Source organism: Thermobia domestica, chromosome 12 (assembly GCF_964235325.1).
Source record: "Thermobia domestica chromosome 12, izTheDome1.hap1.1, whole genome shotgun sequence".
Classification (NCBI taxonomy): domain Eukaryota; kingdom Metazoa; phylum Arthropoda; class Insecta; order Zygentoma; family Lepismatidae; genus Thermobia; species Thermobia domestica.
In genome coordinates, this window is record NC_137465.1 from 210,719,415 (window position 1) to 210,863,593 (window position 144,179).

The 144,179-nt window shown below is 36.7% G+C and overlaps 2 protein-coding genes across 2 annotated transcripts; both read right to left on the bottom strand.

Moving 5' to 3' along the window:
- Positions 1–889: 889 nt before the first annotated feature.
- LOC145667017 (luciferin sulfotransferase-like) lies at positions 890–50,691 on the bottom strand. Its single transcript, XM_081734703.1, has 6 exons — positions 50,273–50,691; positions 29,951–30,047; positions 25,085–25,253; positions 20,012–20,132; positions 6,648–6,742; positions 890–1,282 (listed from the first exon to the last, which is right to left on the bottom strand). The coding sequence occupies exons 1-6, from the start codon at positions 50,466–50,468 to the stop codon at positions 980–982; spliced, it is 981 nt and encodes a 326-aa protein (XP_081590829.1). The 5' UTR covers positions 50,469–50,691; the 3' UTR covers positions 890–979.
- A 12,792-nt stretch (positions 50,692–63,483) lies between these two features.
- LOC145667019 (luciferin sulfotransferase-like) lies at positions 63,484–114,333 on the bottom strand. The gene is made up of 6 exons (XM_081734705.1): positions 114,009–114,333; positions 88,404–88,500; positions 82,368–82,530; positions 77,329–77,449; positions 73,688–73,782; positions 63,484–63,947 (listed from the first exon to the last, which is right to left on the bottom strand). The coding sequence occupies exons 1-6, from the start codon at positions 114,196–114,198 to the stop codon at positions 63,645–63,647; spliced, it is 969 nt and encodes a 322-aa protein (XP_081590831.1). The 5' UTR covers positions 114,199–114,333; the 3' UTR covers positions 63,484–63,644.
- Positions 114,334–144,179: the final 29,846 nt, after the last annotated feature.

Here is a 144,179-nt window from a genome sequence, read left to right on the forward strand (position 1 = left end):
TTCTTTCTAATGGTAAGGATCAAAGTTTCTTTCTTAAAATAATATTACAATGTTATGATAAGGATTCAATACAGCATGTAGACCACTACTTGTAATTTACACCCAAATTCCTTTTTATCATTCACCTTCCAGAGGGTATATATCTTATAGGTTTACTAGCGTTCCTGACTAGTGATATATAAAAAAAGAACCGATGAATTCAATTAATGCAAAGCTATTCAATAGATATACCACATTGACTTGACACCTAAACGGTGTGACAAACATCTTGCATTTGAATGCGGCGCTACAAGTTCCCTTTAAATGCTGCTAGCAAATGCGAGGCCAGCGGTATTGCCACGTTTATTTTGTACACATCCACGTCTATCCCCTGTCACCTGATCACACTGAGTTTGTCAGCTTAGCTATAGCCACACCCCTTTGCCACTTGGCAACGTTGCGTCAGAGCTTGCGTTTTATTCGTTTAGCTGAAATGCCAAGATGTTTGTCACAGGCTTTGGTCTTCCGTTCCAAGCACTGCTATCGGTTAAAGGAAAGGCTCTAGATCCTCGGCCCTTTCGTCATCCGCTCTCTTGCTCAGCAACAGAGCTGAACCCTTTATTGGTTCAACGCGTGGGTGCGTTGAGGGTGTGAGCTTTAGTTTGCAGTTTTGCCGAGGATCTAGAAATTTGGCAGCACTATAATCCCGCAGGTTTAACTTAAATTGGTTCTCATGGAAATGGTTATTACTTTCAACGTTAGATATCTCTGCATGCTTCTTCCAACGCTAGACGTCTACATCAAAACTTCTATGCCCAAATTTTCACTCCTTTTGCCAATTGCTATATAGAGATGTAACCAACATTTTGAAACGTTTTATAGAACCCAACGTTTATTCATGAGAAATATAAATAATTTGTACATTTATTTTGATAATGATTCTATTTACAGAAAATATTATTCTTTGGTATTACAATAGATAATCATAGTAAGAATCTGGTTACACATCAAACGTAAATGAGGTGCCTTTTAAATTGTCAGCAGTCCATTTGTCAAATCTTGCCGACATCTCTGCACTCATATAGTTTTTCCAGTTGTTCACCTCCCCTTTCCTAATGAATGCGCCATTTTGGTCAGTACAAAGGTCCATTTTCTTACATGCAACAGCAAATTCTTCGTAATTAACGGCAGGGTTTTTCTTCATGTTACTGAAACTGAGATGGTCCACCAGTGCTGCTATGTCCTCGTCTGTCAGCGTCTTGCCCAGAAACTTAGCTGTTCTTCGTACAACGCTCGGTAGATCCTGAAATTAGAACGAAGTGAAGTATTTAGTATAAAATAATATGTGGCTCGTGTGAGTCTTGCAGGAGCGTCATTTCAGATTTTGCTTGGGCGGGGGGCAAAACCCCTTGATCTAAGTAAAATTTCGCGTATTTCACTGATTTACTACTATTTTATTGATAAAATCTATAGAAATCTCAAACTCAGGGGGGAATTGCCCCTCCCTGCCCCCCCTAAATGACGCCCCTGGAGTCTTGCATAATTGAAGTCATCAGAGAAGTTCTTTCATACAAGTATTCTTTAAATAATTAATAATTTTCTTACTAGAGTATATGCTTATTTGTTGAAATTCAAATAAAGAGATAAATATTTTGCGTAAATAAGTGTAGAATTAAATCACTTTGCAAATTTACTTATTCATTCATGTGGAAACTTAGTATTGAACTCGAATGGTAAAATTTGTTGTTGTATTTATTCTTCTGTATAGCTATGATAGTGTGAAGGTAATATATAGTACGCAATATTAACATAAAGTATGGTTATACTAGTAGAACCAAACCAAACCAATCTTGAAATATGTATGGAATGCATATTTTCTTTCGCGCTCGACCCTAGACACCTGTCTTAAGTTGGTCACAAGGAAGCAGGTGAGGTTAGATTTACATCGAACTTAAACCACCGAGTGTGATGTGTTATCGTGGGGGTCAAGATGGAACAAAACGAGCCCTGCAGAGTTTCTAACCCCTTTCGCTCACTGACGCTCGCTTTGGTATGTTTTGTAACACTAAGTAAATAATTTTTTATTAATAAAATTGTGTGTGCAAAATTTATGCATAATATATTACGTACAAGCGAAAATGAGTATTAGTTTCATTCAGTGTTGGGTAAGTTACTTGTAAAAAGGAACGCGTTGCAAGTTACTTTACTTTCCCTTAAAATGTAAAGCGTTACTAACGCGTTACTTGCTACTTCGAAAGTAACGCGTTACTTTTAGGTCTGAAATTTTGGATGCGTAGAAAAAGAAATTCTTATTACTTCAATTTTCCATACTACTACTACTATTACTACTACTACTACTACTACTACTAGCACCATTATTATTATTATTATTATTATTATTATTATTATTATTATTATTATTATTATTATTATTATTATTATTACACATTCTTTTCTTCCACAATCATCGTAAATGATAGAACTGTAGATTGATAATGGTAGCGTTGCTATATACTTTCATGTGGACAGTTAATTTATTGGAAATTTGATGTACTTCGCTGACTATAAACGCAGCATGTTCTGAATCGCTTTATATAGATGCAAGAACAAATTCTTACTTGACAGCTATTATTTTTTTTTTACACAATGTAACAGTGACTAAAATGCTGTACTGCGTTAGAAGAAGTGGCTGCTTATTATTATTCTGCTAAACTAATTATATCATAAAAGCAATATTGTTATGTGAAACTAAAAATATAGAATATAGAGAAGCATTAAACTACAACTAATAAAATGAAAATACATGAACTAAGGGTGAATCAAAACTTGCCAGTAACACTAAACTCGATACATGCTTATTAAAGCTAGTTGCTCCAAACTACAATCAACGGGACTCTAGGATACGCAAATTGATATGAAAAAACTCCAATATTACACACCATCAATAAACTATTTTCTAGTAATAAAGTAGGCCTGCTCTTCAGTCACAGTTGAATCATATTATCCCCTTACTGTATATCGTTGATTATGACACCCTAGCTGTTGATAAGTATTTCCCGCCGGGGCACTTGAGACACTTTACTTTTAAATTCTGTCCATCTTCATCTTCAGCTTTTAAGAAAAAAGTATTCTTTCAAATGTTCGAACGGTAAAATATTTTCGTTCTCTATCTTTCTAAAAACAACACCAATCAAAGTAAACTAGACTACCATTACACTCGCAATTCACTGAATATATTGATTGGGAGCTGTCAAAATCTATGACTAAATTAGCAGGTGCTTGCAATCAGTATACGTGATTTCCCTGGGGCTGTACTCATCTTCCAAAAACAGCAAATGACACTAAGATCTTATTTGTTTCTCTGTGTATCGGTGACTGACTGTCGGTCACTGACATTTCATGCTCCATTGCTCCATTCTGAGAAATTCACTTACAGGAAAGAAACATTTGTTTCCAAATATATATATATATATATATATATATATATATATATATATATATATATATATATATATAAGAAAGTAGGATTGAAGCCCATTTTATCCAGTGTATACGTGAGCGTCAAGGGGGGCTACAGCCCTATAGCCCTTCCCTTGGATCCATGTCTGTATATATATATATATATATATATATAGTTGTTACTCATGCGAAATGTAAAGCAAAATAGGTACATTACTTAAAGTTTTGTAACGCGTTACCGTTACAGTTAGTTTGGAAAAATGTAGCGCGTTACTAGGAAACGTTACTTAAAAAGTAACGCGTTACTTCCGTTACTTGACTTCCCAAGACTTTTTCATCTTATTTTAATGTTAAAAAAAAGTATTGTGAAAATTAAAAAAAAAATAATAATAATACTTTCGTTTGGTCGGGCTTAAACCCACGCCAAAGGCAATTTTCATTACTGGCCTCCTCGTAGGCTCACTCGCCTACGAGAGCTGACAGCATCTGGAGTTTGCTTTCTGCTATATATATGCTACGTAGCAAGAAACGGATAACTCCGACCAATCAGAACCGTGTATTTAGTTCCATGGGTAGGGTCAAGCGTGATTCAAATATATGCATATGGAACTGTAAGCAAACAGCATTATTTATGTAATGCATTTTGATTCTAATAGTCAGTTGCTTGAGATTTCCCTAGAGCGCTCACTTCTGAAACTGAAAGTCCCAAATCAGATCCCAAGTCATATGAGTTCATGGTATGCAACACCATGTCTGTGAGTTTCCTTGGAGTTCTCTCATTTTTCTACATTCTTATTTCAGCATTGTTTCAAAATCTTTCATTGATTATCTTTCTCCATTAGCATGAAAGGCATAATCATGGGACGTAAAACAACTAAGAAAAGATTTGTAATCATTAAAGGACTAGTGTGAGGTTCTCATTGCAGAGATAGAAGAACATTGTTCAGGGTTGGCAGTCGTTTAAAAATCCTTCTACTCGTATATAGAGAGATTTAAAATGAATTATAAAATGAAAAGTGTTGTCACGTACTTTTGAATTAAATTGCAGAAACTACCGGTAGTTATATATCATATATACAATGGCAGTTTATTAACTCAACGGAATATATTTATTGCATTCTTCTAGTCTCTCCTACATATTTCACCTCCAGACCTGCAGACTACTTTCACTCTCATCTGTTTATGACATCAAGAAGAGCAGCGACAACAGCACCAGTCTTCCATCATATTTTCCGAATCTTACCTGATTTAATGTTTCTTTCAGATATATTTCCGGGGACCCTCCCGAGTACGCCATCAACCTTCCCTTGGAGCTAAGATGTATTAATTTAAGATTACATTTCTCTTGTATTCAGGAAATGATCTTTAGCAAAACCATACATGATCGCTCGACCTCGGCCTTACGAAGTGAGTGTGATAGGGTATATCAAATTGATGGCGTGTGCGTGAGGTTGAGTGAGGTTACGTCAAAGTGAGTCCTACAACGATAACGGGCTAGAAGTGCTTAAAATCAGCACTGGCCCGAATCTAATAGAAAAGAAGAAATTAGTACTGTATAAACATACACGTCGTTGTTATGAAATCTGTAAATATACAAATATAAAAATGAAACATAATTAATATCCAATAAATGTTGTACAACGAAGGAATCTCACAAGTATTTGATTTCACGAACCAGGTAATGTAAGTTACAAATAGTTATCATTTTATTTGGCGCCTCACAAACCGGGAATTTGTGATAACCTTGAAGCAGCAGTAAAGGTTTTCAAAACCATTTTTAAATTTGTGAGATTCGTTTTGTGACAAGAAAAACGGAGTACAAATTACTACGCAACGAAACAAGAATTTATTACAGTATGAATACATCTGATCAATTAAGAAGAGCTTCCTAGTCTACGGAAGATGTACAAAGTAGTCAGACAACTATCGTTGAAACAGAGAACGTGACCGAAAAGACTTTGCTTCAATTCTCTTTGGAAGAGATGAGAATCAGATTTCAAAGCATGAACAGCAAAATGCAAACTGTATGTACAGAAATGGCTGATATGAAAACGACGTTTCAACAGGAAGTGGCATCCGTGAAGGGCGTATTGAATGTCTTAGATCAAAGGATAAGTAATAATCAGAGTCAAATAGTAGAATTAAGACAGGAAGTGGAAAGTATGAAAAGTAAGTTACAGAACAGTGCAGTTATCCAAACTTCTCTAATGCTTACCAATGATCCAACAGAAAGTAGGCAAGCGGAAAATCTAATGTATATTGTAAATGAAAACGAATACGATGGGAGGAATGTGGTTGGTCGATGTGACGAAGAATGCAATACAAATGTCTACAATCCATCAGGATTTTTAGATTGGCTCTAGTTCTGAAAGCGAGCAGGAAGGCCAAGTGAAGACAACCGAATCCAAATCCAGATAGGTAAAATATTTATTGGATATTAATTCTGTTTAATTTTATATTTGTATATTTACAGATTTCATAACAACGACGTGTATGTTTATATAATAATAATTTCTTTTTTTAAAATTAGATTTGGGCTAGTGGTGATTTAAGCACTTCTAGCCAGTTATCGTTGTAGACCTTAGAGCCTAATCTGATTGCCTGTTAATTGTGTAGTGCGGTGGACATAAGAAGTGTATATATCTTGAGAGTATCTATGCATTTTCTTTTTACCGTTTACATTCCATTATATAGGGTGAACCAAAAGTAGGCGAACGTAAGTGATAACATTTTTTTGAGTTTATACAGACACAATTTAGTAATACAATTCAATTTTGATAAGCAGTTATTATATTTACAATTATATTTTATTGTATACAATAATACAATACAAAAGCAGCGAAAATTTTATCAACGTAGATGCTGAAGCTACTGTTCACCTACTTTTGATTCACCCTGTATATGACATTGTTATCTCACTACGTAATATTTACTGTGCACAATTTCCTAACAGCATTCTACTCAATACAAGAGCCTCCTAATTGCTTAGAAATCATCAAATGAAACTATGAGCAATGTCTCAACTATTCCGGACTTTTTTTTTTTTTTTTTGGTTGTTGTTTTGTTTTACTTCATATTTAGGGAATAAACCAAGAGAAACAAGTCAAGAGTTTCTTCCCAGAAGTTAAAATAATTAGACAGTTTGTTGAAAAAAAAACTTACCAGTAAATTTGTTTTTAACAAGTTCTGTTTACATCGTTTGGACTTACCTTCTTCATTTCTTCGTAGTGGAGGAATAGGATGTTAGGTTCATCTCTTCGCTTCCAGAATTCAAGAACATGATCCCAGAATGGAGCCCAAAGCACTGTAAACAACAATGGCATAATAAATAATCAACATAAAAATAATAGTGAAACTTGTTCAAGATAATGCAAAAATTCTTAAAAATTTCCTTATTTTTAATAATAATAATAATAGTAATAATAATAATAATAATAATAATAATAATAATAATAATAATACTAATAATAATAATAATAATAATAATGATTTTATATAAAAATGAATTTTTATATGTTTGTCCGTATACAAATCCATACCATTGACTTGGCATACTTCAAGATAAATTTATCGAATAGACCATTGGTTCTTAACTCGTTCGCTGCCACTTGACGCCATTTTGCGTCATTCACACCTGTTGCTGTGTGTCACTTGACGCCATATGGCGTCATTCATACCTATTGGTGTGTGTCACTTGACGCCATATGACGTCATTCATACCTATTGGTGTGTGTCACTTGACGCTATATAGTGTCATTGATGCAATTTGCGTCAAGAGGTAGTTCTCATTCTAGACATTCTTTGTAAAATGGCACGCAGGTATTAGAGGTCTGCACGGGCTGGGTCCGAGCCCTCGGGCCTAAACCCGACCCGACCCGCAGGCTGGACTCCGGCCTACAAAGTAGGGATGGTATCGAGACGAGACCGAGACTGTACAAAGTCTCGTCTCGTCTCGATACCATCCCTACTTTGTAGGCCGGAGTCCATCCTGCGGGTTAAAAATAGCTGTCTCGGTCTCGTCTCGAGTCAAAAAACGCCGTCTCGGTCTCGTCTCGGTCAACAAATGCTTGTCTCGATCTCGGTCTCGAGGGCCAAATCTCGGTCTCGTCTCGAAAGTTTCGAAATAAAAAGGTGAAATTAAAATTTTAAAAGTATTATTATTGTAAAGTCTGTCGTTTCTGCCTCTTATTTTTGGCCTTATTCTTGACTTAGAATTATAGTATGGTGTACTTCTTCAGAGCTAATTTGCTAGCGCTGATGCCTTCCATGCGTGTGTTCTAGTTTCAATCATCAGTGGGTATATCATATCTGGGATAAAATTCTAATAGTAACCCATATTTCACTTTCAGCAAAAGACTTTCTCATATGACCTCATCTATTAAATTAACTTCAGTTCTATACAGTAGTTTATTTCCTTCCTTAGAATAAGAATTGTTCAATACATTGTAACGGATAACGCAACACATAGCAGCATGAAGGTATTTAATCGTACCGAAATTGAAATTTTACAATTTCTCATTTATTATTCAATACATTCTGTTTTGACTGTCATTTTAAAAACATAATATACCGTTCATTATCTGAACAAATAGGGTAAATTATTACTACAATATATTTTGTTTAAAATTGATCAAATGCTTTATTACCGTTTCACATCTACGTGTTTAACTGACACCTTATAACACGAAATTCCTGAACTTTGTGGTGGGAGCTACGGCACTCATCTTTCCTATGTGTGGCCTCGGGTTGCATCACGAAACAAGTTAGATTCAAAGTCAGATGTTTCGCATAGTTCGCGTCTAAATTTAAGTACATTCTGTTTCTTATACAAGTTCCTAAAGTTGTAATGCATTACATATGCATATGTATATCCACTGCCGGAACATAGATTAAGCTTATTCCTGAGCTCTTAGCGGTGCATGTGATCTTTATTCGAGAAAACCAATCGTGCGTTCATTACGTTGAAATTTTATATTGATTGAAAATTACTTGCGAAACATGAACATACATATTATATAAGTATATAGGTAATTCGAACTAGCTGTATCTATTTTCTCTCTCTCGCCAAAACAAGTGATTCTTAACTTTCTAGTTTTCTTTTGTATTCATTTTCGTAGTTTTGCAGCAACATGAAGTATTAAATAGTCAAATATATATATATATATATATATATATATATATATATATATATATATATATATATATATATATATATATATATTTTCGCTGTATGACTTTCGTTAACCCTTAACGAGTTTTCGTAACCATTTGGTTACACATGTTTTGATCTTGCCTATTGCGTTTGAAGACTATTATTTTTAGGTATTGTTCCTTGTGGTTATTTGTGTACATGTTTTCCGCGATCCAGAGAAGCTATTGCCTCTTGGTGACAACTCTGGTGAATTTTACGCTTAAGGTAGTCTGTGAATATATTGTTTTGCAAGCAGTGGCGGAAACAGACAGAAAAGATAGTGAACCGTTAAGGGTTAAATTTTGGATCCAATTTTACCTTACCTTACCTAGTAAATTTATACAGTATATATATATATATATATATATATATATATATATATATATATATATATATATATATATATATATATATATATATATATATATATATATATATATATATATATATATATATATATATATATCTGAACATTAGTGGTAGACTATGTTAAGTCACCTTTTGGTCAAATTGAGTTAGAATACTTTTTTTAATAGACTATGTTCTTTCTAGTGGTGTAATAATGTAAGTCTAAAGCCATCTTACTACTTTGTAACTACTTAGTATAGTTTGAAAAACAGTATTATAGATCTTAGTTAAGGAACCGGTTTTTCGCTTCTCCTGTAAAATTACGAAATTATGACTTGGTTTAGTTTACCTCTGAGGTCTCGATATAAAATCATCACCATCATCATAATCAAGCATTATCAATCCACTACTGGATGAAGTCTTCCCAAGTTTTCTCTACAACTATCTATCTTTGGTAATTCTTTTCCAGGTTACTCCCCAGTGGTTCCTGATTTTGTCACAATTTCTTGTATGCGGACATTTCCTATGCTGTTTTTGTCACGTTGTATCCAATCTAAAATTTTCGTCTATCGATCATAATTTCGTCTTCCAATATGTCCATCACATTTTCCGGTCTATTTTAAACATTATTTCATTAGTGTACCAGTCATTAGTTGCCAAATAATTCATTTCTATATATTTGGGCTACAAATAGTTCATATCCTCTACTTTTGGAGCACAGACACGCTACTTTTTGATCTTCGGATCTGGCAACAGTGACTCAATTATTTAAATCAACACAATGTAAGAACCCCCATTTGCTGTAATGGCTATACGCATGATTTTGGTTCGCATGGTCCCGAGTTCGATTCCCGGCGGCGGTAATGTTCAACGGCCGAAGTTTTTCGGATTCCACTATGATCAGTAATTCCACGTCTCCTTTAGCCGCCCTAGCGTAATCGTGAGACGTTAAACTAAAACAAACCAAACCAAAAATCAACACAATGTGTATTACTAACTGTAAGTCTTTGAATAATTGCATATAGCTATATGGTATGGATCGAGTTTGAGGTGATCGGTGGTCAAACTATAACAAATGAAATGCAGTTAGGGTGTAATTAAAATTTTAATTAAGCAGGGTTTTAATCTAAAAAATACACCAGGCCTAAGGCTTAGGGAGAACAACTAGTGCTACTTAAAAGTTGTCAGTTACGTTTAATTTCAGTTACAATGGATTTTGTTTCGGAAGAGGCTTGAGAACGAGTAAGAAATATTGCGAACGAGTAAGAAGTTGTACGTGCAATGCGAAAAAATGATCACAAATCTATTTCGGGAGGGGCTTCAGTCCGATATCATCCCCTAAGTACGCCACTGAATATTAGTCAACTGTTCCCATATTACCTAATACAGCAACGAAAGAAATTTTGAGTAAAAGTCAATCTTAATAGTTGTCTATATCAATATTCGAGAGGAGACCGAGACTTTCGAGACCGACCTAAGTCTCGTCTAGATTTATAGAGCTCCGGCTCGGTCTCGGTCTCGTCTCGGTATATAAAAGGCCGTCTCGGTCTTGTCTCGGTATATAAAAGGCCGTCTCGGTCTCGGTCTCGTCTCGGTATATAAAAGGCCGTCTCAGTCTCGTCTCGATAATTCGAGACGATACCTAGACGATACCGAGACTAGTCTCGGTCTCGGTATCATCCCTACTACAAAGCATATATCACTTCTGGCCCGGGCCAGGCTCGGGCAGTAAATTTTTAAATACATAACCATATTTCTGGGGCCTAACTTTGTAAATATACTGTACAATGATATTTATTGGACCGTTCTTCCTGGAGAACTATTAAAGCACAAGTGCAAAATTAAACTTGTAATTGCTGTACATAAAAATACAATTTTGCGTTAATGATTACGTTTCTGTAATTCGGGCTTACTTCGGGCTCATTTGATTATCACACGAGCTCAGGCCGGACTTGGGCCTAAATGCTAAAACATATTTCGAACTTGGCTCGGACCTTATATTATAAATTCAAGGGCCGGGCCGGACTAAAAATTCCGGCCCGTGCAAACCTCTAGTAGGTATAGAGTAGTGCTGTCGAAATCGGTTTTTGAAAAAACGAAAACCGGTTTTTGAAAAAGTGAAATTTCATAAAACCGAAATGTCGGTTTTGAAAACCGCATTTGCGGTTTCGGTTCTAAAAACCGCATTTGCAGTTTTCGGTTTTCAAAAAACCGGTTTTCTCAAAAACCGAAAACTGTAAAAGTCAGAAAAATTCGACAGCACTAATATCAAGTAACGACGAGAAAACAGCAAAGAATCTTTCCCATCTTCGGCTCACAGTTGCCAGATGGAGGGAAATTTCCCTCGGGGTAGAGAAAAAATGCTCAAAATTTGCAAAGAGGAAAGAAGATATTTTTCTTAAAATGTCTTAATGTGTAGGGAAATTCTTGTTTACTATACTTTTACAATTGACAGAATAAAAAAAAAAAATAAGTTGCAGTTTCTCAGAAAGAGGCACGGCTATCAGTATTGGGAAGTAAAATGATATAGAATAAAATATGATCGGTGTTCCCTTCAGGTATGAACTGTTGCAGGTGTCTGGGACTTGCGATAAGAAACCAGTCAACACATGCAAAACCACAACATTCTCATTTATCGGAGTGGCAACAAATCAACAATAAAATTGTGTATTGCGATCTAAATTTTCTTTCTTTTCTGTTTTAAAGAAAGGAAGGTGGTGTTTTTTTGTTAACAAAAGAAAGAGTGGCAGTACTATTTAAAAACAAGGTGAAAGAGTAATGATAATATATAAGATCTCAGTCTAAGTGGATGAGATTTCAAATTAAATTTCATGAGTTGCAGGTGTAGTGATGTTAAAGGAGGAGTTCGAGTTAAAAACAAGTTTGGTGCAATAGAAAGAGTAACCAAAAATAAGAGACCCGTATTTTTATTATATCTTGATAGGCCGTCTCGTTCAGCTTCTACAGACATTTGTTTTTGGTGAATCGTAAATGCTGACGTCATTGGTGGGATACGCGAGAAACTCAATGTGAGTCAGCAACCACTCCCTTGTACGCAGCTGATAAACCTTTAATAGTGCATTAGATTTAATAGATTGTGTTTTGGATTTGTTAGTTGCTCTGTGTTGAATTCTTGAGGGAAGTTTTTGTAAGTTGTTTTTCCTATAGTATTAGTATAAAAAAAAAAAAAAAGACTAGAGAGAGAGCAGTAATTACGTTTGTTGTGCGAAACAGTGTTTCTTCCAGACATGTTTTTATGGTGGCACTGTCTCCCGGAGCTCTGAGAGATTCCCCCGGAGGAGACCAAAATAATACGTCTATAATGTAATAAATATAATAGTACTGTGTAAAAATGATGTGCCTCTCCGAATACTAAGTGTCCCTTTCTCCCCCCCCCCCGGATTTTTTTCTGAAAAGAACACTAGTGTGAAGTAGAAAACACGTGTTAGTACAGCGTCTGTGTAAAGTGAAATAGAAATGCCTAACACATGCTGTGTTTTCGGTTGTAATTCTTGTGCAATTGAAGCTGAGGACGTAAAGTATCTTTTCTTACGTTTCTAAGTCGTGAGAAATGACCAGATCGATATAAATTATGGTTCAAGAAAATCAATGGGAAAAAATGTACCAAATAAAATCACTCGTGTTCCAAACATCTTGAAGAGCCTGCCTTCGAGAAGTCAAGTTTACTAAAAGAAAAGTTAATGCCAGTGGCGGATCTAGACTGGGGCCGGGGGCCTAGGTCCCCAGTTTTTGAGTGACAAAATTGATTTAAGGTATTATTTAGATATTTTTGAAAGTTTTTAGGAAACATGATATACATATCATAGTCTGGGTTCTGACTCCCCCCCCTGAGTTTTTACCGTCTAGATCCACTTCTGGCTCCCGACAGGAGAATTATTTACACGCAAACTGAGAAAGAATGTTGTTCCAATATATTATTGAAAGGTTTAAAATCCGAGCCATTGAACAAGTACCGATCTATGTGCAGTTACCAACGTACAAATATCGTACAAGACGCAATTGACGGTTGTAGTCAAGACGAGGTATTAGAGGGTAATAGAGACGACGTCACTCATGATTCTGAAGATACTGCTTTAGAAATAAGCTATACAATGTGAATTAGGGAGTTAAATATACCGGCTTGTAGAAGGAATCAGTGACGATGACTGTTCCTCAAGACATTGATTCATCGTTTAATTTCCCTGTATCATGTGACAATGATGATGAAACGGGTGATGAGAGTTGTTCCGCGGACAGCTATGAGAATAAAAGAAATTTAACCGGTGAAGTGTTTTTCGTATTCTGGCAAACTTTACAGATGTTATTTAATTTTTGTCTCATATGTTGCGCTCCTGTACATACTTTAAAGCACAAAATAGGGTCAGCGTTAAAAATTGCAACAAAACGTGAAAATGAACATACTTATGTTTGGGAATCGGAAGAATGATTAAAGAAAAGGTACTTAGGTGTTGCAGCAATCTATTTACATATTGGTTTCGATTTTTTTTTTGAAACGCTGCACTCATGCTTTATAGGATACGTTTTATAATAGGCCCTATATCGTCTCGCTCTATGCCCACCTATGACGTCATCACAAAATCTTTCTTCCTCTGTTATTCGCTAACGACTGAACGTATCGGGATCAAACAAACACCATTCCTTTTAGAATTTTCAACTCTACAAATGGAAATAAATTGTAAAAAATGCATTTCTAAGTCGAACTGCTCCTTTAAATAGGGATATAGGCCTACCTTATTTTCTATTTAGCTTAGTGTTGTTATATTACCCGATTTTTGCGTGTACCACCTGATTTTCAGATTCTATATTAGTTCCCCGCTTAAACATATCTTAATCACGAAAAACCATCCCCTTTTTGGGATTGGAGAAAAATCTAAGACGACTTAGTGGATAAAGTTTTGGTATATTCAACATAAACCGCTACACCCCTGACAATCTTAATCGTGATTGAGTTAAATTTGGACTCGTGTTCAGGCTCAGGCTGTGAGCTATCTGAGCAATGCGCGTGTGTAGGGCCATTTGCTAATAAGAGATCTGCTCTAATGCACAATAGTTTTCTTTGTGTAGTTCATGTGTTTTTAATGTAATGTATTGGAGGTTCTATACGAATGCCGAATGACAATTTCAAGTGTAACTTTAAAGACTCTTTTAGAAGCGAATTTACGTATGTTAGCCAGAGCAAAACTCAGTTTGAAGCAAATTGTACACTCTGGAAAGCGCAGTTTCGTTTGAAAAGTAGGCTGCAGGGAAGTAAACTGGACCCCACCTGATTTTTTTATGCATTTTGTAAATTAGACCACGAGAAACACGAATCTGAAGGAATTTTGACATTCCGAATTTCGGAAGTAGAGATATTCGATCATAAAGTGACCAAGGAAGCAAACTGGACCCCACCTTATTTTTATATATTTAGACCACGAGGAACACGAATCTGAAGGATTTTTGACATTCCGAATTTCGGAACTCGAGATATTAAAACCTTAAGTTTAATATAGATATATTCTCTATACGAAGCATATAATGTCCTGTGAGATATATATAAAGGTAACCATGAAAGTTCTGTCGCTTTTTGTGGAGGTCTGTGTTCAATTGATCCTCACACCGTGGGTTGAATGCGAATGGAGAAAAGGCGAAGGTTAGATGTTGGTGTGGGTATATCCAACATTCTACCTGCTTGTGGCAGTTCAGTTACAACGTAAACTTGTGTATGGACAGAGTGAATATGGAACCTCCACAGAGCGTCATAAGCGCTGTACGAGTTCAAACTTGGGTCAAACGCCACTGCAGTGGGGCGGAAGATATCTCAGGCCTTTCGTGAGGCGTTCGTGATTACGCAGACAGTGCAAGGGTGGTTTAGAAAGTTTAAGGACGGTGACAAAACATTCACGAAAGACGCACCACGTGCTGGAAGACCAACACATGTGCAAAATGAAGATCTTCAGATAGCAATTGAGGCGAACAGTGGAGAGACCTGTGAGGAACTGTGGCTAACATTCAATGTGAGTGGGGAAACCATTCAGCAGCACCTCCATCAACTTGGGAAGCACTACAATTTGAGTCTATTGGTCCCACATGAATTAACTCCGAGCCAGAAAGCTACACGAGCAGACACTTGTGTTCCTTTGCTGTCTCGTCTGAGGAAGGAGCCATTTCTGGACAGAATATTGACATGTGATGAGAAGCTCCACGGCGTCGTCATCATTGGTTAAAATCCCATGAACTGGTTCCAAAACAGCTGAAACCAGTAATGCAGTAGAAAGTCCTGCTGTGTGTTTGGTGGACTGCTCGTGACATCGTGCATCGGGAACTGCTACCGGCTGGTCAGAGCAGAACATTAATGCAACTGTCTACTGTCAGCAGTTGAGCCGTGTTCAAGAAAAACTCAAAACCCTGGAGCCAGCACTTCTCAACCGCTAAGGGGTTCCCCCGTTACGGGACAACGCTAAGCCCCACGTGGCTAGGATGACCCGGGACACCATCCTACGCCTTGAATGGGAAACACTATTGCATCCGCCATACTCCCAGGACATTGTACCGTCCGATTATCACCTGTTCCATTCCTTGGACACTCACCTTAGAGAACTCCAGTTCAACTCCGTAGTAAAGGTACAAAATGCAATTGATACCTTCTTCGCTTCATGGCAAACCAAGTTCTACCGCGAAGGAATCCATGCCCATCCCGAACGTTTTCAGAAGGTCGTTGATACTGATGGCCCGATGGGTACTATTTTTGATCTTCCAGGTACGTGTTAGGTGACATATGATGCTCTAAGGTGATAGGCCAAAAAGCGACAGAACTTTCTTCGTTAATTTTATACATACTATGTAGAACTACTGTATAAGTTCAAGTATCTCGAGTTCGGGAAGTCGGAATGTCAAAATTCCTTTAGATTCGTGTTCCTCGTGGTTTACTTTACAAAATATATAAAAATCAGGTTGGGTCCAGTTTGCTTCCATGGTCACTTTATGTTCGAATATCTCGAGTTCCGACATTCGAAATGTCAAAATTCCTTCAGATATGTGTTCTTCGGGTCTTATTTACAAAATATATGAAAATTAGGTGGGGTTCAGTTTGCTTCCCTGCAGCCGAAAAGTATATTGGAAGCGTCATCATCAAAGAAGTAACTAAAAAAAAGTGCGAAGGATTCCAGGTCAGTATTTGTAACACACAAGTTCACATCAGTACTTACGGTTTAGAACTCCCCACTTTTCTAATTTTAAAATATTACAACCCTAATTTAGCTGTGACTTGTACAACCATCGAACTATCCCTTTCGCACAGTGCTGCATATATTACCATAATAGTCTCGGAGTAAATTAAAAAAGTTAAAACACAGAAATAAATCAATACAATTGTCTCGATCGATAGATGCTTTCACAATTGTTAAAAGGTGTAATTGAAAATATCAAACATTGTTTCTGCTTTGAAAAGGACAAACAGGGTTTCGCTTGTAAAACCGCAAACACGGTTTCGGGCGGCTTTCGCTTTCGAAAAGAGCTTTTGCGGTTTCGGTTTTGAAAACCGCATTTGCGGTTTTCGGTTTTCAGAAAACCGGTTTTCTCAAAAACAGAAAACCGCAAATGTCACAAAAATTCAACAGCACTAGTATAGAGCTTTTATATTCTGGGGACACACAGTGTTGGCCTGGTCATTTTCTGTAGTGTGTTTGGTTTCCGCTAGATGTAGCTAGTTTGTTGCAAAAGGCTAAATGCTGCGAAAGCGTAGGCACATTGGGTTGGGATACTGAAATCAAGATGGCAGCGAAAGAGTCAGGGGCGGATCCAGGACGGACTTCTGGGGGGAGGTGGGTTGTAATACTGCCACTTAGAGCTACTTTTAAGAGTTCCAAACTCTGGTATGGGTTTTGTTTATATATAAAATAAGAAAAAGTTTCCTCTTCTGGGAGGGGGGGCGATAGCCTCCCCTCAATCCGCCCCTTGAAAGAGTTAGTCTTTTTGACTGACGACACAGTTTACTGAACATCCAGGACACATTTGTTTCATATTTTTGTTTGATAATTTTATTATAAATAATAACTAGCAGCGTTCACCCCGCTTCGCTGCGGTCACCCCGGAACGCAATAAACTTTGTTACTTAGATAATTTTTACTTTTTCGCTTTCAAGTGATATGATAAAAACCATAGAAGATTGCAGTAAATCTTAACATTATATCGCCTGTCATTTATGTTAACCCGCCCCGCTTCGCTGCGGTCATCCCGGTGCTGGCATATTGTAAAAGTGTCTGTAAAAATAAGCAAATCAATTAAAAAATTTTAAACAGAAGATTCAAGCTATTTTCCGCTGTATATCGCCTGTCATTTATGTTAACCCGCCGAGTGACACGGTCATGCGGGTTGCATATAAATACGTTTATTTTTACCTATGATGAACTAATAACAAAGGATTTGTACGTTATGGACACTTGAATGGTCAATTATCTCAAGACACTGGTAATTAAAAATTAAAGTGATATGATAAAAACCATCTAGGGTCCAAATCCTAATAACCCCCCAAAAATGAAAGAAATTGGTTCAGCCGTATTAGCGTGATGAGCGGACAAAGGATTTTGTACGTTCTCTTTTATATATATAGATAATAATAATAATAATAATAATAATAATATCTATTATAATAGTGAAACCAATTAGTTTTTATAATGACTCTATATAGCACTGAGCAATACTGCTACCGCTGGAGGTGTTGACAGGTACAATCTGTCTTGATTTTAACTGATTATTATTAAATTCTTCATGATTTTTAAATTCTAAAATTTCGCGACACATCTTAGGAGACTGCGGGACACACAAATGTGTCGCGACACATCATTTGAGAACCACTGGAATAGACCATAGTCTGGAAGAGATTGTAGGCTGGCGTAAATGGGGATTTATGTAAAAACAGAGTAACTCACAAATTCTTCATGTTAGAAAAGGCAAACTGTATGTAAATTCATTTTTTAAAAAAGTAGACATTCGCATATAACTTATATATATATATTTTTAAAAAAAGACCTATACCGCAATTGATACTACTTGTCCTGACAGTTCACTGCGCGCACGTGGTGCTCAATGCTGTGTTGCCAGTTTTTGCTTCGGGTATTAAACCACGGAATTATTCACTGCAAGTAAATTTCAGTTTTATAAAATTAAATACTCAAAACAGAATTAAAAACACCAGCACAAAATAACCAGCAGGTCCTATTCAAGTTGACATTCGACTTAAACAATGTGCATTTGTGTATATTCAAACTAGCAACTTGCGGAAAAGTTGGAATGTTTAGCCTACCATTGCAGAACGAGAGAAATGAGCCACTATAATTGGCTGAACGTGCTGTTGCCATGGAAACAGTTCTTCTTGCCTGACTGTTATGACCACGTGCAGGAAGGAAAAAAACATAAGAAAGCAACTGTGAGAATGAACAAGTTATATCAAATGAAGAGTGCAACATACTTTCGAACACACCTTGTTCAAAAACTTAATAAGTGGAAAAAAGCAATTGTTGACTAATACTAGATTCAAGCCAGAGTAAACGCCTTCCAAGCAATAATTACTTCAACAAATCTATTGGATTCAATTAGTTGTGGTTAAAATTGAGTGGAGTTTTAACGTTGAATTTGCAGTAAACAGTTACGTAAAGGCAGGTGCGTAAATTAGGAACGCTAACAATATTTTTCGGTCTAGAAGCGGCGAAACATTAATTCCAGCCTTGGTTACATGCCTCACAAAACTCTTTATCAGTCAAGAACAAAAGACATCAAATGGCTGGCAATACTTTGCACATTTTTTTTGGGGGGGGGGGATATTCTCAACGGTCACTATTTTTTCTGCTGGCATCCACTCTTTAATTCATGTTTTGTTAGTTAATGGTCTCCAACGATCCAGAAGCAGGAGATTCAAGATATTAACAGATGCAGCTGTTCCGTGCTGTTGCAAATATCAGATTGGGTGACTTAAGCATGTCACGCTCAACATTGCGCACCTTTGCCACGTTTTTCTTGAAAGGTGACCAGCATCTTACCATGCAAAATCACAGTTACTGAAACGAGAGGAAGAACAGTGAACGAATGAGATGAAGCGTTCCTGCTTTGGACAAGGCGTAGCACATTACAATCTGCAGCCGCCACATGCGAGCTGTAATTTCCACACATCATGATTAACTCCTCACGCATCTCGGTCGTCAGTAACATTCAGTCAGTGACATTTGCAAAGACAAAACAAGTTATGAAAGAACAAAACTGCTATTGTTATTGCTCAGTTACTAGTAGTGACACTAGCAAAAGTAAAGCGGGTCATAATTAGTAAACAGAAGTGATCGGACAATTCTATTTGCGACATTGCATTTCTGCGAAAAAATTAAGTATAGAACATATGTTGCTGACTTAAGAAACACTAATATTTAAGATGGAAGGCTCCAACACAGCGGTCGTAATGATCACTTGTGTTTTTGAGGTTGCTCTTCTTTCGACAATGAGGATCGCCCATCCATCAGGACAGGCATTTCACTTTTGTCTCACCCTGTACATCTCATAATTTTTATGTAGATGTTGCAAGTGGTAAAGTTTGAAGGTAATTTTATGAGAAGTGGTTTGTTAAAAGTTATTTAACTTTGATGGTCGATAAATTTAACTATTAATTTATATTTTATATTCAGAATAATTCACTTTGGCCTTATTTGTCAGAAAGTTTAACGTCGATTTTCTCGAATTGCACTTTGAGTTTCGAGTTTGGTTTTTTGGAGCTTGCCAGTTAGTGTGTTGAGAGCTATCTAACGAGCTAATTGGTTTTTCGGTATCTCATTAGGATCTCGTAAGATTCCCATGTTAGATACAATTTTCTCATATTTTGCACCAAGTAGGCTACACACAATACTATGTTTAACTTCTAATTTAAAACAATGTTTGTGGAAGTGTATTGAATTTTGCACAATTCAAAAACTAGTAATTTTTTTGTAGTTCAAACACGGCCTTTAACATGTTTTATTTATTCAAAGAAATTGATTTATAAATACTACTTACATCTGTCTGACAGAAAAAGTTCTAAAAACTCATCCACTGTTCCTTTGTAACCCATCAGTAAGCGAGAATGGTTATAGTAAGATATTGCAACATCTTTTGGATTTCTAGCTACATATATAACCTGAAAGAAAAATTATATTATGCTAATGTAGCTTACATTAGAATATTATGCTAATGTATACGAGACGCGTTCAGAAAGTAACCTCCGATTGAGCACTGAGCGTGAAGTAGTGGGGGCAACGTTACCGTCTTTGCACAGACGTGCGTGGTAGATTAGTTTGTATCCAGCCATGGTAGACTGAACATTGTCGGGTCGCTAGTGCCACTTGTGTAGTGTCTTCAAATGTGTGCTGCAAGTGTGAGGTGCATCTGTTATACATTTTCTTACAGCAAAACAATATTCGGCAGCAGCTATTCATCGGGAGTTTCGTGCCGTGTATGGACCAGCTGTGATGAGTAAAGGAGTTGTTCGTGAACGGGTTCGTTCATTTAAAAGTGGACGAACAAACTATCATGACGAAGAGAGAAGTGACAGGCCATCACTGGTCAGTGATGAACTCGTTCGGATAATTAATGGAAAAGTTCACGAAAATCTCGACGTTTCCAACGGCGATTATCATCTCTTCATGCATATGAAGAAGTGGCTTGGATCTCAGCGCTTTGTTGATGATGAGGAGCTGAAAGATGCGGTCACAGGTTGGCTCAAGGCGCAGGCACGAGATTTTCATGCTGATGGAATATCCAAGCTAGTTCAGAGATATAGTAAATGCTTGAATGTCTATGAAAATTATGTTGAAAAATAGAACAAAGAAAAAGTTTCCAGATGTATATAATAAATTCTTCCAATCGGAGGTTACTTTCCGAACAGCCCTCGTAGACATAGGTGAAATCTTAAGCGTCTCGTGGCTAAAATGCAATGGATATGAATGATGTTGATGATTTGCAACATGAACATACTTTTCATAAAGGACAGTTCGGCTATGAAATTTGGAAGGAACTATTTTTCCCTTTCACAACAATGAACACTCACTCATTTATTGAATTCATGAAGTTCATACTGAAGCTTTAAACTAAATGGTAAGACCTTGAAATTGGGACTCAGCGCACTAGGGATTCAAGCACCCTTGGTTATTTTGAACATATTTCATATTTAAGGTGTCCACCTAAAGCACCTTTCAGTTCTTAAAGACTCTAGTTGAGATATTTTAATGTAAAAAAACAGTGTTCACTATTCCATGTATTTAAACCGAGTGTAAAAACTCTGTCTCTTTTCCCACAACTTCGATAATTGGACTTGAATCCCTTAACTAACTGGTTCATACTAGTTTTGCTATCTTAAATAACTAGAAATACAAATCGCTGAGCCAAAGCAACGTTTATTTAAAAATAATAAATGCGTAACAGTTTCGCCAACTAACTGAACATGTTGGCTTCATCAGGCATTATCAATGTCTGACGAAGCCAATATGTTCTGTTATTTGGGGAAACTGTTACACATTTTTAAATAAACGTTGCTTTGGCTCAGCGATTTGTATTTCTAGTTATTTAAGGTTAGTTTAAAGGGACAAGTTTTGCCAATAGATGTGACTACAGTCTTCGTATCTCTCTCATGTATTTTTTTACCTTTCACGAAAATTTACAATTTCTCTTATAAATCTCAACCTAGAGACTTCAAATTTTTAGAGAAGGAACTTCATAACCTATCGAAAGCAATAATCCGTGCCGATTTCTTATTTAGAATTTTCTTCATTGTTGAAAGTTATATTGTTAAAGATTTGGATATACCTTTCAACAATTAAGTCATTTCAACAATGAAGAGAATTCTAAATTAAAAAAAAAATCGGCACGGATTGTTGTCTTCGATAGGTTATGAAGTTCCTTCTCCAAAAATTTGAAGTCTCTAGGTTCAAATTTGTAAGAGAAATCATGAATTTTCGTGAAAGGTAAAAAATACATGAGAGAGATACAAAGACTGTAGTGACATCTATCGGCAAAACCTGTCCCTTTAAACTAACCTTAAATAACTAGAAATACAAATCGCTGAGCCAAAGCAACGTTAATTTAAAAATGTGTGACAGTTTCCCCAAATAACAGAACATATTGGCTTCGTCAGACATTGATAGTGTCTGACGAAGCCAACATGTTCAGTTAGTTGGCGAAATTGTTACACATTTTTAAAGCAACGTTTATTTAAAAATGAGTAACAGTTTCCCCAAATAACAGAACATACTGGTTTCGTCAGGCATTGATAGTGTCTGATGAAGCCAACATGTTCAGTTAGTTGGCGAAACTGTTACACGTTTATTATTTTTAAATAAACGTTGCTTTGACTCAGCGATTTGTATTTCTAGTTTAGGTTGAATCCCTTGTGTTCTAGACGTATCAATATTATTGTAAAGTCATACTCAGTGCCGGACTGGCCACGTTGGCTACTAGGCGAACTCCAAGGACCCATGGCCCGAGGACCCCGCAGGGACCACGAGGCACAGGACCTGTTGGCCTTGGTCGAATTTTCTCGATCGCAAATCCTTTCTTGAGTCCTCCTACCACAAATGGTTGCGGATGCCTAAGTTTGTCTTTCCGAAAGAAGTCATTTCGGGGACCCCCTTGCTCATATCAGTACGACTCCGTAATCCAGTAAAACTTCGTACTTAGCAAAGGCCCCCCTCTGGTCCGTAACGGCCTCTTCTGATTATTTGCTTTCACCTGTTGTCTCAGTATTATTGTAACTTTTTTTTTAGATGTGTTTTGTACTTCATATTTATTCAATACAAAAAAAAAAATTCTCACTTAGCGTGTTTTGCATCTGGGGTGTTAAGTTCATATATGTATATATATGAACTTGACACATCAGTTGAAAAACATGCTGACAAAATCACTATATAGAAGGGGGGAGAGCTTTAGGGTCCCGCGTCAAGCCCCTCAACTTGGCCAGTCCAACACTGGTCATACTGGACGCTTTCTGGTTCAAAGTTATTATTATTATTATTATTATTATTATTATTATTATTATTATTATTATTATTATTATTATTATTATTATTATTATTATTATTATTATTATTTAAAGCCTGTGACAAGCATCTTGGCATTTCAGCTAAACGAATAAAACGTAAGCTCTGACGCGATGTTGCGAATGCTAAGGGGTGTGGTTATGGCTAAACATACGAACTATAGCACGAGCAAGTGGCAAAGGATAGACGTGGATGTGTACAGAATAAACGTGGCAATACCGCTGGTCTCTCATTTGCTAGCAGCATTTAAAGGGAACTTGGAGCGCCGCCTTCAAATGCCAAGATGTTTGTCACGCCGTTTAAATAAAACTAATATCCGCTGCAACATATAGGGATGTTAGCTAGTTTGTACTATCAATAGACTGAGAGCAGATGTTTGGTATAATGTGTTGACACAAAAATTGATTTTGTCATCTCATGTCATGGAAATAGCTTTAAAGGAGTTATACAGTTTCTTTAGCGGGAGTCAAGTTGCTCCTTCTGCATCCGCCACTGCATCTTGAACATGTTTTGTGCATTTCTTTACTTGCAAAATACAGTCCATAATTTACAACAGTTGTTATTACCTTTTATTCCATAGTGTCAAAATGCTCCAATTTCAACCCAGTCTTTTGTCTATAAGCAGTTGCGGCAAGTGACCTGCCATTAACGGCAGAATAATTATGATAGTGATTTTGTTTATAATTAAGAACACAATTCTTGTAAACAACTAAGTTATACACGGTGACTCAATAAACCTCCCACATTTCAGAGGTTGATGAAGAAAAAGTATTGCGGCACAGAAAGTAGTTTGTTGAAAAATATATATGTAATGTTATTGAAAACAGTTTGTAATCACATAACATTCTTCTTACACTCTTCGCAGGAAGCCGAATAGCTGCTGCAGCATGGTTTCTTGCACAAGCAACGTCTTGGAGATTCTACAAGGCTGTTTCACAGTCTCAATATTTCCAGGCGTACGAACACTTTTGTGTCCGCCAGATGACTTTTCTTCAGCGCTGAACCTGTTCTTCGGTAATTCTTAACCCACTGCAAGTTAGTCTTTCGATTATAAGTATTTTCGTTATATGGAATAGCAAACTCAAAGTGTAAAGTCTTTGCACTGTAATCACAGAAGTGCTGCTTTTGAAAAACATTTCGACTGCGTGCGCGCGATTAGTTCCTGACTAAATCATAATGATGACTGAAAATGGCAGGAACTGATGAGCAGAAGCAGCGACCTCTACTCTTCTTGTTCAAGGGCGCCGATCCTGGGAGACTGGGTGGCCCGACCCTCCCCCAGTGCTCATATGGGCCACCTGTACTTTTATGAATATGCATTTTTTTATTGTTATATGTATTTTTTTAATGAATATACAATATTTGGTATAATTTGAATTCAATTTGTCTTTTAACATTAAATTTGTTTATATGCCTCTAAACACACATCAGAATGGGCGACCCTAAAGTTAGAGACAAATCGGCGCCCTTGCTCTTGCTCCTCCAAGAATAGCACTACAGGCGATCAAAATATACGAAGTTTCATTGGGTATTATTAACAATAATTGTATTGTCAATTATAGTGTTTTGTAATTCCATTTAAAGAACGAACTAAGTCAAATTAGAACAAAGTAGAAACAGTTTTTGATACCATTTTGTATTTTGAATAAACAACTTTCTATTTGCAATCCTTTTTTTTTTGTTTTGTTTTGTTTTATTACCCTTTAAAATAAGGATTATTTTGTTGGATCACCCTATATATATATAAGACATAAATAGTATAGATAATTATTTATTGCTAATTTACCGCCTTATGTAGAGTCATTTTGACGTATGATTAGCGTCATACTAAAGGCCTGATTACTGCAGGAAATATATGTTAGTCGACCTCTTTAGTATGGCTCTAATCACTCGTCAGAACGACTCTGCATAAGGCTCTAAATACGTAAGTCCGTAGAATTAGTTCGCTGGTGCGTATCTCCGTAGAACGTATGTCGAACTACATCGGGTTGCACCCAGAGACCTGACAAAGCCTGTCTATAAGAAGTGATTAATTAAAAAGTTATCTCATGGAACTAACCTTTGGTTTCTTTTCTGCAATTTGTGTAGGGAGTAAACCCCAAGGTAGATGGCTTTTGATATAGCGGGGCGAAGGAAGATCTTGCACTTGTTGAATGGAATCTTCAGCTGCGATGGAAATCTCAGGCTCAGGCAATTTGTCTCGTGGCAATATGTCAAGAGCTGTTATCCTATAATCAAACAAGCAAATAGTAAAACACTATGTCTAACACTAGGTGTATTTTAGAATATTCCAATATACAGGGTGTTAATGAACTATACTGACAAACTATAAGAGATGATTCCTTACATCAAAATAAGAGAAAAAGTTCATATGGACCTATGGCGAAAAGTGCATAGTTTCAGAGCTAGGGCTATCCAAAATCGCGAAAGAGCCAAATTTCAAGAGGCCCTACTACGAGTTCGAGAGACTGTGAATAGTAGTCCTTAGCAGCGTAAAGGAAGTTACGTATACGCAATCCAGAAATGCATATTTCATTTATGTTCAATGGCTGTACAGATTATTCCCTGCAGGGTGAAGTTCCCAGACATGCCGTAAACCGAATTTTGAGATATGCTTTGACTTTATGAGTGGTCCAAAGTAGGCAATGGATAAGCCTTGATAGCAGTGAACACGGAATCCTTTGACATGATATCCGAAGTGTTAAGGATCGTCAGCAGCATGGTCTCTCGTACACGGGAAAACGCATGGTGATATGTTTTTTGTTTTTTTTTTTTCAAGTGAAATTTACCGGGACGAAATACATATCACGTTATTCCGAACACAAAGAAATGCCGGTTCCTAACACTTTCGCCTTCCCTCCGACGTATTGGATGTCCATTGTTGTCAAGATTTACCTCCTGCCTACTTTGGACCCTTCTTGAAATCAGGGTATATGTAAAAACTATTGAAAACATATCTGAGAATTACACCCTGCAGGGAATACCCTCTACACCTACTGAAAATTGTTGAAACATGCACTTTTGGATTGTATATGCGTGGCTTCTTTACGCTGATAAGAACTACCATCCATACTTTCTAGAATTAGAAATAGAGCCTATTAAAATTTGGCTTTTTCGCGATTTTGGACATTCCTAGCTCTGAAACTATGTACTTTTCGCCATAGATCCATATGAACTTTTCTCTTATTTTGATGTGAGGAATCACCTCTTACAGTTTGTCGGTATAGTTCATTAACACCCTGTATATATGTAACTTTCTTTTAATATGGTTTGGATAGAGAGTGTTTATTCTATCTGTAGTATTATCTATTTTCAAAATCTAAATGAAATGAAATCTTTATAGTTTTACGTTCCAGTCTTATACCCTTTTGGCTAAAGGGACGGATCATTAATTATACTGAATGATTGAGATAATTGGTAAAATGAGAATGTGGAAGGAAACAAGCATTATCAACGCATCACGAGAAAATTTACGGACACGATGCTGTTAACCACAAATTCACATTGCCTGGGGTCGAATCAGGGATCCCTAGCAGCAGAGGTGAGCACTCTACCATTGAGCCATGCCCGTCCTACCAAACCATAAAAAAAGTTAGATGAGAAAAGGAATACTCTTCAAGTTAGAACTATCATGAAGTTCATGAGTAGATTTGAATAAAAGATCATTACACTCTTAAACAACAGTTATACTACAAAACCGCATTGAACATTAAGAGATCTCAAAATCTATAATCACACCGTCTCAAATCACTTTTATACATAAACCACCATTTATTTACTAAAAATCCGAATATACCCCGCCTATCACATATTAAATTTTACCAACAAGGTTCAACCGTACAAATGGAAAAATTTTCTTCCACTTGAAATGAACATACTTCTATTGTATTCCTAATACACTCATGGTTCATCAAGTACTAGTACAGAGGTTGTTCAGTCTACATTTGGCCAATTTCGACTTACCTAAAAATTTAGAAGAATCAATGGCGCCAGGTTCGTAAATGCTCGATGTGTTTCCCTTGGTTCCTAACAATAGCCCGACAACGTAATTTTCACTGTAATAGGCTTCTCTGAAGAACTGGGAGGGGAATCTCGTCCCATTTCCTTTGCACAGCTTTCTAAAGTCCTTCCACAGTTGTCACATGCCGTTTTCCCAAAGCCCGCTTCAGCAATCCAAATCCACAATAGTCCATAGGATTTGCATCTGGAGATTTAACAGGTACCTCATTGAAAGGTATCACCTGTATACCACTTGCCTCCTCCATCTCACTGTAGAATGTGAGGGACGATAGTGAAGTATGTGATGAGGCCTTGTCCATGTGAATGCGCACCAGATTGGCATCACTTCCGTGTATTGTTGGAATCTCATGCTCGTAGATCGGCCGCATGATCTGCTCCTGAAAATACTGCGAATTTATTTTGCAGTTCTTCGCCACCCTACGAATCTTCAGTTTACCTCGGTAACAGTAGCCAGTAACGATCCTTTTGCGAACGATTCTTTACAGACACGGACTCACCTTCTGAAGTTCTTGGCGCCTTTCTCTCGGTACATGACGGCTCTCGGTTTGTCGCAGTCGGAAAGGTAAATCCATGCTTCATCGATTGTTACGACGTACATCCACTTTTGTTTTGTCAGATGCCGCTCGTACAGCTTCCGGGCGTTACACTTTCGTTCCTTTTGGTGGGCATCCGTGAGAAGATGGCCGCGAGCTTTCATAACTTTTTCCAGCTTGAGTTGATGGCGTAACATCCGCTCAAAGTCCCCAAAGACACGTCAACACGATTAGCCATACACCTTTGTGTTGGCGGATTATCTTGCATTGCCATTTTGCGAAGTTTCCTCTGCATGGTGGAGGTGGCCTTGGTGCATTCCCGCTTCCTAGGCAACTTCGTTGGTGATCCAAATGGTGGAGCTTCGTTGCCCTTGTACTTTTTAATAACATTTTTATTCAACTTAAACTGATGTTGCAACCATTCTTCTTGCACTGTTTTCTAATGACAGAAACACTAAAGTGGGCGTCATAAAGAGCCGCAACATAGCCTTCCCAAAACCGGCTCAGTTTGGGCGGCATTTTGATCACAGAGCGGAAACCCACACACTTGGAAACAAATTTAACACAACACTCACAACAATGGTCCTGTTTTGTGCGTTATTGTCGTCCGCGCGGAAAAATAGCTCCGTTCCCAGGAAGCCACTGCACAACACTGCAGGACGCCACGAGCCAGGTCGAGTGATTCCATTCTGTCCGGGAGGGGGAAGGAACGAAATCGGCCAAATGTAGGCTGAACAACCTCTGTATAAGCCACGAGACGAGACAGACTCAACTTTGTCACTTAGGCAAAAGTGCCCAAATTCAAGAGTTCAAAATTCACGCTTATCCGACCTCAACCTCACAAAGTTAGCATAGGCAAAAGTGCCCAAATTCAAGAGTTCGAAATTCACGCTCATCCGACCTCAACCTCACAAAGTTAGCATAAGCAAAAGTGCCCAAATTCAAGAGTTCAAAATTCACGCTCATCCGACCTCAACCTCACAAACTTAGCATAGGCAAAAGTGCCCAAATTCAAGAGTTCAAAATTCACGCTCATCCGACCTCAACCTCACAAAGTTAGCATAAGCAAAAGTGCCCAAATTCAAGAGTTCAAAATTCACGCTCATCCGACCTCAACCTCACAAAGTTAGTATGAGGTTAAGTCTAGATGATATGCGTGTGAGCTCACGTGAGTATGATGTCAAAAGAATGTTGTGAGTGTAAGATTGAGTGAACGTGACGTCGAAAGGATGTGAGTGTAAGATTGAGTGAGCGTGATGTGGAAAGAATGTTGTGAGTGTGAGGTCGAGTGGGCATAATGTTGAAAGCTAGTTGTGAGTTAAGATCGAGTAAGCGTGATGTCGAAAGGATGGTGTGAGCGTGAAATTGTATTAATAATGAGTGTAGTGTCTAATTGTATTGATAATGAGTGTAGTGTCTAAATGAAGTTACGAGAATGCGAACCAGTAAGCACGAGATTGGATTGATGGCATGAGCGTATGACGCATCACTTTAACTTCTCCTATTTAAAAACATAGCAATATCTACCTCTAAGGTTATTCAATACTTTCAAGCCCAAATAACTCGTCTCTCCTGGTACGAACTATGGTTAGACTAAAACATCTTCTTACATATTAAATTATATATTTAGTTTTAACTTGCTAGCTAGTGTAAATGCGAAATCTATTTTATTATTATTATTATTATTATTATTATTATTATTATTATTATTATTATTATTATTATTATTATTTCCTGAAATTTCAGTGACACACTTTGGAGTAAGACTCCTTGTGGACACTCCTATGATAATTATACCTACTATCAGCACAGTGGCGGATCCAGGGGTGCGATCGGGGCAATTGCCCTCCCCCCAGAAGAGGAAACTTTCTTATTTTATTTGTATAAATACAACCCATCCCAGAGTTTGGAGCTCTTAAAAGTAGCTCTAAGTAGCAGTATTACAACCCATCGCCCCCCCCAGAAGTCCGTCCTGGGTCCGCCCCTGTATCAGTGAAGGCTTTCGAGCCATGTGTTTAAAAATAAAATATCGCTACAACCCAAGGGAACAAAATTTACCCAATGTCCTACTGTATACAACGATTAGAACCTTAGAAAGTTTCTTTAGCTTGTATTGACAAAATTCTAATTTTTACTGTCTGACTTTCTTCAAGAGCCGCCACTGTCTATTATTATGTTAGATTTCAACCAATAAATTTTACTTGCTGCTTCAAATAAATTTGGCAATGCAAAACGAAATAATTGAAAGGAAAAAACTTAGATTTTAGAAGTTGTAGTTGCGAGTTGGTAATGTAAAATTTGGTACAGTTGGACATTTTGATATAAAAGCATATACAATACACAATATATGGAAATAAAAAAAGTGCACTTACTCTAAAAATGGAAATCTTTCGAACAAGCTTTTCTTGGCGCCTTCAAAATCCAAGTCATTACCTATGCACCAAACCATTTCTTGAGTCCAAGTTGTGCCTGAAAATAACAATAAGAACGTAAGAAATGCAACGGTAAATATTGTCTATATTAAATAAAATATTGAAAAAGTTTTCCAAATTATAACATCACAGAATTTTTGTGATCAATGTTGCCAACTTAGAGATTTTTTCCTAGATTAGAAGAGAAATTATTTTATTTTGGGGTACCAAGTTTCAGGGTATTCGTGGAGGCAGTGTTGCCCACGAGAAGAGGCGAGATGAAAAATAAGATTTTCCCGTCTCGTTTCGGTTTGTAAGTTTATGTACAGGAGACCGAGGTATTCACGAACATTTCAGCTTACAATATAAATAATTCTTTTGTTTGCAGTGATAAAATTAAGATATTTTATCTATAGAAAGTGTGGAGAATGAAATCCGTTCATTACTACGATTTCCTTCTCCAAGATTTGGTTTCAGTTGTGCGGCATTAGTAAGAACTACTTATTCCCCTGTACCATTAGTATACAGGTGAAATATTTTTCTATACGGTCTCTTGGTTCCTAAATAATAACAATACATTTTGCTGACTTAGTGAAATTTTTGTTTAAAAAAAATTAATTGCTTTTCAGAACAAAAGCTAGGGAAAATATATCGAACAAACGTGATAAATGTTAGTTTGATGCTAATTTCTTTAAACATAAAGTAAGCGCAGCGTCTACTTATATTAAAGATTTGCTAAAGTCAAAAAGAAACAAAAAAAAAAAAAAAAACGATGTTTCCGCAATTGGAAAACTTATTTGACATACTTTTAGTAGTTCTAGCTGATTATGCACTGCTTTCTGAATACTATCATAGCCCTAGGAGTACTGGCGATTACACAATTCATTGATACGACTTGATAATTCTGACGTCATTGTTTGATAAATAGCTGATCATTAAAAGGAATTTTTTTCATACATCAAGTTGTAATAACTGTAGGTCTACATTACAGGCATGTACGCTCATTTCGACCTAATTTTACTTTTAGGATATTGAATCCCGTCCTTCCTTTAGGGAATCTCTTGCGCACGTCCCGAATCATCTCGGTTTTAGCATGTTTAAAAATGCATCACCATTTTCTCCGACGTCGTTAGTATTTATTTTATAGCACTCCAAAGTGCATTTTTCCGACATTTGCGCGGCTCACAACTCGAAGAAGACAGACTCTGCAGCATTTTTGTTCATAGACTTTCTGGTTTGTTTCCATGCATAGATTCACCTCTCAAGCGTTGTAAACGTTATTTTGCAGAAGCCTGTATAAACTCTGCTAAAGACAGAAAGAAGAAGAATGGAGGGCGCGGTGGCTCAGTGGTAGAGCGTTCACCACCGGTGCTTGGGGTCTCTGGTTCGATCCCAGCTCGCGTCATGTGGACTTTGTGGTGGACAAACACCGTGCGCGTGGGTTTTCTCGGGGTTCTCCCGTTTCCTCCCACTTTCTTCATTCCATCATTTCACTCATCTCTCATTATCACCGTCTCCTTTAGCCTAAAAGGCATAAGCATGGGATGTAAAACTTAAATATTTCATTTCATTTCATTTCAGAAAGAAGAAGACGCGAAATTTAAGACTACATGTAGGGCCTATGGGATATATTGATATCCACCGTTAAAGCCACACTTACCTATTAGGATGTTGACAAATTGACTACATTAACGAACTCGCCCGAGATAATCCCGACCGTTTGTAAAATAACGAAATTCAAAAAGTCGGTTTTGTTAGAGTTATCGTATGTAGTAGCGGAAGGTCGGATACATTAGTCTATCAGCACAATTTTGTTCTACTGCGCTATTCTAATAAATATCTAGGAAAAGTCTTACACTGAAGAACGTTAAAAGAAATGCGACCAAATTATGCTAACATGAGCATAGGCGCCGACTTGAAGAAAATATTGGGGGGAGGGGCATACAATGAATAAACATAATCATATTCAGCCTTTTTCTATCAACTGCTTTATGAAGTGCCCCTCCCCCACAGACTTTGTTTTGCGTTTTGATCTTGACTTTTCACAGTGCTGCCAGAGTGTTGGTTGAAGCTTCAGTGCTCTATTAAACACCGTTTAGAAAACGGCGTTTTTTTATCGATTAAGAAGGCTGTTCCTAATGTTGAATTAAAGACTCGACGAAGTTTACGACAGAAACTCTTGCTCCTTTTTGTTAATTCTTCCTCGACAAAATTATATTGGGGGGTGAGGACCCCACCTTTAAATATTGGGGGGGCAAAAGCGTCCTGCCCTCCCAAAATCAGCGCCTATGAACATGAGAGGAAAAGTGAAACTAAACGAAACAACCACGGAATGTTATCCTGCACAAACTCATAAATATATGATTGCAATCACGACTTTGCTCTGGAGCTAAAACTTTGCCACTGACATTCGTTATTTAAGAATAAAATTATATTGACTTTATCTACAGATAACGAAAAACAGCTGTATGAGCAGCGAGGCACAGACTCCAAACATTGTATAGAATTGTGGTCGGATAGTGCTAGTGTAAAGCAAAGCAATAACGGTTACTAATTGCTGCTATTCAACTGACTGAATTCACAACTTACTTGTCCAGTTGTCCTAATATTTTAAAAACCTGATTACAATTTACCTGATTACCTGATTAGCTGATTGAAGTTTTAACAGTTTCTCAGAATAGTACTTTTTGAGAACTACAGATGACTACTGCCATCTATTGAGAATTCTATCAAATAATTGAAATTGAAATTTGCACACTAACTTCGAAACTATCTGTTGTGTATCTGGGTTCCGTGTGCTTTACTTAAGTCTTAATACGAGAATTATTTAAATAAACGTTGTGTGTGTGTTTTTTAACCTTAGAAGAACCTTTCAAATCTTCCGATATTTTTTTAAAAAGTTCGATAGAAAATACGTAAATTAGTTCTGTTTACACAATCGACTCAGCGAATATTCAAAAACTATAAAATTTGAGATTAGAAATTTTAAAGATTTTCACCATTTTATTAGTGGATTGTGCTCCCTAACAGCACAATTACGTAGCAGGCATATGCCCGTCATGTTCCCTCAGGTACATGGGAATGTTCCCAGTATGTGTCTTATGTACCTATGAGAGAGAAATCACATATATGGCAAGTGATAGTTACAGTCTATGTCCGCTCCTAGGCACATGCCTGGTATGTATATGGGAAATGTGTCTAGTATGCTCTAGGTATGTTCTTGGCAGAAACGAATATCGTCCACAACACTTTAGATACGTTTCAGTCACGTACAGACCACGTGTTTGGGCTGTTTCGTATATGCTATGTATGTGGCTAGCACACAATCGCTTCTAGTACACAATCGCCTAGAAAGAAGAAGCAACAAATGTATCAAATTTCGGAGACGAACTTAGAAGAAAAAGATGATAACTGATTAACAAAAGTTAAGAGGAATCTTTCATACATATATGATCAGTTAGTTATTTACGTATGTTAAGGGTAAAGAACAAGAACGTACTCAAAATTATCAACTTCACCAAGAGCATTGCTTATGTAAGGGAAAGGGTTCGGGTGTTTGAGATGAAGTAGTGTAAGTTGACACTGCAAAAATAAAATAGAGGAACAAAGGCGCAAAGTCCATTTACAGTGTCTTCAACAGCCCCAAATAAAATTTTGCCATCGCATCTCATCAACAAATTACATTACCTAACAATATTCAAAAAATACATAGAAAAGTTAACATACCGTATACCTACATCACTACTGCATTCAGGTCAACAAATGGTGGATTCACTCAGATCCACTATTTTCATAGGCACCAACTACTTTATAGTAATAGGTTATTATTTTTACTTCACAATAACACGGAGGTATTATCGCTCTCCATTTGAAACAGGAACAGAAAGTGGAGCAGAAAGCGAGAGAAACCGTTGCATGTTACTGCGCATGAGCAAATGTAAACAGTTGACTGACATTCGTGCGTCGCTGCAGATATCAATTGTGTATCATAAGTATCTGAAAAAGTATGCACTTAAAGGACGTACGCAGAACATGAAAGATATATGTCTCAAGTACTACTATTTAAAAAACAAATGACTATCACAGTGCGAAACTGATCCAGGCATATAAATGGTACATTTGTGGTACATAGTCGCAAATATCAATTAAGTATAACAAGTACCTAAAACTTTAGGTAGCTGAAGTACATACTTAGCATATGAATACCATATGTGCAGGGAGTAATCTACACCCCCTCAACACCCCCCTAACACCCCTCCAAATTTCTTTACACACACCCCTGGATGGAAAAGGAATACTCCCCCAAATCCAATTGTATCAATCAGTATCATATAGGTTATTTATTACATCAAGTTAAAAAAGGTTTAGCATTTAGGAAGGAAGGCAATATTCTTATTTATTTATTTCACTTCAAAATACGAAGCGACCTCGTTCTTATGTACGGCTTCGAGAACCACATGATCTCATTGTTTCGGGCGGTATTTCGATCGAAACAATTGACAAACCAGACCGCTGATACCTACCCTTCTGGGTTCCGAGGTCGTTTCCGAGAAAAGAGATTAATGGACAGATGGAGATGACTGAAATTGACAACGTCTTGAGCGGTCATTCACCTACCTCCTCCTCAATAAGGAAAAATGTGACAATATAGTAATAAGACTATACCAGATTCAGTTGGTAAGTGCTACTCTGCAACAGGCTCGCAAACAGAGGAGGGCTAGGGAGGGCCTGGCTCTCCCTAAATTTTTCATGTTCCCACTAGACCTCAATACAAAATGCACAATTTAGATATTTGTAAGAGAATTTTTAATGACTTGGCCCCACCTAATATATTCATGGCCCCCCAAAGCTCTGTGGCTGGTTTCGAGCCTGCTCTGCAAGTGGTGTATCAACGGACGGACGTTAGAAGTGTGTAGTCAAAACGTGTTTAGAAATGAAGAGATCGATCGAAGTAAGAATTATATATATTTTAGACTGAGTCTAGTGTTATACAGGAACGCATTTGGCGCTACCTTAATTTTTTGTAAAGTATATTTTTATTCACGTAAATTCATTGAGTGGAACAGGGCTCGTAGCGAGTCACTTTTTTGAAACTAAAATTTGCTTTTCTTCAAGTGGTCTCTAAAAGTTACTTTTTTTTTCAAATTTGTCACTAAAAGTTACTTTTCTGAGAGGTAAAGTGACTTTTTCGTGTGATTTATGTTTTGCATTGGCAGTTTTCTAAGAAAAATATAATAAAAAACAAATGGAAAAAGGCAGAAACTTGTTTCTCATTACTCTTCTGAAAGCTTCAATACTTGCTGCCACATGTAAAACAGTCAGCTTTATTCTCACTTCAGCTTTTATTCTTTCTAAAGCACAGTGGACTGTTGGTGGATGCTTAAGCTCTCAAGGTGGGGTTGAGACACGAGCGGATCCAGGCCCGACTTCTGGGGGGAGTGTCATAATGTTACTTTTAAGGGCTCCAAACTCTGGGATGGATTTTATTTATATTTATAAAACAAGAAAGGTTCCTCTTCTGGAAGGGCGATTGCCCGCCCCCCCGGATCCGCTCCTGGGTTGAGAACCCTTCTGTGTCTATTCTTTCTTCTATCATAATAATCTTTTAGTTTTCTCTCGTAATAGTTAACGCTCCGTTCAACGTTGTGTGTGTGTGTTTGTGGTTCATCATGTTCGTCTTATGTTATGCTTCTTGTATGTTCTTCTTAAGAGTAGGTGATGAATTTGAATATTTCACGTTTTTGAGAACTATTAATGCGAAGTTAAATATAATGTCTGGGATGAAGAAATTCGGAAATAGGCCAGAACTGGTTCCACTTACTCAGAAGCTTTTTAAATCTGCTAAGTATGCTTATCGTAACCACAAAGCTTACTTTGAAAACCTAAGAAAGGAGGAAGCTCAAAAAGAAGAAGTAAAGACGAAGCAAAACAACAAACAAAGAGAGGTGATGGAGAAATTGACAAAGAAAAAAAGGGGCATATGGTGAGATTTTGGTCACTTTTTCGCGTGCTTTTGACCATTTTTGGTCACTTTGCAACTATTTACAAGAGACCAGACCACTGAGAGCCCTGGGATTATTAAAATTAGGGTATATTAAAGAAGACAAAACAGAAAGATACAAAATATTTGTAAATTGAAAAACTGGATTTCTGGAAAACAACTAAATCAATGAATAATTTTCTTATGAAAGATATTCAGAGCCAATAACGTAGCCAGGAAGGGGCAGAAACGGATATTAAAAGATCAAATAATATTACAAGACAACAATTAACGTTAACAACAGAGTTAGAATATTAAAATAATGAAATTGGAACTATGTACAATATTAATTACTAAACGAATGTGATTTCAGCGTGGGACGAGGGAATCTTTTCCCAATTAATATTTTGAAAAAAAAAATCACCCACTAAAACTTGCTGGGGGTGAATAAATTGAAATAATAGCAGAATTTTGCAAAATAATTACAATAATTCGTATGTAATCAATTCACATGTAATTAGTGGATAAAATAATGGAGGTTAATTCCTAATACAGTGAAACCTCTCTTAACAGGCATCTCTCAATAGTGGACATCTTCATAAGAGAAAAAAAAATCTTATTCTTCCATGCCATAAATATGTATGATGTAGTGTTATGAGAGAGAACCCTTCTTTTTAGGGACACCTCTCATTTACGGACAAATAATCGGTTCCACCGATGTCCGTTTTGAGACGTTTTACTGTATGACTTAGTTTAATAATAATAATAAATGCTCAAATGTGTGAACTTACTGTATTGAACCTACCACTGCGAATAGCTGATTCTTCTTCTTCTTCTTCTTCTTCTTCTTCTTCTTCTTATTATTATTATTATTATTATTATTATTATTATTATTATTATTATTAGTAGTAGTAGTAGTAGTAGTAGTAGTAGTAGTAGTAATAGTAGTAGTATTTCAATAGTTGCGTAACAAAATATACTGATTTCTTGTTTGATTTTGAGCACACCCCTCCTTTTATTTTGAACACCCCCCAAGTAAAAATTTCTGGCGTACTTACTGCATATGTGTCAAGTGTCGGGTAGCTAAAAAAGTAGCTGGGACACCTAAATGGCACATGTCTAGTACATCTTGTGCTGTTAGAGCTGATAATAGAATGTTGTTCCTTAATATTTAAATTTTACTTCGAAATTCCGAACAAATCAAGTGTAATTCCACATCTACCACATGGTTACTTGTAAGAAGCAGTAACCCAATGACATGTTGCGTAAAACGAGCCTAGCATCCTTAAATCGGAACATTTACGGTTGTAGTGATGTAAAAATATTTTTCATTGTTCTTGAAAAAGACGTTCTTTTAAGCATCTGAAAGCCGTCGGTCTTGTTGGGACATCCTATAGTTCTAACATGTGAGAGATGAAAGATTTTAAGGGTTGTAGTTACTATATACAGTAATCAGGTAAATAACTAGATGTTACATTCTGTAGTAGTTAAATAGTTAGCTGTATGAAACAGACTTTATTGCAATATTCCCTGTAAAATAGCTCACATTGTTAGCTGTATGAAAGTTTGATATATTTGAGAGATAATGAGAATAAAAGAATTATCTCTCAGAAGGAGGAGGAAAATATAGTAGTGTTATGAAACTAGGGAGATGACGTAACTGTTATGCTTATTATCTTTAAAATTATCAATCAACTTTCATGTACTTAGCTGAACAATGCACTTAATACTACTACTACTACGTACTTAACAATAGATGTGGCATTCGTTTGTTTGTTCTATTTCTTTACTTATTCTATATAAGATCTAACTATATTGATCTCTTTGATGTTCTGCAGAAGACATTTGGAGGAAAGATTGGATGGCTCTGCCTTCCATCGTTGGAGGTGTCCAAACATGTGATTGTTTGAAAAAGGAACTTTCTTATTAGCTATATGAGCACTTGCAACGTACTTGGTAGAGCCTGTATAGGCTAATGATCTACATGGTTGAAAATTAGAAATCCCGAAAAAAAAAAAGAAAAGTTGAAGAATTAGTAGTCTAATGTAGTTTGAAGAGTATCATGGCCAGCCAACAACTTGCCGTCTTTTAGCCAACAGCTTCCACCACGTACTTTCAATAGCTATATGAGCACTTGCAACGTACTTGGTAGAGCCTGTATAGGCTAATGATCTACATGGTTGAAAATTAGAAATCCCGAAAAAAAAAGTTGAAGAATTAGTAGTCTAATGTAGTTTGAAGAGTATCATGGCCAGCCAACAACTTGCCGTCTTTTAGCCAACAGCTTCCACCACGTACTTTCAATAGCAATTGTACTTTTTTTCGTAGGGGTTACGTTGGTTGGTAAATGATCGGTAAAGTGACCTATTACAACGTAGGACCAACGATGGCAGTTGGCTAGCATTGTTTTTCAATATCTAGCCTACTATTCCTATCTGGGTTGTTAGGAATAGAACGAAAGCGACGGAAGTCAAGAAGAAAAAGGTTACTGTACAGGATATTGAAGGGCATAAATAAAATTCTTAAGTCAAAATGCAGAAATTAATAGCAATGTTCGAAGTTTATCGATATGTGGCCAGTGTTCTATCCAGACATGTTAATGGGCAATGTCCTCCCCCAATTTTCTTTTGAAAGTAAAGCTGTAGCGTGTAGGTGATGTATATGATCCTACTTCTAGAGTTTTAGATTCCTGCAAAATCAACACGACTGGAAAGAGCCCTGTATGTGACAACAACTAGTCAATAGTGCCAAAATAGTTCTGAACAGTTTTATAGGCATATTTTTGGGAGATCTTCCCCGTAGCTGATCAACAACTTGCTGGAACTATTATATATATTTAATCTATCAAGGAATCACTTAATAAAGTAAACATTCGCCAATTTTTCATATCGTCTAATTGGAAGCACCTCTCTCCTGGTAAACAGAATAATTACATTACAATAAATAAATGAATAATGATACACGAATATTAGATGGGTAGTGGTTTATTTCCACGCTTCAAGCATTAACTGCGGTTGCTGGGCTAAGTTCATGAGCCAGCACCGTTAACTACCTGTCCCGCGTTTGCTCCACTCTTGGACCCAAGTCCTCGTTGACTTACTGCTCCTTCAAGGTTTGTCCCTCAACCTTGAGGATGTCAAGCACGTAACTACATATCTCACATTAGAAGCCTTTCTATTTGAATGTGGCCCTGCTGGCGCTGCTGTCGACGTGTGTTTTCCTGTAACCCCATATCTCGCACTAGAAGCCTTTCTATTTGAATGTGGCCCTGTTGTCGACGTGTGTTTTCCTGTAACCCCATATCTCGCACTAGAAGCCTTTCTATTTGAATGTGGCCCTGTTGTCGACGTGTGTTTTCCTGTAACCCCATATCTCGCACTAGAAGCCTTTCTATTTGAATGTGGCCTTGCTGGCACTGCTGTCGACGTGTGTTTTCCTGTAACCCCATATCTCGCACTAGAAGCCTTTTTTTATTTAAATGTACCTCTGCTGTCGATGTGTGTTTTCCTATACCTCCCTTGAAAAAGGAGGGACAAGTTGCTGTGACCGAGATCTTTCAATAGTTGGATGCAGACAATGTTGCCACATTGAATTATTTCACGGGATTCGCTGTGCACTGCCTTGTTAGCCATTCTAGATAGTCTAGGAGCTTCACTCCCCAAGACCAAACGACTGAATGACAAATTGGCAACACAGCCGAGGTCATTCACTTCTTTCCCCAAAGCAAAAGGAAGGTTTTCTCCGTGAGAGGGCGGCGGAGGTGGGACCGAAGGATGTTTCACATATTTTCCGAGGACACACTTGAAATAGGAAGGTTTCTAAAGGAGTGAGATATGACCACTATGTACCGCCTGACCTGAGTACGTACCTACAAGTTTAACTTACTCTTTCGGGCAGCCAAGGTATACTATATCCCAGAGGGAGATCCAGGATATGATCAAGGGAGAGGCTAAACCATATGCCGTTTTATCCAGTGTAAAGCAGGATTGAAGCCCATTTTATCCAGTGGATACCTCAGCGTCAAGGGGAGCTATAGCCCCTATAGCCCCCCTTGGATCCGCAACTGGTATATCCTTACCCTATGCTTGATATCGTATCAGGGTCTACCATGAATTGCAGGCGTAGCGCCCGAGAGTTATAACGTAAGCCGACGTCTCGCCAGTATCAGTATCACGTACAGAATCCCACGATGTGATCATAATCTGGCAGATGCAGAGTATACAGAATAGTGCATAACATATTCAGAATAATGCATTAGAAATACCAGCTTCCGTAAAGAGAAAAACACGCTACTCCGCTACAAAATAGTGTCCCAGTACAGCCCTCCATCATACATATTTTGATATCGCTTCTTCTCCGACAAAATTTTCTGGAAGAAATCCTGCTTATGAAATTACGTCGTAAATGATCATTGCATGTCTTACATTTTCTGTATCTAAGCTTTATCATTTTTAAAACTTGGTGTGAAATGGCAATTGCAAAGTATGATTTTAAATCACCTTTACATATGAAGTAGGAAGTACCAATTGACCTTGCGAAGTACACTGATAAGGAAGTGTTTTCTCTTTGCTTTTAGCTCCAAAGCAAACAAATGGTCGTTATCAGTGATTTGTTTGTAGATTCATTTTGTTCGAACCATCTGTGAAGTTAATGTAATAGACCGAAATGTGTCAGATTATATAATCTATTCAACCCAGATATGATAATTTTCCACATACCACAAGCTAAATTTGGATTTTCATAGATGCTCGATCTTGGTATTGAATGTTTACTAAATAAGGAAGATATTAATTTTCCTTAACAGAATAATTTATAATAAAGAAGCCACTAAGTGTGCAGGATATATATATATATATATATATATATATATATATATATATATATATATATATATATATATATATATATATATATATATATATATATATATATATAGAGAGAGAGAGAGAGAGAGAGAGAGTACCTACACATATAACAAAATATATTAAACAGAATCATGTACTGTAAAACAATAAGTAGGAAGAGAGATTTACTTTAGTTTGACGTATTAAAAATTTCGCTTCTTACTTTTGAAACATAGGTTCTATAAGCATTTGCTAGATTCTAAAAACAAAACTTGTTTTAAACAATTATGTTATGAATTAGGTTATAGTTTAATCAGCAGCTCTTCTATCATAATTACTACGCATACTTCTGAAGTGCATGATGCCCGGTTCGAATGACAACCGGGTTGCATTTCAAGCGTTTTGAGACATTTGGAGAACTACTTGAACTTAAAAAAATTCAACTTCAGTATTAAAAACAGAACTAACAGCAATGTCAGTCCATGGGTGATATCAATAAAACGGAGAAGTTACTCATTATTCCCAATTTTGTAGTAGTTACTCGCATTGGTATCAATAAAAAGAGAACTGAGCACTACTCGTCTCGGCTGATTTCGGAGGAGCCCCGCCCTTTTGAAGTAACCACACCTCTATTCTCGAGCCGAATAACTACTCCGCGTTTGATATCAATAAAAATCAAAGCTCCTTCGTGGCTAAGCGGTTAGCGTACATGCCTTTGGCATGAGAGACCCGCGTTCGATTCCCGCGGGAGCTCATGTGTTTCGGATTCTACGTTAATCAGTGGGTCCTGTCTCATATTGCCTTGCTACTGAAAAGGACGTTAAACTCAAAATCAACTCAACTCAACGTTGATTGGAAGGGTGTATACATGAGAATGTATTTTTTTATGCCAAGGCGAAAGGGGACACGTATGGTGTGGAAAATGCAAGCGGATTGACGTGCTTTATGATGTGACTGGCTGTACTTCTTTTAAAAAGGAAACAAAGGGGCCAAGTGTCTGATATCGTTCTTAAAGCCAAACAATCTACAAAGACCTTGGACAACACGTGATATGCGTTTGTCGTGTTAATCTTTATTTTGCTGGATTCAAATCAACATCCATCAGCTCCAATAGATTCGTTTCAGTGTTACTTTCTTGTTTCCCTGTCTTTCTTTTTTCTTTCTTTGTTTTGTCTTTTTGTTTTATTCTCGCTCGAATATTAAAGATTCTCTTTTAGGGATTTGTGTCTCAGTCACAGATTATTTGATATTTCGTTGCATTTCACTGCAATTGCCTTCAAAGCTTCGGCTTTTCTTAGTTTACTTTCTGGTAACTGTGACTTCGAAAGTACCACTGGAAACTCTTTTCTAATATCCACAAATGCACTTTGATTAAAACTGTCGTTGCTACTTGCCCTTTCCGTGGCGTTTAGGATACTACGCTATAGGCTAAAAACAACGAAATGACTGCGCGACGGATAGGAGAAATGAGTAATCACTTCTTTTATTGATGTGACTCACTGCTACGCGCAGAGGAAACGCGAGTGAACGTTCATAAATCTGGAGCAGTCTAGACCTGAGTAGTGGCTTGTTTTATTGATACAAAATTGAGGGAGGAGACTACCCAGGTGTAGTTACTCCGATTCTTGAGCAGGACATCTCAGGAGTAGTTACTTATTTTTATTGATATCACCCAATGTGTTGATCACGTATCAATTAACTAAAAGCTGTCTGGCCGACCATAATTCCAAATTGTAAGTCTTTAAGAAAGAAACCCTCTGATTGTTTTACCAGGTACAGTACATCTAGAAAATACGTTCCGAAAATGCCTCAAGAGATAGCAGGAGTGTCAGGGTGGGACGCGCTTGCGCAGAAGCGGAGGAGGAAAACGTAGCCATAACCTGGCGCGAGCGCAATGTGAGCACAGAAAAGTCGCAACGCAAAACAGTTTATATGGAAGTATGTGAAAGGCAAGAGCTCAGCCTCGTAACTTCAGATATTATAGCGTTATGAAACGGACTTGGATTTTGACTTGTGAGTCAGTGGTGAGAGAACTCTGGTAAGCTAAACATGGGTGCACCCAGATTCCTCTTCCGCGCCGAGTGCGAAATGTCGGCGGTAATCAGGTTTCTCCACGCTAAGAAGCTGTCGGTGTCAAAAATCCACCGGCAGTTGTATGTCTCGGATGTCGTAAGTGAAGATATGGTCAGAAGTCAGTTGATAGCAGGCCACACCAATGTGCATGACGACTGCACACAACTGTGTTCGCACAAAGTTGTAGCTACATGTTCCTTTCATCCACTCTTGACCAAGGACGTCTCGCTCTGATCGCTCATGTCACCTTGGGACACTTTCGGAACCTATTATTTGGATGCGCCTCGTACTTGATAAAGGCTAAGTTTAATCAGATGGTTTTAAGTTAATTGGGTTTCGTGATGAGCATATGAATACCCGCAGCCGTTATTTCTAACTTTGTAGACATCATTCCGTCATTGATCACTAATTCTTTGAACGGCCGAAACTCCTCTTCAGCTCTTTTGGACATTAAATATTTACACGTATCCACACATGTTCTCTCGTTTTACAATGCTTTTATTAGGTTAATTTCCTGTTTGTTAAGAATCAAATCTTGCATCTTAAATTTTACACAGTAGAAAATGGTTGTGTTAATTCAACTCAATTTTAACACAAGGCAGTGGTTCCAGCGTGACTACCACTATGCGGTGTTAGTTCAAGCGGTGTTGGCGTTTAACACAGAGGGTGTGTTACGTCTTTAACACACAACCGGTGTTGAGCCGTGCAGTAAGCGTTAATGAACCACAAAATTACTCCCCCAAAATATGTTAAATCGCCTCTATGCGTAATGTGTTTACATTATGCTGAAGCTAAAAAAAACACTTTAAACAAGTAAAAAAATACTCCAGTGACGGGGAGGGCACGAACCACCAACCTTTCGATTGCCAGTCGCGTGCTCTTCAGACTTGGCCACGGAGGCGATAAAGGAAATGTCGCTTGTAGAGGGATAAATTGTTGAGGTCTTTTGAATTTGGCTAATCAGAGTGCTCCTTTAAGCCACGTATATTCGACGATAACCGTTCGGGATAAGATAAAATCTGCTCGCCATGTAATTTTATAACAAAATGACAACTGTCTGTTTACTTTATTGTATAGTTCTTCCATATTCACTTTCAAATGATTGGCGATAGTTGCCTCTTATAAAGTTGATGTGTTTGTTGCTTCTAGTACACAATCGCTTAGAAAAAGAAGCAATAAATGCATCAAATGTGGGAGATGAAATTTTGCGTATATCTGGATGTGTTTAAGTATTTCTTTCTACTGTGTTTGTCTGTATCTTCAATTCATAAGCCTTTATAATTAGATGCACAACATATTTGGCAATCACGCAGAAAACAACACCGAAGATTCTACACTTGTGTTAATTTAACACACAGGTTGTGTGTCATTTTAACTACCGGCATTTGACACACAACTCCAAATGGAGAGTGAGTTGTTCTAACCACTTGTTTGTGTTATATTTTAACACAATCGTGTTAATGCTTAGGCATGTCGTGGAAATAACACAACGATCTTTTACAGTATAGGATAACCAAGATCAGGATATGAAAAGATACATAGTGGACATGAATTGGAAGGCAGAAATAAGGAAAGTGTGAACATACTAGAAATGGCAGAAACACACGATCTTGTTATCCTGAATACCTTCAATAAGAAGGAACAAGAACATCCTATTACGTATTAGAGTAGCACTAGCACTTGAAGGCCTCAGATTGACTTCATTCATGGTGGAAAGAAAACTTATGTGATGCGAAGAACTGCGAAGTGATAAAAGGTGTGAGTCTAACGGAGCAACACCACTTAGTAGTAGCCAATATCAAAGAAAAAAATAGGAAGAAGACGATAAAATGTTCCTGTTCGAACAAAATGGTGGAAACTAGAGGATAAGTGCTTAAAGGAGATTCGATACGAAATGACCAAATCCCAAGTACTGCAAAAGAGGGGAAAATAGGTGCACATAGAAGAGGAATGGACCAGAGTATCAGTAGCACTTAGGAAAACAGCAAGAAAAGTTGTAGGACATACAAAACGAAGAGGCCTCGTTGATAAACAAGACATTCCAGCAGCTCTTAAGGAAACAAAGGAACTATAGAAAATATGGCACAACTCTGGCAATCAACAAGACTTGACAGATTGCAAGGAAGCGAAGAATGCCAAGAAAATAGTATATCAAAAGGCAAGGCTTATGATGAGTTGTACAACAACGTAAAAACAAGAAAGGAACAAAAGAAGGCGTAAAAGCTTTCGAAGGTAAGAGAGAGAGGAAAAAGAAAGGTAGTTTGCATGTGAGCAGCATCAAGGATGAAAATAACGAGACCATGGCAAGTGAAGGGAAGTAAAGAAGCTTTGGAAAGAGTATTTCCAGAAACTTCTTAATGAAGAAAACTCAGAGAAACTTACTAAAACTTACTCATGAATCAGAGACTTGATCGGCCTGTGATTATAGCAAACGTGGACAATGCTATGAAAAAGAAGAAAAGTGGTATAGCTTCAGCACCAGATAATATCCCTATTGCAACATGGAAAAAGTTTAGGTAAAGAAATAGAGCAGTAGTTTGTTCGACATTTTAATAGGATATTGGAAACAGGGAATTCACCAAGAGAATGGAGAAGCAGCTACGTTGGGCCAGTTTTGGATGCAATATTGGCACTTAGGATACTAATGAAAAACTACAGAGAATATCGGAATGACCTCCACACAGTATTCATCGACATAGAGAAGGCTTATGATAGAATACCACAGAATCATATTTGGTCGATACTGGAGAAAAACTGACACATACATCTGTATAATTAAATATATTATGATGGATATAGAACAGGAGTGAGAAGTCCGTTTGGATTAACGGAAGAGTTCACGTGCATATTTAAACTGGGACCTCATCAAGATTCTATAGTCTTAGTCCATACTTCATTGCAGCTGTAATGTGAAGAGTTAAAATAAACCAGTTGGAAATCAACACGTATAACTTCTTACCTAAACTTGTTAATAACAGAACCTAATAGCTGATAGTACACATTCATAGTCATCTCTCATAATCTTATTTATTTGCAGTATTAATGTAAGTGATCAACACTATACTTCTTAGTTCTACACAAATCCAAATATTACTTAATTCAGTATAATTTCCTTTCAAATTATTGATTAATCTATGATAAAGCATTGTTATATGGTTTTATTATATATAAATTTCTCTTTAATCCGTATGATTGCTGTAAGTGAAATATATCGCAAAGTTGAGATATAATATTATCAAGCATATCGTTTGGAAGTTCGCAGTGAATTGAAGTGAACATCTAGTAAAAAACTATTCAAGTGCCATGAATTTTTTGAATTGTCTCGTTGGCTATTCTATGATAATTCAGTTTTATTATGTTTATTTGCATCTATAAATAAATTTGGTTATTTTAACTACCGGCAGTATTTTTTTATGGGTTAATTGTGTTTCTTTCTTTGATTATGTGTGAGGGGTTATAACCTTCAGTTTGTTTTAAAGATTTTTTTTTAAAACTTTGAGACATTCTTTTTGTTTCATTGTTATTTTTTGTTATTTATACCCTTTGAATTGATGACCCATATTGTTTTTATCATGGATTTCGAAATCTAATCTCATAAGTTGCTGCAATGTTATGTCCAATTCTACATTTTTTGAGTTTCCAACCCTTCCATAGGATGAAGAGATCAAATTATATTTAACCACTTTTGATCAAATTTTAATCTCGTTTGTTGATATGTAGATTTTTCTTGAATAAACTCGGCAGATGGAATGTTGTTAATAGCAAAATTCAGATCCTCTCATCTTTCTTTCACCGCAGTGTTAATTTCTTTACAAGATATAGTTATTTTTTTTTCCTTTTAAAACTTAGAAGTTTGATTAGATGTTTTCTCTTGTATTGATACTCTTGAATATTGTCATATTCCTTTTGAATTATCAATTCCAGTATTGTATTGTCTCTTTGCTATGTCTGGTTAAGAGTCTATGTGTTTTCTTATCAAAATTCTAGGCTCGGAACCAGGGTGGCTCGGTTCCGGAATTCTAGGCTCGGCTTTGGAAGGCGGGTAAAATTCAAATGTGCAATAACAAGTCGCCCCCTCTAGTTTTACGCTGGAACCTATCACAATCATTCTTCAACAGGTGATCACAGTGCACAATTTCAAACTTGTTGAGCATTTTAACGTATTCTTGCAAATAAATCTAGAATGTTAAGATTGCTTTTGTTAATAATGGAGAGCGATAGTAGTAAGCGTAAAATATTCTCTATAGAGTGTGTAAATATATTTAAAACGAGATTGAGCATGAAACTGCCGAACTTCATCATGGCAATAGCTGCATTGCCACGCCTTAGCAGAGAACTAGCTGCCTGTGGGTTAAGTGTACGAACGGTGTAGATAATTATGATCAAACGGAAAGTTTGTGGGATGGTCCCCATCAACTTCCTTGGACCCAACCCTACTACCTTAACGGATCTGATTCCCATGAATGTTCCAATGCTTTAACACATTTCAAAACAAACTGTAATGAAGCAACAATCATTTCAAAATATATATAACAGTATTTCTGCCATGCAAACGAGCACAAAGGATAGATGACGACTGCGTGGGTGCTCCGGGACTCAAGTACCTGTTGGAGGTATTTAATGAGCACTGAGCATTAATTGAATTTTTGCGTTGGAATTAACTTCGAAATTACACTTTCATGCGGTGAATAATAAAAAGAAACTATAGTGCATGTGCTCTCAGGTTAATTTTAGATAGGGATACATATGGGTTGAATAATCATTTATCACCACCTATTCTAAACACTTCAAGTTTACCGCATATCGAGGATCGAGCGATATAACATTACAGCGATAACAATCTGCCAGTGTAATTGTATAATTATTTCTTTAAAGAACTTAGCGTTTGACATTGCTAATTTATCTTTTTAAAAATTAAAATGCTATACGTAAATTACAAGACACTTGAATCATTTTCTATTTTCATTCAAATTATTCTCAAATGTCCTAAAGGTTTGACATACAGTTTTAATTGTTCGTCCTGTTTGTCCAATGTATGTTAGTCCACATCCACATGCGATCCAATAATGGGCTTTCTCTACACGGAAATGTGTTACTCCGTAACGTTATGCAAAGTATTATTTCGATATTTCGAGTATTTCTTGGAAACTAAGAAATTTAGCAATAATACGACCAAAGGTATGATTCATCCTTCATATACTGTATGTTGTAAGCACAGTTATATCCTGTCTGATATAAAATTCAAATATTCAATGAAATAATGTCTGATTCATATACACTCTATAAACATTTGTTAAATTCATTGAAATTTTTGTGACCACGGTATGCTTGATCCTTGAAATCTGGATTGCAAAGATGTGGCAGTACTTTAAAGTGTAAACACTCACCTTTCTACACCCGCTACTCTACGAATAATAAATACAACTTAATAATGATGAATGAATTTAAGAGCAAAAGATAAATTAGATGAAATATCTTTAACCATATGGAATTATGCACACAACAATTTGGAATGGGTTCATGAAAGGGCTGATGGCAAATATGATACCTAAGAGAAATTTCATGGAATCGAATTTTCAATATTAAATAAAAACAAATAGATTTAACTTTTCTTTTTTTCCCTGATTGATTGGAGTTAATTTTTTCTAGGATATAGATTGAAACGGAACATAGGCATAGTGCAGGAACTGAATTATTTCTCGGCTTTTTATAGAAGGTTTAGCACCATGACCAGTTATTGAACCCAGGATCATGCTTATAGAAAGCTTGTGCACCACGTTATCCCCTTTGGTCGAAATTGGTGCTTTAGTGAAAATGAAATGAAATCTTTGAGTTTTATGTCCCACGGTTATGCCGGTTAGGATAAAGCAGACGGTGATGATGAGAAATGGGTGAAATGGTGGATGAATAAAGTGAGAGGAAATGGGAGAACTCCGAGAAAACCCACGAACACGGTGTTTGTCCACCACAAAGCCTACTTGGCGAGAGCTGAGTAGTGTTTTAGTTTAACGTTTGACAATTATACCTTGTGAATGAATGGGGACGAATGATAATTACAAGTATAAGATCGACCACAAGAGATAATGGAGTTAAAAACTGGATGGAAACAGAAGAACTTCCAGACATTCAATTCAATGGCACGAATGACACAAGGCATGTCTTGAGTCTCATTTCAGAAATAAGACTGGATTTCAAACGAAGCGCTCTTTCTAGAATTCGAGACAAGATAAAACAAATGCCTATCTGCTCTCGAGTGTAGAATTTAAGAACAAATTTTTACTTTTGAAATATTTTGAAATATATATACCAAAGTTGAGTAGTCCAGAAAGACAGAAAAATATTGCGTTATCAACGTTTTTATCATGTCTGGATATCAGTTACTTCCATCATAACTTGCGAAATGATGATCAGAATATCGAAAATTTCCTACATCTTAAATTTTTGGTGTGTATTTTACATCGTTTTATTTTTATCTCGTCTCAAAAGTCAAGACAAGACGAGACAACTCGAGAGAAGATGGCCATGTGCACCACTACTTCCAATCAGGATTGGCCCTAGCCAATTCACCTTCTCGTGCAAGAGCATCATTTGCAGCCCCTCCCTTTCCTCAGAAGAACAAATTTTAAAATCCACGATTTTCAGTATGCTACCCCATCATGAACAAGGAAGAGGAGGAAAACAGCACTCGCACTCAGAAATGCTTAAACACTACAAATACAATCTCGTTGTGTCTGTTTTTTTCTTTAAATAATCTATTACGTTAATGAAAGATAAAACAAACACGCCTGCAGAGGAAAGATGGTAATCCTTCTCATAGAATTCAATATCGAGTTTTAATCTCAATATATCAGTTTGCAATTCCAGTGCAACTGCCTCTTTTATCTATATTTCTTGATTTTCCTTCTACGCCTCTTGAAAAAAGAAATAAAAACTTGTTTTCACCTTCAATGATAAGAAACTTCAGTAGGAATTCAGTTTGTGACAAAGCCAAAACTAGTTTTCATATCAAAACTGTGATAACAAACTAAATGGAACAGGTGTTCGCTACTGTTCGAGAATTGAGTTCTTATATTTGACAACAGCAATCAAGTAATTCATGTTGGAATTTGTTTGACTATTTGCTTTAGCATTGTCCATGTGACCTTAAACTATATACGACCTAAACATGATTTATGAATGTAGTATTCAAATAGAAGGTCAGCTTAGTACATTTAACTACCATAATCATGAAGTCTGTTACCAACAAGAAATATTTATTTTAAATAATATAGTTTTATGACAGTTTTTGTCGCCCCGTGCAAATGCATGTGTTGCGCATGTGGTAGATTCTATGTCCCAATGGTACAAAGTAATAAAAGAGCAAAACATGGTTAAGATGTTACTTACCTGCCTTGGGAAAAGTGACAACCCAGATATCATCTTCCTTTACTTCTAAGTTACGAATTCTCTCAGCATGTTTGTTGTAGGCTGGAGTCAAAATACATTCTGTTGTCTGTTCTTTTGCAAGACCCGTATTCTGAAAACCAACCATCAACTTTTGGGCTTTTACAGCCAAGTCATCCATCAATTTTTCCATCCGCATTTTGAAAGAAATAAGTTATGCACGTCTATCACAGCCCAAGGACGATAGAAAACAGCTGTGTACTACTACGATATGTTCTGGCTGTCTGCCCGAAAAATCTATGTCGTTACGTAATAGTCAGGAAGAGCACAGAATTATATTAACTTCCCTTTTTCTTACAAGGGCTGAACACAGACTACTTCCTACACTGACCTACGCTTTTCAGTTATACATGTAGTTAACCGTGTCAAGAAGTTCTGCTTATCTTATCCTACAAGAAATCGCTCGTCATACTTGTAAAAACAAGAATCATAGCTCATCATAAGTAATCATAAAGGATTCTTGTTTACAAGAACAAACAATTCAAGTTTCCAGCTCAGAGTGTGACATTTCCTTACATAAATCATTCATATAACAACTTAGCAACTTGTAAATTTCTTTATGTAGTATACAAATATTTGGAATGTTAATAGTTATATAAATGATTAAAATCTACTGAACTACACTGCTTTTATTGTTAGTGCTACGACACGTGACTTTTGATGACAAAGCTAATCAACACAGAACAACAAGACTTTTCTTTTTATCTACAAACTTTAAGGACAATGATACACTGTATAGTGAACACAGCACTTTCTGACATTAATATTTATGTTCGAGAGCGTTATAACAACAGTGAGTGCGGTTTTACTAGCTTTTCATAGATTTCAAGAGAGCATATGGGTTGTGAAGAAGAAGATAGGGTATCCACCATCTTGAAAGAATTCGGAATTCCCATGAAACCTGTAAAGTTATCTTAGCAGTATAGACAGTAGGCTCCAAAAATGAAATCTTCCAATTTTACGTTCCACGTTATGTTGTGTAGACTAAAGGGGACGGTGATAATGAGAAATGAATGAAATAATGGCATGAAGAAATGGAAGAACCTCGAGAAAGCACAAGCACACACTGTTTGTCCACTATCCATAATGCCCACTTAGCGCGTGCTGGGATTGAACCAGGTACCCTACGCACCAGAGGTGAACGCTCTATCACTTTAAAAAAAAAAAACTTCCTCACTTATTTCCTACTTTAACCAGTTTTCAGGACTTCTAGACACGACAGGGACGCGAATACAGAAACATCAAGTACAGTTAAGATTCCACGCTTGCTCTTCAGAAGGACTCGAACCCCCAATAGGTTTCACCTCATGATCATCAGACTAACGCCTCAGACCGCTCGGGTGCACCCACCGTCTTACCACTAAGCCACCGCGGCCCCTATTTATTCAATATACCTCTTTGATCAGTGATTTATCTACACCCCCTAAAATTTTCCTCGGAAATAAATTTCTCATACCCACCCAACTAGGGGGGGGGTACAATATTAAAAGATTTATTCTCGTTCTGCCTGAAGGCTCTCCAGGACTTTGTAGAAAATGTTTTAAATGATCTTATCTTTATGCTGAACGGGAATTCCCGTTCTGCCTAACCTTTCGAGACAGGGAATTCTATACGAGGAGGAAATTTTTAGGGAAATGCAGCACCGGAAAGCTTGACTCCTAGCGTGTTTTTATTCATATTGGGACTCATGTATAAAATAGCTGTAATAACGAGGGCGGGAACTAAATCCAAGCGGTCAAAATGCAAGGAAAATTCTGACGAGGATAAAATCCAAGGGACAAAATCACAGCATTATATATTGGATGTATCATTGCACACCTTATATGATTATTTTTTTCTCTTCAATTGTCATATATTCAGGCCCGTATCCAGGGGGTCTAGGGGCACCCCTAAATTTCCACTGCTCCCCTAAAATTTTGACGGTACGCTTGCAAATGAACTATAATATGGTGATGAACTATAATATGATTGGATCGCCCCCCCCCCCCCTAACTTCTGCCGGCCGTCTTAATTTTTGTTCTTTCTACCAGCCTGCATACTAAAATGTTGTCTGTATTTTTTCAACTGAAATAACTTTTTCTTTCTTTTAAAGTGCTGAAAACAATAAAACGTAAAAATATTATAATAAGAGGGCAGATTAGCTTTAATTACTTTTACACATACTCATATGAAAAGTTCTATTTATTATACCTTTAATACATTTGAAATACGTTTAGCATATTACAGTAAAACCATTCATTTTAATTACGAAAAGTAACTGTTATGCTATTTGATTTTTTAAAAAGTCGCTCTTGTGTGATAGCATATATCAGTCTTTTATTTTGAATGATCAAGATTTTTTAAAGCAAAGGTCAAAATGTGAGATATACTTACTATAACAGTCTTACCGCACCTTCTCAAAAAAAAGTGACACAAGTCAAAAAACCTTAAGGTCCAAGTTCGTATCTCTCGCAAGAAAAATTACATAACTCGTAACTTGTTTTAAATTTAGGTCTATTTTATAATCACAATGTTTTTTTTTTTTCTTTTATGTGTAAAAGTGTTGTAAATATAGCTTTAAAATTATCCCAAAATCAGTGTATTTGAACAAAAATAACAAATTTCGTGTTATGTCACTTTTCTCGCGAGGGATACGAACTTGGACCTTAAGTTTTTTTTGACTTGTGTCACTTTTCTCGAGAAGGTGCGTTACGTCTTTTATTGCGTTTTCAGCATTAAAAAAAAAAATGTTATGTCCGTAAAGTGGAGAATTTCAGATAACATTTTAGATGCATAACAGTTGAAGAAAAAGATCATTCTTTTATTAATCGGCACCTATGATTCTGTCGCTTGAATTTAGTCCGTTTTGTCTGAATTTTCTCTGGGGTTTGTCCTCTTGAATTTTGTCCTGCATTCGTAATAATCTGGTAATTCTAACAAATGCTGTAAGAAGAATAACTATTTCTTCAAGTTTCATCACAAATTTTAGATGTTATTCCTCTTGTTCTTCTTGAAAAAATGACGAGGATACAGTTCTTTATCAGCAATGTTATTCACATCTACTTTGATAAAGATGGATGTGATTGTTTAAAAATAACGGCGGACAAATTGAAAATTGATTGACTCAGTTGCAAGAAAGCCGTTTGACATTGTAACTGAAACGAACATAAAATAAATTTACTTCCGTATAATATCAAATTATTTCACATCAAGATTTTATTCACTTTTTCAGTAGTTCATCTCTAACACGTTAAGAGTTGCATTATATAAAAGGTGCCACAGTTCACATCCTTAAGACATGTTTGGCCATATATCAAGTAAACAATGCAAGAGAATGCATAAGGCGACTCTTAAGAAAGAATGTTAGTGTTCTACATCACAACTCCTTTTTCGGCATCACCTTATCACCGTATCTTATATACCTGTACATAATTCTATACTATATTCAATAGTATCATATACACCAGTACTTCTATTTTCATATGTATATTTTCAATGTAAATAGCAGCAATACAAAATATTAATATCAATATTGAAATACTTGTATGTTTTTTTGTAGTTTCAATCAAATCAAAAGGTCAGATAGTCGGGGATAAGTTCCGTATTAAGCATCCTTTTGCATTGTATGCTTAATATGTGGCCAAACATGTCTTGAGGATGTGAACTGTGGCATCTTTTACGTACTGCGAGCAGTGGCGGTTTTAGTGGATAGGCCGAGTAGGCACGGGCCTGCCAAAATTGTTTTGAAAAGTTTATAAACACTAAAAGATACAATAAAGAGAAAAATATATTTTCCACTTTTTATATTAACGATAAATAATTATTTAATAAATAGCATCAACCACTACTGTAAAAGTAATTTCCTATTGCCATTAATCAAACAAGTATATGTATCAATACGCAAGGGAGAAGGCCTACCACAAAATTAAAATCCTAAAACCGCCCCTGACTGCGAGCTTTAGCATACTACTGGACGGAGATGAACTACTGGAAAATTGAATAAAATTTTGTTGTCAAATGACTTGATACTAGACCGAAGTAAGTTTGCTTTATCTTCGTTTCAGCTACGATGTCAAACGGCTTTCTTGTAACTGTCAATCAATTTTCCATTTCTCTACAGGTAGTTTTTTTTTTTTTTAATCACATTCATTTTTCCTGAAATAGATGTGAATAACACTGTTATTAACAGGACTGTATCTAAGCATTTTTCCGAGAAGAACAAGTAGAATAACATTAAAATTTATGATAAAACTTAAAGAAATAGTTTTTTTTTTTTTTTTTTTTACAGAATCTGTTACAATTACTAAATAAAAATTCTCTTGAAAAAAATCCTCCCTGGACGGAATTCCTTGTCTCGAAAGATTAGGCAGAACGAGAATTCCCGTTCTGCCTAAAAATAAGATCATTTCAAAGACACCATTCAAAATCTTGCTATTTTTGTTTTTAAAACATTTTGAATTCTTGTTTTTAAATGCCAATAGAATAAAACAAATTACTTTCGACAAGATAAATTTTAAAGCAAAGCACGCAACGCAAGATTGAATGGAAATCAACCTTTACACGGTTTGTGATTGGTGGGGGCTCATATGGTTCGGATTCCACGTTAATCAGTAGGTCCACGTCTCACATAGCCTCGCTGCTGAAAGGGACGCTAATCTGAAATTCAACTCAACTCAACGGTTTGTGATTGTCACAACAACGTTTTATCAATCGATTGTCAACAATTTCATCTCGACGTCACACCAAGCATGAGAAAGTCGACGCTAATTTACTTGCTGAGGAAGGAAATCCAATTCAATCGTTCATTGCATCAACCTAGTTTAAAGTTTGTAAAAAAAAATAAAATAAATAAAATAAAATAAATAAATAAATAAAAATAATAATTAAAAATACGATAGTATAGACCTTAATGCAAGATTTCCCCCCTCCAGATTTTTTGAACACACTCCTAAGTTTGAACACACTCCAAAGACAAATAAATCACTGTCTTTGATATTTCAGATTTGGAAAGTTGTAATCACAACCTTATATTATACACAGAATTTTCGCTCAATATATAACTAACTAACTCTATGGCCTATGGAATCCGGAGGTTTAATGCCGCGTTCACAAAAGCTCTCCTCTGACTTCTACCCTTAGCCAATTGGATCCAGTTTCTACTTTGTATTCCTATTTCTGCGAGATCCATCTTAATATTGTCCTCCCATCTGCGCCTAGGTCTTCCTAATGGTCGTTTTCCGATTGGTCTTTCAGTCAAGACTTTGAAAGCGTTTCTACTTTCTTCCATTCTAGCTACATGACCTGCCCATTTAAGCCTCCTAGATAGGGATGCGCACGAGTCGAGTCGAGTCGAGATTTAAGCCTGTATCGACTCGTCTCGAGAAAATGTCTCGGCTCGTGTCTCGACTCGAAAATATGTTTCTGTCTCGACTCGACAGTCTCTGTCTCGACTTGACTCGAATTCGACTCGAGACGTCTCGAAATTCGAGTCGAGACAAAATATACGAGTTAAAATATACGCACACATCCGCCAGACCCTTAGAATAAAATTTTAAAACGTCTAGTAAAAATAACAACTGTTCTTACCTATGTGCATTAACTCTAGAAGTGGCTGTGGTGGTTAATTTGCCTTTGCAGCAATTGCAAAATGTATAATATTTTCCGAGATCTTTTATTAGCTTAAAATTAAGGTCTCCAAAAATTCGTGGCACGTTTAATTATGAATTTCAATTTTCAAAGCTTCACAAGTCATAAGTTAGGCAGCCATTATAGTTTACGTTGTTGTCTACATGTCTACGTCGAAAATTGTCTACATATTGCGTATATGTAAAAGTAGACTATTGATTTTTTTCAAGCGTAAGCCCATCACTGGTTTATATTGAGCCAATTGTTACAATTCTTTAAAAACTTTCAAAATAGGCTCCTTCTGCGTCGATGCAGGGCTGCCAGCGCGATTTCCAAGCATTGAAGGCGTCACGGAAGTCATTCTCCGGAATAGCCTTGTGAGGAAAGGAAAGTAGATTTGCACTAAGCTGCTACACTACTTATAAATGAAAGGTAGCAGGTTAGTTGGAAATCAGACATCGTTCTTTCTTTCCCCTCTAATAAGCACAAGGAAAAGGAAAGAATTCTTTGAGGGCCAGATATAGGGTTTGTCCGGAAAGTAATAGGACTGAGTCGATTTTTTTAAAAAAAATATTGAGCCAATTGTTACAATTCTTTAAAAACTTTCAAAATAGGCTCCTTCTGCGTCGATGCAGCGCTGCCAGCGCGATTTCCAAGCATTGAAGGCGTCACGGAAGTCATTCTCCGGAATAGCCTTGTGAGCCGCGGTGCAAGCTGTTTGAATCCCTCTGTTGTCTCAAAATGCTTGCCTTTCATCGGGCGTTTCAGGCGAGGAAACAAAAAGAAGTCCAGGGGGCCACATCTGGGATGTAGGGCGGCTGCGGAAGCGTTGGGATGCCGGCCTTGTTCACAAGAAAGCCGGTGTGAGCCGGGGCGTTGTCGTGATGCAGCTTCCAGTTGGCTCCGATGTCTGATCGGACCCGATTGACCCTTCGTTTGAGTCTCTTGAGCACTTCCACCTAAAACTTGGCGTTGACGGTTTGTCAGGAGGAATAAATTCATGGTAGACGATGCCTTTGATGTCAAAAAAGACAATGAGCATCGTTTTCACTTTGGATTTGCTCATTCTTCCCTTTTTTGGGCGAGGAGACGTCGGCGTGTGCCACTCGAAAGATTGCATCTTTGTCTCGGGATCATACTCAAAGATCCATGATTCGTCACCTGTGATTACGTTATTCAAAAATTGGGGGTCACTTTCACACATGTTCAAATTTTCTTGGCACAATTCCACTCACCGCAATTTCTGGTCGTCAGTGAGCACTTTTGGGACAACCTTCGCGCACCACACCTTGCGCATGTTCAAATGCTCCGTCACAATTTCATGAACCACAGTTTTTGGTAAATTTAACATCTGGGCAATTAAACGAATACTTAATCGAAGGTCTGAGTTCAAAACTTCGCGCACACGAGTTAAATTGTCGGTGTTTGTCGAAGTCGAAGGTCTTCCAGCACGGTCTTCATCGGCGACCTCTTCTCGGCCCTCCGGAAAGGCCTTGTGCCACCGAAACACACCACTTCTTGCTAAAGCATCATCTGGGTAAGCCTGCTTGATCATATCAAACGTCTCTGTTGCAGATTTACCGAGTTTAACACAGAATTTAATCGCGTATTTCTGCTCTAACGAGCGCTGCATTTTCGGCTTGTACCACGCACAAAAACACGTAGCGCGAAAAAGCCTGTCCTGACTCTCCATGTGCTCGGAGACAACTGACCAGCCGCTCGTTCGTTAGCTAGGAACGCCCTCTACCAGATCCAGTCGGTGCGCGCACGCTCCGAAGTACAGTCATGGCGGAATAAAATCAGTCTTATTACTTCCCGGACAAACCCTGTATTTGTATTTCCATAAGCCCCCTCACGTTAATGTTTGCCTCCCCCCACTTAAGTTGGTCTAGCTACATCATTGTAGAGTAGGTTTGTTTTATCTTGGCACGCTTCCCGCCAGTGCACTTGGTTGACTTTTAAAGTACTTTTTGCTAGCACTCACGTAAACGTTTTAATCCAATAGCCGTCTTGTTGGCTTTGACGTGTAGGTGACGTTAGTTGTCAGCGAGCCCATAAATGAGGTTATTGCTATTTGGCGGATATTTGAAGTGCTTAGTTGCCACACGCGATCAAGTGTGTTACAATGACTTGTGAGTGGTGTGGCGTTTTGCTGTCTTTCCTAATGTATTATAACTCGCAACTTAACTGCGGCGTGGCAAGAACGCGTTACAGGCAGATATATCCTTTAGGCGGGAAGCGTGCCAAGATAAAACAAATGTACTCTAGCAGGGGAAAGTATGCAACCCTGCGTTTCATTTTAGACATCATCTCAGATAAACAAAGGAAGACCTGATTAAAGAGAACAGTCCACTGTCCAAGATATAAACACCTATCCCCATGGTCCAATGGCTAGAGTACGGAACTTTGGATATGCAATGCGTACTGCGAAGGAATCTGGGTTCAAACTCAACGACGACAATCTTGAGATTTTTCAGGGTTCCTCAATTTCATCTGGTGAATCCATGGATGGTACCATAGCAAGGGCCCTGGCCAACTGCTTCTACATCCTAGTCCATGCCGGTCTGAGTAATAGATGTCTAAAGGCCATAAAATTATTATTTTTTTATTTTTTATTTTTTATTTTATTTTATTTTATTTTTTATTTTATTTTATTTGTTTATTTCTTTATTTATTTATTTGCAAAAGCTCTTCAAGGATTGCCTATCTTTTCCACTTTCCACTTATAAAATCGAAATACTGTGCTAGAATTGGCAATTAAAAATCTAATAGAAAAGTAAATTTAATATCCTCCCGTTTAAAAGTATATATAATTTTTACATAATATATGAAATGTGTTAGATATATAAACATACCTTTTCCTTTTTGTTGAAATAATAATTTTCCAGTGTATTACCTGCTCTCTTCATAACCCCGAAAACTACGGCATACAGTCGTAAACAATTACACTCGGAAGTATATTCACTCTCTAATAACCAGAGTTAGAACGTGTTACACTAGAATAATTTGTTTTCTTCCTCGTTAAAAAGTGGAGAAACCGCAGCAGGCGAGGGTGACAGGTTGTCTTGTTTAACATTCCTCTGATTACCTTCTGCTTATTAACAGGGATCAGGAAGACCCACATATTTTTTTCTATCTTTAGCTGACTCTTCGGAGATAAAAATGAACCAAGAAAAATTCAGATGATAAGTGTGGCAGATCATTAAATCTTAAAAAAAAAAAAAAAAAAATGTAGGTCTTTTCTGAAATCTATAGTTACATGAATCTGTAGTCTTCCGAAGAAGCGAGGAAGCTTGACAAAAAATTTTCTGAGTATGCTAATGACTGCAATATCAAATTAGGGTGTGTTCACTCAAGTCCGGGGTAGTGTTAAGCAGAGGCGACTTTAGGATTTTAATTTTGGGTAGGCCCGTTCCCCCGCTTTTAGATACAAATACACATGTGATTTACTAATGACAGTAGGAAATTACTTTTACAGTAATAGGTTGCTGCTATTTCTTAAATAATTATCTACCATTAATATAAATAGTGGAAAATATATGTGTATCTTCATTGTATCTTTTAGCGTTTATATATATTTTTAAAAGTTTTGGGTAGGTCCGTGCCTACCCGGCCTACCCACTAAAGCCGCCACTGGTGTTAGAGGTGTAGGAAAATCTCTGTCAATAACAGCAATTTGTTTTTATTTCCAGCAAAACTTCTGCATAACATTGTAGTGCAGTGTTACTTACAAAGTTTGTTCTTTATGAAGTCAGAGTTCTTACCTAATGGGTATTTTGTGTTTCTATGACATTTAATTTAAGTGTTTAATTAGATGTTTGTTAGAGCATCATTTGACGTTTGTTAGAACATTCGTAATATTTGTAATTATGAGTGAAGTCTATTTCTATCTGTAGTATCGTATCAGAAACCTTAGTAAATGGATCTTTCTGTGTTTCCATTGCGGATGGCCAGTGAATCTACATAAGGAATCCTAAATAATTCTGGTAATTTATATATTATTGATGAACGAATATGAAATAGAGCAAGATTCAAGAACAAAAATAATACATCAAGGTAACAGATACTGTGAACATCCAAAATTACAATAGATTACGTCAGGGCGAATTAGGCTTAAACCTGAGACAATACAAGGCACTTCATCCTGTAACAAAGGTGGTTACATGTTTGGTGCAGTAGTTAGTCAGTGACCCTTGTTGAGTGAGGTGAAAGTGCTTATCAGAATATATTTTTAACCGTTGGTTCGAGTCTCACCAAAATGTTTTACAACTTTTTTTCAAAGTTTCTGTGTTCCTCTCCCTGTCGGATTCAATTAGTAGAGTTTGAAATAGAGATTAATGAAGGGGAAACAAATAGAGGGAAGCCTGTTTCGAAGAGCTTTTGAAATTAAAACAATATTCGTACATTTAATTTGTTAATCTATGAAGAAGTCCTATTTAAATCGATCCAATATTTATTTACATAGGTGAAATAATAATTTATGTGCGAATTTGCGCTCGTCTAATAGGCGAGGTTTTAATTGTAAAAATCATGTGCATACGACATTGAACAGTAAAATTTACAAAATCCTAATTTACGTGTAATTGATATTACTTTGTTAGGTAACTTGGTAATATGTAACTTTGTTAGGTTCATCGACTAATTAATTGAAGTTTAATGTCTCTTTCGAACACTATATTTATATAAGAGAATATTTTAATGTGAAGTAGGGACTTCCGGAAATAGATATGGATGGCAATAAGTGCTTTTTACATTCATTTCCTCCAGAAATTACGATATTGTAATTTGCAAATGTATAACAAGGAACAAATGAAATATTTCATTTGTTAAGAAATACTTACTGAATGATTTTATGTTACGAATCAGAAGGTAGTAAACTGAACAACCATTTTATTTTCATATAGATGTCATAGCACTTTATTTTCAGCTATGACATCTTACGTTTTCAGTTCGTATAATATTCTCTCCTAATTTCTAAGGAAAGAATTTGCAGAAGTGATATTCAGAGAAATGTTTTCAGTTTCTAGATCAAATCAGGAGCAGGCGGAAGAAGATAAAGATAAAACAAAAACTTGAGTTCTTTCAGGGTTTGAACACATATAAATCGTTAGGATACAGTCACATGACTATTTGTTACGCTATTTGAAACCTCCTTTAAACGTTTGTATTAGTGGTTTTCTGCTTTTTCAAGTAACTTTTGTTTACAATCAGATATAATTGAGTTGGCTAATAATTGGAAATTACATGTCTTGCAATGTATAAACATATTTTTCGCGCAAGTCATATTAAATTTTACGTCATAATAACTAAATCCGCGAAACGCCTGGGGTTGGAATGATTGCTCATAAATGCTTTCATAGTTAGGAGACTAGATGAAAAAAAAAAACTTAATGGGATTTATTTGATTGAAAAATGGTAACATAGTACCACCAGATGGTGTCTCTTCAATTTACATGGTATTAGTCACTTTCTTCTCATTTAAACAAGCTAACAAACAGTTTTATAAACGTATTTAGAAAAAGTAAAGCGTTAAAAAGAAAAAAATCTAATGCAGTTACGAGAGCCACTATTTATATTTTGAAACTAGCAATGAAAAAAAAAACAGTAGTTTGTCATTAAAAATTGATTTATTATTTTTCAAAATATTCTTCTTTATGATCAATAGGCCTACACTTTTACATTCGTTCGAACCATTTGTCAAAGCTTTTTTTTCAATCTTCTTGAGATACCTCCATAATATGGTTTTTGAACTCATCAACGACTTCTTCCGCCGACGAAAATCGTTGTCCACGTAATTTATTCTTGACATGCGAGAACAAGGAGTCACTGGGTGCCAAATCGGGACTGTACGGCGGATGACCCATCTATTGGTTTTTTGAGAGTTCAAATAGTCGGTTTTTAGACGAGATGTATGAGAGCTCTCATTGTCTTGATGAAGAATGATACGACGGTGCTTGTTTGTTTTCCGTATTTGACCGAAGACCTGCGGCAAATAAATTGTTGCGTTCCATTCAGAGTTGACCGTTCTACGTTCCTATAAATGCACAGTTGCCACATGACCAGTCCCCCCCCCCAAAAAAAAAATAGGAGACCATTTGTTTCGATGTCCTTCGAGCGCGAACAACTTTTGTTGGATTTGGTTCACCTTGAAACACCCATACAGTTGACTGTTGTTTACGTTCCGGCTCATATGCATATATCCATGATTCTTCACCCGTTACAATTTTATATACGTCTTTTGAAGCACCGCCATTGTGTTTATTGAGCACTTATGTGCACTAGTCGACGCGAGCTTCTGTTTGAGTTTTTGTCAAATTATGTTGGATCCAACGAGAACAAACCTTTCTCACAGCTAAATGATCATGTAATATTTTATATATGGGATTGCCTCAATCTCACAGTATGTCACATGACAATCTTGCAGTATTAGGTTTTGCACAGCATCAATATTTTCTTGAATAACAACTGATTTTGGACAACTTTCGCGAATTTCGTCTGTGCGCGACTTTTGTGACCTTCGTAATATCATTATATCAGCGTTTCAGAGTGGTAAAGGATTTGGAATCATCGCCAAATGTGAAAGTAAGATGATCAGTGCAGTCTCGTCTTGCTAAACCATGAAAAAAATCGTAATAAATCATCGCACGAAAATTTTCACAACTTAATTCTATTTTTCTGTTGTCACGCAATCTTCAAGTCAACGTAAACAACACAAATAAAGCTATTGTCAAAACATTTGAAATACGTTATGGTCAACAATATCAAACTTTCTATGCAAACAAAAAATGGCGGTTAACTATAATCAGTGTTGCCAAGGCTCAAAATTTAAATAGTGGCCCTCGTATGATATACAGGGTGGTAGGTAACTCCACCGACAAACCTTGGGAGGTGATTCCTTATATGAAATGAAAGAAAAAAGCTCTTATAAACATAGGTCAAAAAACATCTCATTTCAGAGTTATGAACCGCCGAAAATTCGAAAAATCATGTTTCGAAACGCCCTGCCTTAGAAACTATAGGACCTGTAACAAGCGGTTTAAGGAATTACACAGGAACTAGTATGCGAACTATCAAAATATTCATGTTTTACCATCCTCCGTTATCGGCGCAACGAACTGTAAAAAGGAAATTGAGGTATAGGGATACTCCTTTAAGTACTAATAACGCGTTCGTTTCGCCGATAACGGAGGATGGTAAAACATGGATATTTAGATAGCATACTAGTTCCTTTGTAATTCCTTAAACCGCTTGAGATTGGTCCTGTAGTTTCTAAGGCAGAGCGTTTCGAAACGTGAATTTTCGAATTTTCGGCGGTTCATAACTCTGAAAGGAGACGTTTTTCGTCCCATGTTTATTAGAACTTTTTTCTTTCATTTCATATAAGGAATCACCTCCCAAAGTTTGTCGGTGGAGTTACCTACCACCCTGTATATGCATCTTAATATATGGATATTTTCACTGTATCAATTTTAAAGTTAAAAGTTATTATTTTTTATAAAATAAATTTATTCAAACAGAAGCAATACATAATGATAAATACATTAACACGTCTTCATGAAACAATGATGGATAATACAACATTAAAATTATACATTTGTAATAATAAATTCGTTGTTTTAGTGAAATGTGTGCTTATGGAAATGTTTTTTTTTTTTTTTTTTTTTAAGGTGCAGTTGATAGATGACAAGGAAGTAACACGGCCAGCCGTTTTTTAAACATCAAAAGAAAGGGTAGAATCCTTTAAGTTCTCCTCAATCCATTTGTCGAATCTAGCGGACATCTCCTTGGTCATATGTTCCTTCCAGTTGTTGACCTCTCCCTTCCTTATGAAGGCTCCTTTCACGTCAGCGCAAAGATCAACCTTCTTCATCACCTCTGCTAGGTCTTCGTAGTTGATAGCTGCGTTGGCCTTCATGTTGCCAATGCTCAGGTGCTCGACCAGCTCATCAACATTCTTTTCAGTCAGATCCTTGCCCAGAAACTTTGCTGTTCTACGGATCACGCTAGGCAGATCCTGGAAACATATATATCAGAGATCAGAAATCTTTATTTGTCATTATATGGAAGCTATGTCTAAGACCCACACAAAAAATGTCAATTATGAAGCAAAGAATTTTTAACAGAACCACAAGTGCATGTTACATACAAGGGGAGAGTCATAACTCTTGTAATATTTCCAAAACCCAAACAGCAGGCGCGTGTATACGTCGTGATAGATAGTAAGAACAAGGTCAAACTGGCTAAACCGGTAGTATGGTAAGCGGACAATTTAACACGGAGGCCGGCACTCTGTTAATATCTTCAATCAGTTTTTAATGGCAGTACCGAGGAGTGTTTAGCATTTGATACTGGAAGTTCACTGTGTGAGTTCAAACACTTGCATAACGCTGCGGCAGCAACTCAAAATATTTCTCATGCTAAAGTGGAAGATGCAGTGAATCAAACAACAGAACAACTCGTTGGTCCCCATAAATTTTATGAAGTTGTAAAAATGTCGAAGATCAGTCAAGGTCTAGTCACCCCAGGATAATAGATTCTGTGGTCATATGGCACGCTACTGAGGAAAACCCACCCTCTAACACAGAATGATTGTCAAACTAACTGGGCATGTCCCAGTGAAAACCATAAGCAGCTGCCACATTGTACCACATGAGTTAACCCAAGCACAGACCTAGAGGAGAGTAGATGTATGTGAACAATTACTGCAAAATCCGCGTAATATACGTTCCCTGAAGTAGATTGTGACGTGCGACAAAAAGTTGATGTTCTCTGAAATCCGAATGTGCAAAGATACTAGCTGAGCAAGGGTCAATTTCCAGAACCGGTCAGACAGTAAGCCATTCGAATTACTACCTGTTTCGGATCATGGAGCACTTCCTGAAATCATGTTGTTTCACTAACCAGCAAGCAGGAGGGGAAAACAGAAGTGACTGACTCCTTTGTATCTAAGAACAAGATATGATGTTGACGTAGAATAGAGGAACTGACAGGAAAGTGGTTGCAGGCAGTGCATCACGAGGGGCTATATTTGGAATATTATTCTGCTTTCATTGCACTGTAATAAACACAGGTATACTGTGTACCAGAATATTGCAAGACATGACTTTCCCTTGTAGAAAATATGTTTCTAGGATCCAGACCTTTAGAAACTTTGGTTAATTGGTTCACTCGGTTAGAGTTGAGCGTTTCTTTCACCATGGCTGTGAGATGTAGACCTACAGCTTAAAGTGGTATCCAAACTGCATAAGCTCTCGCGGAACCCGCATCTCCCGCGCTCAAAGATGTGTACGCTAAGCATGTTTTAAATATTTTTTATAGTTCGTTCTAGCCGGAATACTTGTCTCCATGGTCTTTTCCCGATTCTATCCACCATGAGAGGAACTGGAACACACAAATATCTAGGATAGTTAAAAACCGACCGTGCTCTTCAGACGGACTCGAACTCTGAATAAATTGTGTCTCATGATTCGAAGCCGAACGCCTGAGACCATTAGGCTAACGCCACCAACAATTATATAGTCCTCTTTAGGAACTTTTGGTGTTGTTGTTGTTGGTGGTTGGAATTTGGAGTTCCTTTTTAGGATCGAGGTTACATAAGACGTAGTCCTACAATTAAGATGGAATCCGAACTGCAGTAATACACTATGTGATCAAAAGTATCCGGACACCTGGCTGAAAAGACTTGCAAGTTCGTGGCGCCCTCCATCGGTACTGCTGGAATTCAATATGGCGTTGGCCCAACTTTAGCCTCGATGACAGCTTCCACTCTCGCAGGCATACTTTCAACCAGGTGCTGGAAGGTTTCTTGGGGAATGGCAGCTCATTCTTCACGGAGTGTTGAACTGAGGAGAGGTATCGATGTAAGTCGGTGAGGCCTGGCACGAAGTCGGCGTTCCAAAACATTCCAAAAGTGTTCTATAGGATTTAAGTCAGGACTCTGTGAAGGCCAGTCCATTACAGGGATGTTATGGTCTTGTAACCACTCCGCCACAGGCCGTGCAGTATGAACAGGTGCTCGATCGTGTTGAAAGATGCAATCGCCATCTCCGAATTGCTCTTCAACAGTGAGAAGCAAGAAGGTGCTTAAAACATCAATGTAGGCCTGCGCTGTGAGAGTGCCACGCAAAACAACAAGGGGTGCAAGCCCCCTCCAAGAAAAACACGACCACACCATAACACCACAACCTCCGAATTTTACTGTTGGCACTACACACGCTGACAGATGATGTTCACCGGGCATTCGCCATACCCACACCCAGCCATCGGATCGCCACATTCTGTACTGTGATTCGTCACTCCACACAATGTTTTTCCACTGTTCAATCGTCCATTGTTTACGCTCCTTACAACAAGCGAGGCGTCGTTTGGCATTTAACTGCGTGATGTGTGGCTTATGAGCAGCCGGTCGACCATGAAATCCAAGTTTTCTCACCTCACGCCTGTCATAGTACTTGGAGTGGATCCTGATGCAGTTTGGAATCCCTGTGTGATGGTCTGGATAGATGTCTGCCTATTATACTTTACGACCCTCTTCAACTGTGGGAAGTCTCTCAATCAACAAACGAGGTCGGCCTGTACGCTTTTGTGCTGTACGTGTTCCTTCATGTTTCCACTTCATTATCACATCAGACACAGTGGACCTATGGATGTTTAGGAGTGTGGAAATCTCGCGTACAGACTTCTGACACAAGTGACATCCAATCACCTGACCACGTTCGAAGTCCGTGAGTTCCGCGGAGCGCCCCATTCTGCTTTCTCACTATGTCTAATAACTACTGAGGTCGCTGATAATGAATACCTGGCAGTAGGTGGCAGCACAATGCACCTAATATGAAAAACGTATGGTTTTGAGGGTGTCCGGATACTTTTGATCACATAGTGTATATTCGAGCTTCAGGGGTCTCCCACTGAAAATCGAATCGCGGGATCTCGTTCACAAAAGGTGTGCACGCTAGGAAGTGGGAAGGGCTTTTATGAGCTTCTGTTGGGTGTTAGAAACCATGATAATTCTAAACTACTTCAGATAAACCTAAAGTCGACTAAATTTCTACCTAAATCATACAAGTGCATCTGTTTCTTTCTCCTGTTCTCTCTCGGCTTTGGCTCTTAAAACTTTGGTAAATCTCACTCCAGGTAAATAAGTAAAGTTGTGATTGATTACAACTAAGAGTTTTTTTTAAGCAATGTAAAAATCGAACTCAGAATTTGCGACCCTTTCTTGTTGGTTTTAACTAGAGTTGCGTATGACACAGAGCTATTGCGATAGAAACTCTTTTTCCGATACAGCACTTTCACCATACCTTTCCAAGACGAGACACTACCCAACTCTTGCCTCGTATTCAGTCCTAACATTAACAACTATTAAGCTGGTCAAACTATTACCCAAGAAAAAGCAATATCCAGCACAACAAGCAAAAACTCGCTACTAGCATCAATTAAAATAACTTAATGGTTCTTGTAACAAAAGAGAGGAGGAGTTACTCTTCCATTAACTTGTAAATACGAGCAGAGTTTGGTCAAAGAATCCCGATATACAGTAGTACGATTACACTTACTCTTCCATTAGTTCCCATGGACAGAGAAATGCATTCGTGTGTCTGTTGCCGAAAATAAGTTTCCCCAGGCGACCGTGAACAAAGTGGGGATGCAAGACCAAAAGCAGCACGTAACATTAAAGATCAGATGTACCTAAATTTTTCCACATAAGTACCACGTACATTGAGAGACATTTGTCATGAGGCGGTAATGGATTTCAGCTCTCAATACGCCACGTGCTCATTTATAGCGGACAACCACTCGCACTTCCTCCTTCGACCACGACGTCAAAACGCGTCTTCTCTCCATAGCTACCAGGCTCAGACTGAGAGACTTGTCTCTGCTTTGCTCAGGCGCTGCGACGGCGCCATCTGCAGAATCGCGGGCGAACGATACCCACTTGTGACTGGGTGTGTTGAGCGTGGAATCGGCGTCTTGTTTCCTCCATTGTTGTTCGCTTTACTGGGAAAACTTATTTTCGAACTCTCCCTCGTATAAATCTACCTCGAACTAGCGTCAGGCGACAGCTGATGTATTTCTTTTAATAAGTTCTTAGTAGGATATTCTCAGTCAGTGTAGATTGCTCTCCACGGATGCAAAGGGAATCTGGTTGGACTTTGGAACAGCAGGTTTTGTGATGGATAACTTCGTGTCCATAGTTTCCGCAATTTCACTTCTTTCTCTTAGTTGATTTTCTCCATCATCTTTCACCCAGGATTTAACATCCACCTCGTTTAGTCATTGCAGTGGTCGCCAAACTTATGAAACTTCTGAGCTACCGTTTGCAAATCTACTGTGAGCTACCAACCAAACTTTAAAAAATAGGAATCTTACATTTGCTAATTACCTACAAACTTACATTTCTAGTGAATATGAAATTAAACTATCCAAGTTAGTAAATGTCTAATATACACAAGAAAAACATAACGTTTAGCAAATGTCTAATATACACAAGAAAAACATAACGTTTAGCAAATGTCTAATATACACAAGAAAAACATAACGTTTAGCAAATGTCTAATATACACAAGAAAAACATAACGTTTAGCAAATGTCTAATATACACAAGAAAAACATAACGTTTAGCAAATGTCTAATATACACAAGAAAAACATAAAGTGCACAACCGGACGCGTATGCAATCTGCTATGAGATGAGGCTGACAACGGCAGTTGTATGGGAGAAACAAGCAGTTGTTGTCGTCAGCGCCCCCTGTCGTTAGCATTAGCTAAGTGGAAAAATCATGATTAGCCAACCGGAGCGTTAACACGATCTACCGAAAATGTCCCCGCGAGCTACTAGTAGCTCGCGATTGATGCTTTGGCGATCACTGGTTGATAGACATACCTAGTACGTTTCAAACAAAGTGTCATATTGTCTTCTAAGTCTAACACAGAATCTTAAGTTCCTATTATAAGGAAGTATTGTAAAAGTTAACGATAGTACCTGTTAGACTTTTAATATACAAAAGTCATTGTGTAATAATTATTATAGCTTACATATCTTAATAATCTTACTTTAATTTTTCCCCCTGAAACTTCAAACTTAATAATTAACAACTAATCGTGAGTGATTTGCACATGTTGGGATTCAGACATGGTGTCCCGACAAAACGTACCAGCGACAAAACGTACCACTTGAATTTTCGCGACAAAACGTACCACTTTTGACGACCTGTCATAAATGACAACCTGTCATGGATTAATTAAAGCATTTCTGATATTTATTCCACGACAAAACGTACCACTTATATAAATTACAACCTGTCTTGGACTAATTAAAACATTTCAGATATTTAATCCGCGACAAAACGTACCACTTCAAGCATTTTTTCTTTTTCCAGCGTGTTCACAGATTATTCTTCAGATCGAACAAACTTCTCTTAAAGGTTCTGTATGTGACAAACGTAACATTATACACGTTTATCAGCGAGTAAGAAAACACGAGTCTTCCAAAATACATTAGACCAATGTGGGTGCTTACATATCTAACAAAAGAGAACATAATGTTAAGAAACTACTTCCTCATGAACAGGTAAAACAACGGCAGTATAAGGTTGAGAAGAACAGACAGGTAATGTATAGAGTTGTCAAAGTGCAGAAACTCATTGGTAAAAGAGGGCTCATTTACAGAGGAAACGTAGCAGCCTATAAACTGAAAGACACAGCTATAGATCATGGGAATTTTTTGGATATTATTCCTTTCTTAAGCAAATTTGATCTTCCGCTTAAAAGTAATTTAGATGAGGTCACCGAGAAGAGTCATATACGAGGAAGTAAGCAGGATAGTGGTCGCATAACTTTTACTAAACACGGTGAATTATGTTTTGAATGCTATCAACACACTTATCAGAGAAGATATTTCGAAAGAAGTCTCTCAAGCTTCAATATTTTCTGTTCTATTAGACACTACTCAAGATATAGTAGTTTCACGCCAGTGCTCTGTTGTTTTACGGTATGATGTTAAAATGGTTGTTAAACAAAGTATTGTTGTCATTGTAAAATGCATATCTACCACAGGCCAGTGTCCTTGCGGTTTACTGCTGGAAATTCTGCAGAAGTTGAACCTTGATATTAAGAAGTGTATTGGAAATTCAACCGATGGCTCAAGTAACATGCAAGGACAATATTCGGATTTTTTCAATTCACCTATAATCAGTTACACGTGTGATTCAGTTGATTTTGAGTTTAACGGCCCTTTTAACAGCCTGGCTATATGAGACGGGACATACTGATTTACGGGAAATCCGAAGCACATGAGCTCCCGCCAGGAATCGAACCCAGGACTCCCACGACAAAGGCGCATACGCTAACCGCTTAACCACTAAGAAACTCAGTTACACGTGTGGTGTTACGCTCATATACTCAATCATGTCAGGGGGCCGCGGTGGCTCAGTGGTAGAGCGTTCACCTCTGGTGCTTAGGGTTCCGGGTTCGATCCCAGCCCTCGCCAAGTGAACTTTGTGGTGGACAAACACCGTGTGCGTGGGTTTTCTCGGGGTTCTCCCGTTTCCTCCCACTTTCTTCATTCCACCATTTCATTCATTATTCATCATCACCGTCTCCTTTAGCCTAACCGGCACAACCGTGGGACGTAAAACTCAAAGATTTCATTTCATTTCATTTCAATCATGTCATATGTGATCTGACAAAAAAATGCATTGATTCTGTGTCATTGTTCTGATGAATGACTGTGCGATATTTATGCGTGAGTCTTATCAGCGAATGGACATTTGGAAGATCAAATGTTAACAAAGGCGTCTTACAGTTATTGCGGAAACTGTTATTGCGTGTAGAAAACACACTGTTTTTCAGAAAAAGTTTGGTCATTTTTCGAACCCAAAAAGTGCTTTGTATATAGAGTTGACCATAATAATTAAGAAAATTGCTTCTACAGAAAATATCAAACCAAAAGCTAGGTGTAAAGCGAAAGGATATATAAAAGATCTTCTCAAGTTCAAAACAATTCGGACAGCACAAATGTTCCTTAAGATATTTCAAGTGACGACCTCTCTGTCAAACTATCTCCAAATAGAGGGTGCTGCTAGTGTAGCCCTATCGCATGGTGCAGACTACTCTGTTCCAAGTGAAAGAGTAGAGAGATGATTTTGAATCCGTTAAGAATGCAGCATTAAGCTTTGCAGAATGGGCCCATAACAAATTTGAAGACTTAGAACGTGATTTTTTTTTTTCTATTGACCTGTCGACAATTCGCCTTCAGAGATGGACAAAGATTTTCCTGTGAATATGAAGATGAAGCTGCTTCTATCCAATGACCAGGTACTGCATCGACGCATTCAACACAATATTGGACATGGTAGTTTCGAGTATTTCTTCAAGATTCAAGAATCAATGTACTTTATGGATTATTTGGACCCTAGACACTTCAACCAAGTAACAGAACTTCCAGACGTGCCTTTCGATAAACTTACATATTTTCTAAAAAACTTCAGTAAAGAAGTTTCCAAGGATACTATAAATGTATTCTCTTGGACTTTTGAAGGACGTGGATATCCTTGAAAGTCAGTCTTGATGACGAGTACAACCGCGAAAAAATGACTGTGCTGATGGTGCAAGTGATTCAGAATTAGGAGAAAATACATTTCTTTACAAGGAAAGCGAATGCAAAACATGTTGCAAAATTGTCCAATGTGCTGCTTTTTAATTTTGCAGAATTGTAAATTTTGCAGTAATATTTATCCAGATTTCCAGCATACAAATTTTTATTTACTTTGCCCGTAACTCAGGTAACATGTGAAAGAAATTTTTCAAAACTGAAATAAAGTGAATTACATTTAAAATAGGCTAATAACGAGTACCATGTCTCAGAAACATTTGAAAACATTTATGTTGATGTCTATTGAAAAAGATTTATTAAAAAATATTTCGAATGCAAAAGTGATAGATACAGTAGCATCAAAAACTAGTACACTAAAACATCTACTAATTTTGTAATATAGTATACGTTCTCCTTGAACTTCATATAATATTTTGAACAATTCAGAATAATATACTGATGAAAGAATATCAGGTTTTAATTGTCAATTGTTAATATTATTGACTTACTGTAGAAAGAAAACTGTGCAGCTTGATTTGTGACATTGAGATGCTGGTGGCCCTTGTGGGAGAAGGCACCCGCGCCCCTCTAATAATACCTATCCGTCCCTGGTCCAAAGAATGGATAAAGTGTGATGGAAATCAGCAAATATTCAAATATTGTATATGCAAGATTCTTGCTGGTCTTGGTCTGGCGAGAATTTTGTAGGTATGGTCTTAGTCTTAGCCTTAGTCGTAGTCTTGGTCTTGCATCGGTACTTTTCTCATCACCAATCTGTTCAACTTTTAACCTTATTTTGGCCGATATATATATACTTATATGCTGTCCTATCAAGTGGTACGTTTTGTCGCCTGTCATTATTTGATGGCTGATTGGAAGACTCTTCGCAAGTAGCCCTCCAGTCAAGTGGTACGTTTTGTCGCTTGTCATTATTTAAAGTGTTTTTAGAAAACCCTTCACAAACATCCCTCAGGGTAAGTGGTACGTTTTGTCGGTGGTACGTTTTGTCGCTAGTACGTTTTGTCGCGTATTCTTCAGACATAAATCCTTTTTTCATAAATGCTCTATTACAAATGATTCTATTTCAAATGGGGCCCGCGGTGGTTCAATGGTAGAACGTTCGCCTCTGGTGCATGGGGTCCTTGGTTAGATCCCAACTCGCGCCAAATGAGCTTTGTGATGGACAAACACAGTGTCGTGGTTTTTCTCGTGGTTCTCCCGTTTCCTGCCACTTTCTTCATTCCATCATTTCATTCATTTCTCATCATCACAGTCTCCTTTAGCCTAGGCGGTATAAGCGTGCGACGTAAAACTGGAAGATTTCGTTTATATTCTATTTCACATAACCTCTGTAAATGAATCCCTATTTTACATAATCATTAATTCCTTGTAATGACTTGATTTTGAGTTTAACGTCCCGTTCAGCAGAGAGGCCATATGAGAAGTGGACCTACTGATTAAGGTGGACTCCGAACCACTTGAGATCCCGCCGGGAATCGAACCCTTGTGTCCCGTGACAAGGGCGCGTACGCTAATATGGAGTATCACCTGAAATTGCTTCAAATTCCTTGAAAAATCACCCATGTAAATTTGAGGTCAGAATCAATCGGCATCCTTCGATCAATATAATCAGATCTGATAGTTGTTATTCGGCAGAGGAATCATCAACCCACCAGGATGGATTATTGACATATATGTTTTCTTAAAGTATACTAATTCATATAACTTATGCAGCACCAGTGATCACCATGTCATGGCCATTGGGCATAGCGTAATTGTTGTGACATAAGCTGTATCATTTTAAATAAGCATTTTATGTAAAATGATTCTTAGTGCTGCGTTCAATGAACTGATGAACCTAAACATATATCTTTGTTTGTTATCTAGAAGAGCACTCATTTTCACTTACACAATCGCTTTTCTCAGTCAAGATTTTACATTATCTAAAATGTACAGTATTCTTTTCTTCCTTAATTTCTTTGCCTGGTTTTACCTTTTAACTTTAATTGTAACTTTTAATCTTTTAGGTTTCTGATAACCCTAACGGGTTTAACCTCGTTTGACACAGTTTGCCCTTGGCCTGATTGAAGGATGAGCTAAATGTCAATATATTTTTTTTATTCTTCTCTATTTCTTAATATAACTAACTTCTCTGATACTAACCTTTTTCATTTCCTCGTACCGAAGAAACAAGATATTTGGTTCATCTCGTCTCTTCCAGAATTCAAGAACATGGTTCCAGTATGGTGCCCACAACACTACAAAGATAAAGTAAGAAATTTCAAGATTCATTCCAATTGGGCACACCAACTTAATTATAAATGTTAACTTGCAAAAGGAAAAGTTTAATTTGTATGAGAGGGGAAAAGCATTATTAGTGAAGATCCGAAATGTGAATTGGAAATGAAAGCAAGGATGGTAATGGTGAAATAAGCCTTTAGGAAGAAAAAATGCATTATTATTGAAAGTCCGAAGTGAGAATGGGAAATAAAAGGAAATATATTAGTGGTTAAAGAAGTCTGCAGGAAAAAAAACTTAGTAAAGATTTGAAATGTGATATGGAAATAAAGGTAAGAACAGAAATGAAGAAAGAAACCTCTAGGAAGAAGAAGAGCATGATTAACTAACATTTTAAATCTGAGCGGGAAATAAAAGCAAAGATAGGAATGAAGAAAGAAGCATTTAAGAAGAAGAAGAAGAAGAAGAAAATATTAGTTAAAATCTGAATTGTTAACGCGAAATAAGAGCAAGGATAAGAATAAAGAAAGAAACCTTTAGGAATAAGCAAAGCATTGTTAAAGATGATTTGAAATGTGAATGGGAAATAAAAGCAGGGATAGGAATGAAGAAAGAAGCCTTTAGGAAGAAGAAAAGCATTATTAGTGAAGATCAGAATTGTGAATGAGAAATAGAAGCAGGGATGGGAATGAAGAAAGAAGCCTTTAGGAAGAAGAAAAGCATTATTAGTGGAGATCAGAATTGTGAATGAGAAATAAAAGCAGGGATAGGAATGAAGTAAAAAGCCTTTAGGAAGAAGAAAAGCATTATTAGTGGAGAACAGAATTGTGAATGGGAAATAAAAGCAAGGGTAGAAATGAAGAAACAAGCCTTTAGGAACTGGAAAATAGAGAAGGTGTGTAGTGTGAACGGGAAATAAAAGCAAGGGCAAGAGGGGAGGATAGAACCATTTTTGAAGAGTAGAAGCATATTTTATGAGTTGTTAAAGAAATAAAGACTCATTGAAAGAGTATTGTATTGTATGAGACAGGAAGTGAGCATCACACAAGAAAATTTAAATACGACTGAAGCTCTTCAACTATGGGTTTAGAGAAGAATGGAGAAATACATGGGTAAAATGAAAATCCAATGAGGAAGATAGTGAATGTTAAAGAAAAAATAGAAACACTGAAAATACATATAGTTCACTTTTTTAATGAGTTTCCCTATCGGAAAAAAAATCAGGATTCTTGACGGAAACAGAATCGATGGGCGTAAAATTCTCGAAAAGACGATTCCAGGGCTGAGGAACTGAAAAGATTTTCAGATTTAAAAAGAACGGTTTTGAACTAGTTGCCGAAACACATTTATCTAGGGATGGATAATTTCATGAAATTTTTGAAATTGAAATATTTCGTTGAAATTTCAGAAAAATATTTTTTCGTTTTTATGATTGTTTAATACAGATAAGAGAATAAAAATCGCAGCTATTACAGTGAATACAATTTAATTGAAGCCATCTAAGTTACAAGCAAGAAATATGATGTAAGACATATAAGACTTGTTATAAGAGTATACGACAGATTCGACAGTTCCCATGTTTAGCTGAGTTTAATATGTTTCTGCATCAGATTCATGAGAGTGAGCACTGTCATTGTTGTCAGAGATACCAGAGTCACCATCATCAGAGTCTGTAGGTGTTTCTTTTTAATATATTGTGTCCATTCGTCCTTGAATTTGCTTCTTCCTTTTCTTCACTGTATATTTACTTGTACCTGCTGTAGGATCATTTTGGTTACGACTCGGAGTTGGTCGACTCCTTTTAGAAAGGGAAGATGGCTTTTCATTTCCAACAGATATCCTTTTAAATAGTGATGTGTACTTCAGGTTATGTTTTACAAAAGTTAAGCAGCACGTTTATTTGTTAAACGGTTGCGTTACTTTGTATGGATGTTCCCATATGTGCTAAAGATTCTTTCACAAGGAGCAGATGTAACAGGAAGGCCAAGGACTTTGCTTGTAACTTTTATGAGCTTACAAGAAGAGCGTAGTCCATTCCATCAAGATAGAGGAGACATTTTGACACAGTAGACCACAAATATTCTTTGGATCAGACATTTTCTTTCATTCTGTATTGTGCAAATTTGGCCAGAACTATTGTGTCATCAACTATGAATAAAGCCTTGAAATCTAACTCAGATATTCTACAACGTCCGATTATTCTTCGGTAGTCAATTTCTTGCCTCTGTAACTTGGATCTAGAATATTCGCTAACAAATGTAGAGGACGCCTCGAAGAACAGCATTATGCTTTGCTCTTCCCTTTTAAGAACAGGAGCGCTTGAAACTGTATTCTGAATTTTCTTCCTCAGGTCGGAAAATATTTCATACACTTTGCTTATCTGAGATTTTCCGCTTTCGATGTTAGTAATCCAGTCTGCTGTTTTAACAATTTGACTATGAAAATTGCTTATCTTGTCCCAGAAGAATCTAGGAGAATAAGGTAATTGAAATATTTTATTTTGAATTTTTTTTTCAAAGCCCTTAAATATTTCATGCTCACAACTCTACATTTTCCAATAAAATCAGTCCAAGTCGCGAAACTAAAATTTATTTTCCTAGAAAATTTGTGATTCTAGAACCTAAGCCGGCATTGAAGTGGAGCCGAAATTACAGAAAAAAAACAACAAATTATAACACAAACGACTGAAGGTGATTCCCTTGACTTATTATATCACAGTTGCTCAAAGAATCGTTTACAGCTTAAAACGATATTGAGCTAACGGTGTTTGCAAGTGATGACATGAACACGTATTTCAGTTCTCTCTCGGAGCACAAAGAATTATTTCAATTTTAGGCTATGGACAAAATCAATATGTTGGAATATATTTCGCTTTTCCTCACGAAGTTCTTCAAATTAAAAAAAAAAAAATTTATTCAGCTTCTAGGACATTTTCAGTTCAGTTACCATTAAATAGCCCTTCAAAAAATTCCTACATTGATTTTAGGAAATCTTCATTGTGAACGTCCACTGCAGTTCGTAAATGTTTAACAGGTTTGTTCATTCTATTTCTTATATTCCTCAGAAATATAAATAGAAAATAATTGCCACTGAGTGAGAGAAAACACGGAATATGAAGTCGTCACAACGGACATGGAAAGTGAAATCTTCACAATGTTGTAATTCACCCCTCCTTACTGGATGATTTGCTGACAATTTCCATCAATGGCCCTTCACTTGAGGATTTTGATCCGAAAACTGCATTCTACAACCGATACTTCAGTGCAGAGAGAGTGTTAAGTCTTCAGTGAAGTGAAGTCTTAAAGTAAGGTATTTTTTAGCATGTATATGAATTGTCCAATGGAAAATTGATTATCCTGAATGTAATTGTCTGGTTTTGAAATTTTATGCCCTGATGTAATCTCTTTCTTCGTCAAACCAAAGGCCAAGGGAAGGCACCTCTCATAATTTGTACGTGAAAGATACTGGCGACCATCATTTTTGGATCGGCGAGTGCGTCTGACTTCGAAATTTTGCGCTCTGCAATAGAATATAATAAAATATGCCAGAACGAACATAGTACTTACGTCTGTCCGAGAGAAACAGTTCCAGGAAGTCATCCAACGTTCCCATAAATCCCATTAAAAATCGAGCTTGGTTATAGTAAGAGATTGCCACATCCTTAGGATTTCTTGCTACGTAAACAATCTGAAAAAGCAATATGACGTTTGTAAGATAAAATGTAATTACGATAATTTAAATTTTAATACAATAGATGCGCAATACAAGATTGGAATCTGTACTGTCTCGAAAATGTATCGTGAAAGTGATGTCTCGGGAAATGACTCTGATTCTACTGGAAGAGCTGTGTCGTTTCTCATATTAGTACATTTACATACAAGGTGTTCGAGAACAGCATCCAAACAACTTTGCAAAATGAATTATCATACGAAAACGCGAGAAATGTATAGCACAACATAGGTGTGAACATCATCGTGTCCCTGGGTTTTCTCCGGAAATGGCGGATTTAGAAGGTAAAAACTGGGGGGTGGGGGCAGCCAGAACTCAGACAATGGTAAGTACAGGCGCGGATCCAAGGGGGGACTATAGGGGCTATAGCCCATCCTTGACGCTCAGATATATATTGAATAAAATGGGCTTCAATCCTGCTCTACACCGAATAAAGAGGCAAACTATGGTTTAGTTCCTCCCTTGATCATATCCTGGACCCGCTACTGGATAGGTGTATCATGAATTTACTATAAACTTTCAAAAATATATAAATAATAGCTTCACTTATTCTTGTCACTTAAAAAACTGGGAGGCTAGCCCCCCCCCCGGCCACGGACTAGACCCCCTTCTGTTTTCGGGATACTCCCGTTTCTACCTACTTTCTCATTTATTCATTCATCACGCACTCGCTTTAATCATCGTTTTCCCTAAAGGGCAGAATCGTGGGATGTTAATCTGAAAGATTTAATTTCACAACATAGGTGCGTAAGTGCGTCATTTCGGAGCTGGAGCTACACAGAAACATGAACCAATCTAAATGAACCATAGGTCCAGAAGAAAATGTCGTATAATGATCGGGCAAAGGAACGTAGTGATTATTATGAGCCTAAATTTCATTTATGCAATGCCGTGCCATAGAAAATCAGTACCCGGGGCAAGAGTATACGACGGCGCCCCCATACATATATCCCAAACAATTTTTCCTTTTTTACTCTTTTTCTCCCGAATTTTGCGTTCTCTTTACTTCGGCGCCCGGGGCCGTTCCCCCTCCCCCCGGCACGGCATTATACTGCATTTATGTACCACTAGGTATTCAAAATGTGTCAGTTTTCGGTTCTTGATTTATCATTTTTCGTTAGTAGAAGATCTTATGAATTTCCTTCCATACTTTGAAGCAAACCTTTTTCCACACATCCACTGTTCTGTTAATGAAATCCAAGCTCAAAAATTGCGTATTCTTTTACCAGATCTTGATCCAACACTTTGCTCTCGAACTTCGACCCTAAGTTTTATCGTCCTGACTAATTTCTTATGGATATAACTCCGAAATGCATTAACTTCTATACTTGATTACTCGTATACTAGTCCATTCTACTCTTTTCAGCAAAATTGATATAATATCCGTGTGTCAAAAGCACGATGCCTTCGGCTTCGCCACTATAATCGCTTTTCTCTTTCAGAAAATTTTGTCCGGGGTGGTGAGCAAAATTAAAATATGAGGAGATTGAACTAGGTCATGGTTTACTTGAAATATACGGTAATACATTCGCAAGAAAGTGACAGACATGTAAACGCAATTTTATTTACCTTAGCTCCAGGGATTTATCTCCAGGAAGTTTGTCTAAAACAAACACTGACTATCGCTGCTTCTTTTGTTTAAAGTGGAAACATATTTATATTCCTAATTCAAATTCTTTTTCTTTGAAAAGTTAACTTTGGTGTCTTATGTTCTATTGATTACAATTCCACAATTTTTTTTTTTTTTTTTTTTTTTTTTTTTTTACAATACTCCATTGTAATAAACTTTATAAAAGACAGATGGTTCAAAATTCATCAGTGCTCAGGGAAAGTTAGTTTTTTGTTGTTGTTGTTGTTGTAGGTGGTGGTGATAAGATAAACAAGACGTGATGATTCCTTGGCGGAAATCTGAGATAAAAAAAAAATGTGTGTTTCATTCCATTGAAAGCATCTACGAATTCTTTGGCTGTGTAAATAAGTGAAGATAAACTGTATATGGTCAAAATGATAAGATGTATTATTCAATAAACTGTCAAGTATCTCGAAAAGACTGATATTACTAACATGCTTTTAAAGCTGGCTCTTTCGTTCTTCAGACAACACTGTGTACGAAACAAGTACTATTCTAATAATGAACATCAAACATCTCAGTCCGTGAGTCACGCCAATAGATGTCATTACCTGCGCTATCGGGTGTTAAACTGTGGATTTAAAACTGTTGTGATTATTTGATTGCAACTTACGAAATCTATTGTTTGAATTTGATTATTTCAAAACAGCACGAGGGTCGTAGCTATGTTAGGATTTGATCACTAGTAATTATGTAACTGTATATTTGGCAAGGACGTTGAATGAAGGACGGTGTCTATAAATGTATTTGAAGACAGGCTATATTCTTCATTATTTTCTACATGGAAGTTCAATTATGTGGCTTTCAATCAATGAAAGGTTGTGGCCGGCCAGATGGCTACTATTTATTGGTTTGATTATGTATGTCAAGGATGGACAATCCATCGACTGCGGTCTACTATACTTCCTCTGCTGTTACTCCCAGCCTGGCTCAACTCACTGGTTTACCCTCGTTAACCTGGAAACATAACGTAAAGCTGTGTTGCAATTTAGAGCACACTGATTAAATTCCACAATCAGTTACGGCTGTACGGCTTTTGCTTATTGGTGTGATGTGGCAACAGCAGAATGCTTTCAATTACATGAAGTTATCAGCAGCCAATGACAGGGGTCCTGTCTTCTGCTTTAGACAGTGATGCTACGTGATTGAAGGGCGGGTCATACAGTGACACGACTATAGTCGATCGGCAGCAAGTTGAGAGAGATAGACCGCGGTAGTCTGTCATACTTTCTGCATCGATCATTGCTATTTTTATTACTCTCTCTAGCGGACGGGCCAGTAAATAGATAAGTAGACTGGTCACTTCTGATGTATGGTCTTATATCGGTTATCATTGTCGCTATTTATGGTTTTCGAGGCGAGACTCTTAACTGAAGTAGTTTTCGAATTTCCTGACAATACCCTAACAGCACAAGATGTGCTAGGCATGTGCCATTTAGCTGTCCCAGCTACTTTTTAGGTACCCGACATTTGGCACATATAACATTCAGCTACCTACAATCTTAAGTACTTGTTACGCCTAATTGATATTTGTAACTATGTACCACAAATGCAACATTTATATACCTGGTTCAGTTTCGCACTCTAACAGTCATTTGTTTTTGTGTTGTCATTTAGAACATATATCTGTCATGTTTTAGGTACGTACTGTTTCAGATACCCTAACACGGAACAAGATGTGCTAGGCATGCGCTATTTCTGTCTTCTAAATTCAATTCCCACATTTGATGTATTTATTGCCTCTTTTTCAAAGCGATTGTGTACTAGAAGCTACAAACGCATCAACTCTGTTAGATGGCAACTGTCGCCGATCATTTGAAAGTGAATATGGAAGAAAGTAAATAGACACTCGTCATTTTGTTATAAAATTACATGGTGAGCAGATCTTATCTTATCCCAAACGGTTATAGTCGAATATACGCGGTTAAAGGAGCACTCTGATTAGCCACATTCAAAAGACCTCAACAATTTCTCTCTCTAGAAATGACGTTCTCTTCATCGTCTCCGTGGCCAAGTCGGAAGAGCACCTGGCTATTAATCCAAAGTTCGTGCCCACCTGAGGTAGCTATATTTTTTTTACTTGTTTAAAATGTTTTTAGACTCACCTTAATGTAAACACATTACGCATATAGGCGATTTAACATATTTTGGGGGAGTAATTTTGTGGTTCATTGACGCTTACGGCATGGGGAACATACCTAGAACATACAACGATATATTCTTATTATAATGGTATTGTCAATCTGTACCTATTTTGTCAATACATGATCAGAGGCGCAATAATCAAACATATATATATATATATATATATATATATATATATATATATATATATATATATATATATAGTTAAAAGAGAAAACATTATTATTGACATGTAGTTATGGTAAACATTATTATTGACAGGATACGTACAAATAAAGGTATGGTTGTTGTTGATCTGTAATGTATGTACAAATGGAAGAATAAATCGACGTTAGTTGGTACGTATAATGTTATGACTCATTGATATGTTGAATCGAATATGTTAACGAATTTGATATGTTAACGAATTAGAGTTAGAACGAGAATCAAAAATATTTATCGTTTTAAACATATTAGGCACATTCCCCAGGTACATGTCAGGCATGTGCCTAGTGGCGAACATAGACTGTGACTATCACTTGCCATCCATGTGATTCCACTCTCAGACGTACATAAGGCACATACTGGACGCATTCCCATGTACCTGAGGGAACATGATAGGCATATGCCTGCTATGTAATTGTGCTGTTAGGGTACGACGAGAACGTAGAAAGTTCTGCATCCTATCGGAAGTTAAAGCCCCATCGGAGACAAGCAGTCCTTTATTTTATTTTCTTCATCTGTCTCCTTAGCCTTCCTCGCTAGTCTATTGGTTAATGCGTCTGCCTTTGGACAAAGTCCCAGGTTGGACTCCCGGTAAGAGAGCATCGAACGCATCACAATAGCTAAGAACCCAAATTGAACAGCATATCTTGTCCTATACAGTTTCGTTGCTGACAATGGAAGTAAGTACTCTTTAATCAGTTATATTAATTAAAGTACTTTGGAAACGATGATAACGAAACTAAATTATATCTATTCGCAGTGGCGGCTCTTGACGGAAGTAACATCCAAGGGAAATATGCTCTTAAAGGAAACTAAGAGAAGAAAGCTGTACACAAGAATTAAGACACTCGATAAGTTTTTCTCCTTAATATCTATTCTTTAAGTTCCATCACTTACCTTTGGCTTTTTTTCTTGCAGCTGTGTTGGGAGAAGACCCCATGGAAGATGGGTTTTGATATACCTTGGTGATGGAAGATGTTCAACAGCTGTAATAGTGTCCTGCAAACCCCCTGGAAGAAGCGCCAGTTCCTCTGGAGGGGCTATGTCGAGGGCAGACATCCTATGGAGGAGAAGAACAATTAATGAATTAATATTTTAATGTATTAATAATATTTTAATAATAATATATCAATAAAAAAATGAATATTTTAACTATTATTGTACATGATAATGAATACTATCTATGTATTAGAATTGTAAAAATACGTTTTTTCTGTTGAAGTTTTTTCGATAAGAAACGCGGTATTTTTTCATGCTTACTTTCAGGTTTTTTTTTTTTTTTTAAGTACAGTTAATTTGCTTCTTTTCAAATTACACTCAGCCTAAACACTATTTGAATGTTGTTTGGACGAATTGAAAGTACTGCGTTCTAACATGCAAGTGTAATTGTTCACAGTACAGTGTAACGTCTCTGTGTTTGTCCCCATTGGTTCCATTGAAAAGTAGCCAACGCAACAGATGGCCAACTTACAGAAAAGAAATGCATTTTAAAGCAAAATCTATTACAGACTGTAATGCAACAGCTTCTAATGAAATAACTAATCATTACACCGATCTGCGAAGATTTTTCAGCAAAAGTAATTTTATGTGATATACGTTAGATTTAGTGTCCTTATGTAAAAAATAATACCAGTTGTTTCGTATCACGTACAGATTTGTCACATCCTTCTCATGTTTATGCTAATGGAGCTTCGTTTTTGTATATAAGGTTTGGATTGGGTGTACGGAATGCAGGTATGGACATGTCTGAGATAAAGTATAGTATGTCCTCTGTTTCGGAAGGAATTAGGTAATTATCAAGTAACACCTGAACAACAAATATAACAATTGTAGTTCGCGCATGCGCAGTGCCAGACAAGGTCAATATGCCAAGTTCTTTTGTCTGAGAGGGGATTCTGGGAACGTGTATTACGTCTTTGTCTACAAGTTACAACGTGCACTTGAAGTCAATCCGTGAGTGAGTTTATGTTAAAAATGGCAAGTGGCAGTGATGTTCGGAGGCGAAGATGTGTGAACAATCCAAACTCTTTATGTTATATATGTGGCCATTATACAATTAAAGACCAGAAGCGAAATATTACGCCATTTATAACAAGCTTGTACTTGGCATATTTTAACATGAAGTTAGGTGATCAGGACAAGAATTTCGCACCTCATATTTTGTGTAAAACATGTGTAGAAAACCTGCGGCAATGGTACAAAGGGTTGTTGCCATCAATGCCATTCGGAATCCCAATGGTTTGGCGCGAACAAAGAAATCATGTTGACGACTGTTATTTTTGTGTATGTAAAGTGTCCAGTTTCAATACGAAAAACAAAGAGCACATTGTGTATCTGAGCCTTCCATCAGCCATAACCCTCGTACCACATGGACCCGGTATTCGTCCCAAAATCACCAATACAGTTACCAGAGAGTGTGTCTTCGTCATCTTCAAGTGCGGAGGATGGTGATGATGATACCTTTATACCGGATGCTGAAGATAAAACTCCAAGTCTTTATAATCAGTGTGACTTAAATGATTTTGTGAGTGATCTACGCCTCACTAAAGAAAAGACTGAACTTTTAGGGTCAAGATTAAAAAGAGAGAAATCTTTTACTTCCTGGGACAAATTCATATTGTTACTGAAATAGGGAGGAAAAATTCAGGCATTTTTTTTTAATTCAAGAAGAACTTGTGTTTTGCTGTGATATCCCTGGCTTGATTTGTCGTCTTGTAATAGTTTAACACGCAAATGACTGGCATCTATTTATCGATTCGAGTAAAAGAAATCTCAAAAGTGTTCGTCTGCGTAATGGGAATAAACTTGCTTCAGTGCCAGTCGCCCATTCAACATCTCTTCTTGAAAACTATCACAATTTATTTATGGTTTTGCAGAAACTGAAATACAATGTACACAGATGGTTACTGTGCTGTGATTTAAAAGTGTGCGGTATCATATTGAGACAGCAAGCAGGCTATACAAAGTTTCGTTGTTTTCTGTGTGAGTGGGACTCTCGGGACAAGGATAGATAGACACTTGTTAGTTTCTGAGTGGCCTAAGAGGAAACAGTTCGTGTCACTGTAAATCGTCCATTAAGTGATCCTCAAACTGTGTTTTTGCCCCCATTACATATAAAATTGGGAATTATGAAGCAGTAAGTTAAGAGTTTGAACAGAGTAGTCCCTGTTTTCGGTACCTCTGTCAGAAATTTCCAGGACTGTCGGATGCCAAAATTAAGGAAGGAGTTTTTAACGACTCCCAAATTCGGAAGCTTATGAAGGATCCTACATTTACTAAGACGATGAACGAAACACAGCTTCAGGCATGGGAATCATTCAAGGATGTTTCCAGCAAATTCCTGGGTAATGTTAAAGATGACAACTACCAATAGATTGTCGAGCTGTACAACTTCCAGAAAAAGTACATTTCCTGCACAGTCATTTGGCCTATTTTCCTGCAAATTTAGGAGCATTCAACGAGGAACGTGGCGAGTGGTTTCATCAAGACATAAAAGAAATGGAACGAAGATATCAGGGGCGATGAGATGTCTCCATAAAGTCAGATTACTGTTGGTGTCTAGTGCGAGATAACCCTACTCAGGAACACAAACGCAAATCAACACAGCGTTCATTCGCATCAAAGCGCAGCAAAAAATAGTGTTCTTGTAGCGGGATTCATACATTCTAGCAATGAACATGTTACATTAAGTAGTGCTTTATTGTATATTCGTTAAGTTACAAGTTGATATGTTCTATTCACATTGCAGATATTGTCTATTATGGTAGACTTTGTGTTGAAATTAAAACAGTATGAAAATAATTGATTTCATATAGTAGCAAACTGTACGTGATAGGCAAAAATATAGTGTTCTTATGGTGAGATTTATACCTTTTACTTAAAGAAGTGTTTTGTATATTCGTTACAGTTTGATGATGTTCCATTCAAATTCCACATATTCTCTATTATGGTGTTTTCCATCGAAATTACAATACTATAAAAATTTCGATTGCAAATAGCAAAAAAACTGTACATGATAGGCAAAAACGGTTTCGATATTTAAAATCAGCACACCTAAATTAGGTTAAATCACCTCTTCAAAATTTTGCCGGAGAATAAAAAAAGTTTTATTTCGCAGGCCGGTGTTGTCAACGCATTATTTATACATATTATATATATATACCACCTGAAATATCGAAGAAACGAGAAACGCTAGTGATAAGTGGCCCCGCGTACCATAGTTCGAGCTGTCGAGCGCCTTCGGTTCAAGCGGTCACGGGTTCGATTCCCGGTGGGGTCACTCGATCTAAAAAATTGAAAAAGCTTTTCCAGGCCAGCCACCCTAAATGAGGTTTTCCTGGGTCATTCACACCAGGCAAATACTGGGGTGGTACATAACTTATAGGTCCCATGCTGTGTTCTTCCTTCTCTTTCCCCGGATAGTGTGACGTTATCCTTCATACGTGACGGGCTAACTGGCTATAGATATGCCAAAAGCCCTGAAATCTACATGTAAATCCTAAATCCTACGATTTGTGATAACCAGCAATATCAAATGGGGATCGTCAAACGGAGGTATGATGTGGTAGGAAAGATATCGACAAATGGGAGATCAGGAAAGTATTTTTTGTAATGGAACGATAGACAAAAACATGAATAACATGAAAGGGGACACATGCGGAGAAATATAAATAAAAATTATTTATTTATACAATATAAGAAGACCGTATGTAATGATTATGAATATTAGTTTGTTATTTGCACATTATGTTTTAAATCTTACTTCGCCATACTACAAGTAATTAGCTACAAAATGATTCGCCACGTTCTTAGTTTTTTTTCCCCTCCTTTTGCATGTGACGATAGGTTTAGTTAAGGTCGTCAGTTCCACGAAATACTCAAAACATCCATATTGTCTCACTCCCTTAGTACTGAAACACCATAAGTAACCCTGTCATGTATTTGGAAACAGCTGTTAACGTGGGTTGACCAGCATGCAGTGGAATGAAAAAACAAGTATTCTGTTATGTTATGCTTATTTCTTTTTAGCAGTTCAACATGAACCTAACCGTTACTTATCAATTTCTTGCTAGCCCCCAGAACGTTAAGTTCCTTTCTCAGGCTATCTTTTATTTCAGTTATATAATTTCTAGAAAACCAATCTAGATATACTAATGAATTATTGTGTTTTTTTAAATTTAAATTTGAATTTTTAGCAACTTCAAAGGTGTATTTTGATATTAAAATGAGTTTTGGTTTTCTTCATGGTACATAATTTTTGAAACGCCAAAAATATGAATACCTAGAAATAATAATGTGTTTATATTTTTCAATATTGTTTTATTATAATTTTAAAAATGAAAATGAAATGAAATTTTTCAGTTTAATTTAAATACAATTATGTCCTTTAGGCTAAGGGACACAATGATTAAAGCAAGTGAATAATGGTGGAAGGAGAATGTGGGAGGAAACGGGAGCACCCTGAGGAAACCCATGTTGTCCATTACAAACTTATTTGGCCGTGGATTGAACTAGGGACCTCATGTATCAGAGGTAAGCTCTTTATCGCTGAGCCACGGTGTCTCCAATCCATTTTATAATTTTAATAACTCCAAATTGTTTATATAACTGAAATGAAAATGTGCTTTAAGCAATAAGTTAAATTGACTAGGACAAAATATGGGGGGTCGTAAGTTCAAATCTTATTGCTCGTTTTTTGTAAATCTACATTAGAAGCTAATCTCAGCACATTCTAAGCACCATTTTTTTTTTTTTTTTTTTTTTTTTTGCTATTAGAGACATTTTTCACTTTTGCATGAAATAAAAACTTGTTCAAAAAACGACCGCTCCTGAAGCATTTTTCTAATTTTTTTTAAAACAAACGCCTTTTTCCTACTTACTGCTCTAGGTATGATACATATTCTAGAGCAGAAGTAGACTGGCCTGCCCGGCCGAGTAGTTCAACATGCCAACGTCGAAAGTGTCTATTTCTAGGAAAAAATATTCTATTTGAAAATTTTCCTTAATTACTAATGCTAGACAGATATTACCAACATCTTTTATAACTAAACTGTGTAAAATCTTCCCAGTGGAGTGGGTCTGTAATTTATCTCTTGAAGGTGATATAATTTGTTCGGAAACTGCTTATGCTGTGAAACATGATAATCTGTACACCCGTCAAATGGTTGTAGTGCCATTTCTTCCGCTGTTCTGGTACGGCGTAGCCAACTCCACAATAAGTGTTGTTACTACAAGATTAGCTAGAAATAGCTCGAAATCTGCTCGGTTAACATTAAAGCATCGGACTTCCCAGTACTGGTACGTTGCCAACGTAGGACCGACAGGCTAACAAGGAAGGAAACAAGACATAGGAATTGAGTAAAGCACATCAGGAATATACTTATAGAAAGTGAGACGAGACAATTTGTCTTGTTATATGAGACGAAACAGCTCTCCTACGAGACACTACGACCTCAAATCTTGTGTGATAGGCAGTTCTAAACTCAAGGGCCGGACGTGGTTTTGAAACCACATTAAAAGTAAGTCCCGTCCTTCACAACTATAAGGATAAAAACAAAACAAACAAACAAAAACTCAACAGTGGTAGAAAATAACTGAAAATGGTGAATCGGCCTAGAAAACGAGAAATAACAACGATGCTAGCTAATGTGCTGACCACATATGATTCAGAAACCGTCTGGCCACCCTGAGAACTTTATTATAATAATAAAGATACGAATTTACGATTAGATTTTTACCTCGTCTTTGCTGCAAAACACAGATTGTGTTATATAATAAGATTGAAACCCTTGCCTTTACCTACCACACCTAACTCGACGTGTGCTCACTACGGAGCAGCTGAAGCGACTTTTACTAATGACATCTAGCGTGACAAATCTAAGCAACTGCGAACAAATAGGCCCTTAATTTATTATTTTAATAATTTGAACTTACTCCAAGAAAGGAAAACGTCTGAAAATGCTTGTCTTGGCTCCTTCAAAATCCAGATTATTTCCTATTAGCCATACCATCTCTTGAGTCCATGTTGTGCCTAGGAGAAATAAGAAACAGAAAAATTATTGTACTTTTTTTTTTTTTTTTTTTTTTTTTTTTTGCAAATACAGGTTTACATTTAAAACCTTTGTAACTTCCGAACTGAGAAGTGGCAGATTTTCGAGAATGCCAGATTTTGGATTGCTGTATACTCTGTATACATATAACAGAAAATAACTACTTGTTCAGCTCTTTAAAGAAAAAAAGAGTGAACACTAAGTGATAAGTGAATCAAATTGTAATGTTCACCAACTAAATAAAAGAGTTCTACAGAATTTTAATTTAGTTCAATAAAATAATTTCATGCCTTTTCTTTAGTGAATACATTATGGTGGTATACAGTAGGAAATACATGATAAAATGAAAACAAAAATGAGCTGGAACGCTTGTTCGCAGTTGCAAGCATGAACCAGCATCTGATTACTGACCAGTGACCACAGCGCCATAAAGACAAACGGCACCACCAAAAAACAGAGGCGCGCCAACACGGTAAACTTGAAAATGCCCTCCAAAATCCATGCCGGAAATCTGAAGGAACCGGATTATAGAAATTGGAATTTTTGAATGTCAGGCTGTAACCATAAGGAACATTATGACAAGTATAGTAATTAGTCACTTTGTACTTATAATAAAAAAAAATCATTAAACGAGCTGATTATTATTTTTAAGATTTTTCATTAGAATAAAAGTTGGAATGATGGATATAATTGTTAAGCCGCAACCATTTTATTGTCCATAATAATAATAATAATAATAATAATAATAATAATAATAATAATAATAAATGAGCCGTTCAGATGCCAAACTGATTAACTCAATCAAACGAGATTTTTCATTAGCGAGCGATTTTATTTAGATACAATAGGCCTTATGCAGAGTCTTTAGAGTTCGACTAACATATGTCTCCTGCAGCAGTCGGGCCTTTAGTATGACGCTAATCATACGTCAAAACGACTTTGCATAAGGCGGAATGTGTTTAAATTAGAGTGATCAGAGCGTTTATGCATTCTAGTGGCAAATTTTTAAACTATAGATGTAATCGATTTTGCCTCTGAAAAGAACGTTATCTTTTTCAAGTCAAAATGTGTAGGACTAAAAAGAAAGAAAAAGAAAAAGAAAAAATGGAGTTAATCGGTTTGGCTTCTGAACGCCTCAAATATAATTATAACGTCCGATCCATATTCTTCAATGTATTTATACTATTCGCATTAAAAAAAAAAAAAAAAAAAAAAAGGAATGTGGTATGAATCTTAGGTAACCTTAAGGTTCAGCGCCTGAGAAACAGAACATCATCAATTGATCTTCTGTACTTTGTACCAATTACTCAAATTTTCAAGATCTAGAATTAGGATATCCTACTCGAATGCCTCTTTCAAAAAGATTCATTTCCCATGCGAATGAATTATTCCACTCAACATTCGGTGTCGAGTACATAGCGTAAATTACGGTACTATATAATTTCAATCGTGCCTCTCCTCCCATAAATAATGTATTATGCTTCTGTAGCAACTTGCTATTTTTCTGGATGAATCAAGTTCTAAATGTCTATCTCGATTGTATCTCGGTTTAAAACCGATTACAGATTATTAATCTGACGTCTGTCTCAGGCAAGTGCAGATTATTTGAAGAGTTTTCCAAAGAAGTTGCTGACCAGGGGACAAGTATTACTGCGATTTGTTAGGGGATATTTACGTTCATCTCTTCAAATTCTATCACTATTAGCAACAATTGCTATAGTTGAGATAATGATTCATCGATCTTACTGTGACTTTCTGACATTTCCATAACTTTTTGATTTCTTCTGCCAGGTCTTTGTTTGCTAATTCTGGTAATGAATGTTGTACGTATGTTGAGTCGATGGTACTGCTACACCTATGAGGGTTTCTTCTTAGTCAATTTTATTGATAATAGTGATTTGGATCTGTGTGCTGGTACCGTTACATCCGTTCTAATTTTTCAATCCCAGTAGAGTTATTATTATTATTATTATTATTATTATTATTATTATTAGAGTGTAAAGCTAGAGATAGAAGGCATATAATGAGAATGATGATTACCACGCATACAACATCTGAGAAATTATTGATGTAGAATAGTTTGGAATTCTAACTACTTTGCCCCTCATAACATATTTATGTACCCCCACACTTGGGTGGCTGGTCGCGGTCCTGGGATTTGGTAATGACATTAGTACATAGGTGTCCAAACTCGCGAGCCCGGCGCTCATGTGACTGCGAGCCCAGTTGTGAGAAGTGATCGCGAGCCCGAGTGAGCGCTACTCAGTTGGGAGAAGTTAGCGCTAATCCGAGTGAGCGCGAGCCTACTTGGGATTAGTAAGCGCGAGCTCAGCTGAGGGAAATGATCGCGGACCCGAGTGAGCGCGAGCCCAGTTGAGAAAACTGATCGCGAGCGCAAGTGAGTACGAGCTCAGTTGAGAGAGCGAGTGAGTTCGAGCTCAATTAGGAGAAGTGATCGCGAGCCCAAGTGAGTGCGAACTCAGCTTAAAAAAAATGAGCGTGAGCCCGAGCGAGCTCGAGCTCTATCGGGTGCGAGCCCGTGCTTTCTTCGCGCTCACGTGGACTCCTTTGCTTCAGAGACGAACAGATAAGAAATACATTCTGTGTGCAGAATTGGAAAGGAAGATTGAAACAACTTTACTGGCACTATTTTTAACAAAAATCGATTCACATAACAGCTTGGTCTGCCGCAAAAATAGAAAAAGTTAGAAAGTTCCGATTAATTTTAACAACTTTATCAGGGGGTCGAAAGGGGAGTACGTCATAAATCAGCCCATTTCATGGTTCTAATTAAATTTTAAAGTTCTAAGAATAGGAGTTGACGCTCGCGAGCTCGACACTCGCTTACAATTGGGTTCGGACTCAATAATTAAGCCCGAGTGAGCGCGAGCCCAGTCGAGAGAAGTGAGCGCGAGTTCGAGTGAGTGCGACCCCAGTCAGGAGAAGTGAGCGTGAGCCCAATTGGAAGAAGTGAGCGCGAGCGTGAGCGAGCTCAGTCAGTGCTAAATGATCATCTATGGTACTGTATTACAATATCTCTTTTCAGATTCTTAGAACTTTAAAATTTATTTAGAACCATAAACAAACTATATGTTATCCTCCTCCTATACCAAATGCTGTAGTTAATATTCATAAACCTCTTTATTTTTTTCTGCAACTTTGCAATAAGCTTTTCAACTTACGAACATTTTGGTATACGGCTTGAAGGGTCATTTATTGACCTTACTTGAAACTACAGAACTTCTATATTTCACATAAGGTCAATATTATCTTATTCGAAAATCCTATAGATTAACAAAGTAATACATATTCAAAGATTTCGATGAATACATTCTGCAAATTAACAACACTCAATTTAATTCTTACGGCTTCTTATTTTTAAATTCAAATATTGACAGGCCCGAAACCAGCCACAGAGGTTTGGGGAGGCATGAATATATTAGGGGGGGCAAGACATTAAAAATTCTCTTACAAATATCTAAACTGTGCATTTTGTATTGAGATCTGGAGGGGCCATGAAAAGTTTAGGGGACCAGACTCCCTAGCCCCCCTCTGGTTGCGGGCCTGAATAGTGATGATGATATAAATACAAGCAATTACTAACAGCTTATAGATACTTATATTCGAGCTTTGAAGTTAGATTAAATTTGAAAAGATGTTTCGAAGATCTATATAATACACGATAATTAAATTTTGGGGATTTCTTCCAAAGTTGGTCGTCCGCCTGGTTTTCGACAAAAAACAACAGCTACAAAAATTTAAAAATTATGAATTTTTAGGATCGTTTTAAAACAATAATAATATAGTAGGATAGGGTAGGATAGAGTACGGTAGGGATAAGTAGAGTAGGGTAGGGTCGGGCTAACTTAGGGTTAGGTAAGTTTGAACTCATTTGTTAAAATTAATAGAGTGTAATTTCTTGTCTCTACGTAAGGATACCAAATGGAGAGTCTGTACACTTAAAATACAAATGCTCTTTACTCTCCCACAATCCAACCATGCCGTAACCTTGGGCGAAGAAGTTCCTTCCGCTTGCCAATAATGCCATGCTTATAACATCTTATTAAAAAATAAACACAAATTCCGGTCTCTTACATGTTATCAAGCACACAAACGAGCAATTTATCCATTTCTTTATCTTTAAATTTTAAAAATTTTACTAGAAACGGATGACCAACTTTGGAACTTAACGCAAAATTCGGTTTGTATGAATAATTTTCGTTTCAAATTGGTTAGGGTGAGTCCAACCATTGACTCACACACATAGCCGTATAAAGTCTTCGTAAAGCCGTATAAAGTCTTCCATAGTACGTATAAAGTCTTACTTCATGGCGAATAATCAATTAATATTAATGACGGAACATCTGGAAAGCTCAAGAGATACCACTGTACACTGGTACATAAGTGCTTTACTTTAATGTTTTACTTACCAGCCTTAGGAAAGCTCACAACCCACGTGTCATCCTCCCTAACATCTAAATTGCGTATCTTTTCGCTGTACTTCGTGTATCCTTGAGTTAAAATGCACTTGGTATCTGGATCAGTTGCAAAGTTGATATACCGAAACCCTTTTGTTAATTTACAGGCTTTTGTTGCTAAATTATCTTTCAAGATACACATTTTGTCCTCAGCATCTCGCAAACAATTCATCATCGCGATATCTCTACGCGTTCCTTTCGAAGAATGAAGTGAACTTGATCCAGTAAAATTAATCGGGTAGTGAGTGGACTTGACCAATAATATGTACGTGAATGATTCTTCGTTGCTAGATAAATATTTGATGCTATCAGCACTAAAACTATGCACAGAAACAACAATTGTCATTCCATAATAACATGTCATTGTTGTAAACAATAGACATGGATATTCAGTAAACAGAAATCTATCAAAACAAAGGAAATGAGAATATTATAACAATTAGCTAACTATGTGTTTTCTGTATGACATGCGAAGGACATTCTTTTATAAATACATACTGTACATATGTGTATTCACATATTTCTTTTTACACTATCATTATTGACATTTTATCGCAAGAAAGAAACAATCTTAAGTATTTTAACCTTACATTACGAACATAATTTAGCTACAAATGTACTTAGACAATCTACAAAAAATATGGATTTTTATAATAACTAATCACAAAACCTTGCAAGTTTTAATGTTAAAAATAAGTTCTGAAAGAAATATCTATACTTTTGTGAATAGGCTAACAAAAATGAAAGTGTGACAACACAATTTTCTGATAAGACTTTTTATAAAAGTAATAAGACGTTTTGTGACTGGAGCCACGCTCACACTTTATCTGCTCTCAAAATTGAGGGAAATGAACTGAATTGAAGCACCTTCTAACGGGTGTCCCACTTCAAAGTAACCCCGATGATATTGATTTGCGGTTGTACGTACATAGTTGGTGTGATAAACTGAAACCCGTTTGCATACAATATCTGCAAAAGTACTAATGATATTTATACCCAGTAGCGTAGCCAGGATGTGTGTTTTTTTTTGGGGGGGGGACAAATGCTGTTATAGGTACATATAGAAAAATTACAAACAAAAAATATATAAACATAAAAATGTATTTAAAAATTTCAAACATCAAAGTACGAAAGTACATTGTCGTACCTCTTTGGGGGGGGGCTCTGGGCCCCCCTTCCCTACGCCACTGTATTATACCCTTTATACACAAAGTAAAGGCGTCCATGATAAGTGTGTCGCAGCATTTGTGGTTCGAAAGAAGTCACTATAAGCATTCAAACATTTGTCCCATTGCATGACCAATGTACGACTGCCGTCTGTGTAAGATTTGGAAGGTTGGCATTTGGACCATTGACGGACGGTGGCCTTCACCACGTGATCGGAGTGAAACTTCTGACTTTTTATCACCTTCTTTAGAGGAGCAAAGATGTGAAAGTCACAAGGTGAAAGATAAAGGTTGTATTAATTTTGACGTAACATTCCGCAATTAAATATTTAGAGCAATACTGAACATCGCGTGCAATGTGGGGATGGACATTATCTGTAACCCTTACATAAAATATATATTTAGTTAGTGTATGTCTGTTTTATAATGTCTCTTATAACTACATATATATTTATTTTTTTTAATTTCAGTGTAAAATTTGATATCCTGAAGAGTATGCAACTGGTACATATCATTTACAGTAGTGTACGACACATATTGTGTTGTACAGTTTATTAATCGTATCTTTATTGTGTCTACAGGTATCATTGCAGGCTTGTCCTCAGCAACAAATCTTTTATTTCTAGTATTTAATTTAATCTAATTTTCTTTTAGTTTTCAAGATGTTCTTATAGTAGAAGTAAAGATTTCAGAGCCATTTAACTAATTTTTAAGTATTTAGAACATATATTTCAGCTCAGCCTTTTCTCTTTGCCTTTGTGATTTAAACTAGTTTTTTTTTTTTTTTTTTTGTCATTGTTAACTACGCTCAGCGATAAGAAGTTGGTTTCATATTTCGATTGTTGAAAGCCGCCTGAGGTACAAACCTTATCGTATGATTTTAATCCTCCAATCAAAGGAGAATTCCCTCGTGTCGCAAGTTATTTTATTTTATTCTATTTTTTATTTTTTATTTCTTTTTCTTTCTTTCTTTTTTTTTTGCACCCTCAACGCCACCTTCGAGAAACTATTTCATTAATTGCGCGAGTCTTCGGTGAGGTTTTGCCGAGACATCACGTATACCTAAAAATATACCACATCGACTTGACACCTAATCTTTCGTTTCAAGCGCTGTTGTCGGCAGAAGGAATTCCTCTCCATTTCGCTAAGACTCTCTCGCTTAGCAACAGCTGAACCCTTATTGGTTCAACGCGTGGGTGTGAGCTATAGTTCGCATTTCTGCCATGGCTCAAGACATTTTGGCAGCACTATAGTGACCTCGCACGTATAAGAGTGGGGAGTTGTGCATTGTAATATGAAGTGGTACACAAGTACTGAATGCAGTTTATATTAATTATAGGAAGTCATTGGTTGGGTTGTAGATCTAGGGAGTGGTTAATATTACGCTTCAATTATGAGGCTTTAGTCCAAGAATGTTCATATTATCGGATAGCTAGTTAATAAAGTTTTATTTTGGACTGTTTATTTTTTTCTACGTAATTTCGCGCCATGCAGAGTTTTCCTAGTGATCCTGAACAATTTTTGTGAATGGTGTCTCGCAGCAGAAGCACCACCTGCAGCCTTTCTTCAATTGAGCAGGTAAGATCTATCAGCGACAAGAGTCGAACTCAGAGGATCTCACGTGGAACGCCAGCGGTTCACAAGTTTTGACTGAATGACAAAATATAAACAAGAATACTACATCTAAGGAAATTCTCTAAGCAGGGGGAGAACTTTGCAGAGTTAATTAATCAAGATTTTCGTCATTTATTCAACTTTTGTGATTCCTTTCGACCGAACACTTTTCAGTAGATACCGTAGTAGAGCAAGTGCTCGGTAGTGGCGGCAAGTGGGACTACAAACAATTAAACGCAGAGAACGTCAATTTACGTAAATAACTACATATCGTAATTTCTTTTAAATATTTTCTTCTTAGTAAGTTTATATTTAATTGTCATGCACGCGTATTTCAGAATGTTTTCGTGGGCTATACATAATAACATGATTCAGTAAATTTGCCATGGGCTATAGGCCATGCTCGGATATGTTCTAGCCAATATCTTTCGGGATTTATTTTCTTTTATTTTATTTCATTTTTGTTGTCCATGCTTTGTCTCTTGATCCTTAGGCACTCATCATAAATTTATGAGATTAAAAATAGTGTCCTCTTATAGCCTTAGTGCAGTTGTTTATTACGTTAGGAAAAATATTTATTGTGTTGATATTCAGCCATCAACGGATATAATTATGTTCTTTCATCAGTATCTAGAGACCATAGAACAATTGGAATATTGTCAGCAACATGAGCTAGTAAATTCACATGTCGGGATTCGACACCAAGTACCTTTGATTTATTTTGTGTACCGGACCAAGTTGCCTGTATTTCAAGTGTATTCACGATTTTGTGATAATGTAAATAGTGTTGGCGAGTGAATTTCGGCGGAATGGTTGCGTATGTATATTGTCTTAGAGGTCTTACTCTGTCTCTTCATGTTTATATGTATATGTGCGTGATGTTGTGTACATATATGATATTACAGCATAAAGGAAGCTATCGTCAGTGCCCTACAGGCATGGTGTAGGTGAAAAGGCACAATATACATTGTTGTAAATGGAAGTGTTCCGGGAAGGCTACAATAGGGATAGCAACATTCCGATTGCAGTAGAGCTACACATGGGCAGCGATTAGGGGGGGCAAAGGGGGCAGTTGCCCCCCACTTTTCTGAAATGGCCTATTAATGTATATAGTTTCAACCAGAGAAATTTGTATATTAACATTGATATACAAATATTCAGATCATGTCTTGCCTCCCCCCACTTTTAACGTCCAATCGCCGCCACTGGAGCCACACAAGATGAGGTGAGAAACTCACACAGAATCAGGTCTCTGCACTCTTGACCAGCAAGTCTAAGTAATTCCATTTCCCAAGACGCTCGGGATAACTATTAGCTATGTGAATAAGTTAAAAGGATAGTTTGCAGGAATACTTCTTGCTGCTAAAGGGTACGCTTGCACCGGTAAAGACAGCAGATATCGAAATTTTGTAACAATATAACATTTCTTGCCCAAGGAAGTCATTTATATGCCAAGACTGTAATTTTGACGAAATTTCTTACTGTCTGATTGGTCGAGTGGCTATACTGTACATATATAGAAAATTCTTTTCATTTAATTGTTTTGTAAACTTGTAGTCTGCTTAGTGTCACAATGGAAATTTGATTAAATATTATTTTTGAGCTCGCAAAAAAAAAAAAAAAATCTTGAGTCTGCCATTTTGAAAACTATTAGAAAGGTTTGTAAGCTTTATGTAATAAATGTTGTATTTAAACCTAATTCTGGAGATTAGCAGTTTATTTAAGAATATTTTGGTAGATTCCTGACACTTTTTATGCAGGTGGTTCAGTGGAGTACTTGGAACGCACATCTACACGAATAAATGTTTATAGCTATACTGGGGTTAGGTAGCTTTGTTATATATCATAATTTAAATCGCTTTTATTTTCCCTAAAACCAAGCAGCACTAAATGTCTCACTTGTTTAGACAGAGCACTACACCACTAAATTTTTCTAGACCGAGTAACTAACATCAACATATACAGTAACAAAAGTGGCATTCACATACAAATATTGCTAAATACAGAACCCGTTAGGTACACTAGTATTCAAAAGTTAGTCTTTCCTGTCATCTTTGATTAAGTTTCTTTCACTAAATCAGATGAGTTAAAATTCGTTACTCATGAATAATTTCCTATTCCTTGAAAGTCTAACCACAGTAGGTTACATATCGTGCAGTACAATTACGGAGAGACTGTATATTTTAGACAGTTTCCGATTCACAAAGCGATTGTTTCTTTTGACGATGTGACCGTTTGAGAGAGTGGTCGCTTGATGAAGTTATCGCTACTTATTTTAATGATGTGTCCATTTCTTGTCTTACGGAAGATGACAGACTGAAAGGATTTGAGAATAAAATTCTGAGACAAATATTCGGACTGAAGAAGAACGGGAATGGGGAATGCGGAAACTTCATAACAAGGAAGGGCATAATTTATACCGTTTACCAAACATTGTAATCAAATCTAGGAGGCTCAGGTGAGCAGGTCATGTAGACAGAATGGAAAAAGTAGGAATGCGTTCTAAGTTTTATCTGAAAATCTAATCGGAAAACGACCATTAGAAAGACCTAGGCGTAGATGGGAGAACAATATCAAGACGGATCTCACAGAAATAGGAATACAAAGTAGAAACTGGATCCAGTTGGCTACCCCATGCCGTAAATGTCGCCAACACCTAGTGGCCCACTTGCTGGTAAATGTCGATCATCGATATAGCGACGTGTCGAAGGATTGCCGCTAATGTGCCACTGGCAGCAGAGTTTCGTCGAGTCGAAACAGATATCTAGAGTCGGGGTGTTGAAGTTACCACTGTTTAGCAGTGAGGATTTCATTTTGGTCCGTGCTCCTTTGATTCGTCGCGGAGAATCCCGAAGGGACCAACACGAACTATCGCCAGTCATGTGCATGTGGTCATTATTATATATTATCCTCCCTTGACGAATTGTTCCTAAAGTGAGCTCCTGGAGTCAAGACTAACCCCTGTCTCTACATCATGGAGTGAAAAATCTTGAGATGAGTGCGTATAATTTTATGAATTTAGAAGGCAATTGTCGCCGATCATTGGAAAGTGAATATGGGAGAACTATGAAATAAAATAAATAGACACGAGTCATTTTGTTATAAAACTACATGGCGAACGCATTTTTTCTGATCCCAAACGGTTATCGTCGAATATGCACGATTAAAGCAGCACTCTGATTGGTCAAATTAAGAAAGACCTCAACGATTTATCCTTCTACAAGCAAAGTTTTCTTCATCGCCTCCGTGGCGAAGTCGGAAGAACACGCGCCTAGTAATTATAAGGTTGGTGGTTTGCGCCCGTCCCATTTACTTCTTTTGTTAGTGCTTTTTAGACTTATCTTAATGTAGACAAATCACTCAATAGGTTATTTAACATATTTTGGGGGAGTAATTTTGTGGTTCATTGGCGTTTCGTCGTGTCTCTGCCATTGGTGGTATAATTTTCAAAACAGAAATGGGGCCACTGCAGATCGTCACTGTGGGGCCAACAATTTTTGGCGAGATGTCGAGATGGGCTAGTTGCCCATCGGTGGTTCACCAACGCTTACGACATGGGGCAGGAATAGAAGTCAATGGAGAGCTTTCGTGAACGCGGCATTAAATCTCTGGGGTTCCATAGGTCATAGAGCTAGTTAGTCAGTTTCTTTTGACGATGCGACCATTTGACAAAATATGTCCTAAATAGGGTCAGCATACCTACCAATTAATCGAGATTGTTCTGTTTTGAGAACACAAAAAATTGTCTCAATTTTTAAAAATAATATTTTGTTACAGATTTTTTGTCACTATAAAATACCATAGTCTAATTATGTTTTAGTGTAATATGCGTTCATTATGCAACATTGATTTACTGCTCTCAGCTGTACAATAAACAGTGTTTTGTTTCACACTTTCATTTTGTAATACTGTTCTACTGTTATTAATGTATTCCAAATTGCTACTTTTTTTTTTTTTTTTTTTTTTTTTAGGTGTCCCTCTTTTGGTTGTTGAAATTATGGTTACCTGAGTCTTAGACCCGCTTAATCTACTAAGAAAAATGTCAATTTAGGTAATATTCATTTTGAATAGTTGGTTAAATATTCTCACTGTAAATCCCATATAATTCCACTAAAATTCAAGTACTGATTTTATCATTTCAGTTTCACAGTTATAATAATAATAATAATAATAATAATAATAATAATAATAATAATAATAATAATAATAATAATAATAATAATAATAATAAGTACAATTAAAGTGCAGCACCCTGGAAGTTGTACCTCATTTTTACAAATCCTGATAATAAACTACATAGAATATGATTTATAGGTCAACATTAAACACAATGAATCATTGCGTGAGTCACAGCAATTAGTTGATAACAAATCGATTATTATCAGATGTCTCGAAGCTTATTGGAAGAAGTGTTCAAAGACGCTGCCTCATATCGACCCTTCTATGAATGATTTGATTCATTGTGACAGTCAGTTGAAAGGTAATCGATTATGACTGTGTGTGTGTAAATAAACAGTTTACTATTTAACACGCTGACAGCCCAGTAGAAAGAAGGAAACTTCTCCTGGAGGTCGCGATGACTTATTACGAAAATGGATTGAGGGGGCAAACTACTAAATATTTTTGAAAAACTAATAATTTTTCTTTTGCCCGTTTTTCGTAAGTGGAAAGAGGTAATAAAATGTAACTTACCACAATAATAGATAATGTTATTGTACACCCGAAAATACGAATCGGAAGAATTTTCAGTGTTGCCATCCATAGAAATTACAGTGTGACCAGAATTTGAATTACTCAAAAATCTAGGTAAAGGCAGCGACTAGAAAAATGAACTCAACGGTATTGATGACTTATCATGCTGTCTATGTTTCTTGTTTACTACGTTTTAAATAATATTTCTATTTATTTTATAAACCTTACATAAATTATTACGAAATAAATAAGTTATTAAAAATAAATAGAAACATTATTTAAAAAATAGTAAACAAAAAACATAGACAGCCTGATAAGTCATCAATTACCGTTGAGTTCATTTTTCTAGTCGCTGCCTTTACCTAGATTTTTGAGTAATTCAAATTCTGGTCACACTGTAATTTCTATGGATGGCAACACTAAAAAATTCTTCCGATTCGTATTTTCGGGTGTAGAATAACATTATCTATTATTGTGGTAAGTTACATTTTATTACTTCTTTCCACTTACGAAAAACGGCCAAAAGAAAAAAAAATATTAGTTTTTCAAAAATATTTAGTAGTCCGCAGCCTTAACAAGAAAAGCGTAAAAGGAATGCATGATAGCTCAGTGGCAGAGTATGAAATGTGGTTTCTTGGGACTCTCCTGTTACCTTACACACTTTCATTCCATCATTTTTCATTATCATTCACAATAATCAATCATCCGTGTCCTTTAGCCTAAAATTAGAAATTTTATTTCAAGAATGAAAATTTGCAAATTATTAAGATTTTCAAGAACCCAAGTTTTGCGCAGGGGGCACCTATCATATTACATAAACGTTACAGCATGATAGCATAAATTGCCTGCGACCACGTGACTTCCAAGCTAAAGATACGTGTGAGCAGTATTTGATTCACAGGCACCGGCTTTGAAACTAGCATTAGTTAATATGTTCAATGAAGATAAGAGTGTGAGTTGGTTAAGATTTATAACAGTCAGAGCGGGCCCTACCATATGTGCAACACGTGCATTTGCACAGGGCAGCAAGTTTTGAGGGTTCGGCAAAATCTGTCATAACTATATGATTTAAAATAAATATTTCATGTTGGAAACAGATTCATGATGATGGTAGTTAAATTTACTAATTTGATCTATTTGAATATCACGTTCATAAATTATTTAGATGGCATTAGTTTAAGGTCACATGGGCAGTGCTAATGTAAATTTTCAAACAAATCCCAGCATTAATTGCTTGATTGTTGTGAAATACAAGAACTCAATTCTCGAACAGTATAGACGAGTCATTTTAGCTCAAAATTTTGTGATTAGTTAAAAGAAAAAAATAAGCATAGGACTGAGATTAGATGCTTTCGGTTGTAGTGAATAACATACTAAAAGTCCCCAAAAGTCACAAGTGTGCTACGGCCGCCATATTGAAAAATGGCCACCGTAATAAATCCCAATTTTTAAAGTTGTTATCAATAAAGGAAATACTTTATAGGCATGGGGCTATGTGAATAGATGCATTTTGTGGAAGTGAAGAACACACTGAAATTCTCTCAAAAGCGCAACTGTGTCTTGGCCGCCATATTAAATCTGAACGTTGCAATATGAAATATTTAAAAGACGTTATGAATTCTTTATACGTATGCATTTAGCCATAATTAACAAAATACAGAAACAATCTTTTACTACCTCTAGCATATTGCAATATGACAGCCATTTTATTTGATACATTTTTTCTTTTCATCAGTATCAATGAAAATTAAATTTTACTCAAATATGTAAAATCTTGTTGAATATATACAAATTTCAGCAACCTTTGCAGTATCTGTGCAGTTGGCATTTGAAAATAAATACTTTACAAAATTCTCATTAGAAATAAAATAAATCAAACACAAAAGATATTTTACGAAAAAAAAAAAACAAATAAAATTAAATTATGCCAATCATTACTTTTAGTCTATGTCTTCCTCGTCATCAGAAAATATATCACCTGTATTAACCTTATTCGTACAGGAAAGTCCTGACAGTGTTTACACAGAGCAGAATATAACAAACCCGAGTTTCTACAGTAACAGTTGTTACAGCATGTAGATCGACATGTATACTCATGTCCACAATTATTGTCCCATGTCTATAAATATGTTGTAGGAATATAATTTGATAACGAAATCGTCCGGTATTTCTTATAATGTTAGTATGTGTATAATCGGCAAAGACATGCATGTGGCAAATTTTATGTCAAAAGAGCAGTAAATAAGAACAATAAAACGAAATAAAACTTTCTTGTCCATTTAGCAACATTTTGTTTTACTCATTCTAATTTTCGTATTTATAATTCTTTTCCTATGAAATTTACCACAAATATACATTTCCCGATTATACACATAGTATCAGTATTAAAAGTACCCTGCAAAATCACTATCAAATTATATTCTTATAAGAAGACAGTTATAGATATGCGACAATCATTTTGGACATGAGTGTACATGAAATGTGCTTCATCAACTCTAGGGGTGCTGAACTCCTTGTCATCGGCACTGGTGACAAGACATTTCTCAACTGTACCCATCCCAAGACGGTTAGGTTCAATTTATTGTCTTTCTTTAGCTGTACAGTCACGAAAGAAAGTATTCTTCAGTTGACAAAATTATTTTCTTAATAACTCAACAATAAATTAACCTATTACAGTAGCGATTTTGGCAAGTTATCAAATTATAACTATCCTATGAATAACAACAAAAAGATTCAAATTAATTAATTTGTTCCCGAGTTATTGGCAAAAGAAAGTATTTGACATTTGACAAATTTTGTTTTGCCAATAACTCGGGAACAAGAATTAATTGGAATCTTTTTGTTGTTATTCATAGGATAGTTATGATAACTTGCCAAAATCGGTACTGTAATAGGTTAATTTATTGTTGAGTTATTAAGAAAATAATTTTATCAACTGAAGAAAATTTGTCAATTGTCAAATACTTTCTGTTCCGTGTGTACACACGATACGAATGTTGGGCAGCTGCGTCACTTGTAGCAGGTAGTGATTAAAGGTCAAACGTCATGTTGAAAGGTTGTTTGGATATCATGTTATTGTACCTGTAGTACCGTAGATCGTCAAATGTCTGTTGTTGTTCACCACCATACAAGTGTAGTAAAAAAAAAAAATATTTCTCTTGCTTCCACCCAATTAATTGTTGACTCCCTACTTTCTTGACCAGTGAGTACCAGGATCAATATGAGTATGTAGAAAACCGATAGGCTCTGTAGGTCACGAATACGTTGGTCTCGATGTAGCAAAGTGAGGTGTATTGGAACAGGAGTCGAAAAACCGATCGACGGTACCGTCAGAGATGTGGTCACTTCTCGAGATTACCGCGCGCCACTGGAGAGGCTTCCGATGGAGATCTTTGAGTTTATCCTGATCTTTTGATTCTGCTGCTTAATTCTATGTCACACACTACCCATAAAATCACGGAGATCCAGCAGGATATTCACAAGAAGTGACGAGAACCGGCCCAGAAGCACAGGTTGTTTACTTATGAGGGCGCATATCTTCGGTGACCGACGGACCCCTCGGACAATGTAGGTATGGGGAGAACGTGCAGACACGCTAGTTTCTGAATATACAAACTCCGATGTCACGCTTGAAGTTGTTCCAGTGTGGGCCCAAAACAGCCAGACACTGCTGATCGCTTTCGGGTATCTTCACCCATGCGTCAGCTGAGCTTGGTTTGATTTGAATGGGAACATATTCTTGGGCATGGTTGTGATATCTAGCAGGCCCGTAGCTAGGAGTGCGTTATGGGAGCGGCACAGTTCAATTTATTCCCTGACACATACATACACATGCCAGGTTAGAGGGTACCCCTAAGTTCCTTTGAGGAATCCCTCGCACACATTTTGCGGAGGTTTGAAACATACATTTTTCAATCGGCAGGTATGACTTCGAGTGTTTTGTTCTAAACCGCACTTTCTACGTTGCGCTGTTTTTGAATTACAGCCCTCTGAAGTTCGTTTTCTCACGCTTTAGGCACCTTATATCGCCGAAACCAGTGGCGGCGATTGGACGTTAAAAGTGGGGGACAACACATGATCTGAATATTTGTATATCAGTGTTAGTTCTCCTGGTTGTTTCTAACACTTTGTTTGACGAAAGGTTGTATGACTAATAGGATACTATCTTTTTCTGTTAAAATACCGTACATCGTATTTTATATTTTATTAAGTAAATTGATAAAAGCAACACAAGTAGGTACTATAACCCTTGGTACTCTTAAATAGCAAAGGTGTAATAAGAGATTTAATTCCTTGCTTATGAACGTCTTAAAACTCTGTCTGGAAAATTGTGTGATCAGATTACCGGTAGCAATTTAATAACAAATTTTGCAAAACAAATAAATAGAAAGGACAATATTAATCATAGTAATAAACAATGAGGCTTGTTTTGAAAAAGTTACATTGAAACAGGATTAATGAACAACTTTTATTTTTAATTCCACACATGCTTCTAAATGTATGTTATTACTCTTAGAAAGACAGTAAATACTACAAGCACATGTAAAAAAAAATTAAAGAAGTACTTTTGCAGCTTCCCGAAATATGTTAAAATGAAATTAAAATCTTTCAGTTTTACGTTCTACTGTTCCGGCTAGGCTAATGAAGACGGTGATGATGAGAAATGAATTGGTAGAGTGAAGAAAGTGGGAGGAAACGGGAGAACCCCGAGAAAACCCACGCACGCGGTGATTGTCTACCACAAAGTTCACTTGGCTTGAGAGGGACCGTACCAAGGACCTCACGCACCAGAGATGGACGCTCTACCACTGAGCCACCAAGGCCCTTCCGAAATATGTTCGTTGCCAATAGGTGCAGTTTTCACTTTCTTGGAATACATCAAAACTCAACAATACTTAGAATCACTCCACAGTCCAGTTATACAAAATAATCCTAAAACCTAGAATTATGTTGAATTCACTAAATTTAATTGTATATACACTCGTACACCCCTAGACGCATCACTTCACTCGTATATTACACTGCAAAACAGTGAAAAAGGTACAAGTTGTTTCTTATTACTCTCTTTTTGATCAATATTCCTTAATATTAGGAAGAAGAAAAGACATTTAAGAAACTGTCAATTTTTGTGCAATTAAAGAATAACTTTATGAAAGATTTTTCTTTTTCTTTTGTAAAGTGTTTAAGCTTTCTGAACTCCACGGAAAGACAACCAATGCATACTAACTAACGCAACAGCAAATAATATATGTCATATTTTTTTTCTATGAACCAGTAATACATACAATAATTTTACATTTCCAAATGAAACTAGATATAGGGTCTATACATTAATGGGTCACTTCAAAAAAGTGAGGGGGCAACTGCCCCCTTGCTCCCCTAATCGCCGGCCATGGCCGAAACTATCTCTCACTGACCGAAGTTCCAAAGGACTTTTTTGCTGGTTTCGGTGTCGGGGAATCAGCTCCCGAAGTTTGTTCAAATAGTTTCCTACCATCCTGTGTATATATATATATATATATATATATATATATATATATATATATATATATATATATATATATATATAGGGTGTTAATGAATTATACCGACAAACTTAAGAGGTAATTCCTCACATCAAAATAAGGGAAAAAGTTGATATGAACCTATGGGGAAAATTGCATAGTTTCAGAGGTAGGGCTGTCCAAAATCGCGTAAAAGCCAAATTTCAAGAGGTTCTATTTCGAATTCGAAAAAACTGTGCATGGTGGATCTTATTAGCGTAAAGGAAGTCATGCATATTATAAATAATCAGTTACTTTATATATATATATATATATATATATATATATATATATATATATATATATATATATATATATATATATATATATATATATATATATATATATATAGGGTGTTTGAAAACAACAACGACAACGTTTGGGAGGTGATTCTTGACTCCAAGATACGACAAAAAGTATAGTGCACAAATGCTTCCTTTAGGAGTTATAGGCTGCCGAAAACATGAAAAATGAAATTTAAAGGTTCATAGCTTCAAAACTATGCGACGTGTCGTAGTCGGGTCAAGACTTCACTTAGGAACTAGTATGCCCTATCCGAATATCCAAGTTTCATAATCCTCCGATACTTCCGCAACAATTTTTACATAGATAATTGGTGAGAATTTTAATTTATTTGAACGTAGCCGAACTCCATCTACAAAAATTGTTTCGTGAGTATTTTAGGATTCTGAAACGTGTATTTTTGAATAGTACACATATTATTTCCTAAGTGAAGTCTTGTCCAGACTAAGGTACGTCCGATAGTTTTGAAACTATGGACCTTTAAAGTTCCTTTTTTTTTTTTCATGTTTTCGGCAGCCTATATCTCCTAAAGGAAGCATTTCTGCACTATACTTTTTGTCGTATCCTGATGTCAGGAATCATCTAAACGTTGTCGGTGTTGTTTTGAAACACCCTATTATATATATATATATATATATATATATATATATATATATATATATATATATATAGAGAGAGAGAGAGAGAGAGAGAGAGAGAGAGAGAGAGACGGAGAGAGAGAGAGAAAGTAACTGATTATTTATTATATACATATTGTAATATCGTCTACATATGACAACGATACACGTGCTCAACTAAAACAACAACACCTACCAGACGATGTACAGTATGTGATTATTCAACATGTGAGTCGAAGAAGATTACCTCATCGCCATCAAAGAGGACATATTTCTCTTTAATAACATCTTACATGCTTTTGCAGCCTTTATTTTCATAGATAAATTATGAAGTTTTGTCAATTACTGTAGATTCGATTCTCACTGCCAGACATTTTACTATCGACTGGCTTTAACACGTTAACAAATAGAAAATACTTTGAAGTTTTAAGTGTATTTAAAACATATTTTAAGTAGTTTAATATTTAAGTAACAATTATCAATATATGCTTCTTTGTATATCATCTTAAGAGAATCAACCGATCTTTTGATGTTGTAATCGATATCTATAAATTATAGAAAATTTGTCGATAATTCGAAATATCAAAAATATCAAATTATCAGAAAATCGATTAGTAGTAATTTTAATATCGATATTTAGATGTTTCAAAACGGACGGCCCTATCTTCAGCTCACTTCTCTTGTCTTACCATATGCAGTCCCTCTCCTCCCCCTCCAAAGCCTCGTAAATCGAGATATATTTGCATCTTTCCTTAATAAAATTAAATGGGCCTTAAGCAGTCTTTCTGACGCGTGATTAGTGCCATACTAAAAAGTTCGTATAACATTTGTTTCCTGAAGTAGTCAAACCTTTAGTATGATGCTAATCGTACGTCAAAAGGACTCTGCATAAGGCGGAATATATTTAGCAGAGACTGATTAATGTAGTATAAAGATTTCATTTTAAATTTCATCTTATGGAAACAATCTAGTTTTACTATTTTTCTAAGAATATAGCTGGCAGTACTTAACAATAATATATCGCAGTGATGCCAACCCGTGGGAAAAATCCTATTTTGTGGGATTTCTTGACATTATTATTATTATTATTATTATTATTATTATTATTATTATTATTATTATTATTATTATTATTATTATTATTATTATTATTATTATTATTATTATTATTATTATTTGGATAGTGATAAAGGGAATTTTCGTCAAAATTGACACCATATATGGCATTTTTCAGCTTATTTTATCAACACCAACAAAATTTTCTATGAGAGAGAAGTAGGCTAATGACGCCTTAATAGACGGGAAGTCAATGTTAATTATGAAAAAGTCATTTGAAAGTCCGTGTTAGTGTAAAAAAGATTTATGCAGGAACTTGCAAATCTCAAAAATCAAGCAACAAGTAACATAAATTGTACTCTAGATTTTTTTTTTTTAAATCCATAAGCAGAAGATAGTAAATTACCATACGAGAAATGCTAATTTCTAAAACTCCCCTAATGGAAGAACTGGAGAATAAAGTTTGGCTAGTTCCATTACGTTCAGTAGAACATTTTAACACAAAAGTGTGATGAAAGTAGTAAATTGTGACAAGAAAATGTGCTTTTTTTCATCAAGAATTTCAATAGTCCCTTTTAAGGAAAATACTTATTAGTAGAGCAACCCACATTATGATTTATTTTTTGTTTAGTTATGCTTTATTTTTTTCCAATTAATTTCAATCATTGTTTTACATTAATCATGTATAATGTATAATATTTACTATATATTAAATATTCTAAATATCTTGATCTATTTATTAATATTTTATGCAACCAATTTCTTTCATATTTAATGTACTTTCTACTTAATGTACTGTAAAGAGATATCTGCTCGAGTCAGTTTTTCTTATCACTTGTGTGCACCTTAGAGGTGCGTATATACAGAAAGGGAAAGTAAAAGATACCACCGAAGAGTACAGAAAGTGCTCAAGTTCAAGAGATAGACATAACAGTGCAGTGTGGAGTTCTTGTATACTATTCATTGTTAGTGGAAAGTTTTCCTCTTCTTTTACTTTTTTTTCTCCACATCAAAGGATTACACCGAAAAGAAGTTTACAGGAATAAAAATAATGTTCTCAATGATTTTGCGTTGTAAATATTGGTTTTAAAAATATTAATACACTATGTTAAACTTGCAGTTGAACATAATTTTCCAAGAATTGTGCAATATATTTTAAATTATGCTTTATGCTTTATTTTCTAAAATTATGCTTTATTATGCTTTTAAAATTGTTTCTTCTGGACCCTTAGACAACCACAACCATGTTTAAGGTACCAACCATATGTGTAAATCGCTATTATGCTTTTTATGCTTTTGGGTTGCTCTACTTATTAGGAATTTAGAATTCAGTCCAATCTCAAAAAAGTTAGTAGCACATAGTAGTTATAATTTTCATATTATTTTATAAATTTTGAAAAATTTGTAATTAGTATAACGCATGGGAAATTTAAGAGGAAAATGGGAATTTTTGTCTTTCAAAACGGGATTTTATAATATTCTAGGCTAGCATCATTGACTTACCGTCTTTTCGGGTGTACAGTACACTTCAGCTGTACTCTTTCTTTTCTTATAAAAACAATCTAGTTCTATATTTTTCTGAGAATATAGATATGTGGCCAAGGGCGCCCATGTTATGGTTTCCAAGGGGGGGGGGCAAATATAAGAGGTTTCAAATATAGTTTCAAATTTTGCTATAACTAATGTAAAAATTCTATTGGGCTTTCAAAATTCCCAAGTACGATTTCCTCTTGGGGAGATCGCCCCACCTTGCCCCCCTGATGAGCGCCCTTGTATGTGGCACCTCTTATCGTCTTTTCGGATGTAAAATAATAGTGGTTGAATACTACAGAGTGGCCCAAAAGTAGGTATACTGACCTACATATATAAAGATACGGGACTCTATACCTACTTTTGGGCCACTCTGTATATAGACGTAGTGTCTTGTTGTATTTGTCCCCTAGCTAAACTTCAAATCTCTCCCAAAAAAATTTCTGGGTGCGTGCTTGCAACTATATACTATACCTAACATGCCATTACATAGTCAAACGTGGAAGGCAATACCTGAAAAGCATTCAATGTCGATCTATTTTTGTAAGGATACCGATTCATTGTTGAATTAGTTTATAACTTCCTGCAATTTTAGTGCCTTAGACCAGGGTGCAAAATTTCAAAGTCAGATGCACTCGCCAATCCAAAAGTGATATTCGCCAGTATCTCTCACATACAAATTATGAGCTCCCCCCGACACACACACACGGCAATTAGTTTGAGAAAGAAAGACTTCACATTCCGTGTTTTCTCTCAGTGACTAGTTTTGTGCGGAACAGAAACTGCGCAACCCTGTGAGTTTAGGCATAAACCACTCCTGCTAACCTGGTCGCCAGCTCTAAATTTCTAGTCGCCAATGGAGACCTGGCGATTGGAAATGTTGCGCCCTGCTTTAGACATTGCTTTCGAGCTATACAACTTCTATTCCCAGATGTTTCCTCTCTTATTATTATTTGACTATTTTCCCATGTCTGAGCGTAAGAATGAAACGTTTTTACTATTATATGTCAATTACTCCCGTATATCAGAACTCCCAAAGCTGAATCTTATGTCAAACAGCTCCAACTAGATTGCTGACTCGGTAGAGTAACGAGCAATGATGCCAACCCGGAACTTTATAAAATCCCATCTCGAATGAGAGAAATTCCCATTTTGCTCTTAAATTTCTCACGTGCTATACTAATTACAAAAACTTCAAAATCTATAAAATGGGGAAATTAAAACTACTTTATGATGTCACTTATTTTCTTCAACATCGATGTTTGTAATCAATTTTTACGTTGAATTTATATTACAAAACAATCATAAGTAACAACTCTTATTGATATGCGACTGGGATCTAAGTTCGCACCTAAAGATATAAAATCCAAGTTGAGGTTATGAAAGAAATCTAGAACAAGATGACACTGTGATAACAAAATCAAAAACAATCTCCATTATCTAAAAACAGTTTTTACTTGGAATCATTGTAAATTTTTGATTAATTAATTTTTGAAGTATACATTTAAAATATTTTTTATGCTTACCTTCGTATGCTTTTCCTTAGGAATTTACAAATTCTTTCACATTACAGTTGTTTCTTACTCATTTACAATATTTTTTTTCAAAACACTAATTTATTATTTTGTCCCAGGAATAAAGTTTAAACTGCTATTGATACATATCAAGGGATTATAAAATGATGTTTTTGGTATTCCCATCGTTAATGTTTGTAAAATATCATAATCCTAATTTCATAGAAAAATGTAGCACCAATGCATTTTATATATTATTATTTACCAGGAATTGCGTAAGTTTGGTGAGAGGAGGGTGATTACAGAAGAAAGATTGGTAATAGTATACAACAGCTCCTCATCGTGTTCCGTACTCGAGGATAGTTCTTACTCTTGCACCACGTACAGAAATGGTGGTATGTCATGTACAAGTGGTAATAGAACACATAAGAAACCCAGATCATGTTGTACTCACACTGGAATATGCAGTATGAGTACACCGTGATCTGCGTTTCTTATGTGTGCTATTACAACTTCTACATGAAATACCATCGCGTTTGTACGTAATGCAACAGTAAGAACTATCCACGAGTACAAGACATGCAATATGCGTTCAAGTCCCTCCCCCCCCCACACACACATAGTGAAATATAAAGTACAAGGGCACTACAGAGGCGCACATAAAGTGCACCGTACTCGAGGATAGTTGAAACTCTTGCACCACGTTCAGAAATGGTGGTATGTCATGTACAAGTTTTAGTCGATAAGTAAATGGAAGTCGCTTTGTTACCCCATTTTCAAGTTCCTAGATCCTCAATGAATAATCCGTAAAAAACTGAACTTCGTGAGTCCTCGGGAAATGATGAGGACCTGTTGTATACTATATCCGAAAGATTTCTTCCAATGCTTTTTCCGGGGAAAGTGTTTCTAGCATCGCTACTACGTTCCCTCTTTGCACAGCCATAATCTTTCTATAAGATTTTCTTCAATATTTGAGTGAATTATCTGTAAATTTCAATTTTCTAAATTTATCAAATATTTGGTGAATAAGTATTTTTTCTAATTACAAGAGATGATTGAATATGTTGATGAAAATAAAAAGTAAATTTTCTGGTCAGAATTTGGTATTTTCATACTGCTTTTATGCGATAATCATCTATTAAACGCAACGAAACTAGATAAAATTCATTGTCTAGTTATTTTGTGTGGGACGTTTTAGAAATGGTCTGTTTTTTCTGTGGTAATTTACTTAACCATATTATTTTTTAAAAAAAATTCCGGAATATTTTTGTTGCGTTTTTTAAAATCACAAGTTACTGCATAAATCACTTTCCCACTAACAGGTACTTTCCAATTAATTTGGCAATTAACACTGATTTCACATTTACTCAAACGACATTAGCTTACTTTCCTCTAATAGAGAATTTTGTTGGCATCGACAAAGCAAGCATGCGAAAAATCCCACATATACAGCCAATTTTTACGAAAATTCTCTTTATCCGTAATTAGGAAATTAATGTCAAAAAACTCATAAAATGGGATTTTTCCTACAGTGTTGTGACTGATAAAGGACAGGGGTTTTTATCTTGGCTTTCAGCGGATAGCGAAGCAGCAAAACGCATGGAATATAAGATCAAAGTTATGATTTAAAATCAATTTTAAATATGGAAAATGTCTTATTAGTATGTTTTTATCATAAGTAACTTTTTACAAAAAGGAGATAGTGGGTGTTAGTCCATCACGGATGTACAATAGGATGTTTGGAGATTATTCAAACAAATTTTAAGAATATGTACTGGAGGTTATACCAAATTAAACACGAATCCTCATTCTGTAAGACGGCTTGACCTATCGGATGATTTTAACTAGGAAAGCTAAATGTGTTTAATACATTGCCACTCTGTCCTGTGCAATTAAGATTTGCAGTTTTTTGCTTTCAAATAATTTTTCATTTAGTCTCACGCTGTTAAATTGACAAAATACCACCATAATTCAAAAATCTGAAATCTGTATTTGTCTAAATCCATCTCACAATGTATGATTAAAATGAATAAGTTTCTTCAATTTTAAGATTGAACGTGTCTCAAATATGAAAGATATTGCTACTTTTTTCAAAATCGTCTCCCTCTACCTGGACATATTTAAATCAAATTTAGATGCAACCGAATTGGGAAAATTTTTGGACAACTTTTTCCTGACATTTACGTATTGTAATTAAATTTTGAATATACTGTAGTCAACATTTGGGGCAAATAAATATTTATAGAAGCACATACATATCAATATGTTAGTTGACGGGAAATAAAGGGACTGAAATAAAGGGACGTATTTTTTTTCTTAGCACTCGTTTTGATTAGAAATTCAGAAAATTAGGGAAATTGTGGTTGTGTGTGCAAAATTTGGAGGAGAAATTGTATGTTCTCAAAAAGAAACAGTTTTGGGATCAAAAGATCAAATATATTTCAGTAAAAAATTTTAAATTTTTTTGAATGCTTTATATCTGGAGAATTACATATAGTGTAGCCAAACCCAAACTATCACTTAACTCAGTATGATATGCAAAAATACGAAAACTCGATTTAAGGGCCGTTCAAAAAGTTTGTTGCCCCAGATCCAAAAACTAATTATGGGCCAAGATCGCAATCGTTTGATGTATTTTTGGATCATTCCTAGAATTCTTGTTCCTGTTTCTCAAAGAAGTGTGTCAATTGTTTTGACAATTCAATCTTCTCGTATTTGAGTCAAATTTAGTAGATAATTTTCATTTTTTTTTGTACGCTATCAAATATAATGTAGGAATACTCCTCTGATACTAAAATGCGGCAAACATCGATATTAAGTCCATCCCGATATGGCGTAATCAAAGCAAAAATGCTGCTTTCTCGTACAATTCCGTTTTCAATGAGCCGTAAACAATTCCTTCTCTACAGACAAGATTTTATGTTCATTAACCTACCTAAGATATGTTCATTAACCTACGTTATCCATATTACTTACCTGACTTTGGAAATGTAACTACCCATATGTCATCTTCTCTAACTTTTAAATTGTGAATTCGATCTGAGTCATAACCGTGAGTCAAAACACAGTCCGTAACTGTGTCTTTAGCTAAACTAATGAATTGGAAACCCATTGTTAACTGCTTAGCTTTCAAAGCTAAGTCATCAGTCAGCTGTTCCATCTTCATTTTTGGACGAGTAGTTGATTTGGACGACACTCCGGTGAGAATTTCTGAAACAGTGTGGCAGGTAGAAGTCCTTGATTCCTTCTTTTGATTTGTAACTTCCTTTAAGTACTGTTGTACTGTACTCGGAAAGTGCCTGTGTACCGTTAATATCGACCACAGATTATTTCCGAGGATACGTCATGCTTCAATTGTCTTCTTAATAGCTGTAGATAAAATCGCAATATGGGTCACATGTTATCTTCCATGAAAAAACATTCATTACGTTATGATTGTACGTCATATGCATTACCTAGCAGAAATTTTGTATTCAGCTGCATTATCTAAAATATTTAAAATCATTTTAAGTTAAATTTATTTTAAACTCATATCCGGATTATGCAATCAGAATTTATGAGATAAAAAAGAAGAGAAATTGGACCACCCATTTTGAGAATTAACTCAGAGAAATAACAAATGACGGTAATGTTGACAGTATGATAAAGTCAGCGAAGATAAGCTTTAATGTATTAGCGCCACAGGAAACTTCATTTTCACGTGAACCATATACTAAAGTAATTTTGAGGCACTGTTTATCTTGTACTTCACAAGAAGAAGCGATAAAAATAGTTAGACATAAATTTTAATCATTTTAGGTGAAATACAATGACATTGACAATTTTGTTTAGTAACACTCAAAAATTAAAGGAATGCAACTATCAATTACTCATGAAGTAAATCTAGTGTTCATTCATATCACATTCAAAGTTATTCTTCTGAGTAGATTCTTTGGAGGCTCGTGATTCTGAATCATAACTTGACTGACATGTGGAATGACATAAATGCTGCCATTTTGTGCTAATAATCACATGCTTTATATCATTAATGCTAATGTCATAATTACATATAACAATAAATAAAGTATTTTATCTAAATTACATGATCTGTTAAGATCATGACATTGAATTTCCATAATATCTAAAATATGGACTCTGAAACATTATTGAGCTTAAAAAACAAGGTAGATAAAACTTCAGCGAAGGATGTGACACTTGATGGACTATTTTCATATCTTATCAGAGTATGGACATTAAGGTACCGTAAAGTATTCTCAATTTACATATATTTTCATGGTTTTACTCTGGTTATCTTTTATTCTTATTTCTTATAGTTTGAAACGACAAAGATCATATTATTTTCTCATTATTTTTGTTGCTGAACTTTCACCTCTAGTGTAAGTGTTTCTTGGTTCGATATCAGGTCATGAGTTTATGGTGGATAACTTTGATTATGCGAGTTATCTAGTTTCCTCCATACTCTAATTTACCAATTATCTCAATATCGGATTCACTTTCATTAACCGTCCGTCTCCTTTAGCCCAAGGGTATAACCATGGGACGTTAAAAATTTTATTTTTATATTTCATTTTCGAGATTATGTATTTACCATTTTCCATCGTATCATCTATCTATTTTAAATATTTTATACTAGATTTTACAAAATTGAAAGGAGAAAGAATAAATGTCAGGGACGTTCAACTTATAACTGGAATTTCTTCTTTTCCACGTGTTGCTGTGTGCAGCTTGGCATCCGCCCGTGTCCCTTCCTGTGATAAGTGTAGTCCAGACACTTTTCTGCGATGATGGACACTTGAGGACATGGACAATAGCAGCAAGCCTGGCATTGTGGAGCTGGCGGCCCCAGTGGCTCAGTGCTGCATCATCAAGTTCCTCCTAAAGGAAGGTGTGAAACCTGCTGAAATCTTCAGAAGATTAAGTGCGTAGTACGGCGAAGAAACCCTCTCTTTGTCGCAAGTGTGTTCATAATTCAAGGCAGAAAGAGAATCTGTTCTCAACGTGGCCCGTACTCCACGCCAAGCTACAGTCAACGAAACCAACATTCGTCGGATGGAGCAGCTCATTCAAAGTAATCGACGCATCGATGTGAGAGATTCGAGTACGAGAACAAACATCACTGTGGGAAGTGTGGAAACGATCACACATGAACACCTGTCTTTCTAAAACAAAATCACAGCCAAATCATAAATACTAACGTTCGACCAGAAGCAGAGTAGGAAAAACGTCTCGTCTCAGCATCTGCAGCAATTTCAGAGAAAAGTCGAGAGCATCCTTGCAAAGATAATCGATAACAAGATGCATCATTACACTCCGAAGTCAAAGTGCTCCAGCATGCAGTCGAGGCAACCAGAGTCACCCCTGCCAAAAAAATTCAAGGCACAAGCGTCCGCTGGCAAACTAATGCTGACGGTATTCTGGAATAAAGAGGGGGTGATATACATTGATTTCCTGGCATGCGGGGCCACAATCAATAAGGCATACTACAGCAACCTCCTTCGGACTAAAGTCAAAGAGGCTTTGAGGAGAAAAGGGCGGTAGACGGTGAAAGATGCCGTCATCATTCTGCATGACAACGCGTATCCTCATACAGCCACAACAATGTCCACAGCTATAAACAAAGTTGGTTGGGAGATCTAGACTATACCCTGTATATTCTGATCTGTGGCCTTGCAATTTCCATCCTTTTGGTCCCCTCAAAAGGTGGTCCGAAAGAATTCTACGCTGCAAGGATACGGGTACTCCCACACTGATGGGAGAAATGTGTACACTCATGTCCAAAATGATTGTCGCATGTTTATAAATATGTTGTTGTAGGAATATCATTTGATAACGAATTTGCCCGGTATTTCTTATAATGTTAGTGTGTGTATAATCGGCAAAGACATGTATGTGAAAAATTTTATGTCAAAAGAGCCGTAAATAAGAACAATAAAAAGAAAATGAAACTTTCTTGTCCATTTAGCAACATTTCGTTTTACTTATTCTAATTTTCGTATTTATAATTCTTTTCCTATGAAATTTACGACAAATATACATTTCCCGATTATACACATAGTATCAGTGTTAAAAGTGCCCTGAGGAATCATTATGAAATTATATTCTTACAAGAATACAGTTATATATGTACGATGATCATTTTGGACATGACTATACATGGGGAATATCTTGAAAAAGAACAGTAATTGATTCGCATGTTATCTTCTCTATGTAAGAGAAAATAAATTCTGGTTATAACTTGAACATCTTTCGTATTAACATGCAAGTCAACTATGTAGACTCGAGCGAGAGAGAATTAGGTAAAGACTATACCTAGATAATAATGATCATGTTTATATATCTATGTAATGATTATCAACATTTTGAGCATAATGTTTCATTCGAGTTCGTTGGATAACGTCTACGCAGAATTTCATCAACTGGAAAGGGTAATCACTTCATACCATTTCTGGTGTTTGTATATACAGGGTGTATCAAAAGGACTTTCAACTTTGAAAACTTATATTGATTTATTAATTTATCTTACACAGACATGGTTTTGGTGTCATTTTGTAGCAAAATACATCAAATCTTGACTCACGTAGTGCACTAGTTTAGAAACAAGCCACCGCAAGCGCTAGCCACAGTTGCAGCAAATATGGCTGTCTTTACTGGTCCCGAGCGCGCTATCTGTGTGTTTGGTTTGAAGAATCCAAGTCTGCGACAACTGCGCAACGTAATATTCGTACAAAGTATGGTAAAGATCCTCTCAGTAGCCCTACTACTTATCAGTGGAATAAGTGTTTTATTGAAACTGGATGTTCGGTAAGACACAACAAATCTTCAGGTCATCCGCGTAAGTCTGAAGACGTTGTAGAGCAAGTGAGACTTCAGATAGGATGTGCCGCATCATCAATTGAGGCCATATGTATTTTGCTACAAAATGGCATCAAAACCTTGTCTGTAAGCTAAATAAATAAATCAATATGCGTTTTCAAAGTTCTAAAGTCCTTTGTGATACACTCTGTATATGTTAATGTGGTCAATGTTTATTTTTGCACAGTACCTTGCTCAAGTGGGTTAAAAATGTGGAACCCCACTTGCATACGTCACTGGTCTACATACAAAATAGTGCTCATGGTCTACCTCTGACATGCTTCTTAACGAAGCAAGGAATAAGTTAATTGATTTCATAATTTTCAGTGGCAACAAAAGTGCAAGGTTTTAAAAGTTTCAGTTTCAGTTTCAAACAGCGTAGCTGCTAGGTAAAGAAAGCGTAGGTCGATATATAATTCGTATTTATTTTCATGGACTGTGTTTTCTTGCCTTTCTCTGATCTTTAATAAAAGTAAAATAGTGTATATAATCAGTTTTTCGCTTAAAAAGATATCTTCAGACCACTAAATTTGGAACAAGGACAGATCTAGTCATGTACGAAGTCCTTTTTTCCGATTTTCGCCTCGGGGAGATTTTCCATTAAGGCTAAAAATGTATCCACATTTTTGTCAGTTTTCTAAGAACTCCTGGCCTATATGCAACCAGCTTGATACTTCGGTGTAGGAAGTTTATATAACAACATAGGATAAACAAGCTGATAATGAAATAATTGTGGAAACATTCTTCTTTCTTTCATTCAAGCTCTGAATGAAGACTGGGCAATGATAGGTCCTCTTTTTATCCATGTTCTAAATTAAGCCCCGGCAAACGAGGGTGAATAAAAAAGTAGTGCCTCCCTCGCTATAATTGTGTTTCTATTACTACCTATTGAACTATCTATACATAATGTTATAAAGGTAATCTTACTCTACTAACATAGGTTTTTCCCTTTCAGATTAACTGGTTAGAACCAAGGATCTGAAGCTAAACGAAAGAATTGTCATTGAATTATTGGTGGAACTAGGTTAACGAATTAAGGAAATCCATAATCGCTCTAAAACTGTTTATGGGGACCCTGTCAGGGACATCAGCGATGTGCAGGATTGGGTTACGAAATTTAGAAACGAAGAAACAGAAATTGCAGATAAACCGAGAAACTGTCTGCCGATAATAATAATAATCGTGGACACAGAGGCAAATGGAAAATGTGCTGATATATTGATTCGAGAAGACAGGCGCATTACAGTTCAAAATGTTGCTGATGCATTGATCGAGCTCTGTGATTCTGCCCAATGAATAATTACAGACTTGGGATATCACAAAGTCACAGGCTCAATGACGTGGATGAAATTAAAACAGCTTTTAAATCATGGGTCAAGAAACAAACCCCTGATTTTTTTCCAAAGCGATTTTGATGGCTTGGGTCTACAATGTAGCAAATGTATTCAAAATCATGGAGACTATGTTGAATGGTAGTTTTCTGTACTACATTGCCACAAAAGGGGATAGATATATTCATGAAATACGTATGAACTCTTAGCAGGAAATGCACTCTTACTGCCCTAGAAAATATTTCTTAAGGAAGGAGTTGTAGATTGACTTTAGGAGAGCTTAGTATAACTACAACTTGTGCACACATGTATAACTGTAGTGCATAAAACACGAATTAACTTAAAAATACAAACCAGCTTGTGCTACGTAGTGACTAAAAAGCATAAGTGGCACTTAGAAGTAATGTAATAATTTTCTTCCTTGGATATTACAAATTCGTGTTCCCATAAAATGGAATAACGCCCAAACTTTTGCGCCATCTCACCATATTTGGCTCAGATGCAACTCCCCCCTTTTATTATTTTCCGCGCTACATTTCGACGTTTTTTTTCCGAAGTTGGTCATCTGCCTGGTTATCGAACAAAAGTCCCCCCCCTTTTTTAGAAAAAATGTTACAATTTCGCTAATTTCTGTTAATATTATGTTAGGTTATGTACATATTCACTTTATGGAGGGTCTTCAGTGAATGTACATGATAAGAAGTATTGTGCAAAAGATACCAATCAACTTCTGCTAGGTGGGAACTAAAAAGCCCGAATGCTATCTAACCGAGTCAGGGCAGAAGCGCAGCAAGAGGGTCCAAGTAGAGTGGTAGCGAGGAGGTGCGTTCATAGGAACAGACACGTCAGTGAAGGTGAGTATACAGTGAACTAACATAGCGCAAAACACACTTTCGTGCTGAATTATATATTTGTACGTTACTAAAGACGTTATACATATTGTTCTGATATGTTTTCATTGCTTCTATATTTGTGTTTCAAAGTAATATAAAGCATTACTAATGTAAATTTCGTATTTATGTGTATCATCGCACATTTCTATAGTTGTGTGTCATGAGTTAGCACATTGACTTCAGATACTTCACTTCACTTCACTTTGTATACTGTGGGTTACTAGCCACCTCATGGGAGAATCCGTGCATAACAGGTTTAACATATTTACTATGCGGTAACCTTGCGCCAAATAGTTTCCTTCGCTTGCCAAATAGTTCCATGTTTAAAACGCTTATATAACAAAAAATAAATAAAATAAAATAAAAGTACAACTTTTTTGCTCTCCATGCATATTATCAAGTACACAAACGAGCAGATTATCCATTTCCTTCCGGTAAATTTTTAAATTTTTGTTAGAAGTTGACGACTAATTTTGGAATTTAAACCCCTACATTTCTTTATTTCCCCCCATTACTGCAGCATACATGTCCTAGATTAGTTAATACGACAGTTGATTTGAAACACTGCTATATTAAGCTCTATTCCCTATTTACCCAGTATCGCGTGAGCTCATATAGTCCAACATTTAACTTCGTTTTTCTCCCTAATTAATCACCACACATTGATGACCTTTATTATCTTTCTCCTTATTCCTATGCTGACATTTCGTTTACTTATGTTCATTTTTGTTTTCGAAACTTTTACATTTTCGCGCTGCCGTATGAGCCAGTTCAAGGTTCTTACTGATTTAGAGAAATCTATTTCCCTGACTTTTCCTGGCCTTTGACAGGAAATTCCCTGGCTTTCATGACAGCAGCCTCACAACCAAAGGAAGGCTAGGGTGGCCTGGTCCTTCCAGACATCAATACAAAATGCTATTATTAATACAAAAGAAACACAATTTAGATATTTATAAGACAATTTTTAATGACTTGACCCCCAATAACATATTCGTGGCTTCCCAAACCTTTGTGGTTGATTTCGAGGTGTCAGATGACGTTGACTTATAAATAAGGAATAAATAACGGTGAATATTTTTTTTTATATGAGAACATTTATTCTATAGAGACAAATAGTAATCAATTTGCTCATACGTACATTCCACTTACCTCGCATAAAAATCTGAGCTACGTACCATACTGTATTCAATAATATCTTCAAAGGAAAGAACATTATTTCTTTGCATTCCCTGCAACAGTGTCACTAATCTGTTTTGATGTGTGCAAGATCTGAAGTAAGTCAGAAAACATATTTTATATACTTTACCCGGTTTCCAGACTTTTTCCCTGAGTTTCCCTGACCTGCACCATTTTCCCTGACTTTCCTGATGATTTCCTTGACCAATAGGAACCCTGCATTTCATGTTTTCTTGCATTATATTTATTATTATCTTCAGGTATAAATATGTGCCGATGTACGTATTCGCATATTATAAAACTTCTAATCTTTGCATTGCTAATGGATGTAACCAGTGGCGTATTTAGGATTATGTTCGGGGAAAGCTATGCACAACACGTGAATAAGTACTGTTCTCCGCAATAAAAAGTTCGCATATACTGTAAGTTCCATATTGTCATTAAGAACTCAGTTTTCTTAATATATTATCGCTTCTTTGTGCTTTTCTTAACAAAGAAGTGTACTAATAAATAATTGTTTATAATTTTGAAGAAAAAATAAAACAAAATAACAAAATTATATGCAAAAAACCTGTATTCTTATGAAACCTTAGTCTGTCAAATAATTATCAGACCTCCAATAACATATTCGTGGCTTCCCAAACCTTTGTGGTTGATTTCGAGGTGTCAGATGACGTTGACTTATAAATAAGGAATAAATAACGGTGAATATTTTTTTTTTTATATGAGAACATTTATTCTATAGAGACAAATAGTAATCAATTTTGCTCATACGTACATTCCACTTACCTCGCATAAAAATCTGAGCTACGTACCATACTGTATTCAATTTCAGCAATTCACACTTCATGCACACTTTCAATATGCAAAATCAATCAACATCTTCAGTTGAAATTACTGAAATAGGGGGAAAACGACTATTTAAAACTTTAAGTGTAAACCTGCTTGGAGCTTTATATCAGCACTATTACAACGCATTTTTTCACAAGTTGTCTCGGTGGTCAAGTGTGTGTAATAGTGCTCTTAACAAAATGACTCGACACAGTGCACAGGTATTAGGAACACTCACTAACATGTCAAGTTATTGAACAGAAACATGAACTGAACAGTCAACTACGTAATTCTGCGTTGAAGTCTGCAATTCACACTTCATGCACACTTTCAATATGCAAAATCAATCAACATCTTCAGTTGAAATTACTGAAATAGGGAGAAAACGACTATTTAAAACTTTAAGTGTAAACCTGCTTGGAGCTTTATATCAGCACTATTATAACGCATTTTTTCACAAGTTGTCTCGGTGGTCAAGTGTGTGTAGTAGTGCTCTTAAAATTCTAGCATCGAAGGGCGGGAGTTCGAATCTGTCTCCAGGAAATTTTTTTTCAAGATGTGGAAACATTTCTTTAAATAAAAAGTTTTGTTTTGAAGTACTTGAAACAACAAAATCAGATGAACTATCACGTTTCAAAGATTAGTCACATTTATTCACCTTTCCATCATTTATATACGAAAACACTAAAATGAGGAACGTTAACATTGTTATAATGGGAACAGATTTCTGGTTTGAATACCAACCTTAAACCACAAGTCCGAAATGAAAATTATTCATGTTCCTGATACCTATTGCAATATACAGGTGTATGTAGAGAAAGAGAGAAAGGGAGAGAGAGATAAAAAAAAAAAAAACAATATATGCTTGTATTTTTAATTACAACGTAAAAAGTTATTGTAACTCATAATCTGGATTTTATAAAGCGATTTGAACGCTTGAAATGACTTAATGTTCATAAATCTTTTTCCGAAGCTTTTGTAGACTAATTATTATCGCAAATAGTCTGATGCTTTGTAATATGTGCCAGAGAATAAATACATTTTTTAGCAGGATACTATCGTCTACCCTTTGCTTCTATTGATGGTATAAAAATAATTATGAGTTGATTTTGAGTTTAACGTCTCTTTTGGCAGCGAGGCTATATGAGACGTTTACCTACTGATTAAAGTGGAATCCGAAACACATGAGCTCACATCGGGGATCGAGCCGGGTCTTTTAAGTCAAAGGTGCGTCCGCTAACCGCTTAGCCACAAATGAACTCGGTATGAAAATAGAATACCACACATTATCCCATATTACTTCACCGACAGATTTCTGTTTTATGATCAGTTGAAATAGTATTTAAAATAGTATGTCTGACCACTGTAGCGAAAAATTGCTATTTCATGAACTGTGAGAAAAATACAAAGAATAAACACAATAAAAACGAAACAAGGAAAAGGATTTACTGTAAAGTGCTTTGCCTCTCTCGAATAAATTACTCAATATATTACAAGTGCATCATATCTCGAGCATTTCTAGTAGAATTATTAAAACGCGCTGGCTTTATAACTTACCTGTGGGGTCTACTGGCTAGCACGTGCGTTTCTGGTGGACAGGGTCCTGGGTTCGATTCCCGGTGTGAGAATTTTTGGAATTTTAAATGTTCTCAGTGTGTCTGTGTTCGTGTTCCTGTCTTTAGAGGTTACTGGAAATAACTGTAAAACGTGTATAACCGAGCAGAAAATATGCACAAGTTACTGACAAGGGGAAAGCAGACTTTAGTAAATGAACTTCGGGGCCACCTTTCGCGAGGTAAGCGTGCACCTTTTAAGGTCAATATTAAAAACTGCAATAGCCAGAAAAAAACGTCTTAAAGTTTCTGACTCTCCACATATATGAAAGAACAAGTTAAGTTATCAAGTGGCAAAGTGAGGAGTTTCTACACCTCACGCACCAAAGGTCCCTCTCGAGTCATTTTTCTTGTTGTAACCAATAAAGTAGCCATTTGTACCTACAAGTAAAATATTAATTCACCATATGTTTATAATGCATACAACAATAAAAATATTTAAATCAGTTGTATCCGTAAATATATTGACAGTGGCTTGTTTTGGGAAGTGGCTATCAGGCTCAAGCTCTCCCGAAATAAATTTTGTAAATTGTAAGGTTCCGCATGTCTTCATATCATGCGATAATCATGTGTGTACTACACGTGTTGACAGTAAACAAATACAACGCAGACGACAGTACCGAAGAGCAGTCGCCCACAATCGCCAGCTGTCGGCAGGACGGAGATCACCGAAGGTAGCCGACATTTTAGGATTAAAGATAGGAGCATGCCTCAACAAACATCAATCTATCCAGGTTGATCAAACCACCTAAAGCCCTACGGTGCCCGGTCATTGGGTTCACCTTACCCTCTAACGACACTTGGTCAATTGAGAGATACCTATGTCCATGCATATGTCATTAATGTTCAAAAATGCATATGCCATTAATGTTCAATGGGTGTACAGAGTATTCCATGTAGAGTGAAATTCCCAGACATGCTATCAACCGAATTTTGAGATATGCTCTGACTTTAGGATTGGTCGAAAGCAGGCAAACGATAAGCCTTGATAGCAGTGAACACGGAATCTTTTGGCGCGATGTCGGAAGTGTTAAGGATCGTCAGCACCACGGTCTCCCGTACTCGGGAAAACGCATGCTACAATGTTTTCTTTCACGTTTATAAATGAAGAAAACGTAAAATATGCCGTGATGAAATACATCGCATCACACGTTATTCCGAACAAAAAGAATGCAGCTGACGGTTCCTAACACTCTCCACTTCCCTCCGTAGCATTGGATGTCCACCTTGAAACCAGGATATATATCTGAAAATTCTATTGAGAGCGTATCTGAGAATTACACCCTACTGGGAGTACCTTGTACACGTATTGAAAATTGACGATACATACACTTTTGGATTCTGTATGCGTGGCTTCCTTTACGCTGATAACGACCATCATCTACAGTTTCTGAAATTCGAAATAGCGCCTGGTGAAATTTGGCTTTTTCGCGATTTTGGACAGCCCTAGCTCTGAAACTATGCAGTTTCCACCATAGGTTCATATGAACTTTTTCTCTTATTTTTATGTGAGGAATCACCTCTTACAGTTTGTCGGTATAGTTCACTAACACCCTAGTGTTTGAAAAAGAACTCCCTAGTTTTAATGTGTCCCAGGATCTGTACAAAGTGGCATACACTATTCTAGTTTGTGGCGTTTGATTCATCAACTCTCCAAGTTTGGCTTCCTGCAGTTGGCAGGTCTGCTTTACCTTGAGACGGCACCAGTGCTGTTTTTTTCCCTCTGTTTCCTGAGTTCAGTCCAGGCAGACGTGCAGTGCAGAGCGACTCAGCAACGATGTGTACTCCGCAACAGAAAGCGCAGTGTGATATTTGTCTTGTGAAAACTGAATCAGTTATAACAGTCCAACGTAAGTTTAGACGTCAGTATGGTGGTGAACCACCTACAGCAAAAACTATCCGTCATTGGCTAAAGTCTTTCAAGGAAACCGATAGTGTTTTAAAAGCAAAATCAGCAGGTAGACAGAGAACTTCTGAAGATGTTGTTGAACAGACACGTGTTTCTTGTGTTCGGGGCCCGAAGAAGTCATTGGCCGGACGTAGTCTACAATTAGGTGTACTGTGTATGATGTTGTGCGTAAAAGACTTAAGTTGCGCGCCTACAAATTGCAACTGTTACATGAAATTTAACCGAAATCGAAAGGTATGAGTTTGCTGCTGACTTTCTACACAGAATTGATGATTATGTCATTTTTTTTTTTTTAAAAGACAATTCTTTAAACATCATTCAAGGTGTTCAAGATCTGGTTCTCTTATTGAAATCTTAACCAAAAGGGATAACTCATTATTTGTTTTCGGAAGTTAATAAGCTAACAATGCTTTACCTTACTGTTCCTATGACTTCAGTGACACCAGAAAGATTATTTTCGACTCTATGAAGTAATGAAATCTCGGAGTACCATGACCCAACATAGATTAACTAGTTGATGATTCTTCATTCGTACAAAGATCTTCACGAAGAAGTTATGAAATAACACAGTAACATTGCCAAGGAGCTTATATCAATAAAAAGGAATACTTATTATGGGAATTTCAGTTCAGATAACTAAGTACGACGACTGTTGAATGCATATGTTTCATCTTGAATAGATTTTGATAATGGTCAATTCTTGTTTGATAGTGTCGCCTTTTAAAAGTAGAATTCTTTCGTGTAACTCACACAGCGTGGACTGGAGAGAAGGGAAATGTAAAAACAGAAGCAAGAAGCAAGTAAGAATAAAATAAATTTGGTTTGCATTTCCTATAATATAGTTAAATTAACCTTATTACATAACTTCTGTCGTAGGAATTGGACATCCAACAAACTAGGGAAAATTTGGTAAGAAAAAGGAAAAAAATTGGCCAGTTGAAGGAAATTTTCGTAAGGAAACCTACGAACACTGCTTTGTACCCACCTAGATATGACATACGATGGCTGCTTTGTTTACCTGCCCTACTAAGGTTAGGCAATTTAAGAACTGCAAAGATGATAGATAATAAAATTTTTAGGAAAGAGTGGTATTATGAGAAATGAGAGTGAAACGTCTTAGTGCGATCACGAGCGGTAAAGTTTAAGAAAAATGTTAAAATCACGTGGTGCTTATATACAACCATCATTCTAAGTGATCAGAACAATTACTAAAACGCTATGGTTCATCTGTGAATTATTGAACACTGTTATCCTTACATTCAGGTAATGTTTTCTGTTTAATTATGTGTTTCATCGTTGGATGCTCTCATACTACCGAAATTCTGACGGATTGACCGAGTGGTCACATAGTGCCTATGACACAGTAACTATGATCTACAGCCATTGCAATTACATTTCTTTATCTTCTAGATAGTTTATCTTTTGGAATAGGAGTAAACGCTTGGAATATGCTATTTGCGGACTACATCGTGCTGGTGACTGAAATCAAGGAAGCTCTGCAAAAGAAATTAGATACCTCTTGCATTCGAAGGCAATGGGCTTAGAATTATAAGGTAACCAAGAAAGTTCTGTCGCTTTTTGTGAAGGTCTCTGTTCCATTGGCCCTCACACATTGAGAGTGAATGAAGATAAGGCGAAGGTCAGTCGTTGGTGTGGGTATCTAACATACTACCTGGTTGTGACAGTTCAGGTACACCGTGAACTTGCGTAAGGACAGAGTGAACATAGGACCTCTACAGAGCGTCATAAGGGCGTGTATGTTGTACGAGTTCAAGCGTTGCTGCAGCAGGGCGGAAGATATGCCAGGCTTTTGCTGAAAGTGTCGTGACTACGCGGACAGTGCAGAGGTGGTTTAAGAAATTGAAGGACAGTGACGAAACACTCGAACACGTACCATGTTCCGGAAGACTAAGGCATGTACAAAATGAAGATCTTCAGGCAGTAATTGCGGTGAACAGTGACCAGACATGTGAGGAACTAACTACAATTCAGTGTGAGAGGAGAAACCATTAGGCAGCAGCTCCATCAACTTGGGAAGCACTACGAGTTGGGTCGATGGGTCTCACATGATTTGACTCTGGGCCAGAATGCAATGCGAGCAGACACCTATGTTTATTTACTGTCTAGTCTGAGGAACGAGCTATTTCTGAACAGGGCGTTGGCATGTGATAAGAAGTGGGTCCTGTACGAAGCTCCACGGCGCCGTTATTATTGGTTAGAATCCCATGAATCTGTTCCAAAACAGCCTAAACCAGCACTACACCAAAAAAGGTCCTCCTAGTGTGTTTGGTGGACTGCTCGCGCCATCGTGCATCGGGAACTGCTACAGGTGGTCTGAGCATCAATGCAACTGTGTACTGTCAGCAGTTGAACCTGTTAAAGAAAAACTCAAAACTGAAACCAGCGCTTAAGAATCGCAAAGAGGTCCTCATGTTACAGGACAACGCTAAACCCCCACGTGTCTAGGAGGACCTATTGCATCCGCTATACTACCCGGACATTGCACCGTCCGATTATAATCTGTTCCATTCCTTGGACATCACCTTAGAGGACGCCAGTTCAAATCCCTAGTAGAGGTATAAAATGCACTTGATAGCTTCTTCACTTCATGGCCCAAAACATTCTAATGCGATGGAATCCATGGCCTTCCAGATCGTTGGCAGAAGGTCGTCGACGCTGATGGGGACTATTTTACGCGTGTCAAGTTAGACCAACCACCAACACCAAAACGACCGGAATATATCTCAGAATTATGAGCTATTTATGGGCTAATTAGTTGCTTTAATCCCAATTTTGGGCTCCTACTGTTTAGCGGAAAATCGGATTCAAAGCGGGCGAGTCCAGCTTGATATCAAGCTAGAACCCCCCATATGGTTAGATTGGTCCGATCGAAAAAATTCAAACGCCAGAATTATGGGCTATTTATGGGCTAATTAGTTGCTCTAATCCCAATGTTTGGGCTCCTACTGTTTAGCGGGAAATCGGATTCAAAGTGGGCGAGTCCAGCTTGATATCAAGCTAGAAACCCCCCATTTGGTTAGAATGGTCCGATCGAAATAATTCAAACGCCATAATTATGGGCTATTTATGGGCTAATTGTTGCTCTAATCCCAATTTTTGGGCTCCTACTGTTAAGCGGGAAATCGGATTCAAAATGGGCGAGTCCAGCTTGATATCAAGCTAGAACCCCCTCATATGGTTAGAATGGTCCGATCGAAAAAATTCAAACGCCAGAATTATGGGCTATGTATGGGCTAATCAGTTGCTCTAATCCCAATTTTTGGGCTCCTACTGTTTACCGGGAAATCGGATTCAAAGTGGGCGAGTCCAGCTTGATATCAAGCTAGAACCCCCCATATGGTTAGAATGGTCCGATCGAAAAAATTCAAACGCCGGAATTATGGGCTTTTTATGGGCTAATTAGTTGCTCTAGTCCCAATTTTTGGGCTCCTACTGTTTAGCGGGAAATCGGATTCAAAATGAGCGACTCTAGCTTGATATCAAGCTAGAACCTCCCATACGGTTACGGTTAGAATGATCCGATCGAAAAAATTCAAACGCCAGAATCATGGGCTATTTATGGTCTAATTAGTTGCTGCTACCGTTTAGCGGGAAATCGGATTCAAAATGAGCGAGTCTAGCTTGATATCAAGCTAGAACCCCCCATATGGTTAGAATGGTCTGATCGAAAAAATTAAAACGCCAGAATTATGGGCTATTTATGGACTACTTATTTACTTTAATCCCAATTTTTGGGCTCCTATTGTTTAGTAGGAAATCGGATTTAAAATGGGGGAGTCTAACTTGATATCAAGCTAGAACCCCCAATATGGTTACAGTTAAAATGGTCCGATCGAAAAAATTCAAACGCCATAATTATGGGCTAATTAATTGCTCTAATCTCAATTTTTGGACTCCTACTGTTTAACGTGAAATCGGATTCAAAATGGACGAGTCTAACTTGATATCAAGCTAGAATCCCTCATATGATTACGGTTAGAATGGTCCGATCGAAAACTTTCAAGTGCCAGAATTATGGGCTAATTATGGGCTAATTAGTTGCTCTAATCCCAATGTTTGGGCTCCTACTGTTTAGCGGGAAATCGGACTCAAAATGGGCGCGTCTAGCTTGATATCAAGGTAGAACCTCCCATACGGTTACGGTTAGAATGGTCCGATGGAAAAAATTCAAACGCCAAAATTATGGGCTATTAATGCGCTACTTATTTGCTCTAATCCCAATTTTTGGGTTCCTATTTTTTTAGTAAGAAATCGGATTTAAAATGGGCGAGTCTAACTTGATATCAAGCTAGAACCCCCAATATGGTTACGGTTAAAATGGTCCGATCGAAAAAATTCAAACGCCATAATTATGGGCTATTTATGGGCTAATTAGTTGCTCTAATCCCAATTTTTGGGCTCCTATTGTTTAATGGGAAATCTGATTAAAAATGGGCGAGTCTAACTTGATATCAAGCTAGAACCTCCCACACGGTTAAAATGATCCGATCGAAAAAATTCAAACCCCAGAATTATGGGCTATATATGGGCTAATTATTTGCTCTAATACCAATTTTTGGGTTCCTATTGTTTAGTAAGAAATTGGACTTAAAATGGGCGAGTCAAACTTGATATCAACCTTGAACCAACAATATGGTTACGGCTAGAATGGTCCGATCGAAAAAATCAAACGGCAGAATTATGGGCTATTTATGGGCTAATTAGTTGTTCTGATCCCAATTTTTGTGCTCCTACTGTTTAGGGGGAAATCGGATTCAAAATGGGCGACTCTAGCTTGATACCAAGGTAGAACCCCCATACGGTTAAAATGACCCGATCGAAAAAATTCAAACGCCAAAATTATGGGCTATTTATGGGCTAATTAGTTGCTTTAATCCCAATTTTTGGGCTCCTACTGTTTAGCGGGAAATCGGATTCAAAATGGACAAGTCTAGCTTGATTTCAAGCTAGAACCTCCCATTCGGTTACGGTTAGAATGGTCCGATCGAAAAAATTCAAACGCCAGAATTATGGGCTATTTATGGGCTAAGTAGTTGCTCTAATCCCAATTTTTGGGCTCCTACTGTTTAGCGGGAAATCGGATTCAAAATGGGCGAGTCTAGCTTGATATCAAGCTAGAACTTCCCATACGGTTACGGTTAGAATGGTCCGATCGAAAAAATTCAAACGCCAGAATTATGGGCTATGTATGGGCTAATTAGTTGATTTAATCCCAATTTTTGGGCTCCTATTGTTTAGTGGGAAATCGGATTTAAAATGGCCGAGTCTAACTTGATATCAAGCTAGATCCCTCAATATGGTTACGGTTAGAATGGTCCGATCGAAAAAATTCAAACACCAGAATTAAGACTGTTTATGGGCTAATTAGTTGTTCTGATCCCAATTTTTGGGCTCCTACTGTTTAGCGGGAAATCGGAATCAAAATAGGCGAGTCTAGCTTGATATGATTGGGATTAGAGCAACTAATTAGCCCATAAATAGCCCATAATTCTGAGATACGTTCCGGTCGTTTTGGTGTTGGTGGTTGGTCTAACTTGACACTCGTGACTATTTTTGATCTTACAGGTACGTCTTAGGTGACATATCGATGTTCGAAGATGTAGGTGAAAAAAGCGAGAACTTTCTTGGTTACCTTTATAGTGAAACTAGTGCAAAATATTCACATTGCGCATTCAGCAAAAGTGCTATTGAAAATACAAGAAGACGACTGGACAAAGAAAAAATCAAATGAAATCTTTCAGTTTTACGTCCCACGATTATGCCGGTTAGGCTAAAGAAGACGGCGATGATGAAAATAATGAATGAAATGGTGGGGATGAAGAAAGTGGGAGGAAACGGGAATACAACGAGAAAACTCACGCACACGGTGTTTGTCCACCTCAAAGTTCACTTGGAACGAGCTGGGGTCGAACTGGAGTCCCCACGCAGCAGAGTTGAACGCTCTTCCCATGAGCCACCGCGGCCCCTTGGACATGTAAGAACAAGACCTTCGGGATACGTGGCTCTTCGAGTGGATGCTGGAGAGATTGTGCGAATAAGAATATGAAGCAGTGTGGTGTCATAGTAGATATGACACAAGACAGAACTAGGTGCAAATTAACGCCAGCTAACTGGAAAAATACTTTAGAAAATTTAGGATTTAGGATTAAGATTTCTAGGCTTTCGGCATCTGTGGCCATTTAGCCCGTCACATACGAGGGATGACGTCCCTTGGCAAGCACACTATTCGGGGAAAGTGAAGGAAGGAAGCAGCCTGGGACCCATAAGTTAGGTACCACCCCGGCATTTGCCTGGTGTAAATGAGGAAAACCCAAGAAAACCTCATTCAGGATGGCTGTCCTGAAAAAAGCTTTTACACTTTTTCAACTAAGTGCACCCACCGTGAATCGAACCCGGGACCGATGATTTAGAAGAGGAAGAAGAATATTAAATAAATTCTTCTGATAACAAAACAGCAGAAGTAATATCTATAGTATAGAAAATGTATATATCGTAAGAGAAATATTTGTTTCGTGATAAATCCTAATGTAAGGTATTATTTGAGATAATACAGGAATTCACCTTAAAAGGATATACATATTGTAAAGTTACTTTCAAGTATTATTAGTCATAATTTTTTTCGTGATCTGCATCTTTTTAGCGCAAATAGCATGTTATGACTGCAAATAACATTCTAAGAAGAAACTTATTAGTCATTTTTAATCTCAAAATCCATATTTGTGTATCAGAAGTCTATGAAAGAATACAACATTCTCGGTAATGATCAGTAACTTTCTTATCTGTTATTTACGTGGTATGACAATATTAGCACATGATATCGATTCATCAAGAAGACCTCAAATATTGTGTGAGCCTACCTTATATATTAAGATGGAGATTATTTACTTACTCATTAAGATACAGTGCTCACATGACAACGAAAATCTCCCGAGCTCGATCTCAAAACGTTTCATGTGGGTTTTACGGTTTGATCAATACAGGGTGTTTCAAAATGAATATCGGGGTTTTAAGGCATTCTATTATTTATTAGATTTAACGTAAAATTATAAGTAATACATCAAATGAAAGAGCAATTCAATCAGCTTTTGGTACAAGTGTTCAATGTGAGGACCATTTGTCACACGACACAAATCGAGTCGATAGGCGAGCAAGGCCCGTAAACTTCCCGCCGGGATATGGCACAAAACACATTCATTTCAGGGGAGTCTCGTTGCAACTGTACTATTCCGTGGGGATATGCTGACGCCCAGATGCAAACGTTATGATTATTCACATTGCCAATTAGTGAAATGTCGATTAATCACTGAAAATAACACGATTCAGAAAATCTTCGTTGTCATACAAGACATTTCATTTGCAAAGTTGGCACGTAAACCGTAGTCTATAGAGCTTGAGTTGAGTTGAGTTTGAGTTTAACTTCCCGTTCAGCAGCGAGGCTATATGAGACGTGGACCTACTGATTAACGTGGAATCCGAAACACCGGGGATCCCGCCGGGAATCGAACCCGGGTCTCACACGGCAAAGGTATACGCTAACCGCTTAGCCACGAAGGTGCTCGTCTATAGAGCTTGTAGCAACTGCACACGATAAGGACCAGAGTTGCCAACCGTCCCGATTCACTCGGGACTGTACCGATTTCTGACTTACTTGTCCCGCGTCCCGACCGGACACTCGTTTGGACGCATATTGTCCCGATTTATCGATTTTCAAATTTAATTAATATTTTACTGGGCCATTGTTACAAAGGGATAACTTATTGTTTTGCACGCACAGTTTTATGTATAGAACCAATTTAACAAATTTGTATTTTAATTTGACTCATGAAAGAATAGCAGCTTGTCTTTAATTTACAGTTATTCCTTATTTGTTTTGATCTGATAATCCAGCCGATTATGATCATAGTATATTCCATGCAGAGCTAAAAATACTGTTTTTGCAACCTCTACATAAAAGCGACTGCTACCACAGTGGCAGTAACACTAGCGTTCACTTAAGCGGGTGGCCACCACGCTAACTATACCGGGTACAGGGCTACCGGCCGTCTGCTAGACCTGCCACCAGTGTCAGAATTTTCTGCTCCACTTTTGATTTGGCGCGCAATCGATTGTTTACATTAACCTGTGCTGTGCAGTATTATACAATTAAAACAGTATAACTATCATTATCAATCAATTAATATTAAATTTAGATGGAGCGATATTTATAAACATTTGGTAAAGTTCTAATGCAAAGTAGAGTTTTGATTATTAGTTACTTGTGTTCAGGGATGCACTCACGGAGGTGGTCCAAGAAATCTGGATTTCCCAGAACTCTTAATTTTTAAGAAAATTAGCACAATTTGAGGGGGAAAATACACAAAATTATATGTATTTTGTAAGCTACACCGAAAAATCTTCACTGCGCCACTACTTGTGTTTGCATTGTGTTACTCAATCCTTGATTTCAAACGTCTATGTTGGAATGAGACATGTAAGGACTGAATTGTTTTATAGGCCTAAGGGGCCCTGAAAAAAATATTTGCGGAGGGACCTGATTTTAAAATTCCGCCACTGGCTCGAAGACAAATTAAATATCGATTAAGGCATACACTTTTGCCATTTGTTGTGTATTAAAAAAGTAAAACGATTAAATGGATTAGCTTTGGTGGCCATTGAAAATGACATAGTCAATGAAATGGATACGGATGCAATCAAGGATGTTATAGATAGAGGATCTGCCCATATGTATCTTCATCCTATTAAATCGATGAAGCCAAAAAACAACCGCACATCGGAACGTCTGATTGGCTACTCTCGTTTTTGTCATTGTATGATTGGATACTTTCGTTTCCGCCACGATTGTTGGCTCAAAACATTGCGATCCTATTGGGCGGAATGGACAGAGTAGGGGTGGCGAAACTGTGATGTATGGCTTCAAGATTTTGTTGTAAGGGCAAATCCTCTATTTTATAAGATCCTTGGATGCAATAATAAGAGATTTTGCCAAATTGAAAACCAGGAAAGTGTCGTTATAACATGAACTTTTCAGTAACAAAGAAAACGAGAAATTAAGCTAATAACCATAATCGTATCACTACAATAAACTATGTAACTAAGCTTTCGTTAATGTTCGATTTGAAGCTCATAAGTTTTATTCTGTTGCACTTGTCAAAAATTCATCTTAGGTTTATATCTTAGTTGTGTATTGTACTTATTTAATAAAAGATGCTATTAATTATTAAAATTGGAGCTTTGTTCAGTATTGATCCACAGTCAATTAGTTATAATTTCTGCATTCTTCGTTAATATTCACAGGGAGACTACAGGTATTGAAGAAATTTCGAATTATAATATATATATATATATATATATATATATATATATATATATATATATATATATATATATATATATATATATATATTTATTTATTTATCAATTACACCTTTCTACTCTTTTATCATGATTTAGATGAGGGCGCCTAAATATTGTTTGCTTACACTTAAGAAATGTCTAGAACCGGCACTGACAGTTGAACGTTTACTTAGTACTTTAATGAGAGGAAAAACTTGATTACGCTCAAGAATGGAGGAAGAAAGACTGTGTATGTTGTGTCCATCGAAAACGGGTGCTTGAAAACAAGAATGTATTCATAGCAGTTACAAGATTCGATAAGGAGGGTCGTCGTCGGCTACAGTTTCTGCCCGACGAACACCACTGATTAGATTCTTTGTATTGTGTTTTTTTCCTGTCATTGGTGATTATTAGAGAGCGGGATATATATATATATATATATATATATATATATATATATATATATATATATATATATATATATATATATATATATATATATATAGTGTCAGTTTCATTTAATAAGTTGCATTGTTCTCTTTTAACATCAATCTTTGAGTTTACAAATTATTTTGTTTTCTCCAATTTCTGGAAAAGTACGTATCGGCTGTCAGACTTATGCATATACGAGGTGTGCTGAAAAATTATCGAATCTTTGGTTGGCAAAAATATATTTATTGATTTGGTAATCCTAAACATTAATCCCCTTCAAAGCAGTCTCCTTGGTAATGCACACACTTCTAGCGCTCCCTCTATTGTTGGAAACAGTTCTAGAACGCAGTTTTTGAAATGGTGAGCAACCGTGCCGTTGTATTCTGCATGATGTCTTCTCTTGACTCAAAGCGGGTCCCTTTTAGTGGTATTTTCAGCTTGGGAAATAACCAAAAGTCACACGGAGCCATGTCGGGTGAGTAGGGAGCTTGACGACAAACAGGAATGTTGTGTTTGGTAATGAAAGCCTAAATCAAATTTCGCGGACACTCTTCTCGTGTCCGAATTCGCATTTAAAATTGAATATATCGATCCGATTGAATGGTTTCCACTTGGGTATCGCCAAGTTTTTGACGCAATATCGCTGCTCAAGTTTTTCTGCCATTTTACAAAAAAACTGAAACCCGAATACCGCTCACTACACGTCTTCACTTGTTAGCCGATTGCCAGCGACTGACGGGAAAAAATTCACGACTACATCTACACTGAAGAGAGTCTTTTGCGCTTCATTGGTTTTCGCGGGAAAAAATAAGGTTCGATACTTTTTGAGTACACCTAAATTATGTTCAGCTCACAATTCTATCAATTGGTGTGTGTTTTAACTTTGAACAATTTTAATATAGTAGAATTTAACGTTAATACTAGTTAAGTTTAGACAATTTAATCTTTATTTTAGTATAGATCATGTATAAAAGTGTATAGTATCGGTATATTATTAAGAAGTATTGAGGAAACATTGAAAGGATATAAACTACAAAAATACTTCACAGTATTTTTAAGATAAAAAGAACTCGGAAATGCAGTCAAAACAAATAAGTGTATAGACTTCATTATATAACAATTGTTATAACGTCATTTCATCATACTGTTTCATGGCCACCAGGTGATGAATTCCTATAGATGAGAAAGAACCTTCTATTTGGTCAGACATATTACGTTATACGGTAACATTTCAACTTTTAATAAAATACGAGGAAATAAGCATGTAACATGGTTCCATCTAAATTCAGAAACCTCAAAAATTAACGGTCAATAGTTTAAAAAAAATTAAAGTGTTGGTAGAGATACCAGTCAGAAGAGGTCATTTGGGAGCACTCGTAGAGATTCGGTTTAAGGCAGTGACGTCAACCTGTGGGAAAAGTCCCATTTTATGGGACTTTTGACGCTAATTTCTCGAAGGGATAAAGGGAGTTTTCGTAGAAATAGTCGGAATATATGGGATTATTCATACATTTACTTTCTGAACGCCCCCCCCCCCGAAAAAAAAACTTAAGAAGCTTCATCCCGGCGATATTAAAATACCGCTAGTTTTACAGTAATTATGTGATATCTTCAAATAGATAAAAGATAATTGAAATGTGGAACAAGAGCGCCCTAGACAATATTATTTTACATGAGATGCCGTTATCATGACTCACTTGTCTGCTTTCGATTTCCAGCCATTTAGAAAATCGGCATTTATTTTCGTGTTTCTAAACGGAAAGCCACTAGGTGACTTGTGATAACGGTATCTCATGTAAAATGATATTGTCTAGGGTGCTCTTGTTCCACATTTCTAATTTTTTTTTAAAATCTATTTGAAGATATCACATAATTACTGTGAAATTAGCGGTATTTTGATTTCGCCAGGATGAAGCCTCTTAATGGGTGGGAAGTAGACTATGGGTGTTCAATAGATGTGAAATCAGTGCTAATTGTCAGATTTTGTTACTGTAAACTTAAGAATCTCAAGAAACAAGTGTCAATGAATGTAAATTGTAATCTGGCATTTAAAAAAAGAAGAAAAAATATCAATCGAGAAACAGCCAACTTCCAAAAGCATATATTTTAAATACGCTCGACCCTAGCCATAGAAGCTAAATACACGATTCCAATTGGTTGAAGTTATTCGTTTCTGGTCATTTAGCATATAATGCATAATATATAATGCATAAAAAAGTGATTTACTTACGTTACGAAACATAGCGAGCGTCGGCAAGCGAATAGGGTTAGAAGCCCCGCAGGGCTCGCTTTGTTTCACTTTGACCCCCATGATAATACCACATGACATTACGTCATATTAGGGTGGTGTAACTTCTATGTGAATCTAACCTCACGCCTTTCCTTGTGACCAACTTGAATGAAACAGTTGGGTAGGGTAGTGCGTGAAAAAAACCAAACAACAAAACATACCTTCCAAAATGCTCAATAGGTAATAACTCGAGAATGATATTTGTCTAGTTCCGTAACGTTCCGTAGATGACTACAGCACAAAATCGTGCTTAAAATATGTAGTTCTAACAACAACAAGTACCTGTTTTCGTCATTTTCAATTATTTCTTTCAGTCAAGAAAGGTAGGCCTACTTATTCATAAACTATTTGATAAACGCAGAAGATCAGAATTTATGGATTTTTCACTCATATATTCAAGAAAGTGAGTGACATACAAGAATTTCACTTCTCATGTTTTACTTATTTGTAATTAAGTTAGGACAACTTGGGAAATTCAAGATCAAAATGAGAATTTTTGCCGCTCAAGATGAGATTTCATAACGGTTCAGGTTGGCATCACTGGTTTAAAGTTTTGGCAGTTATTTTCCTGTAGTGTTTTAAAACAGCTTAATGTTAAGTCGTTACCATGCGTAAACGTATCTCTGATTTTTAATTCATAACCAAATAACTCTCCACATTGAATACAGATAATAATATAACCCCAATATTAAATTATATTCCACTTCATTATTTTAAACTTACAGATGTAAATCCACTTCAGAGCAAATGTAGAATACAGGGGGTCAGATTTTGGAAAATTTACAGGTAAAAATTGTTAATTAACGAAATACGAATAATATTTAAGGAACCTAGGTATGTATAGGACTAACCTTTGACTCAAATATTAAATAAAAACAGCACTGCAAAGAAATTCTATTACCATCATATTATACTATGCAAACAACGCATAAAACATAGTATTTAGTAATATTAGTAACAGAAATATATACAGTATTTATATATGATTCATTATAATACAGGTATCTTTATAAGGTATTTAACTTGTTACAGCGCAATGTATATAGAGTATTACAGGTAGCGCATTTTCTGCTATCGAGAGAAAAAAATACCCACAATTCTTGCGCGACGTGACGTCACGTGGAAGAGAGCACGAAACAAACATATTGTAGGGAATACAGTAAACGGTGTCGATGCGTGAAATTTATAAAGAATGGGTAATTATTGAGACAAAAATGAATGAAATAACTTTATTGTTGCTCAATGTCCAAATTGAGAAAGGAAAACTAGATGTATAACATAGCACCCTTTTCCTAAAATGTTGTTGGTACAACGACAGTGAGTTTGTCGGTGTAAACGCGCAGAGAGAATCGATGTAAACAATGTTATATTTATTCCATTAATTTCTTGCCGAAAGATTATGAGACAGACTTACAACACGAACTTCATAAGCTACCTGTAAGTAAAATAGTTCCGCCCTCATGCAATTTCTTCTCTGCATATATCGAATTGGCATGGAATTGTTAAGAACGAACAGAAGTAAAAGGCTAAGAGAAAATAATTTATTTTTCAAACATATGAAGTTCAAGAACTTGAAAGAAATTTAAATAACTAGAATCATGGATGCAGATCCTGTAGGACGAGCAAAAATGTTAGAAAAGAGGATTTACCCATTTTGTCCCCATAACTCGGTGAAGCCAAAAAAATAATAAAGACAAACCTGATTGGCTGCTCTCTTTTCCGCCAGTAATACTCGCTCAAAACTAGGTTTTCCGTATGCCAACATGTATAGTGTTCATTGCGTTTATTCTTATTTGCGCAGCTTATGGATTCATGTTCATTACCTTCAATGGGGCTCGCGTTCTTATTTCCGTTGAGGGTCGTGCTCTGGGACTCATCCTCCAATAAGGATCACACTTAGGGTGGGATCCAGGATTTTCTGAGCGGGGGTGCACCAATAATTACCCAACTAACCAATCACACTGAAACTTCAAAGTGACATGTGACAATATTCTTTACTCTTGACAACGCTGATACATAGAGCGGGGGGGGGGGGCGGTTATTTTAAAGAAGGTCGCATGTTTTCTGTCCTACTTGACAAATGTTATATTGTTTTGCTTGGTGAATCCTTTTCCTTCAACCTCCAGAAAATCGACTTAATGTATTGCTTTTGCAAAGCTCTGCTTTCTCTTAAGCCCCAAACGGAAAAATAATTTCAGAAAGTTTCGGAAAGCGTTGCTATTTTCACTGCTAGCTTCTCATTTTAGATAGTGTATTTTTACAATGAAGGATGTGCATGTGCACCGGTGCACCCCCTAAATCCGGCCCTGATCACACTCACTAGACTGCTGGGAGCTCGCGCTTACTAATTTCATTGGGGGTGGAGGCGCGGTGGCTCAGTGGTAGAGCGTTCACCTCCGGTGTTTGGGGTCCCTGTTTCGATCCCAGCTCTCGATGTGGACTTTGTGGTGGACAAACATCGTGCTCGTGGGTTTCTCGGAGTTCTCCCGGTTCCTCCCATTTTCTTCATTTCACCATTTCATTCATTTCTCATAATCACCGTCTCCTTTAGCCTAACCGGCATAACCGTGGGACGTAAAACTTAAAAGAGTTCATTTCATTTCATTTTAATTTCATTGGGATACACGTTTATTGGGTTTGGGCTCACTACACTCAATAAAGCTCGGGCTTACTAATCTGAACCAGAGTAAGGGTCACTACCATGAATGACCCCATGCTCAATGACGCCAGTGGGGCTTCCAATGAGTTTATTACTTTCAGTGGGGAAAGCGTTCATTATTATCGTTAAGGCTGGCTCTTACTCAAGCTCGGGCTGATATCCTTCAATGAGGCTCGCGTTTACTCGATCTCCGTCTCACATCCTTCAGTGAGGCTCACCGTCACTAGACTCCTTGGAGATCGCGCACCCTAATCTATTTCGAGCGAGCACGCGATTAGTTAGGTTCGGGCCACTAATCTTAATTAGACTCTTGCTTACTAGTGCGTGCTATCTTCCGTCAATTGGGCTCGAGCTCATTCATCAATGGGGCTCAAACTCACTGACACCAGTGTGTATTAATGTGGGCTTGGGTTCCATATTTTCAGTGGTGTTCGCGCTACTTATTCTCGTTGAGGCTTGCGCTTTCTTGGTCTAGGACTCACATTCTTTAATGAGGTTCGAACTCACTAGGCTCCTTGGAACTCGCACTCTCTAGTCTCCTTCGGTCACGCAGTTGCTTGGATTCGGATTGGACTCGTGCTCACTCGTGTTGACTCACTTCCTTAGCTGGGCTCGATCTCACTACCATCAATATAACTCGAGCTCACTGGCACCAGCGCGGTTTTCACTAATGTGGGCTTGGGTTCATTACCTTTATAGTGTGCTCGTGCTCATTATTCTCTTTAAAGCTCGTGCTTATTTGGCCCCGGGCTCATATTTTTCAATGAGGCTTGCACTAACTAGGTTCCTTGGAGCCTGTGCTCTCTGATCTCTTTCGGGCAAGCGCTTACTTGGGCTCAGACTTCAACACTCAGTGGGACTCGAGCTCACTAACGTTAGTAGGGCTTGTACTCATTTTTGCTTGGGCTCACATCCTTCATTCTGGTTCGTGCTTAGTCCGTTCTGGTTCAAATCCTTTAATGAGACTTGCAGTTATTAGCTTCCTGGCACTCGCGCCTACGAATTTTGTTCGGGCACATTTTCCGCGAACTAAACCCAAAATATAGTAGAAACACATGTGAAAACAAGAACATTTATTTGAGCAATCTCAACCTAAAAAAATAAAGCCCAAACATTGAAGAAACACAGTGCAAGGAAAAACAATCAATGCGTTCCGGGTTCTGTGACTTCTGAGGGCAGCAATTAGAATTATCACGAACATTTCCTATCAATATTCATAAAACAATAACAATGAGTGGATGATAACATTAATATAAATTTATTATAATATAGCAATTTATCCAGCGTATTTGTGGTGTTAAAATTAGTAATATTTTTGTTTCTATGTAGTTTCAACAATCAAGTGAAGTTAGAACATGCTCGGAGTATACAAAAAGTATATGCTAAAAGCAGAAGACGCGATTTCCTCTCTTCCACGTGACGTCACACTTCCAGCGACCAATGCCAGTTCGAATCTCATATTTAGCAGCCCCTGGTTACAGCGTTTGTCTTAACCTAACCCACACGGTATTAAAGTACCTGTCGTAGCATGAAGAAATGGCGAATATTTATGGACTGATAGTGACTAATGTCGTATAAAAGCGACATTGGTTCGTTTTGGACTCCACTGCAACGAACTGGTTGCTTTTGTGCTTTCTAGTAACAACCTAACACGAGATGGTCTGTGTTTCTTGCACATTTTTATCATGCTAAAGCTGGTGGGGAATAGATATCTTTTTTTTTTTTTTTTTTTTTTAATGAACAACCGTTTCATGGCACTCAGTTTACAGGCATATTATCTATTTGGGCATGCGTCAAGAAAATAATACTCTACAATATAGTAATTTAAAGACTCGAGCTTCAGCCTTTCTTATACAAAGATTAAGTATGGCCGTGCAAAGAGGGAACGTAACAGCGATGCTAGGAACGCTTCCGCCGGGAAAGGCACTGGAAGAAATCTTTCTTCTGTAACCACCCTCCTCTCACCAAAGTCACGCAATTCTGCTAATTAATAATATATAAAATGTATTTTTGGAACCTATGTTGCAATTTTTATAATAATGAAGTAATTTTCATTTAACATTCTATATACAATAATATACCTATATGTATACTTACTTGCATGTAACTTATTTATATCATGTATTGTAACACATTCAACAATTCAGAGATGTAAATATTATATTCAATGTTATGGTTCAAAACTTAATCTAAATTAAATAGGTACCTATGTATATTCAATGTAAATGTTATATTTAATGCCATTTTACAACTAACAATACACAATAAAATGTGATATTTTAAAAAAGTAATTTAAAGTAAAATAATTAATGTATGAAAGATAACCGGGCTACTATTGCTGGCCCATTAAATTTGAATATACGCATACTTTAAGTGGAGATTTGGACAATAGCGTGGTTAAGTTCATAAACAGATTAAACATATAGCTCTCAACTCTGATCTAGTGCTCCCGGAATCGATACCTGGTAGGAAAACGTTTAACGCACAACGGTGATTTGGATAAGAGGCGGCTTGGGAGGGAAGTCTCACCGCAAAAATTAAAGTTTTATCGTTTGAAACTAATAGAAGAAAACTTTCTTAGTGTACTAATTGTTGTATACAACAATTAATGCATTAGATAACTTTTATTCCCTTCGTTTCAACCTAGTAAACATTAATTTTTGCCAGTGTGACTTCCTTAAGGAGTCGCCTCTAGTTTGAATTCTACCTTCAATTGTATGTGCACGTCTCATAAACAAGAGTGCCGATCATGAGGGGAGGCGGGCCGACCAATGCTCATGTGGGCCCCATGTACTTTTATGAATATATATTTTTACATGTATGTTTATTGTTACATGTATTTTTATGAATAGGCAATACAATATTTGGCATAATTTGAATTCCATTTATCTTAAAATCCTCATATATACCTTCTTAGACCCTTATCTGCAACCAAACACACATCTGAATACCCCCGAAGATTTAGAGAAATCGGCTCCTTTGCTCATACAACATCAGTGCTGCAACAGGATATTTATCTTCAATGAGTAAACAACAAAATAAACATATCTCGAATAAGGAAAAATTAACCGTAGTCATTGTATTGTTATAAATGCCTGAAAGATATGTCATCCACTTTTCAGCTTTTTAATATATCGGTTGTATTATAAGCACGTGCTTGAAGACTATCAACTGTTATCAGCAATTAAGTAAGAATGTTGGGAAAACCTTGTATTCTTATCATGTAAAAAACATACACCGATGCGATAAGATTAATATTCAATTTACGATATGGTATGATCTACGCAATGTTACCAGTTACAGAATAAAATATACTTTTATATCCTCAATACTATTCATGTTGGCGTCTAGTATGGCTCACTTTCTCTAAAACCTAACTGATCAATAACTATTGAATTTCAGAGATTATTTGTATGAAATTTTACCAGTAATTTTCACATCTGGGAGAGAGGCAAATGGAGTAGAAATGTTGTAGTACAGGTTTGAAGGTTGGCTCTAAGCTGAAATCATGAAACTGTGAGATTAGGGAAGAAAGTCTGTGAGTAGAGTGTTAAATTAATGGAAAGTTATGATAACAAGTTATGATAAGTTATGATACTTCGCATTTTCTAGGAATTTCTGTTCATCGAAGCTACCTGGGAGAACGCTATTTTCGCATTCATTCTGTAAAAATGAAAACTTTAAGTTTTACGTCCCACATTATGCCGGCTAGGCTAAGGAGATGGTGATGATGAGAAATTAAGGAAATGGTAAAATAAAGAAAGTCGGAAGAAACGGGAGAACTCCGAGGAAACCCACGCACATGGG

Bases quoted from the DNA above. Each gene is read 5' to 3' on its own strand.
- LOC145667019 (XM_081734705.1), bottom strand. From the start codon at position 114,198: ATGAAGATGGAACAGCTGACTGATGACTTAGCTTTGAAAGCTAAGCAG. The intron at 77,450-82,367 runs GTAAGTGATGGA...TTGCTTTTTCAG, and splicing joins TGCAAGAAAAAAAGCCAAAG to ATTGTTTACGTAGCAAGAAA. The intron at 73,783-77,328 runs GTAAGTACTATG...TTATCTTTGTAG, and splicing joins ACTGTTTCTCTCGGACAGAC to TGTTGTGGGCACCATACTGG.
- LOC145667017 (XM_081734703.1), bottom strand. From the start codon at position 50,468: ATGCGGATGGAAAAATTGATGGATGACTTGGCTGTAAAAGCCCAAAAG. The intron at 6,743-20,011 runs GTAAGTAGTATT...TGTTGTTTACAG, and splicing joins ACTTTTTCTGTCAGACAGAT to TGCTTTGGGCTCCATTCTGG. The intron at 1,283-6,647 runs GTAAGTCCAAAC...TTCTAATTTCAG, and splicing joins ACTACGAAGAAATGAAGAAG to GATCTACCGAGCGTTGTACG.